At 44.4% G+C, this 120,735-nt stretch overlaps 1 protein-coding gene across 2 annotated transcripts; it reads left to right on the top strand.

Moving 5' to 3' along the window:
* Positions 1-13,894: 13,894 nt before the first annotated feature.
* TBX15 (T-box transcription factor 15) lies at positions 13,895-108,359 on the top strand. 2 transcript variants are annotated; one of them, XM_063148443.1, is made up of 8 exons: positions 13,895-14,061; positions 71,319-71,532; positions 79,204-79,305; positions 81,070-81,241; positions 81,599-81,766; positions 85,242-85,306; positions 92,185-92,282; positions 106,180-108,359. In XM_063148443.1, the coding sequence occupies exons 2-8, from the start codon at positions 71,441-71,443 to the stop codon at positions 106,962-106,964; spliced, it is 1,482 nt and encodes a 493-aa protein (XP_063004513.1). In that variant the 5' UTR covers positions 13,895-14,061; positions 71,319-71,440; the 3' UTR covers positions 106,965-108,359. The 2 variants fall into 2 exon arrangements, with proteins under 2 accessions (XP_063004513.1, XP_063004512.1); XM_063148442.1 differs by lacking the exon at positions 13,895-14,061 and adding an exon at positions 18,469-18,951.
* The last annotated feature ends 12,376 nt before the right edge of the window (positions 108,360-120,735 follow it).

Below are 120,735 nucleotides of genomic sequence, written 5' to 3'. Positions count from 1 at the left end.
TTTAGTAAATAGAAAAAATTGAATATTCCCTGTTTGTTTTATTGAATGTATTGCTACAGCTTCATAGAAAACAGCAAAATGTGCATCATAAAGGGTATTTTGGTGTATTGTTTTTAATCTGATTTGAGCCTTTGTTGTCTGCCTTGCAGTTTTCTGTTCTTTTACTTCTTTCTCTGGAAAAAGAGTTTTGCTCTTTGGTTAAGCAAAGAGAACCTAAAAACATGTTTTACTTTTTATTTCTCTTTTGCTTTTGAGCAGGATGCTTAACTTAGAGCAGGATGCTTTGCCTCACTTTCCTCACTATAAACGAGGCATAGGAGATTTCATTACACATATATTGGGAGACTAAACTAATATTTACCAAACATTTTCAGCCTTCTAATCCAAGATGCCCTTGCTTGGCACTGAGGTATAGTATTTCTTCCTGTAATGCTCTTTTGGTGATACTTATGGTGCAAGTAAACAGTGAAAAGTGCTGAAGGGCAGACAGTTCAGTATAGGCTAGTAAATAATGCATTTAGTGAAAGTATCCGAGTTGTGTGCTTCGAAGAAATCTGTATGCTGTTGATTTCTACCTTGATACTCTTTGTTGTGCTGCAAAATACTTGAAAATGTCTTAATCTTTGTCTCCTCCTTGCAGTGTGAACGTAAGGGCCTCTCCAAGTATCTAATATCTAAAGAAAGGTAATTCTGCTACAGGGACGGGAGACAATAATTACTAAATTTCCTGAATAGTAAACAGTTTGGGTTTGCATTTGAAGTTTTTTTAGGGAGCTGGTCCCTCCATTCTTGGCCCTCTCACTGCTGGTGAGTATCTCGAGGATGTCACACCCCTGTCTGCTCGCCGCTCCCCGCCTCGAAACTTAGCGGCCAGTGGAGACAACTGGGAAGGTGCCGCAGGAGTGAAGCGGCGGTGAGGGAGCGTTTCGGGCTCCGTGTGCGGGATGGAGCCGGAGCTTCCCCAGCGTTTCGGGCTCCGTGTGCGGGAAGGAGCCGGAGCTTCCCCAGCGTTTCGGGCTCCATGTGCGGGATGGAGCCGGAGCTTCCCCGGCATTTCGGGCTCCGTGTGCGGGAAGGAGCCGGAGCTTCCCCGGCATTTCGGGCTCCGTGTGCGGGAAGGAGCCGGAGCTTCCCCAGCGTTTCGGGCTCCATGTGCGGGATGGAGCCGGAGCTTCCCCGGCGTTTCGGGCTCCGTGTGCGGGATGGAGCCGGAGCTTTCCCGGCGCGGGGAGAGCCGCGGGGTCCGTGCGGGCGGGGCCGCAGTGCGCGGCCGCGGGCGCCAGGGGGCAGCGGCGGGCCGGGGGGCGCTGCGGCCGGGGCATCCAACCCCGCTCCCCGGCGCGGCCCGCTGTCCTGCGCTTCCCGCAGTCCTGCCCTCCCCATCCAGCCCGCTGTCCTGCTCTCCCCGTCTCAGCCCGCTGTCCTACGCTCCTCATCCCAGCCCGCTGTCCTGCTCTTCCTATCCCGGCCCGCCGTCCTGCGCTCCCCGTCCCAGCCCGCTGTCCTGCGCTCCCCGGCCTCTCACAGCGCCCTGGGCTTCCCCGGCCCCGCACAGCGCGCTGCTTCTTCATGGCACGGGGCCGGGAACTGCTTTTGCCTGTGTCCCGCTGCCCTGACTGTGACGAGGGAACGGGCTCCGAGCTCCGCGGGTTCAAGGAGACTTTCAAGCTAGTCCTCCCGGGAAGGGAACCCAGTTCAGAAGCCCGTATTGCGGGGTGGGTGCGGGAGCATCGCCGCGACGCTGCGCGGCTCTGACAGGGGCTGGGGTATGGCTTCTTGAAAGACTCTGCGCACTCTCCGCATCCTCCCAAAGGTTAAAAGCGAGCAGGAGGCTCGTCAAAGGGCCTTTCTAAGCCCCTTAGCCTCTTCCCCCTCCCTCTGGAGCGGTGCTTGCTTACTGCACGGAATGCAGCCTCAGCACTGAAGGCTATCCTGACATTGTATCCCGGAGGGCTCTTTCCTCAAACAGATTTTAGAGCAGAAGCAGGGGCAGTCCCTGCTCCGCTTTCGAGGCAGTGAAGCCCTGCAGGGAAAAGGAGGCTGACTCTGTCCGTGCGTTTGCCGGCGATAATTCCCCAACGTTTTCCCTCAGGCGAGCCGTAAACTGGGGAATATTTCAGTGGCCGAGTGGTTTAAAAGGATACGTGAGGGGACTGTGCAGGGACGATCAGATCTGCTCACCGAGGGTTATTTACTAAGCGCTCCCCGCTTCTTGTAACGTGGGAAATACGAGGGCTGGCCCGAGCCATCACCTCCGTAACGTGGGGAAAGAGGGAGAAGCGTGCTATCGATGCCCGAGAAAACTTTCATGATTTTGTTTTCTAGAGTCAGCAATAGGAACGACAGGGCAAAATACACCTGATGCTGCTAACTGGAGAGAGGACAGAACGAAGGCACCGGCAGATAAAAATGTCTGCCCGCCGTCTTTTGTTGCAGTACGAATTCCCCATACACGACTTTTCCTCTTTCTTTCCTTTTTTCGTTTCCCGCTACCTCTGCTGGGGCTACTTCCGAAATAAAAGCGGAGGCGTGGGGTTTGGAAAGCCATGTCTGATGCAAGCCCAGCCTTGAGCCTCTCTCAGGCTTGCAGCGCGGTGTCAAAGCTCGCGTTGGCCCTGCATCGCCTCGCCTCCGCAGGCTCCACACCACGGCGAGGCAGAAGAGTGATGGACGAGAGGGGCGAGTCCGGAGCCCCTCGCATCTGCTGTGCCTCGTGGGCTCCCAGCCCGTGGGTGGGCAGAGTTACACGGCTCTGTTCCATCCACGGGTTACGGGAGGGCTCAGAGCAAGGCAGTGATTGTTACGGGCAAGGCGAGCGTGTTCTGCTGAGGCAGGGAATAAGTCTGTGAGTTCCCGAGCACCCCGTCATGTATTATTGCCCACACTTTGGGATTAGCTAGAGGCAAAACTCCAGGTTCACGTGGAAATGCCCCGGAGACAACGTGCGTGGGGCAAGCGGGGGAAGCAGCAGTGTCGGGCTGCAGTGCTCGCTCTTTTCGAGCATCTCCGCGGGGAAAATTGCAGCAATTTCCATATAACGAAAACCAAGTTAGGAGGGGACAGATAATTGAAACAATTAGTGAGTGAGTTGGCGCGTTTCGAGAAACGAAGCCTTGCGCGTCCGGCACCGCTCCGTGAAGGGTGCAGCGTCGGCTGCCGTGGATAAACCCCGCTGCTCATGTTCATTCTTGTCTCGGCAAAGCCTGGCGAATCCCGCCGATCCCCTCGCCTTTTCGTCGTGTGCTGAAGCCCGGGGCAGTGCCGGGGGCGGGTAGCGCATCACTCCTGCTTCTCGGAGCCCCCATGGTGCTCACCCCGAGCGGAGAGTCTCCGCTCCCATCTTCTCCCGAGGTCCAAGGGATCAGCGGCGCCGGGTGTCTTTTCAACCTCTTTTATTCCAGGCGACTGAGGCTCACACATCACCGATTTTCCTAGTGCCTCGCAAACTCTTACCTGGCGTTATTGTATCCCAAATAAATTTTCTAAACGAGTATTTGCCTCCCAAATACGGATATAATCTTCACTGGCTTTCTTGTTAATGACTTCCATTGAATCGATGCGGCAAAGCTCTTTATCTTATAGTGCAATGCAGAATGAAGCGTTGTACACATATGGTTTAGTTTTTTCCCCCCTGATTCTTGCGAGCTGGGCAGCTTTCAGCGGGGAAAGGCGCACTTACACATATTTGACTCCTTGCACATTCTAATACACTGAAACGGTACGGGATGGTTTGGGGGATATGTTTGGGCAGAGAGATTAAACTAAGTCTAGGCAAATGCACTGTTAAAGCCGATTCCGAATAAGTCTACCCTTAAGACAGAGCTAAAAATGCCCTGGACATTTTTATTGCTGTTGCTGAAAATAGGCTAAACACGGAGCGATCAATTGCCATGGCAAACGGATCAGGAGTAAGAGTTGAGATCACTTGGGGGGGGGGGGGGGGAATATATATATAAAGGGGAAAAATATCTAGAATGAAGGTAGATGTAGAGCCTTTATAGGGGAGGATGCGTGCAGAGCCGGGGGTGCTGTGAGCGTGGGTCTGGTGTGCAGCGCGTACCCTGCCGGGGTGAAGGCAGAGGGCAGGCGAGGGGGGAAATTGTCTGGCAGCCTGCCCGGAGCCACCCCAGGTACGGCCTCCTCGGAGCCCTGGTGGAGCCGGCGGCTCCCCGCCTGGGGAGGCGTTTTTGGGAACCCCGCGGCCGACGCAAATTGGCGCCGCCGGGTCCCTGCAACCTTTCCCTCTTTCCCGGCCCCTGGAAAGCAGCGGGGCTGCCTGGGTTCCCCGCGCCCTCCCGAAACTTATCCCAGCTTGGAGCCTGCACCCAGGGGCTCGCCTGCCTCTCACGCCGCGTGTGTCGCTGTGTCTGTGTATGTGAGTGTGTGGGAGCGTCCTGTGTGTGTGTGTGGAAGCGCTGGTCTGCCGAGTCCGTGCCTGCTTTCTGTTTGAAGGCATCTAGAAGTGTTGTCTCTGGTGTCCACAGGACCCGCTGGCAAGGCAGAGGGGGTGAGTATGAGCCCCTGGTTGTGACCCCTCTTTCTGCTGTGTCTGAGATGCCAGGCCGTCCAGTCTGGAGTGTGGTGTTTATGTTCATCTGAGAAAGAGCAGTTTAGTCCGCGTTCTCCTTATTCCTCTGGATTTGACAGGGAAGTGTAGGTGCAGTTTTGTTTCGATCAAAGCAGTGCCTGCAAAAACTGATGTGTACTTCCATCCAAACTCTCAGAACTGTGGCCACCCCTTCCCAGGCTGAACTCAAACTTCTTTTCTAACTAGCAAAATCTGTTCGTGTCCCTGCTTGACAGTCTGTCCAGCTATCTGTCTGTCTATCTGTCCTTTAGGGTTGACCTTTCTGGGAGAGGCAGCCCAGGTGGGATTGTCAGGTATGTGTCCAGTCCTGTCCAGTTTGATTGGCGTGAGTTTGCCCTCAACCCTACCTCTCCCCCGAATTCGTTCTTTTTTGAGTAATTGGACAGGGAAAGTCTCATCACCCTTCTGAGCACCTAGGGTCACCAGACAAAACCTCAATCACAGTACTCAAAATTTTCAGAGGGTTTCTCTGAAGAAAATATACTTGTACTTATATACACGAACACACCCGTAAAAAGCTTTCGAGCTGCGCCAGCGTGTAAATGAGGTGTCAAATCCGATTATGTGAAAAGAGATAACACTAATCTCCTAGGCATATTTGAAATAGGTTACCAGTTTATTGTTCGTTGGTTTATTGTTTGGGATCTTTTTCTCCTGAAATAAACATGAATTGATTTCTGAAATCGTTTTCTCCCGTGGGGTTTCCCCCTATTCTGTGATGTATCTGCCATTGTAAACGGGAGATGAGCAATTTCTAAATCTGGGATCAGGGTTAGAGGACCAGAAGAGTTAATGCCGCCAGCCTAGTTCTGTTTGTAGACACACATGTTTCGGGATATGGCGATCCGCTGACGGAAAGGTGCTCTCCGAAAGGACGAGCCTCTCGGCGTTTAGCCGGGAAACCGTGTAGGACGGGAACTGCAGCTGCGGAGATCGGGATCCCGACCCCGAAAAGTTTGTTCTGTAGCTCTTTACAGTGATTATTTCTAGGAAGACTGAAGAGGTCAAGTTCTTATTCCAGCTCCGCACGGGTTTACGGCCGCAAGCCGTAAGGGACGGCGCTGTAAAGCTCCCAGCAGCCGGTGACACCCCGGATTTTCACGTTTTGTGTGGTGCCTCTGAGGTGTCTTCTCTCCAGCGAGGTTTTGGGACTTGTGCGCCGTGACGGTCTCTCGGGGAGAGGGAAATGTTTGCTAAATTTGTTTTCCAATGCCGACGTTAAAACGAAAAGGCGGCATTTGAAGCGTCTCTTTTAAGCCGCGCCGTGCAGACCTGGAAACCAATTCGCCGGGGATCAGTCGTGAAACCTAAAGAGGGAACGGGGAGCCTGCAAACCTTTGCAGCCGCAAAGAGAATTAATCGCATAACACCGGCTAGACGGCGTCCGCCCGGGCCGTGAGTTTAAAAATCAAAAGAAGGAGTAAAAACCCGATGCGAAAACCAGAGAAGATGCAGCTACAATAAAAGAGGGTCCGTAAAGCCTACCCTGCACAGGCCGAGCCGCATGCCCGGTGTCAGGGCGGAGGGGGAAGGTGTGACCCCAAGGTGTCACATCTGTCGGCGGGGCCGTGGCCGGGGTGCCCCGGGCAGGGGAGGCGGCGGGCGAGGCCGCGGCCGCCAAGCAGAGCCGGGACTCGCTCAGCTCCACGGCGGGAGCAGCAGGCACTGCGAGGGGAAGGATCGCCTGCAGACCTGCAGCCAAAGGCCCCGAGCCCCTGCCCCGACCGTGCTCTGCTTTTTGGGTTCTGCCGACCCAGCTCGGCCTTTTTTCGGGGTGGACTGGGGACGCCTGGCTTCTCTCGCTTTTCCGAGCAGACGGCAAAGAGCTGAGATTTCTCTTCTGCGGCTCTCTGGGTGATTCCTCCTCCCGCTTTGCTTTCTTATGCTTGTCCATTAGCTTTAAAAACTTGGCGACGGTTTCTGTTCCCGGAGCTCCAGATACATCCAGATACACGCAAGAGTCGCAGTCGGCTTTTTCCCTTTCGCAGGAAACCGCCCTGCCAAAGGGGTTTCTTCTCTGCTCCAAGTTCAAAGGCACAGTCCTGAAGTAGTTAAGGGGGCAAAAGGGACAAACGTGGGGGAGGCACCGGGTCAGGGGCGCAGGGTCGAAGCCATTAGAGCGTCCGCCTCTGCGGCCTTGCCCTTTGTGGCCTCAGCATTTCGCTGCGGGCACCGTCCCCACCCATAGGACCGAGGGGCTTGAGGGACACCGCGTGGGGAAGGAAAATGCCCTGGTGCTTCTCTTTGCAAACACTAAAGAGCTGGCACTGAGGACCACCGAGCCCAAAAGAGTGACCCCGGCAGAGAGCAGGGCTTGAGGAGAGCGTGGTTTTCCCAGCCGCTCTCCTGCCTGCTTGGGACCCGCGATCACTGGGGTACCGGGGCAGGCATATCCTACTGATACACGGAATAACAAATTCTATGTGGCTCCCAGTACCTGCTTCTCTCCGTCCACTACATCCCCTGTCAGCCCGAGGGTGCCTGCTGGGGAAATCTTCCCTCGCCGCTGCCCTCTGCTCCTTCCCTGCGAGTTATTGGGTTACACTCGGCTGCTGCGTTATTCGGGGCATGTGCTGCGTTGTTAGAAACCTCTATAAAAGAATAAAGACTTCGTGGCAGCCCACGCCTGAAACTCGTTTACCTACACATTATAACACAGCCCGCTGAGGCCGTTTAGAAGCGACGGGATTTGGGCTTGTAGAAAGACGAGTCTCCCACTATTTCTATTTGATCGAGAGAATAAAGCCGTGTAAGGTGTTTCCTGTCTACTTGAGATTTTGTGCGGCACTTTAGGCAGGTTATTTCTTTGGAAAACAGCCATGGAGCCCATTGTCTTTATCTGATGCTTGAAAGATTGGGGAGGAGAGGAAGAAGAGAAATCATTGTTAAAAAAACACTTTGAAGTTGTGCAACTGTTGCTGCTCCAATTTTTTTCTCCAGTTTCCAGATGCACCAGAAATCGTTACTTTGATCTCACAAAGCAGCAATTTATATTTTTTAATTTTTAAAAAAAATGGGTTGGGTAACTCAAAGCGTAATGGCAAACATGCCGGGGATGAGGTCATCGGGCCGCGCGGGGAGGCCCGGGGGGCGGGAGCGAGCGCCGGGAGCGCAGGAATGGGGCGGCGGGGAAGGACGCGGGGCTTCCTCTGCGGACGAGCCTGGAACATCTGCTCACAGCCAATCTTACAGCCCCGCTCGTTCCCAAGGGAGAAGTGTGCCAGTGCACAAGGGGCTGACTGAGCGTGCGGTGGGAGCCTCCCTTTAACGCGCTTGCCAGGGGCTGGCGGAGGGGCGCGGTGCCGCGGAGAGAGGCGCGCACACGTCGAGTTGCAAGGCGCCCAGGAGCTATTAAAAACTGCGGCTGGAGCCGTGGCGAGGGCCAGGACACGGCTTGGCAAATGGTCCCGACCCAATTTCGTCAGAGCAGGAGGGAGATCACAGAACCATTTAATATACTGAGTTGGAAGGGACCCGCAAGGATCATCGAGGTGCAATTCCTGGCCCTGCACACGGCAGCCCCATGAATCACACCATGTGCCTGAGAACGTTGTCCAAACGCATCCTGAACTCTGTCAGGCTTGGTGCTGTGACCATTTCTCTGGCTAGACCGTTCCAGTCAGTGCCCAGCCACCCTCTCGGTGAAGAACTTTTTCCTGATATCCAACCTAAACATACCCTAACACAGGTTCAGGCCGTTCCCTCGGGTCTTGTCGCTGGTCAACACAGAGAAGAGATCAGTGTCTGCCTCTCCGGCGTATGAGGGCCCTCTGCTTTCACTGGTGCATGGCCAACCCTCTTTAAGCGTTCCTCCAAAATTAGTCGCCCCATATAAAACCAGGAGCCTCGCGTCTGTTGCGACGCTCCCAGCTCATGGCTATACGATGCATAGGCTGGAGTTACCAAAGCCAGCCCGACCCGTTGCCTGAGCCCACTGGGGCGGCTCTCTCCCGTCTGCTCCCTCCGTGCCCGGAGAAGCCTGGACGGGCATCCCTGTCCCGGGGTCACGGCCGCCGCCGCCGGGCCGCGGTGATGGCAGGGACAGCGCTAAGATCGGCCGGACGGAAGGAAGCAGCAGGATGACAGCTGCCTCCCTCGGGCCTCCCCCTCCCCGACCGAGCCACCGCCACCTGCCTAATGGCTGGGCTCCCGGGAGACACCCGGGACCCGTGCGGAGGTCACGAGTTTATTTTGCTAAGGAAAATCAAGTGGGAGGAAGGATAAAGGGGAGTGTGTTTGTGCGGTGGACCCGAGAGACGCCGACCCCATCACTCTTCCACTGAAAACGCAGGCCCGTGTTGGATCAGCGGCGTTGACTGCTGGTGATTGTCTTGCTGGGCAATCCCTGCCGCCGCTGTCTGGCTTTTCCATTCCAAAGATACCGACCCGGATCAGGCTGCTGACCCTACAGACCACTCGAAGTGTGTGAAGTGGCTCTCTCGGGAGCCCGTCGTGCCCAGTGGGGATGTTCGCAAAGCTCCTCGGGTGCCCGCGCTGGAGAGAGCTCGGCCCGGGCTCTGCTTCTGCCGTGCCCGGCGTGTTCCGCTGGGATTGCGCGGGGGCTGCGCCCTCCTCCCCCAGCGCGGTGGGAACGGCTCCGCAGCAGCCGCATCCCAGCGGGATTTCGCTGTCGGGGCGCCCGGACCCACGCGAGCCCCTGGCAGCCGAAGGCTGGCCCTGATCCCGCTGCTGCCAAGGGGCGAGACGGCTCCACCGCCGGTGGCCGGCGAGAGGGTGGGACACGTCCCGCAGGGTGGCTCCCGGCACGGGCTGGCGTGTCACCGCCCCGCTGCCCCTCGAGCGGAGGCTCCGGTGCTGCCGCCGCGCCCGCTCCGCTGCGCGGTGAGCGCTGCTCGGTGCCTCCCCCGCTGCAGGGAGGGGTGCGGGGGGAGCTGCACACGCCAGCGGGAGGCGAGGTGCCCTGGGGGACAGGAGACCTGCCAGCTGGCGGCCAGGCACACCGCCGCCCCTCTGCAGCCTGCGGGCAGGGAAATAAATCTGCGGTCTCCAGCGTAGGGGGCAGCCCCGCACTGCTAGAAGTGTCCCTCCCGTGGGAAATGGGGCCGGAGTGACTCGAGGGTGAGGTGGTGGAATCTGTCGCGACTGTCCGAACCCCTTATTTTCAAAAGGGAAGAAATGCGGGGGGAGGAGGAAGAAGAGACAGAAATGAGATGCTGACACTGAGGAGTCGCAGGGAGACATCAACAATCGGTGCCTATAGACCACATCAAAGCACTGCAGAGCAACAATAAAATGCCTTGAAATACTTCTTAATGCAATGTTTGCATTGGGCAAGTCCACAGATGACGCCGAATTTGCCATCACAAGAGAAAAAAAGCAGCAGATGAGGTTTAACCAACATTTCTCTGAAACCCGACTATAGAGGGAAAAGAGAGGAAGGGAGAGGGACAGATTTTTATAATCCTGAAAGGCAAGAGGAGAAACCACATCAACGCAAAGTGAGTAAAATGCGGCAGGGCAGGATTACTAAGGCACAGGGGGATCTTAACAAATAGACCAATATACCACAAAACATCTGTAAAGAAGAAAACTTCCAGTCAGGATTGCTAGGGAGGCACATTTGACTCAGAGGCTATTGCTCGGCCCTGCTATTTCAGAAGAGGCCATACTCGTTCCCCCTGGAGCTCGCGTTCCCCTGGCGATATGGGGGCACACACAACCTGAGTTTTGTCCCGACAGCTGGAGAGGTTTTCTGGGCGGGATGGTGAAGAAGGAAAACGGGGGCGAATGTGTGTGCTGGCAAGGGGAAAGCCATGGTGTTCCGGTCAGTCTCTGCCAAACAAGCAGTCACCCTCAGATGAGCGCTTAATTGCTATTGTGTTTTTGTTTTCCGAAGGCAGGACTCCTATTCTCCGAGCGCGGCTGCAGTGTGGCGCAGGCTGGCTTTGTCTGGTTGCTGCGCGGCCGCTGTCGTCATGCTGGCCCCGCCTGATGCAGCCCAAGGCCGGGAGTACCTATTTAGCCTCCTGCCACCCACGCACGAGTGGAAGGCTGGATGGTTGGATGCAGGCTGCTGAACGCCCCTCTGCCCTGCAGCGAGGCTCTCCCTCGCTGACTGCTCATTCCCGAGGAGAGGAAGCCCCGACCTGTGCTGAGCTGTCAGATCCCGCTCTCAGTTTGCCTCGTTGCCTTCCCCCTTGGGCTGTCCTCTCTGAATTTGGCTCTCCCACCTCACCCTCTGGTCGGCCTTGCCAGGCGAGACCCGGCACTGTCTTTCCCTGCGCCGGAGCCCGTCGCGGCTGAGCTTTCCGTGCTGTTTTCGCACAGAACCTCCCCTTGCTGCGCCCACGCCGGGCAGCCTGGGGAAGTGCTGCCGGGGCTGCCCGCCCTAGCTCCGGCTGGCCGGGGCGCTCCGCTCTTCGCTTCCCTGCTGCGGAGATGCGCCCGCGGTCCGGCCCCTGCGGACAGCACTGGCTGCTGCCCACCGCCCGCCTCAAAACATTGTTCTGCGGGAGCCTGAGAGGCGGCATTGCGGCCCTCGGGCCCCTCCTCCGAGGGTGCCACACGCCGCTCCCTGACCCGGGGGGACACCGTGCCCGCAGCGGCAGGGCCCCAGCCCAGCGCGGGGAGAGAGGCCTTGAGGCGGAGAGAGCTCCGCACACGCTGCCGGGCTCGCTGCTGCCTGGTCCTGCCTCCCCAGGGGATGGAGAGGGAAGATAATTTCACTTATAGAATCATGATAGAACGTGACCCCGACAGGAATGCGGCCGGCACCGAGACGGGAGCGGGGGGATATCTGCAGGTTTCTGCGGCTTTGCGGGGAATTAGCGGGATGAGCCGTGGAGAGCCGAGAAAGCTGTGCTGAGGGAGGGATAAAGGTTCAGCTGGATCGGGGGGTATCCCACGGTGTAATCGCTCGTCGCCCTCCGTTCGATTCCAAGGTTTCTATCTTCCAGGCAGGAGAAATCCCTGCGAGGTGTGGGCCATAGATAACGCTGATAAAAAAAGGGACCACAGATACCAGGAGAAGTTCCTCCCGCCAGCCCAAAATTTCGTCCTGAGAGAGCCCAGTCCCCGCCAGCTTTCTGGTTACTAGAAAATAATAAAAACAGTATTAGAAGCTAATAAAATCTCGTTTAATAATAAATCTGGGTGAATTCCGGGCGCGGAGCAAGAGCGGGAGAGGTTTGAGATGCAGAAAGAGAGGACGGGTCTGGGTCTGGTGGCTCATGGCCACTTTCGAGGGGCTTGGAGCCGTGTCTGGCGTGCCTGCCTCACACAGCACTTGTGTTTCACGTGGGTCTAAATGAGCCGTGTTTGAAGTTCCCGGGTTGTGCCACGAACGTATCTCGTGAGGAGGCCGGGGACCGCTCTCCTGCTTCTGCAGTGGTGCCTAGCGCTGATAGCGCTCTTTTCCATAGAGGGACGATTACATCCGCCGGCCACAGATCTTTTGAATAGTCCCATTAAAGTCTGCTTCGTTTTAGGCTCGGCCCCAAACGGGATTGTTTACAGTATAACACATCATGTATGAGGTAGGGGAGCCCAGAAACGTCTCTTGGTTCAAAGAGTCGTGCCTTGAAGAGGGGAAAAAAAAAAAATCTCCCTATATTTATTTTTTTTGACCGAACACACATTGAAATGCTGTGCGCATTCCTGCTTTCCTCCCTGGAAAAGCGAGCTTAGGATCCCGTCTCGGTAACAAGGGGCCGGTTGTCCGCCTGCAGCGCCCCGAATGAGAACTATTGTACAAGGGCAAGACCCACAGCGTTTTCTGGGGAACACCATTTTTTCGACCTGTATGGGGCTTGGGAACAAGAGCGGGACAAGGGGCAGCGTGGCTGGGTCCTGCCCGGACCGGGGCAGGTTAAAGCTCCCTTGGCTTCTCCCTCTCCTCCTCCCCGGGGGCAGCTCAGGCTGGGACGGCTGCAAGGTACCGTAGGCCCCGTGTCTCCAGATCTCCGCACTGATGGCACTCAGTCCTGTGGGCTTGGGAGCCGAGGGTTGCATTTGGGCTGAAAAAATAATCCAAAAAAAAAAAAAAAAAGGAAACAAATCCCAAAACGTCACCTCTCTCGAACGATCCCAAATTATAACAGCAGGAATTATCTGCGAAGAAGCAGCTCTTCAACGCGCCTCTGTGTAAAAGCTGCTTGCTACCCACTTTAAACTGATTTCTTTTACTTTTCCGATGGAAAAGTAATCAGGCTCCCTGCAGAGAACAGTCACCTTTCAGACTAAAATCTCCCTGCCGAGACTCGCGCGTGGGCCGCCCCACGCCTGATCCCGGCCCGGCTTTCCCGGTGCTCGTCGTGGGGTGATAAGGGAGGCGATAACATCCCGGTCTGGGGCCACAGGAGCGCCGAGCCACGGCAGAGCTGAGCCCCTCGGCCTCCGGGAGATGCTCGGCCTGCGACCTTCTCGGGACCAGCTCTTGTGCCCTGACTCTGACAGTGGATCTGGTATAAGTTCTTGCCCTGGAGTTTGTGTAGATACAGCCTCGCTGTGTCTGTGTCTGTGTATGTGCGTGCCGGCTTTTCCTCGCTCCTCCCGAGGTCTCCTAACCCCCTAGAACACGGAAATTCCTTCAGGGTGGTTTATGTATTGGGAGAAAATAACCAAACCAAAACAAAACCCAAATCAGCCAACAAACAAACAGACAAGCAAACCCAGACCTATGAACCGCTTTGAAATCTCTCTGGGTCCCGTCTCGCCGGCTAACACCCCTCCAGAGTCCACCTGCAAGCAGGGCAGGGGCAGGAAGAAGGAGGCCCCGAGGAAACCTCAGCGACCCGGTGCGGGTGAGGCCGGGGGGGCCCAGGGGGGCAGCGGAGCCCAGGACCCCATCTGCCCCTTCTCCTCGGCACCAGCGCCCTGTGGGAGCGCCTTCGGCTGGCTTTGCCGCCTCTCCTCGGGGCTGTGAGTGTGTGAGTGTGCAAACAAGGCTGTCAGGAAGGTGCTGGGGAGGGTGGCATGGCTGATGGGACACCTCTGTTCCGCATGGAGCCAAGCGGTGCACAGGTTATTTTTTGGGGGGAGGGGAGTGGGTGTGGGGGTGGTGGTCAGCCCTGCTTTCCGGTGGTCTTGCCATCCTCTGCTCTCCTTGGAGCTGCCTCCTGCCTCTCGCCAGCCGAGAGCTGCAGCCACGAGGATTCACCTGTCAGCAGAGACCTCAGCACAGGGCAGCGAGAAAATCAGCAAAAGAGGGAGGAAAAATAAATATCTCATAAAGAAGCGGGGCGGCAGGAGCGGCCGGGATTGGGTCCGGGGGCCCGTGGGTGTGAAGCCGGGCGGGCGCGCCCCCAGGCTGTGCCCGGCGGCTGCGGCGCGCACGGAGCGTGGAGCGCAGCAGCCGCCCGTGTGTGTCTGCGGGTCCCACGGCAGCGGCGAGCGCTGAAAGCGGCAGAAACTGCTGCCGACAAGCAGGCAAAGCGGGTCTGTAGTCTGCACATGAAGAGAGAGATCATCTAGTGCCCCGCTTATCGTTCCGGGTTGTTCTCAAGTTTGGCGTGGTAAATACGAAATGCATGGCTTTTAATCCTGCCTGTGTTGCCCCAAGTCAGTAGCTGAGAAGGCAGAAGGGTCTCTAGCCGGGACTTTGGTCTTTGTTTGCGAGGGGAACCTGCTCTGTGTGAATTATTCACCATAATTGCCTATTTCCAAGCAGCTCCGCGGGGAGGCTCCGAAATGCAGTCAGGTCTCACTGGTGCCTGGAGAAAAGTGACGCCCGGAGCCAGTGGAAGTTCAGGGACAATTTTAAGTTCCCGATTCTCCTCCCCACCGGGAACGCTGGGGCCGGCATGGGGCTGAATAGGGGGAGAGGCCCGGGTACAAGGGACTTTTTGTTGCCTTAAGCCCAGCAAACGTGCCGATGCGTCTCTGCTCTGCCTGGTCTCCTTCTGCCGCCCCGAAAACACGAGAGACAAAAATAATATACGCGCCGAAACAAACAGGGGAGAAGTCCTGGTAAAATGGAGGGAAAAGTAGTGGCTGTTTTTTATAGTTCAAGTGTATAATCGGATTTTTTTTTTCTGTCCTGATAGAAAGCAGATAAATTTAGGAAGGGAGAGCTAAGAGAATAATTACAGGGTGAAGGTAGTTAAATTTTATTTCGAGTCCCAAAGGCAAAACCTGACATTTTATTGCAAACATCTGGAAGGCTTAAGAGACTGGCATGGTGTTTGTTTAAACACTAATAGAGATTTTTATTCTGTAAAACACAAACAAAGCCCATTTTAAAACACTTGAGACTGTAAATATTTTGCGGTGGTTCAATTCTCAAAGCCTGAGAAAACCGGGGGAAGGGGAGGGGGAACGAATCGACAGCATAATAGGGGTATAATTATGAATTAGTTAATATACGCAACAATACCGTTTGTGCAGACCATAAAAATAAATTGCAGGCGTATTTTTTTCCCCCAGTCACAGTAACTGACCCCGCGCAGCACGGGAACATCACCTCGCTCGTGTTTCCAAGCGGCGACTTGTGCTTGCTTTAAACTTGCCTCTTTCTAGAGAGCCAGCCTCGAAATCCTCGATCCGTTCAAAGATAATCGGCGCTGCGTTAAAGCCCAGCAAATCGCTCGCTCACGTTATCAGACAGCCTGGTTTTCACGTTGTTTTCGATTGCTAACTTTTTAAAAAAGAGAAATAACAATAAATCCCCGGGCTAGATCTGGAGAAACCTTCGGAAAGGTTTTTCTTGCTGTGGAGAAGGGTCTGAAAGTGGCCCAGCCCCTGCAAAGAGCACATCTGGACAGCACTCCCGCCCAGCAGCCGGCTCCCCTTATTTCTCTTTTTTTCCCCCCAAATATTTCCATACATAAACAAATATTTTTCAGGCTCGCTCTGCGACAACTGGAAAGCAGAAGTGAATGATTTCTTTATAAACCCCGAGGCCTGGCCCTGCGACCCTTGCTCCTGCCACTTTATTCCAGGGAGCAGTTTCCTGGATTTAATGGGAGCTACCCCTGCGAGTAAGAGTCTGGAATAAAGAGCAGGCAAAGGGGCGCATTCATCTCTGGCGGCCGGGGGTCGGAGTGGGATCTGAATCCAGATTAAGGCCAGGCCTCGGGCAGACTCGAGGTTTGCGCCGCTCGCCGCGGGGAGAGGGGACCCGGCCCCGGAGCCGCTGGGCTGAGGGGAGCCCCGGGCCCGGTGCGTTCTGCTCGGCCCGATCGATCTCGGTGCAGAGGCTCAGCCGAGTTCCCATCCCCCGGCTCGGGGAGAGGAGGGGGCTCTCTCTGGGCGAGCTTTCCCAGCGCAGGGGGCAGCGAAGGCTGCGAGGGGGCAGCTCTCTGTGCCCCCCGCCCCCCTCATCCCTCCCCTTTCCCCCGGCACGTCCAGCGGGGCCGCAGGGTCGCTGCAGGCGCTGCGCTCTCTCCCCGCTCGCACGGCGGAGCGGCGGCGCCTTTGTGTTCGCCCGCGGCCGGGCACAGGGAGGGCGAGCAGTGCTAAACCTCCCGGGCACCGGGAGAGGGCCAGGCAGGAGGGAGAGGAGCAGCCGTCGGGGCCGCGAATCCATCCCTCCATCCATCCATCCGTCCATCCCCGCGGTGTCCGGGAGCGGTGTCCGGGGCCGCGGGGAGCTGCTCTCCCTTTGCTGCTGGCAAAAGGCTCTGCTCCCTGGGGTTTGACAATTAGGGGCCCTATTGGCGTGGAAAGCGCTCCGTGTCTCCTGTCGGTGCTGCAGGGGCTGTGCTCGGGTGCGGAGTGCTTGGACAGCTCAGCTCGCAGACCTCGGGTGGCACAGGAGAGAGCCCCCAGGTAAGAGACCCAAAAGGGTCGGGGCTGCTTTAAACCGTCCACCCGTAAAACCACACTTGCTGCTCTGGAAAACGTATTTCTGAGTTCTTACATCAGTTCCCAAAATTCGCTTAAATCTCCCTGCCTTTCCAGCACCATTTCTTTTCACTAAACCGCTATAAATAATCCACTGTTTTCTTGGGCTCTTTTGCTAAAATCTCCCTCCGGCTTCTTTGAAAGCCTTCCCCGGTGCCTGCATCCCAGACAAGTGTTTCCGAGGCTTTCGGACAGAGGGAAAAGAGTTTTGATGGAGTTTTGGGGGGTATTTTTTTTTTTTTTTTTTTTTTTTTGAGACATTCCTTCGCCTGGGAAAAGACACACAGCTGGGGGACCCGCTGGAAACACGTGTGCCCTCCTCCGAGTCCCCGCTCCCGCTGTCGCCTTCTCCAAGCCCCTGCCTCCGTCGCTCCTTTCTTGTTGCTGCTCCTGCCCGGCGCGGCTCCCCGCGGGGCCGGGAGCGGGCAGAGCAGGGTGGGGAACACACGACATCCATGCCGTGTGGCAGCGCCGCTGTGCCCGCCGAGAGCGACCTGTCAGGGAGGTGCACTGGAGGGGAGGGGAAAGGAGCCACGGGGAGGGGGATGAGGGCTGCAGGGCGGGTGATGGAGACGTACAAAACCTGCTCCTCGGCCTAGATAACAGGGTTTAGCCGGGATTTCCGAAGAAACGGCTTCTTTCCCGTTTTTCATCTGAAATCCGTTTCCGTGCGTGGGAACCCCGGCGGGCTGTTGTCAGTCGGCGCTTTAGGCCGGGGAGAGCGGGCTGAAGGCTCCGCCGTACCGCGCCGACGTGGGCACCAGGGATTCACTCGGAGCAAAAGGAATTGTCTTTTCCCCCTACGCTCCCACACAAACTCCTTTCACTTGTTTGCAGCCCCGTAGAAAAAAATCGTCTATTGAAAAAAGCTGCCCTAAGCAGGTCTGCACCTTCAGGGAGCAGCTAAGAAGCAACGGACAAAAATAATCCCTTCCTGAAAATTTGTGTGTCTCCTCGCCCGCTTTCCCACCGCGGCTCAGTCCAGGCTAATCCCCTCTGGTACTTTATAATTATTCATATTTTATTTTGAACTTGCGTCGAATTACCCCCCCGCGGCTTTCCCCGCTGTATTTTCCGTGTACAATGTTTCGCTTGATTCACCTATTTTTCCGGGGTCCCACCAGCTCATGGAAGCACACGCTTCTGTCACCTTCTCAAAAGCCGCCCTTGCTGCTTTTCACTGCGCGCCCCCCCCGCGCCACGCGTGACCGAGGGGCGTGGGAGCAGCTGCGGGCCCGCCTCAGCCGGGCGGATGTCAGGGCAGAGCGAACAAGAGAGCAGAAATAAAATGCTGAATATTATCCAGGCAAGCAGCCGGGATTTGTACCTAGCGGCTTTGTTTTCGCTGTAGCTGGAGTGACAAAAAGAAGCGGGAAAGGGAAAAAAAAGTATTTTTATCTAGATAAAAAAATCCCTTCCCAAAGAGAAGGCGCTCCCCACGCCCGGGTGTGTCTGGGTGTCCCTGCCAGCCCACGCCGCCCGCTCGGCCCCGCCGCTCCACGGACACGCATCGTTTTGAAGTGAAATTTCAACCCCCTCGAGACGTTGCTTCTGCTTCTGCCAAGCACCGATTCCGCCGGCAAGGGCAAGTAATACATGGCATAAATGAAGTTTTAAAAACACCCGTCACCCGGCGCCGCTGGGCGGTAAAGCACCTCTCGGGTGCTTTGCGTGGGGATTAGCCCGCAGCGGCGTTTGGGCAGCCTGGGTGCGGCGCAGAGAAGTGCGGCAGTTGTTACCTCTCTGTGTTTAGAGTTATGGGTTTCCTACTGGCTCCCCGTTCTTCAAACAGTTAATTCTCCCGGCCGGTGTTCCAGGACTCAGATGGCCAAAATTCCTCTCCCTCAAGCCCGAGTCTCCCTCCCCTCCCTATTGGGTCGCAGCTTTTGGGTCTCTCCCGAGCTCTCCCTCCTATTGGCCGGGGACATTTTTTTTTTCCCTTTTTTTTTTTTTTTTTTTTTTTTTTTTTTTTTTTTTTTTTTTTTTTTTCCCTGACAGGCGCACGCAGCCTGCCTAACTCTTGGAGAAAAAAAAAATCCCAGAAGTTTGGATCAATCAGAGAGAGACAGAAGGAAAGGGGAGAAGAAAAAAAAAAAAAAAAAAAAAGAAATCCAGCCTGCTGCAGCCCCTCTGAGCAAGTGCTGGGACCTGGGCTGAGCACACCCTCCTGGCTCTGCCTGCGGAGTATCTGCAGCCTCATGTAGTGCCTTCAGGAGACTGAGGGCTGGTTCTTCTGGGGGTGCAGCTGGGGAGGGGTGGGGGGGGAGACAGAGGCGAGAGGCTCTGCCTCTGGTCCCCGAGCTGTGCGCTCCCAGCCGCTGGTCGCTCCTGTGCCCACGGGTCTGGGCTGGGGGATAAGATGAGTGAGAGGCGAAGATCGGCGGTGGCCCTCAGCTCCCGAGCTCACGCTTTCTCGGTAGAAGCCTTGATCGGGACAAATAAAAAGAGGAAACTGCGAGACTGGGAGGACAAGGGGCTGGATTTGTCCATGGAAAGCCTCAGCCCCAATGGCCAGCTGGGGGACAATGAAGACCCGACTCAGTGCCTGGACCTCAACCCTGGTTAGTGCGACTCCTTTCTCTTCGGGACCCCCCCCCCTGCCCCGCTCCCTCCCAGCTTCTCGCCCTGAGTCCTGTCGGGAGCTGCCCGCCGGGCAGCGCGTCCCGGAAAACATCCGAGGTTGGGAGTGCAGGAAAAAAGAAGCGGGAATTTTGCGGAGATTTTTTTTTTCCCGTGTTGTTGTTTTTGTGGGGTTTTTTGTTGTTTGTTTGGTTGGTTTTTTCCTTTCAGTTTACGGGAACTTTCTCTTACTCGCTGTGTCTCTTTCCCCCCCACATAGCTCCGTGATCTCCCGCGAGGGACGGCGCGTCCCCTCTGCTTCCTTTTTAACCCTCTCTCCTTCCATTCCCTCCGTGCCTGCCGATCGCGATAGTCCTTCCCGGGTGTCTCGGGACACGCGTTTCGTTTTGCCCCAGTTTCCCGAGCCCCAAGCTGGAGTTGCCGGGTGGGCCGGGGGCAAAGGAGCGGGGTGCGAGTTGCACCCCTCTCCTCTTTTCCGAGTCACCGCCGCGTACTCCCCGCGGAAACAGTGACTCCCTAAGCCGAGGTTTCGGTGTGGGAGGAGGATGTGGGCATCCGGGATCAGCGCTGCTCCGGGGCGAGGGTCGCCGGCTCTTCGGAGCGATGGAGACCCGCTGTGTGCTGCCGCAGCTCGGGGATCCTTCTCCTGGGATCGGACCCGCTGTGTGCTCCCGCAGCTCGGGGATCCTTCTCCTGGGATCGGACCCGCTGGGTGCTCCCGCAGCCCGGGATCCTTCTCCGGGACCGGACCCGCTGTGTGCTCCCGCAGCCCGGGATCCTTCTCCGGGACCGGACCCGCTGGGTTCCGGCCGGCGCGGCCTCGCTCCGCTCCCGGCACGGAGCGCACAAGCCGCGGCGGAAGCGCGGGGGACACGGTGGGGTCCCTTCCCTCTCCGGAGGGAAACGCTCCCGGCAGGGAAAAGGAGCTCGGCGGGTAAGGGGCACTGAGAGCAGTCCAGCCCCGCTCCCGAGCCTGGCTCCTCCCGGGAGCCGCGCCGGGCCCGCGGCCCCAGGGCCGGCGGGACGGGGTTAGGGGACAGCGAGCACAACACTTCCCTCCCGGTGTCCTGGTGTACTTTGAACTTTAAACTCTCGTTTGCTTGTTTTTATTTAAAAGGAATCCAGTAGCTCGCAGCTCTCGTTTGGCTCAAGCCAAACCCTCGGTCTCCTCCTGTCCCCCCGGCCGCTCCTCTCCGGCCTAAAGCGAGGGCTCCGCAAACGCAGCCGCGGATCCACGGCGATCCCGAGGGTGAAAATCGCGCCGGGCCTCGCTCCCCGAGCTGTCCCCGCGTCCTTCTCGCCGTCCCCAGTCCCCGTTCCCCAGGGCCTTAACAAGGGACGGAGGGAGCGGCCCCGCTCTCACAGCTGTAGTGTGGGGAGAAAGAGAATTTTAGGTGATTTCTCTTTGCTTTTAGTTCTCAGATGGGACAAAAAGGTCAAACGGTTTCTTTGCGCAGCCCTAAGAAAAAGGGCAGAAATATTCTCCAGTCCTGCCAAGTCCATTCCGCTGCATTTGGAGCACCTTTTAAATTTCGTTTTTATTTATTTCGCGTGACATTCCCTGAGCTATCAATTAGCATAAGCTGCCCAAAACTAAGAGTAAAAAAACCCTAAACCGATAAAACAAAAACAAAAGGAGGAGAGAAAAAGAAAGAATTTTAGATAGAGGTACCAAAAAATATTTGCTGTAAAAAATAATATTTAAAGTGTTTTTGAAGGGAGCTAAAGACCATGAAGACCTCGCCCCTCTACGCCCTCAAGGAACCGCATTTCAATTTGCTTTTAACAGCAGCAGCCTTTCTCGGTGCGGGTCCTAAGGAGAAGTAGGCAATATTTGCTGCCAGGGTCGTCTCTCTCAGCGGAGGGACGGGCATAAAGGAGAGGGGACAGCAGCGATCAACCAGTCAAAAAATAGGCTACGGCTTCAGAGGCTTCCCCGTTCAAAGGAATAATTACGTGATCGTAGACAAAAACCCGCTTTCTAATAACAGAGAGTATCTGTGCATCAGTCTTATTTTTTTCTTTTTGTCCCCCCTTTTTAAACAGTTTTTCTTTTTTTTTTTTTTAGAACAGTTTTTCATAATATTTTAGCCTCAATGGGTTATGTTTTAATACAGTCTCGAAGTTTAATTTGCTTATTTCTCAGTGAATTCGAGTTGGAAAATTGGAAAACTCTCCATGCACCAGATTGGAGAGCGGGAGAGAATGGCTGCTAGTGCCTGAAACCTCAGAAAGTAAACGTGATGTTTTTCATAAAGCAAAGGAAATCAAGAACAGTTTGAGAAATCATTTTTAGGAGGTTGATAGACTTTAAATAAAGTCCGCGACTGTAATTTGCACAGTCACTTCATTAAACCTAATTCCTCCGCCGTGTACTTTTGCTGCTGGGTGAAAATTGATTAGCGGCTCTATAATGACCACCAAATTCCATCTTTACAAGACCTAATTAAGAACAAACTTTACACCTAACGTATTTTAAACTTGCCAAATCTCCAGCGATATAGAAAAAAGAAATTAGAAAAGGGAATTTTTATAGCGTCCCAAAGGTTCAGCACTCAAAGCCGCTGCCCCCGAGCAGGGACGGGCCGTTCCCTCTGCTGCGCTGCTGCTGGGACGGGGGTGCTTGCGGGGAGGCCGCAAGTCGTACAGGGGAGCTGGGAAATTATGTCCTGATTTTCGTGGGATCACCTAAATCGGTCTAGCCCCATTTATCGATCTTTTCGCCTGAATTGCCTCTATTTCAGCGCGGCAGGGTCTGAAAACTATTTCGTGTGGGGAGCTAAACGCGGCCACAAGTAGAGTAAGGCTTTGCTCTCCTTTTCCCAGATATTTTGCGTGCTAAGGGCGCATATGAGGATTTCTCTCCCAGGCGCGGGACGCGTCCCCTGGCAGGGGTGAGGGGGAGGCGGCGGAGCGACCCCGCTCCAGCCCCCGAGTGGGTGCGGGTCTGCGCTGGATGTGCACAGACCGCAGTGCCGGGCAGGCAGCGCTGCTCGTTTCCCCGTGTTGGCGGAATCCCTGACCCCTGACGGGCCGTCTTACAGCCGCGCCCAAACCCTTCGGCGACGATATTGGCGAGACCGAGTCTCCCGAGAGTCCTGCCCTCCCTCCGGGGCCGCATCCTCCCGGGAGAAGCGAGGTGGCAGCCTGGGAGGAGCCGGGTCGGGCTGTGGCGTGGGCAGAGGTGAGGAAAGCAAGCCGAAAAATCCCCCAGGTTTGTAAGGAACATCACCCGAGCATCCGAGTTATTTATTTATGTCTCAGCCACGAATTTTGTCGCCAGAGTTAATGTGTTTTTTTTACGAGACTCATTTAAAAGGGGGATAAACCTGGATTTTAATCACGTGCGGGTTCGACCACGAAGTTGTGAAAAGGAATTCGGGATTACAGCGGCTCTCACCTTCTCTTTCCCATCCCGTGCCCTCGGGAGCGCCGGGCCGGGGCAGGCAGAGCTCGCCGGGGGCTCCGGGAAGCCTCTCCCGCTGCTCCGCCGCCCACGGCCGCGCTCCCGCATCCTCCCCCGGCACTCGGCTCCGGCCGCCGACGGGCCGAAGGAGGAGGAGGAGGAGAAGGAGGGTGGCGGGGCGCCCCTCCGTCCCCTTGGCAGGTTCGGTTTCAGAGGGCAGCAAAACAATGGGCTCGGATGTCTTGTGGGTATTTATAGATTTAACCTGAGCAGCGGAAAGGTCACGGGGGCCCCAGGCGTTGCCTCCCTTGATGAATATATTGTTTACCGTCCTTTAGGGCCGTGGCATTCGTCCGCCCGTCTCTTCGCCACCCCGAGGGCGCAGGGACAGACCGAGGCAGAGCCGAGCGCGCTCCTTTCCTTTTCGAAAGTTTAAGACTTTAAAAAAAATTTTTTTGGAGAGCGTGGGTGGGAACATGTTTCCGTGGACGTGTTTGCCTTCACAAGAATACGGCTGCTCCTTCGGGCGGTCAGGGTCTCTTCACGGCGAGACGAGCACAGGCGCTTCAGAGGCAGAACAAAACGGTGCGGCAGCTAAACAGATAGACTTTTTCGGCTTTGGGACCGTCCTTTTCCTCGCGAAGGAACACACAAGCCATTTTGTAAACGAATTTTTTCTGCCAGTGAAGTCTTTGTAGCACACGTCCATCCCACCGGTATTTTTGGTTGCATATATTAAAAGTGCACCTACCGGTTAAAAAACTTCAAAATCACCCGAAAACAAATAAACAACCCCAAACAACAAATTAAACAAAGCAAAGCAAGACATTTTAGAGAGTTTAGTTATTCGTTCCTTGTGTTTATCTGAGTCTACACAGGCGAACTACTGCGAGCCTCTGCAAAGACAGAAAAAACACGGAGCACATTTTAAGACCCACAATGTCTTTATTACATGTGCTTATCCGTAAGATTAAGATGGGGGAGTTTGACAAAGCCTTCAGTGGCTGGCAAGAGTAAAACCTTCAGCTCTTTTAGCGCGGCGTGTTGCTCTCCTGCGTCTCCCGGGAGGTTGCATCCATGTCCATCCCAATCCCGCTCCGCCGCGGGGCTCCTGCTCCTCCTTGCCCGCGGGCAAACTCTCTCCGACGGCGGGAGTGCAGGAGCCACACAGCCCGCCCACCCTCCGGAGAGGTAAAGAGATTTTAAGAGCAGGAGAAAATGCCATTGACCCTTCTACTTCCTTTTAAATTTTTTTTTTGTTTTTTTAAATACCCTTGCTTCTGAATGCTTATATTGATGAAGTGCGTTCCTCGAGCAGTGGCTGTTAAACCCGTGAAGAGGGAGTGCCTTAGTTCGGTTTCTCACTTCAGCTTTTGTTTGAGTGCTCGGTGGATGGGGCTAGGATTTCAAGAGCTGGCAGAGCAATTTTTCTGGTTTCTTTCCCTAGGTAGAGCACATTGGCATACATCGTCCTTTGCATATTCCTTGAGGCTCGTAGACGAGCAATGCTCTGTGGCAACGAGTTGTAAGACAAGAGAGTGTCAGCTTTGCCTTGCCTTGGGACTGGGCGTTATTGATGAGAAGTCTTTCTAACGAATTGGTGTGTGACTGGGATTGTATGAATTCATTCCACCTGTTGGATTATCAGTTTGCCTCTTTAAGACGGATACGGAGCTCAGTTCCGTTGCTCCCTTGTGTACACGATGGAAGGAAATGCAAAAATCTGCCCCTCCTAATACCTCTGTTCCCCCGTACCCCAGCAGCAGAGTTAATACTCTCATCTTCCCCCAAGGAGACAATTGCAGGAGGCAGATGGAGTTGTCCAGATGAGAGCCAGGAGAGCCCAGCCCTGTGGGGGCTCGGGAAAGGGCTGTCCCAGTCAAGTTCATAGACCTCTGACCTCGGAGCCTGAGGAGACAGAGAGTGAGAAGGATTTGTTCCTGTGGTAATATGTGCCTTACTGAACCGGGGAGCTCCTGCTGCTGGGTCTGTGAAACTCCTCCTGCAGAGAGGCGAATTACTCACACTGTACTAAGAGGGCAGGTAATAGAATAATAGAGGCAAACCTTAAAGAGCAGCAGAGCGCTGGGAAAAGGGCGGTGTGTCCAGCAAATTCTTTCTTTCTTTTATATGTATTTTAAAGCTGCAGCATTTTTTACGCAGGTTTATCCCATCTGCTGGTAAGGGGAAAGTTGCTGTTTCAAAAGATGTTTCTTGTCTTCGACAAGAACTTTGGGAAAATCCAAAAAGCGTCTGTTACAAGCAAAAGTCAAGTAATTCCTTACGAACCATCAATCACTTCTCCCTCCTCCCATTTGGGACCAAGCACTTATATCAAATATCAGCCCAGCTAGCCTCTCCTCAGGCAGAAGTGTCCTGCTTTATCCGTATCTGTCTTTAAGGAAAACTGATGCTTTTCTCAGATGGAAAAGCTGAAAGATGCCTTCCAAGAGCACTGCATTCAGGAAAGAGCATTTCCATTGTTTTACAGCACAGTCGGTGCCATTTGAGTCACTTCTATTCACGCAGATAGCTGTTCCTTTTGTAATCCGTTGGATTCCTGAATCAATCTTTGCTTGAAGTCTTAGGTCTTCAAAGACCAACATTTCTTTTTTTTTTTCAGAGTTTCTTTTTTCTGCCTTCTGGTCTAGATTAATAAGGTTAAAATAGTTTAAATAATGCACTAAAACCAGTCTGAGAGTACTGAAAAAAATCTCTGAATATATTGAGACACGATCAAATGGCATTTACATTGTCCTTTTTTGTAAAATAAGTAAAATCCATTCAGGTGTGATTTAAATCACCCCAAGTGTCCATATTGAGATCTATAGTTTACCCTGGTGATGCAAAATCAAATTCAGTGAAAGAAGCTTTAATTTTCTAAACTTGACAATGTTCCAGAGATCAAAAGAGTTTCCCAGAGAGGCTGAACATGCTAATGACCATTGATGGAGTTTTGGGATTTTGTGCTAATTCTTAGCTCTCTGATATCATCTTAAACAGTGCAATTAGTTGGCAGCAATGGGATGGGACCTTCTGTTAAAATCCTGGCAGAAAAGGCATCGTGGGTATACAGACATGTGGGCAGTGTCTGTCAGCCCGGGAGCTGTGTGGCTCCTTTGGGAAGAGCAGCCATGGGCACATGGGTGCAGGGAAAATGCAGGCAGGTGGGATCTTCCCAGTTGTCCAGTTCCTGATCCTGTCCAGAGCAGCTCTGCATAGCAGGACGTTGAAAGATTTTGCTTCCATAGCCTTTTACTCGAACTACAGTTTCCTCAGATAGAGGGTACTGTGCTGCAATGCTGAGCCTTTTTTTCCAGAGGGAAAAAACCCCAAAGGTGCACCTTTCTGCTGCCTATTTCCAGTATTGTTGAAAATAGGACATGATTGCAACTTTTACACCTGTGAAACGTCTGCTGTCTCAAAATACAACCCTCTTGCATTTCCTGTGTTAAAAGCTGTAGTGTGCTCTGGTGAGAAGTGCTAGGGAGAGATAACATCGTGCTATGGCAAAATTAAATTGAAATATCTTTGCAAGCACATTGAGAATTTTTGAAACCGAGAAGAAATGTGTGCCAATTGAAATTCTAGTAGCAATTTGCATCCTGGGGGCATCTTTTAATTGCATATTCTTCAAGGTCAGAAGACAATGAATCAGTAAATCAATCCCACAAGTGATAAAAGCACTTGTTACAGTAATATTTGCAATAATATTTCCATATACCCTTTGCCTAATTGAGCTATTGATCTGGGAGTGTTGTGAAGATGGTGAGAGGATGGTCTGAGTCAGGCCCCTGTGGCTCTCCACTGTTTGCTGAGTGTGTGCAAGTGCAGCTGTCAGAGGGGAGGGATCACCTCACGAGTGGCTTGGGGCAGCACACGCTCATTCACAGCAACAGAGGCAGTCTGAGGAGGATTTTCATTTTGGAGGAAAAAAAAAAAAAAGTGACGATGGTGAGGATTCACTTAGATTTAGTTTAGTAACATCTTTTAAAAATTTTGTTTTATGGAGAATCAGGAAAACTTTGGGTTTGGCCTGTCTTTAAGTATTTATTTTTGTATCATCAAACTACCTAATGATTTTAAGTTGTGCAACCATTTTAGAAATAGATCCCAAGCCTCCTTGTTTTGATTAATTAAAAAGTAGTTTTAAAATAGGTCACAGAATGAATTAACAAATAAAGAATAAGGCATTTTTATTGATATAATACTCAAACCAAGCATTTGGACGCTCAAAACTGCTTCCCATTGTTTACTTTTTCTAGAAGCCAAAGGTCTTTGGCAAATTCTGCAGGATTTAATGAAATTTTAATTTCTTCTAAGCTGGATTTTCTTGGTTGATTATATATATAAAATTAAAAAAGGAGTTCAGTTGCATGATAGAACTCAGTGCCTGTCATAGTGGATGGCTTCACTTCACTGCCACTGCACCTGTTCATTCTTCTCAAAGCTTTTGCTTTTTGGGAAAGAAATCTTCCAGTATTGTTAAATGGACATTTCCAACTATGTCCACATGTGTAGCTCTTGGAAAGGAGCTTGGGAAGAAATTATTGCAAACCACCTTTGAAAGAATCAATTTAGAGTTTCTAAAGAGTACTTAACCAACTGGTTAAAAGCTGACACAAATCATATTAATAATCAGCACATTTATATGAATGCAGCCACAGCAAAAATTGTTTTAAAATCAGTGGGCCAGGGCACACAGAATAGTTATGAATGACTTACAGTTCTTTGAATTCACTCAGGGGCTGGATGCACTCTTGGCTAACGCTGACATTTTTCCATGACCAATGAATTAACAAACCCGAGCTTCAGCTTTTAGGAGCTTCAGGAAATAGAGAACTCCCTGATCAGAAATCTCCCCCAAAACCAAGGAGAAAATTTAAGACATTGAAGTGTCTTTGCTTTTAATAAGAGTGAAGAACTGTGCATCATAGACTTCTTAAGAAGATGCTCTAGTAGTAGCAATATCCCTAAGTAAGATATCAGAAGTGCTGCTTTCTTATGATGCCAGCATCAGTGTGGATGCCTATGCAGAGAAAATACGAGAGCGTGTTGTAACATTTAGAAATGTTGGTTGCATATGATGTGTAGGGAGGCTTTAAAAATAGGTTCTTCTTGGTTTACCCCTGAAATGCCTGTAGATCACTTCTGTAAGGCTGAGTTTAGTGAGGAAGAAGGAAGCTTGGGACTAGATGGAGATTCACAGATAGATTTTTTGTTTTTCACCTAATCGCCACACTGGATTTTCCTGAATCCTGCTCTAAGGATCCTATTGAAAGGTCAATTATTAAATGCTCATAGGTGCTATTGTAAACACATTTAATGACTTTTACAAGAATTACTTTCTTTGTTGAAGAAATTATCCTGATTCTGCCCTGTCAGCACCCTCTTTCAGCTTTGCACTTTGCGCAGAAAAAATGGAAATGAATTTTAATTGTGCTTTAGGCAACCTGTCTCACCAGGGTGAAAAAACAGTGGAAGCAGACCTTATACCCTCTCAGACTTAATGGAAACATTCCCACTGGCTTTCTTAAAAGCAAACTTCAACCTTCAGGTTGTGCTGGACTCTGCTGCTGCATTAATTTGTAATTAACTGCCACGCAGGAATTGGGACTGGCAATACTAAATCTTTAGTTGATGCATCCTAGCGTGAAGACTGTGTGGAAGCAGTGCTAAAGGAGGGCCTGATTCTTTGACATGCCAAGTATCTGCACTTCAAAGGATTATATGGTGCTGATTTTCAAGGGTGCAACTTCTGTGACCTTATTTTCAGCGGTGTTAAGAATGTGTAATTGCCATGGAGATCTTAACCTCTCCCTTGATTTCTGCTCTGAGACACCCTAAACAGGCTGTGATAGCAGAAAGTAGGCTACTCCTCAGTGCAACAGCTGGGATTGAAATAATTTGGGGGGGGATTCCTTTTTCTTCTTCTTCAATACCATGTAGGAGTTTAATAGTCATGAGTGAGATTAATACCTTGGTGATCATTTTATGCTATAGCTGGATCATGTTTGCTCTTCAGATTCAGTGCAAATGCTTGATAGCATGAAAACAATCAGGTTGGATCTTCTGCAGGTTTCTGGATTGTGACTGTCTTTGCAATTTCTAAGTACTCCTGCCACTGAGTTGTGTAATACAAGAATACAGTGCTCCACACAAGGCAACAGGGCTGTTATTTTTTGCTTCATAAAGCTTAATCTTTTTATGTCAGAAGATTGCAGCAAGCTATGAAAATACAGAATTCAGTCCCGGGCTGTGGGTGCTTAATGGTTTTTATTTTGCTCTGGAATTTAAAAGATAAATAGAAGATTTATTATCATAGGATTTAGGGGTTTCCTGTGCCAAGGTCTTTGGAGCAAATAAAAAAAAAAGTTTTCATTTACCATCAAACAAGCCTAGCAAAGTCTCTGTGTGCCTAGTGGCAAGGCAGTCACATTATTCACTCCAGGGCTTGGAGTGTTACCACATAAACTGCAACATCACAGTGCTGCTACGCAGGTCCTGCAAACGCTGCCTCATTAGAGACTCCCTGGATTATTCTGTACAGTGCAATTCTGTGTGCTCCATCACTCAGGAAATTGTGCCTGAGCTGGGGAAAGGGAGGGCAGCTGTGGAAGTGCCTAGCAGTGAGCTGTTACAGAAATGGACAATAATTAATAGCTTTTGTGAAAATATAGCCATAAAATGCAACTTCAAGACAAAAATAAAAATAAAAAAACCCCTCAGTCTGCTTCTTAGAATGAAAGATTCAATAGTGAATTGGCTGGTTATTAAGAGCATTTGCTCAAGTTGCTCAAGTTACATTAAGGTGCTGAGCATCATTCATCCAGGGTAATGCTGGAATAATTGATGTAGAAGAAAATGAAAAGAGGTTGGATTGAGTACATACAGGGCACATAAGAAAGTAATCCAGTGTGGTCACAGACTGCCATAGAAAAGCAGTTCAGCCCCAAAGAGGGATTGAAAATGTCTGGGGCATTTTTTGTCTCTGTTCTGTTGCAGTGCCAGATGCCCTGCTCCTGGTTGTGCTCTCAGACACCTGGAGCTCTGGAATGTCCACGGGCTTCTGTAGGTGCTGGCTTGTCCTTGGGCTGAGAAACGACCGAAAAACAGCAAATCAAGAATAATAGTGCTGGAGCTTGGCTGGATGAGGGCTGGGTGTCCTGAATCCTTCTGAGGGGCTCGCTTGGCTGGAACAAGGGATGCAATGCACCAGGGGATGAAGAGAGTCTCCATTGTGTTCATGTTGAGTCATGGGTGTACATTATCCTCCTGAGAATGAAATGATGCTGAAATCAGGAAGAGATGAGTTAACAGTGGCAAAGGAGTAGAAAACCAGAAAACTGAGAGGGATCACTGTTGGGAAGGAAGAGGAGCATGAGGTGGGAAAGGGAGAGGTTCAGGGCTTCATTTCCTACTCACCAGCTGCTCTCAGCATGAGGAGAAATTAGAAACTATTTTCAGGCTTTCTCCTTGTATCTGGGTACCTTCCTGCATTGTTTTTATTTTTATTTCCCCAGAATAATGAATAACATGGTTCCTATAGATGAAATATACTATTCATAATGGTTTCTGAAGACAACTTATGACATTATATGAATAAATGTAATAATTTGGTGTATTTCAGATATATAAGAGAGAGGAAAGGGAAGACCTCTCAGTTAAGTAGAAGCTGTCATGAAAAAGAGCAGGATTTCTTCCCATGATCTTTGTTCCTCCATGGTTTAATGCAAAACATTAGGAATTTCAGGAAAAATTAAAAAGATTCTCCTAGAGGAAATAATTTCTCTTATAGGCAGCTTCACAGGAGTTTTTAGAATAATATTTAAAATCCTGTTTGCAACTTTTGCTACTTTATTGAGGTCTTTGTCCTTTTTATAATCAGCAGACATTATACGTGGGGTTCAGTCTATTTTATTGTGCAGTTGCATTGGCTGAATATTATGGATTTCCATTGAATATAAACATAATATATTTCAGTGCTTGATAGTATTAATATTTAAATTATCAACATACAGAAGTTTTTTATGTGCCAGAGAGAGTATGTTAAACATTATCGCAGTGAGTGTAGTTATTTATTCCACAGGTATACCTAGAGGCAATTTCTAATTGCTAATTAAATTACACATAGCACATTTCTGATTGTTGAGGTCATAATTAAACTAAATTTATAATAATCAAGTACTTCAGATAATTTAGTCTTCCCCCTCTATGCCAAATTTGTACTTGTTATATTGTTTATTTGTGTGTTTTTCCTGGGGGCATGGCTGGAAGGAGGAGGGACCAGCTTTTCTGCACAGCAACAGAAGTTTTTTGAAATGCCATTCTGGCTAGGACCCCTGAACTTAAATGAAGAATTATGTACAGCAGCAAAGGTTTCTTATTGCAATTATTTGCAGTTGAATGAGAATATGTGTTTGTGAACTGACCCTCAATCATTTCATTTGTGAATATTCAAAGAATTACTGAGCATTCATGAGGACGCTTGACAGTCATGAATTAAAATATAAATAATTGTGTCTCAGACAGTGGCTATTTGCTGTACCATTTACAATTATGTTTGCTGTGTAGACAAACAGGAAGAAAAAACTTATTATTATGGTCATCTAATGAAGTGTATAATATTTGTTCTGCATTTTTTTCCCTGAAAAATAAGCATTTATTTTTCAGTCTTTTCCCCACCCATTTCTGCTTCTGTTTTTTCTTTATTCCACGTTCACAGTTGTATTATTTTTGACCTGCCTGAGTCGTGACTTCCCTCCCGTGAGTCAAGGTGTGTGCCCAGCTGTGTCGCCAAAGCAGGAGGACATTCATGGGTGGCACTTGGCTCTCTGCACGTACCTGGGCTGGCGGCTCCTGGGGACAGCCCAGGGCTGCCCTCTGCTCACATTTCACAGCACAGCACCAGGTCCCATCCAGGGCCTCAGGACGCTGCAGTGTACAAAGAGCAATGTTCTGAAGGTGTTGCTGGTCAGTCACCCCCCTTTCACGAGACAACGTTCACACCAGCTCTTCACACTGTGGTTGGCTGAGTTTTTTTTCCCGTGTACACACTAAATGTGATCTTCACTGCATGTGCCAGAATTGCCCCTTTAGCACAGCAGGCCAAACGCTCCTAACCCTTCCCTGATATCTCTGTCATAAGGGGACTTCAACCAGGATTTGTCATTATTTTACTTGTGGTCTGAGTTTGATATAATTTAATAATAAATTCCAAAGAATGGCCAATGATATTTGAGAAGGAAATCAGATCTCAGTACAGGCAAAACCCTAAATGAAGAATGAAGAAATAATAAAAATAGAGTTTTGTGAAATAGAACAGAGGTTGTGAAGTTTTTTGGTTTATTTTTTCAGTACACAATGAATTTCAGTCAAGATATCCATTTATGAAGGGACATTTTTTGAGAAAAAACCCCAGAAATTCCTGAACTATGTTTCTTCTTTGTCTAAGATACTGTGGAACAGCCCCTTTACTCTTATATGTCTTAACAACAAACAGGGGAATAGAAGCAATAATTTCTCCTTTGTGAGGGCAGAGGAATCTGAAGCTTGAGGCTTAGTTTGCAGAGTTTGTAGAGCAATTAAACATATCAGGATTCCCAGTTCAAATTGTTGGCTCAAAATGCATCCTTATTTAATAAGGAAAGAACAGGAATAAGTCAGTGATTGAATTCCTTGAAAAAGGGATTTGCCAAACTGGAGATCTAACGTTTTCCTTTTCTTCAATTATATTTTGACTACCCTGAGACAGATAAAAAAGGTTGGTTTTTTATGAGGACATGACTTTCAAAAGTTATTATAAAATGTTTGTATGTTTTTCTTCAGAAGAATCTTTAGATGCTTATTTGGGGCCAAATTCAGCAAGTGACTGAGAACTCTAGCCCATCCATTTTCTGCATTTAAACAAAAGCATAACAGTGACAATGACTTTAATATTCCCCATTTTTGGTGAATGTAGTTCTCCCTCTCATTTTTTGCTTTTGTTCTCAGATTTTTATTAAGAACTGAAGATTTATTTTTTCAGTGAAGACATTCCTGCTACTCTTACCAACACAGAAAAAGTGACAGTTTAATATTGGAGAGAGTTTGAATCTCATTTTACTTGCTATATACTTTGTCTACATAATGTGCATGTACAAGTCTCTCCCTCTCTATAGATCTATAATATGTACACGTATATATTATATATAAATAAAAGTATTGTTTTATATATATATTTCATATAATATTAGTATTTTTATATGGTTTTTGTATAAGAATGTAGTATAATCTTTTTTCTAGGGAGATTAAAACACTGTATTTAAACATTTAATATATCTTAGGTATTTTAGAAATACCATTTTTCTCCATTCTCATTTTGGACTTAATTTTTTTTTATGGCAGCTAGTGCTAGATTCTAGTTTTACATTTGATGGCTAAAAAGAAGAGAATTTGCAAGAGAGGTTTAATGTATTTTGTAGTGAAAACTACTTTCATTTTACAATGGAATTTTCAAACATGTTTTTGTATAGAGCAGGCAGCAAAAAAAGGCCTTGCTTTTTAATGGGAGAAGGATTGTTTTGTGCATAGATTTGTCCAATTAAATCTGCAGCAAGTAGGTGATGTTCAGGACTTGAAGGTAGAACTGCCTGCTGTCTTGGGTGAGAATCACTCAAGAAGAGCACTCCCCCTTTTCCAGCGGATATATTTGTGGCAGCACTGGTTTCCCTCCAGGCAAAAGTGGATGTGAAATCTTCTTTTAAGGGGCAATTCAAAAAATTCGCAGTGTTAAACAGAAGTGCAAAAAACTCTCTTAATGAAAGACAGATTGCAAGCGTTTGCCTAAGATTATCACTCTGCTAAACTGAAGCAGAGCAGCCGAAATTCCTGCACCATTTACATCCCATGAGCAAGGCAAGAGCAAAAGCTGGAGGAAAATATTTGATAATGTGCGAGCAAACAGCTGTGAGGAAAAAAAAGCTGCGCTTTCAGTCACCGAATCTCTTGGCAAATGAAAACATTAGCTCAGTCAATGCCAAACGAAGCAAGCCCTGGGCTGTGCCCGGCCATAAGTCCTTAAAGGGACACTCTCTCCTTGGATTTAAACAAAAAGAGATCAGTTCTGATGCCTTCCAGTTTCTCCTCCTTTTAAATACTCTGTCTATGCACTTAGAAGTGTATGAGAGTTTAATTTCTGTCCATGGGATCATTCCCTTTCTTGTGTTTGCAAAGGTGGTTTCTGTTAGCCTGTTTCCTCCTTGCTATCTGAGGCCCTGATCCTGCCAAAATGTATTCATGTCCCTCATTGCAGTGGGTCTCCCATCCAAATCCCTCCCAGCAGGAAAGGTGAGCTCACACTTATGTGTTTGTAGGAGCAGTGCCTAATTGTAGGGGAAATGGAAACTGCACTGAGTTTTGTCTGTGGCACAAAATAAGCAATAGACACTATGGAGTGAAGTATATTTCTTTAATACTTCAATTATAGATGTGCTAGATGTGATGTGTAACTTTAGTAAGGGACAGTCCCTTCGGAGAAGAATGCAATATTTCACCTTATAACTACATAGTTTTAAGCAGAAATATATATATTAAAATAGTATATATTGAAATTATTTCAGTTGTGAGGTGAGGAATCAGGTTCTTGATTTTCATCCTATATTTTCATTTCAATGTGAAACTGTCAAGTCCTTTTGTTGCTTGTCATGGAACTCCAGCGGGACTTTGATTTTATTTCCCTCATGCATGATCTTGTTTTGCACATTTAGCAGTTCTGATGCTGGAATTTTAGGTAAGTCCATTCAGAAATTGCAGCACTTATTAAACCACCTTGTATGGTGCCAACAGAAGACAGAATGTTGAACAAAATTAAATTGTGACCCCTTATATGGTCTTATTCAGAAAAATAGTCTCACTGAAGTCCCTGGGAGCTGCAAAATGCATCAGATGCAATTCAGGCAATTACTTGAACTTAAGAGCCTAAACTGCATTTGAAAATGCATGGGCGGGGGGGGGGGGGGGGGGGGAGTGTGCTTAAATTATTTACATGCCTTCAGAAGTATATCAAGTTTTAAACTACAGTAATGACATGCATGAGCATAATTGAAAAATGTAGCCTAGCCATAACAGACTACTTCACCTTGTGCTAGAGGTGGCTGAGATGGACTGCAAAGCTGCTGTCATCTTACAGAGCTTGGTAAAAAAATCACTGCACAAACAGCTGTTAGACTCAACATGGGGAGTCGGAATGATAGAACACTGAGCTGTTAGGTGAGAAAATATCTTTCTTTCTTTTTTTTCTGGCTAACAACCAGTGGTAAAATTTGGGCAAAGGTGTTTTGCTGTTACTCAGTTTTTGGACTTCAGTTGCAGGAAAGTTATGTAGAAGAGAGGTGATTTTTATTTCTTTTTCTGACCTCTTGCATGCTGGTGCAGCTATTTTACTGCAGAAAGCTTTTTGCAGAACACAGGCAAGATGGCATTATTTAGATTAGGTAAAATGAAATATGAACAAGCACATATCAGCACTTCAGGAAGTTTTCATAAGCATTTTCCACCCCAAACCCCTGGTTTTGATCTTCCCCTGGGCCCTGAACTCTTGAAGACTTCTAAAGGGGGTTTCTGTGAAAGAAACAAGCCTCTTGCTTGTTTCAAGCAAAAAAGCAGCTGGACAAAGGATTTGCATCATATTCTGATGCCACCAGAAATGTTAGTTCTTCCTGCCCCTTCCTCAATGACTCTATCTGTTGTTCACCAACATTTTCAGCTCCTATACATTTCCCTGAACATCTCACAGCATCCCAGGTGCAGGCAAATGTTTTCTCCATCTGGATCCTCTCTGAGGATGTTCTCCTGGGCTCAGCACATAGAGCAAGTAGTCAAGAGAGCCTCTTCAGTGAAGGTGCTAATTTGGTTTTGATTATCACAAAATGTGTAGTATTGTAATTAATTTCACACTACTATCCTTCTGTCAAAGCTGTTAGAACCTGACCAGTGAGTCAGTTTGGACCAGTGGGTGAGAACATTAAGGAGAAAAGGAAAATTTACCAACTGATGGCCTTCTGTGGGCTAAATTCCTAAGAAATATAGCTAAAATATTTGCTATGTAGACAGGCAATCTGTCTGCTTATTTTACAACCCAGTGTTCAAAAGAGCTGCTTTAGGCTAGAGTTATTTTATGTGCTTATGAATAGATGGTGAAAAAATAATTTTCCACAATTTCACACATTTTTTGTCATTTGTATAGCCTCATTCTTCAACTTTCAGATCTGAGTGCCACTTCAGGAAACAAACCCAACTGCACAGAGTTTATGCACATGCTGTAAAGAGGTGCTGATTCTCTGTGTCCCTTTGCTCCCAATGAAAGTTTTTTAAACAACATTTCCTCTCCTTTCCCAAAATACATATAAGGAGGTAGCTAACAAATTTCAGTATATCACCATTAGATACAAATTACTGCTTGAAGGTGTAAATAGAACATCAAACCTCAAAACTGCTGGTTTAGAGACTGCAGATTCACACAATCCATAGGGTGGCTTGTAGTGTTTGGCACCTTGGTTTAAAGGAAGCTGCACTTCATTTTTCCTGAAGGAGATTTGAGTTGCTGCACATTCAACTCATGTACTGAAACATTACTTTAATTCTGACTATGGAAAATTATCCAGAAGCATTTCACTGCTGTGCCTCAGCTACTGCCCCTTTTCTTGGGCTCTTTTAGAAGCCCTGACAACTCAGAATGAAATGTTACCCCTTATTTGGTAAATAGCAACATTTTAAAATGATAGTTAATACACAATTAACCTTTCATATTTTTATTCAGTGGTTTGACATTAACTATTTATAGTTACACTCTCTGAGTAAAGATTTGCCTGTTAGGGAACCCAGATTAAGAGCCCATTTACCACATAAGAATAATTAAAACCCCATATTCAGAGTTCAGTGTAGTTGGTTGGCTCTTGTGTGGAACACTGGATATGAATTTCATCAGAATATTTATAGATACAGCATTCCTCCTTTGTATCGCCATCTGCTCACCACCTCTGACTCTCTAGCTGAGCTTCAGGGTCTGTACCAATGTCAGCGGAAGCTTTAAAATCTGCCATTAAAATAGAAACAACAGCAGAGATCTGCTATTAAAATAATAGCAACAACATCCCTCTGTGGGATGCTGGGGAACACACAACTATGGACAGGCCTGATCCTGCATTCCTTTTCTGCCCTGGGAGCTCTTTTGGGGGGTAAAAATAAGAAAAGAAAGAATGCACAGGCTGAGCCCGTTTGTGTGCAGATAGATGGAAATGTGGAACTACTTTCTCCCATTGTCCTTCGAGCTGAACACTGGGGAGAGATTGGAACAATGCATGGAAATGCCATGGACGGAATGTAAAGAGATGCTCAGCAGATGAATTCAATATAAACAGAGCTAAAACCACTGATAAAGTTAATTTATACTTTTTCCAAATGACTCTCCATGTAATTGTGACTTGGCCAGCTTCTATCCATATTACAGCTAATGGCAGCAGGGTTACAATTAATAGGAGCAGTGCTTATACTGGATTGTAATGGAACCAAATTTAGGGGTCATGTATGAAACACTCTGAAAACACACACAAGTAGAGCTGTGAGCAGGAAAATGATATGTGAAAATGAAAGTAGTGAATAAATGTTAGCTTTGCAGTCTGGCAAATTTTTAGTTGATTGTAAGGGAAAACTACTGAGCAGTGTCATATGGTTTGGTCCATTAGTTGTTCTTTTATTTCAAAGAGCCTAAATGGCCATGGTGTGGTTGAGACATATGCCTGGAGACATATTCCTTCTAATGAATTCACATCATGTTCATCAGCACAACTTCTCAGCGCATCTTCATATGCTATACTAGCAGAACTTCAGACACAATGTAATTCCTGACAAGAAAATATCATGTGGTGGCTAGAATGAAAGAAAAAGGTGATCACAGTGAGCAGTAGTATTTCTTGAGAGGCTTTACTTTTCATATTTTGATGGTGCTTTAATGAGAAAAGTAGTCTGCGATGCAACAAAATGAGCTTTTTCTAAGAGAGAGAAATGAAGGGCTTTAAAAATTACCTTTTTCAACAGAAGAATAATTTAGGACTAATGAAGTGCCTTTGGATGATATTTTATCCAGAAAAAAATATGTGAGTACCCTTTGCAATGGATGTTAACAGTGTAAAATCACTGTTAACAGTGGGGTGTTTTAGGTGCTTGGGGTGGGATAGGACAAAGTGCATTTCTGGTGCAACAAAACCTGTGAAGTCTCATTCTTCACTAAACAAAATTACTGTAGTTAGTTTAAATATAGAAAGAGGTTTGCTGATTTTGATGCAATAATCTGCTGAAGAGCTAGGCAGAAAAAATAATTCTGTGTTTTGAGGTGCAATCACAGGGAAGTGTATTGCTCACTGGAGGAAGCATGAGGAACACAGTCTGGAGGACTGAGACTGTTATTAAATGTCAGCAGCATGTAATGAAGAGACTGAGCTGAATATATTAGTGAAAATAGATAACTCATCAGCAACATTGCTAAAAGTAAAGCGTTCAATCTCTAAAATACTCAAGGTCCTGGTCAGCTATTGCAAGGCACACAATAGACTTGCGGTTTCATGGTGCAGGAAAAATACACACAGAATTAATTAACAAAGACTAACGCAAAATGGCAGCACAATAAACAATCAATTAATGTTTCAACAATGCTGAAGTATAGCGGGAATACAATCTTTGTACACAAGTTGATTTCCTCTTATACTGTGTAGGATTTTTTGTCTTGCTTCCTTGTGCATTCAGAGTTGGTTAAGTGGAACATCATCAGATGAAGGTGTGAATTGCCTGTGTCTGCTGTCAGGGGGAAATGCTGCCGCATTTTGTTTTAATCTAAACTGTGTGAGTCTGCCAGCAAGACTGTGTGGAAATGAACAGGAGACCAAAACAAGAGGGCAAAATAAGAGATCTCTATGAGATAAGGGAACCCAATTTATTATTTTTAATGACAGGCATATGGAAGAGACGAGTATACCACAGTAGTAACAAGAAACAGCCTACCATTTAATAAAGGGAGAAGATAGCATTTATTTTTATGGCAGGTCAAGAGCCCAATCCACAAAACAGATGAAGTTTTGCTTTCATGAGCTCAGCAGGCCAAACCCATTCCATGCAAGCCATGACTGCAGTTGGACTGGCCTTTGAAGTTAGTTGTATCTGCCTTTGCAGTATCAGGCACATGAAGCCCTGGAACGTTACAGGAAAAAACCTTTAAAAATTACTGTAAAGGGGAAGTAGCATAAAGGGGGAATAATGTCAAAATCCACATTCTTGTGAGTATAAATCAGTTCCAGTGGCCTGAGTGAATTTTCCCTTTTCGATACTATGTGAGGCTGACCCAGCAAGACAAGTATGAGTACAGTAGCCAATTGGTCAGAACTCCAGTGAGATAAGCAATATCTGTGTAATCTGAGATAAATTCCTTTTACTTTTTTCAATAAAGGTAAGAACTGCACAGTGCAAACCATAGAGAGGTCAGACTGGTCTGCACCTTTGCTGTGTGTCAGCGACTGCCTGTCAGTAATCTACAAGCGCTTGAGGCACGGGCTCAGGGCTTGAATTTGGTCTCACACATCTATAGTCTTTTGCTTCCTTGGTCTGTTAAGACACTGAAGGATTTCTCCTGGTCACTCTGGACTTTGCAAAGAAGCAAACTGGGATGAAAAGCATAGAGAAAAGTCTGCGTCTAGAGATACCTTTTCTGTCAGGGATGTATCTGCCTGAGCAGGAAGAAATGACAGTTTATTTGGATACATCAACCCTGCTCCTTCTTGCTTATTTCTGGATGCTTTCAGCTACTTTCTGTTCAGTTGATTTTTCACTATCTCTTCTCCAAGTATCCAGCTTCTCCCTTTTGTTTCAGAATCTTGTTTCTTTGCTTTTCTCTAGAAAACTCACCATGCTCATTCTCTTAGACTATCTTGTCTACAGGAACATTACTCTGATAATTCTCCCCAGATGTTGTTTGGCACATGATCGTGAGGCCAGGCCCTTGCTAAGCTATTTACCTTCCATTAAATAAATAAAAAAACCCAAACCAAAATGAAAAACGATTTTCTGTTTAGACAACTAAAAAGCCCCAGTCCAAACAAAGCTGGAACACACAGAAAGTACAAAACAAGATATTCAAGATTCATAAGAGCATTAACATGATACATTTCACTCAATGGAAGTATTCTAGTGAGTAACAAATTTAAAGAAAAGTAGTATGTGAATAGTGTATGTGCAATATGTAAAGAATCAATATTACTGACAAAAAATATCATGAATAGGAATTTGGGCTTGGTCCCTGCTGAATTCTCTCTCTTGTTCCCTATGCTGAGGTATCTATTTCTCTTTAAAATTACATGTGTTTTAGAAACTATTCCATTTTTCCTTGAGTTCATCCACATCACTTGCTCCAAAGTACAAAAAGGTGAGATGAGAGCTTGTATATGATTACTGCTGATTGCTATTGCTGATAGAAAAGAGCAATCTTGATTTGTTAGTACAAATTTTTAGTGTTTGATATCCACCTACAAAAGGTTAATCTAAATGGATGACAGCTGTCATAATGCAAGGAGAAATATTAATTGGATTGAGTGAAGAATTCTTTATTTTTAACCCAAATGGTAAAGAGAGAAAGATGAAGGGAAAAGAGTATTTTCCTACATACTCAGGGAAGGGCAAGTAAAGAAGTGGCTTTAATTTTAATTTTTTTTCCTTTCTTAATCCCTTTCTTATGCAGTACTCATCTCAGAAATTTTCTCCCACCATTCTCATTCTGTATTAGTCTACAAATATGGCTTTGTCCTCAAGTATAAAGCATCCTTCAGCTGAGTTTCTTATTTCAGCTGAGCTCTGTAACAATGTGCTACCCTTTCAGCCCTGTAAGATTTCCCATTGTGGGAGGCCTTAATAGTATGGAACTGTTTGTTTTTGGCTCTGTCTATTGCCAGATGAAATTAATGACAACAGCTTTTCAAGTCTTTAAAGTGCTGTCTGGTGCACACACAAGTATGTGGTGAAATGGGAAAAGAATGTGAGAGAGTATGTTCTTTTTCACAATTTCTTTTTAGCCCATCTGAGAAATCTCTGTTCTTACTTAATTTCTTAAAGTTGCTGAGGACTTGAGATATGCAGGTATTTAATTGAATCTTTAATCCACTGTAGTTTCTGGGCTTTTTTTAAAAATTTGAAAACACAGAAATCAAACACCTTCCTTTTCTCTTGTCTAACAATTTTCAGTGTGGAAGCTGAGCAGTATGAGGCATCCCATGCTCAGCGCTTCCCAGAGAGTTATTGCATGTCCTGCCTCTGATCTGCCCCTCACTTGCTCAATTTTGAGCATTCTCCCTAATTTCTCATGGCCAAAATGAACAGCTGTCAGCTGTCAGCAGGGCCTCATCAACTGTCTTCCCCTTGAAGACATTCAATCCAGCAATCCACAAACAGATGAGCTGTAGGACCTTTACAGGGCATAAGTGCCAGTCCTTGACATTTCTTCAAAATCATATTGTTTCTGCCATGACTATAAAGTTCTGTTGCTTAGTTATCTCTGCATCCAGAGATAAGAAGTCCAACCCACACAATTTTCAAGCTTTGAAATTTCCCGGGTTTTAATATTTTACTTATTTTATCTCTCAAAGAGAAAATACTGTTTTATTGGGCATGATCTTGATAAATAAGTCTAAAGACACTGTATTTGGTCATAAACCCATCTGTTCCTGCTGCCTTATTTACATTCAGACTTTCTATGATAGTACTCACTTCCTCCTTTGAAGTGTGTTATCCAAGAATTCTCAGTGCATACATAAATATGTATACGTGCATGTATTTATTTTTATTTTTATTTTGTGGTTCTGTGGGAAAGAAGCCCCTAAAGGAGTTTAAAAGTTGTTGGCTTTTGTAGAGTTGAGCAATATATAAAACCTTTTGGTCTCAAATCACCCAACATCTCTTCTCAGCATGTTACCATATGTCCTTTGCTGTCTCTTTTGAAGAAACTGCCATATTATCTGCTTTCAAAAGCCTGCCTACCATCTTTCCCTTACATAATACTTTGGTTTTTGCATTTTTGAGTTGGTTCTGTTTAACAGACTTGCAGGAAATCCAGTTCTCCAATCCCTGTGGGTTTATGCATATTTTAACAAAACCTTCAAGTAACTTTCTGTTTATCTCAGACTGAAAGGGATTCACCAGGACTTTTCTTCACTGATTCTTGATTTTTTAACATGGAAATCCTTACCAGTACCTTTGCCATTTACCCTCATCTTTCAAGCACCCTGCAGAGGTTTCTTATCCTGGTGAGTTTTCTGGGCTTTTTTTTAGAAAATTCTGGTAGGAGACACATCTTGAATTTGCCTGAATTTGCATCACATGATTGACAACAGTAAGAGCATCCCCCAAGTTAAGACCTTACCACCTCTTGAACATTACCAGCATCTAACAAGATGACTACCTTTAAAATACCTACTGACCTGCAAATCCTGATCACTTTCCTCTACCAAGGGCTGGATTCATGAACTGACTACAATTTTCTCTTCTATCCTAAACTTTATGGAAAATTCTTAAAAAAAAGGGAAGTGATATGAAAGAAGCTTGTTCCTGTGTGGAACAGTATGGAGTAGGTACTCTTTCAAGTTACCATTTTAGAAGTCTTTGATCAGAATATATCTGCCATCTTCAAACACCAAGATTAGGATGAAAAGGAGGTATTTGACTAATAAAACTGCCACCCTTTCTCCTGGTAGCCTGACAAGCAGTATGGTGTAGATTCTCAAATTGCAGCTCAAGAAGCTTTCATTGTTGGTCAGCTTCTTGTAATTGCAAGCTGTGTTATGAATTTAAAAAAATAATTAATTGCTTATAAAACTCATTGACCTAAGCTGGTCAGTCATTTAACAGTTAAAGACATAATTTGAATTGGTTCTCCTGTTCTGTTGACTTTCCAGCTGTTGCTTTTCCAACAGTAAAACTTGCAAGATTTTATTTTAGTCCTTTTAGCTGATACTTTCATAAACAGTTCAGAGCTGCCTGTTGCAAAAGCCAGTATCCATTTTTATTATTAGAGGAGATGACAAAACTTCAGATAACTTTTCAGGCTTCATGATACCCTCACTTTACTATCTTGCTATGTGCTCTGTACTATACCACTACCCTAACATTCAGTAACTTTAGCCATTCTGAATTTCTCCTGTCTTAAATAACTTACTGCCAGCCTTCTGGGTCTCCAAGGACTGCTGTTCCTGTGTCCTTTGGAGCACAAATGCAACTTCAAGTGACCAGAAATTGCCTTAATAGAAGGTACTGATCATTAAAGTGGGAGCATTTGCATCAAAGAGATGCTTGGAGAGCAGGGAAGGGAGGACATCATTATCTTAAAAACTCTGCTGGCCTGGCCAGGGGGGTTAATTACTATCATCCCTGAGAGCCTACACAAAAAGCAGCTGTTTGCCTGCCAATCTGTGTGAGTCACTCAAATCAAAAGAGGGATAAGGTTTAAAGCACTGCCTGGACCCGAGCGGCGAGGTTCAAGATGGTTCTGTTCAAGACGGTGCCGTGCATGTCGTGCACCCACTGCCAAGACAATGGTGTCCACCAGGAGTTTTATTTCTTACATATGGAGGGGGCCTCACCAGCCAGGGTAACTTGGCAGCACAGAAGTCTTTGGGTGTCCCCAAAGCTTTTGCTCTCTTTGAAAGTCAAGGCAAGGAAGGCACCCTGCCTCGCTGGAGAGATTTCTGCTGCCCAGACGGGGGAAGTGCTGCTTGTTATTAAGCCTCTGGAAACTGGGAGCAGTTGTGAAAGCATGTTTGAAAGCAGGATATGCTCTACAATGATATCCAGGGCTCATAAGAGATTTTAAAGGGCTTTAAAGAGGAAATCAGACCTGATCAAGAGGGCTTGAAGATGGTAATTTAACAGGGGAACTCTGTATAGTCTGAGGGTGTTGCTTTCCTGTGTATTGATTTTTCTGTGATTCTGAATTGAAAAAATGCATTGGGATATTAAAACCAGAACTTCTGGAGTAAGTTTGGTTGAAATCATGAAGTGGGAGAATGTGGCAAATTTGCCCCCACAAAGCCCAATATAAGCTTTTCTTTAAAAAGTCACATCAAAGCCATAAACATTGCAAGATGTAAAGCATGCCAAATGTGCAAACAGAAATACCTCTCCCTGTTCTTTCCTTTTGAGCCTACAGAGGAGTGTGCAGGATAGGCCAGAACAGTTAACAATCCAGGATGCAAAATGAAATAGCAAAGAAACTGAATTCAGAACCTAATGCAAACATTAGATTGCTCTCACAGGCTTTGCTGCAGATTTACTGTCACATCCATCTATTGGAGAGCTGTTTAGTGTGGAAGTGGGTGCAGATGGTACAGCTGATAATACCTCTCCTGTCAACAGAGATCCTCTGGATTCCTGCCACTGGCAGGGAAAGTGAAAGGGAATGATGGAATTCGGCATTATGGAATTTGGCCCATCTGCCCCATCTGTACTGGAGAAAAAGGATGCCGCTTTATGCTTTACCTATTTTTCTTTTTTTTTTTTAGTTTTTTTTTTTTCAGCTTTACTTCTGATTCAAATTTTCAAATTACTTCTGCTTTTGAAGCTCAGAAGAGCTGAGTAGGGCAACTAACTGCTCTCTCCTGTGATCTCTGCATCCTCTTTGCAGTGAAGCTTAGCAAGTCCTTTTGGCTTTCTGGCTTTGATAACATTTTTTTCCCAATAGTGACTTTTCTTAAATGAATACAAATATTTGTACTTTAACACTGCAGATCAACTTTTCCACTAGCAGTAGGGATGTGCTGTAAACCACAAGAAGCATAGACTGAATATCTTTCTGCTGGATAGCCATCCTAGGCCATCCTAGTGGTCTTTATAGGATTTACTTCATGTTACACTGATTAGCTATAGTGTTTTACAGTTTTCTACCAATGAATAACATTAGCAGCTTGTATTTTGTTTTACAATATAAAGGGTATTCACTGTTTTTGTATTTGCTGTCATATGATAGGGAAAAGACAGATACTGAGCTTCTATTTATTTATTTAAATATTAAGAGGGTCACACAGAAAAGGGGCGGTGAAACTCCCTTGAAGTCATCATCAGAATCATCATTATCCAAAGACAAAGCTTTTTTCTTTTGAATGCTTTAGTATAAAAGCCTTGAAGTTGAATCAACACAAGGACTAAAAGAGTTATTTCTTAGTGAGATCTCCTGAGATGCCTGTAGATTTGTATATCCTGGTGGGGTAAGGAATAGTCTTTGGCATAACAACATTTTTGCTTACTTTGATGAAAATCCATGGAGACCTGTTAACCTTCTAATTGTGATAAGGAGCAGCAGTTTAGATATATGGAGTTTAAGGACCAGAGAATCTTAGATTGCCTCATTACCTTTCCATCTATCAGAGATTGCATATCTTATATCTTGATATTGCATATCTTGATATCTTATTTAGTATATCTTATATCAAGATATTGCATATCTTGATATCTTATTCAGTCAACTTATTATTTGGCTAAAGGATATCTTCTAGAAAAGCACATAGGTTTCTCCTGAAAGATTCAGAAGCAGAATTCAGCACCACCTGTAGCAGGAGATATCCTGCTGCTAGGAACATGTGTCTTCTTTCCCTCAGAAAGGAGCTTCAGCTTCCTGTATTGGTTCTTGTCAAGCCTTCCTCCAGGAAATGAAAAAATTGTCTTATATTTCATGTTTTTACTGTAAGCACATTCCTGCATTGTAATAAACTCACCCTATCTTCCTTTATGAATATGAAGCAGGCAGTGCTCCTTGCATCACCCTTTGAAACACATTTTTCTCAAAATCAGAAGTAATTCTGCTCTATCCCATTGAACTTTTAACCATCCTTTAAAAATATATGCACAGGACTATACATAGAAGTCCAGTAGTAGTATCTCTTCCTTAAAAGCTTTGAAAACCTAGATTTAAACTACCTCAAGTCCCACTCAGTACTCCCCAGTTTAAACACAGTTACATGTTTTATCCAGAGCATTACACTGGAAGTTCCCATGGTGTTCTTGTCACTGTGACACCTTATCCCTTTTTAGGCACACTGCTGTTCAAAACACAAGCCTCATTTTGTTGGTTTGGCTCCCCCTCTTTGTTCCTAAATACACAACTTTGCATTTGCCTGCTTTAGCATGCCCTGTTTAACAAGATTTATGTTCCATTGAAATATATGGTATGGCTTTATTTATATCTTTATTCTTTGGCTTTTTTATGAATGGGATCCCTTCCCGACTTCTGCATTTTTCTTGCCCAGAAGAAATACCAAGGCTTGTCAGCAGAGCTCCTCTGTTCATCCCATCCACTTAGCACTGACACTGCTCTAGCCTTTCAGTGTTCCCCTGCATTTCCAGCAAGCATTCAAGACCATCACAGCAGGTCAGAGATCTCTTCAGCCAAGTCTCTCAGAATTGTTATGCACAAGTGGCCTTGGCCTGCCAAGTTGAATGTGCTTACTCCTAGGGGGCTGATCTGAATTTATGTAGCTTCCTCCTCTGTTACCAATAAATATAAAAGTTCTTCAGCTTTCTTACATGTTGCTGTCTTACTTCTGAGACCTAGACATGAGTAATTGTTAATTTTGTATTTATATTAATGTATCTGAATGCATTGATCTTAATAATTCAGCATTCTTAGTTTTATAGGCTACAAGCAAATATTTATTGCTGGTTTCTGATGAAGAGTGTTATGCCTGTAAATCCCTGATACTTTTAGCACTTACTAATGTAGACTTTCTTGCTGGTTTTGGCTTGACTTATTCAGATAAGTTAAAACTCGGTCAAAATTGTCTCCTTTGCCTGTTGCTTCCTGCTGATTTTGTGTTTCTATGGATCCTTACTCCAAAATTGTGTCGGGACACTGAAATGGATTGTTTCGAAATACAAATATCCACGGATTATTAATCAGCGTTCAGGTCAGGCTTGAGAACACAATTTGACCCTTAAACTGTTGACCACAAAAAGTGCTAATCTTCTGCCCCCACCAAGCAAACTATTTTTATGAAAGCGATTATGTGGATGGAAGCACTCCCACCTGCTCTCAGGAAGCCTTGGTGCGTGCTGATAGTTTGCTGTAACATTAGAATTGATGCAGCTGCTTCGGGCCGGGGCGTTCTCGGCCCCGCTGTCATTCATGCAGACACAGGGCTCGCACTCTCTGCTCCTGTGGCCTGCCTCGGTGGCTACCAGGCCACTGCTGTTGTGTTTCAGGGTGCTGCCTCCATCTTCAGTCTCTGGAGGAGATCCTGATGTTTGCTCAGTTCACAGAACAAAACATCATTTCCGTATGTTTGAATTCTTCCTCCGCCTGCTCTTCCCACCGACAACTGGGAATCAGGGTACTGCTACAATTGCATACAGTTAAACTTTTGTGGGAGGGGATAACTTTTCTTTAGGTCAGTGTGAAAAGAAAATAACAGAGGAAAGAAAGAAATAGGGCGAACATTCACAACCAACAACCACCTGAGGGATGCATGTTAATTTCTGCTCAATACCCCTCAAAAAAAAAAAAAAATTGGTCGTCCTAAATAATTTTTGACAAACAAGGCTCCAGAGGCTGGGAGACTGAAAAATTACAACTACTCAGTGTAGAGAGAAAACATAAATACCAACAAATGAATAGGAGACTGAAGGTGAATTTTTGTTTGTAGCAACACAAATCCAGGGAGACAAATTTAAGTGCAAAATGCCTGGTGCATGTAGCAGAGATCATTAGTGAAGTGAGGGTTTCCAGGTATATCTGCTGTAAAAAGATCAATACTTGCATAATACACAGAATAGAATTATGGTTCAAAATGTTGGCGTGTGACTGTGTGAAATATCACAAATTGTGCAAATAGTATCATATCAAATATCATATATCCCATCATATAAATAAATAGGTAGCACTATTATTTCTAATCCTAAAACAGAAATCTCCTTCTTTTCCTGCAGGCCTGTAGGTTAGAATAAGAACTGGACATTTTGCAGAGAGAAATTTCCACTCCACCAGATTTGGTACAAATTAACACCAACTCATGTTCATTTAAGTTTTCTCTAGGCTTGTCCCATGAACTCACTGCTTTGGTGGGCAGAATCCAGCCCTACAATTCCTTTACTGTGGCATGGGAAGGTACTTGGGAAGATGCAGCAGCATTTCCCCTTTTCTAGGAGAAAGCAAGAACTGGAGAAGGAGAAAATGGGTGGTACCAGAGCTGCTCTTGCATTCTTTGGTCTGAGCTGGATATGTGTCAGGGCATATGGATATGCATACATTTGCATTTGCCCAGAACAGTGGAATACAGGGAAACAAGTGGATTTTCTGAGCTTTTTTTTCCTGAAAAAGCATTAGCCAATTAACATGAAATTCCTGAGTATCTGTTTTCCAGAAATGAAGTAAATGAAATCAGGTCAGTGTCATCTTAATTCTCAATAGGGATTTCCTCTTAAATACCTTTTAGTATTTTAGAAAATCCACTTTAAATTACCAGCTTTGTTGGTTTAGTATAGTTTTCCTGAATATCTTTGTGTAGATAGTGCATTGAAGAATTCCTGTAAAGGTAGCAATTTTAAAGCAGCATGGATATTTTTTCATCTTTGTTAAGATTGTCTCAAAAAGTAAGATTGTTCAGGGTGAAGTGAAATAATTTATCCTTTACCTAGCTTGAAGAGGTCATGGTAAGGTTTAGTGCTGGCTTGCTTAGTATCATTGCTTAAATAATTATTTCTAATAGAATCTTTCTAAAGCCAAAGAAAAAAGTTCTTCAAATACAGACAACACCCAGGCAAGCTTCTGGTGATAAAGAGGGGCTAATACAAGCAAGATGGGAATCTACTCAGTCTGGATGGAGCTGGAGGGAGAAGGTTAAATGAGACACTCTGCAGAGTGCACTCAGCAATTAACTGTCCTGATAAAGGAGGCATGAAAACCACTGTACAGAAGTTTTCACAATGAAAAAAATGGTCATCAGGGAAAGAAAAATGATGTAATCATAAAAATAGTGGAAACTTGGGGGGTGGGGAGATTGAAGAGCAAAACTGCTTCTGCATAAGGGAAACATGAGGAAGGCATAGTTCAGGTCACAGTGACTTTGTAGAAATGAATTACTGAGCAAAACCCAAACCTGAACTGGAAACGTTTTCTGTACTAACTATAGCAGTGGATTCTGATGCCTCTAAATTGGAAGTCAGTTCTAGCTAATATGTTGCTAATTTTTTCCCCATCTGTTAAAATGTTTTTCATTTTCTGGTGTGCTGAAAATATCTCTGAATAGGACCTTACAAATATATGAACTTCTACCACAAACTGTGCAGGCGGTGGTACAAAGAATGTTGGAGAAAATTGCTTTTGGCCTGCGGGACACAGAAGACAATGAGAAGTTTCTTTAAAAAAACCCAAACCAATCTAGTTTGCATTTTGTTGTGGAGCAGAGCATAGGACCTGGTTATGGGAATCATCCCACACAGAAACCCAGCCAGCATCTCATGTTAACAGATTTGCACTGTGCAGCGAAAGATGAGTCCACATTTTCTGAGGCTTTGGTGGGGGACAAGGAGTGTTAAGTGAATGGACTATCACATACTGCTCTACAAAGGGAGGACAGCTTCACTCCTTCAGCCTTCCAAGACAAAGTAAAACACTGTAATCCTTCTGTCCTCTAGAAGAGGCAAAAAAATCAAAGGAGAGCCTGCCTACTGCATTAGAGATAGGGAAAACACTGTGGCGTTGGAAAAAATAGGAAACCAGGAATTAGTAGCGAGGCTATGCAGTATGTTGCCCACATAGATTTTCAGAACACAACATGTTTTGCCAGTGTTCACAGAAGAGGTATAACTGGCATTTAATGGGAGCAAAAGCTATCTGGAATAACTACTGTATAGTAACTAAATATGCAGCTAAACCCAGACTTCAGTTCCTTGTCGGAGCAGCCAGGTCAAGCAGTAGGCAGGGAGGGGTGGAGGGAAGAAAACCCTGGGAACCCCTTTGAACCTTCTCCACACATCCCCACAGTCTCTTTTGTTCCACACAGCATCTGAGCAGGCCCTGTGAGCAGCAATGTCTCTGTTCACCCTCCTTGCCCCCTCCATCCGCATTTCCACAGGGCCCCGCGCAGTTCTGGGTTATCTCCCTTTGGCTCCTTTGCATTGAGCAAGGCCAGTGACGATACTGGGTGGGGATCTTTGGCCACCAGTAATGAAACATGACATTTACAATTCACCAAGTCCCTTTCCAATCAAATTTCTCTTTCTGAAAATCTCTCATAGCATTGTTTCTTTTCTCTCATTTTCCACTCTGATTTGCTCTTTCTATTTGGTAAATACCTCAAGCAGTGTTTTGTCAGCCTGGCTAACAGTTGCTTTCTCTGTCTTCTACATGTCCAAGGACTTAATCCAATACTTTGTGTCTTTTTCTGGTTTTCATCCAGGTGTTCTCCAGTGTTTTATGAAAGGTGAACTGCCCACCTTGTATGCCCTAGCCCTCATAGTCTGAAGCTTCTCTTTAGATGTTGAAAATCTAAAAATGAGGGGAAAAAAAACCCTCTTCAAAACCAACTTCCTCAATGAAAAAATCAAGGGATAAATTTTTCAAATCTGCCTGTGGTATTTTTGGAGGAAAACCTGAAATGCTCTGCATGTGTATTTGCTTTGCATGATATTTTTTAGAATTCTGAGTGTTTTTTCTAAAAAATGCAATCCCAAGTGTTGTACAGGCAGAACATTGGTTAGATATGAAATCCTATTTTATGTCTGACTGCCTTTGGATGCAGTCAGATGAACTGCAATTACAAATAATTGTATGGCCAGCACACTCTGCAGTGCTCAGAATCCAGACCACAGTGTTTGCCTCTGAAATTCTCTCATTTCACTAAAAAAAAAAAAAAAAAAAAAAGAAAAAAGAAAAAAAGAAAAATAAAATAAAAGGTGAAGGTACTGTTATGAATTGAACTGCTTGCTGTAAGCTGCACCATGTTTCTGTTCTGTCCTGGAGTCCTTAAGTGCAGCTTCTAATGACACTGCTCCAGCTGCGGGAATCTGCTCAGTGAAAGAGGAGGAGGAGAAGGAGAATGGCTGCTGGCCATTTTTGTTTTCTAACGTGCATGGGTTGAAGAAAGAAGAATCCCTCATGGGATTTGATTTAGATGGTTTTGGCAGCTGTAAATTACTCACAGCATGCTGCAGAGTTTGTGCTACGAGATATTTTCAGTTCCGTTGAAATCTCATGCTAAAAAAAACCAGCCTCACAAAACTCGAACAAAAATAAGGCAGCAGGACAGAAGATTGCTGCAGATGACTTTCAGCTGGCTCATGCCTGCCTGCTCCATAGGAGGAGTTTTAAGGAGCTGGATTCAGCACTCAGGGAATCTTGAAAAAACAACCGTGAATGACACTGAAATGTTGTTTTTCACCCTTAATGGCAAAGAAAGGGCTTTTTTAAGACTTTGGATTACATTAGGTTGTACTTACTCTCTGTCTTAAGATAATGTTGCACAGGTTTTTAGAGGAATTTAATTAGTACTTTCTAAAACATTGTTTTCTTCTGTGGTTGTGTCCTGACATTTAAGAGTGAATCTTGGTCAGAGAGCAAAACTGCTACTTATAAAATCCACCTCCACAAATAAACAAACAAATAAACAAAAACTGTGCTAAGATTAAAAATCTCTTGTAATCTTTGGAGCACTGTGTGCAAATACCTCTTTTTTTATGAAGGGCTGCTCTTAGAGGGAAGTGAGATGACTTTCCATTCAGAAAGGTGTTGCTGAAATGGAAAGAATAATGTATTTTTCAGTGAAAGGGAACATCTTGGAACTACTCAGCTTAGGTTTCACATCCCAGGCCAGTTTGCAAGGTTAGACTTCTCCCAAAAACATTTGAGAAATTGAATGGATTTGACCTAGAGATGATGGAAGAGTGGGCAACACAAGGTGTTCTTGATGACCCTTCAGTTTTTTGGAGCAGTTGTGCTTTGTCTGGACATCTCACACTGTAACAGGTGTGGGGTTGTACCCCAACATGTGTGGGGTTGTATTGTACAGCCTTCCCACACCATGTGGGGCCTGCAGCAGTGCAGGGCACCTGCAGAACTGAGCTGTGGAAAGGGAACAAGAGCTGCTCACCTTTCCTCCCATCATGTGGATTATCCCACCATCTGTTCTTCCAGATGCCTGGTATCTACGTTATTTTTCTGTTCCCTGCTTCACTGCACATAGTAGAAGGAAAAATATTTCAGTAAGTGGGAATATGCAAGACATTTCAGAAAATGATATATGGACATTTTAATATTGACATTTTTGCAAATGTCAGTTTTTGGAAATGTGTAAAAAGGATTCTAATCAAAATGAAACAGAGAATTAGACATAGTTTCAGATATGAAACAATATTAATATCTGTTGGATACACTTCTATTTTCACAAAGTAGCATATTCTAAAGAAAAACTCTTTCATTTTGACGAGTTTCATAGTTCCATTTTTCCATCATTTTCTCAGGTTGAGTAGAACAACAAAGAGTCAAAAAAATGCTGGTATCTTGTGTAACTTAATTATGAATGTCATAATTAAGTAATGTTTTACTTAATTAGTGCTTATGAATGTCCAAGCCCCTTGCTACCCTCCTCCTCTTGGTGGGTCCTTAGGTGCAGATACAAATGCAGACACACCCACACACACAATCCTGAGGCTAAAGCCAGTCTGCTTTGGGTTTTCCTTAATAACCAGAGCTTGGTCCATGTGCTCTCATGTCCACCTTCCTCTCCGTGCCCTCCCAGGCAGATGGAGGGGCACTGAGGAGGAATGTTGCTGGCCCTTGAAGAGTTCTTCCCCAGGCTGAGCAAAAAGCCAAAGAAGAAATTGCATGTCAGGTATTCATGCCACGATTTCCCCCTGGGGCCAGAGCAGGACTTCTAAGGTTACTTTGGGGTTATGGTGGCTGTGCAGGGTGAGCAGGGTCATTGTGGTCCTCAGGTCCATGGCTCAGCACTGTGCTGCAGGTGCATGGATGTATTAAAATAATTTTAGCATTCTGGATCTTTCAGTCACAGTCTGTGTTTTACAAAGGCTCCTAAATATCTCTGCTGCTGAGAGCCCCCATATGGTGCAAGAAGAAGGCCTTTTTCAAGGGGTCATGGTTGCCCTGCATCCTGGTAGAACACCGTGATTATAAGCTTCTCCTCAAGAAACTGATGTTACAGGACCATGGGACCCAGCCAAGCCTTCTGCTGGCAGCCACTCAGCCTCCTTTGATCAAGAGGCATTGGTGGATGAGGAAATGGGAAAAACAACACGGATATAAACACAGTAAATTCTGTTGTTAATACTCATTTTATGCAAGGCATCTGGACCTGCCCTCTCTCTACTACCAGGGGAATTTTGAAGGTTGTGCAAAATGTTTTCTCCTGTTCCTCTGCTGGATTAACAGCTGCAAAAACTGGACCAGCTCAGCAGTTTTAATCCCTGGGTTCCTGTGTGTACTTTCTGATTTCAGAGGCCTCTGTTGGTAGAGAAGAGAGAATTCATACCTCAGTCTGGGGCCAAATGATATAATAGTGGCTATGGGATGTCATCTGTTGTCTTGCACGTGATCTTTGCATGTTTTCCCAATCGATCCATAATTGCTTCTATCTGAGCTCCCACAGGGTGCTGTGGAAAGTCCTGACCTTGGCTGTCTGTGCGTCCATTCCAAGGTCCTCGGCAAGAGCACTCTAATTTGAGATGGAGATGCAGGAGTGTTCTCTTTAGTATATTACACTGCAGAGTTTGTTCTCCTTCATTTTGCTGTCTGAGCTGTATCTGTCCAGAAAAAGAGCTCAATAGAGAACAATTAGAAATCTCTAGTGTTGATGGAAATCAGGAAAAATGCCATTGAAGTAGATAATGTAACTGTTCTGATTGAGGTCAGAGCTGGGATTCATTTGTACTGAATTAAAAGCACACAGAGAAATACAGTAGTGGGTTAAGATTCAGTATTAGAGGAGTGTCCCAGATTTCTTCTGAAATCCAGTATAAGTGGCTTTGTGCCCACCTGCATGTGGTTGTCTTTTTCATGCAATGTGGGCACCTCACAGAGGAATAAAAGTTATACCTGGGGAGCACTGGTGAGGTGTTCAAATTCTTTCATATGTCAGAGTAATTTCTGAATTTCAGCTTGACTTGCATTTTCCATAATCTCTTTCCTCCTTATGTTTTTTTTTTTTTTTCAAGTTTTTATGCCTTTCTAATGTCCTTTTAATGCCTTTATGTTTATTTTGTGTTATTACTTGCACTATGCTTTTTTAAAGCTATGCTCCATATTTACTGTGTTTTCATCTCCTAATCTGTTCTCCCACTGATTTCTTTAGCTTTTCCCTTTTCTCCTTCTCCTGTGCTTTCTCCCCCTTCTCCCTACTGTAATCTACAGAGTTTCTACCTGTTTCCTCTGAAGACATTTGAACTCAGGATGGTCTGAAGAGTTTCATGGGTGGACATGAGTCAACAGAACTTTTAGGGAAACTTACAGTCAAAGCCTTAATTTTAGTAAATAAAAAGTATTCCCTGTGACTGGAGAGGTGGCTCCTGAGTGTTTGCATTAGCTACCAAGCCACATAGGAAATTCTTGAGAATGTTTTCGGTGATTTAATTTCTCGGTTACTAAGTCTGCAGACACTGAATTATTTTGAGTATGCGTGGGCAGATTTTATTTTTGGTTTATTTTTCCACTATTCCTTTATTTCATTAAGTCTTTGGCCTATTGTTTTTATTTTCTTTTCCTCTTTTATAAATTGTTTCTCTCCCCATAACCTCATCACATCATCTCTTTCCATCTCTGTGTCCTTCCAGGTCATTTTCATCTTGCTTCTTGTATTCTTTTTCTCCTTACATTCTTCTTACTGTTATTTTCTCTAACAGATTTTATCTGCTTCATTTAAATCTGCTGAGAGCAGACAGCACTATGCCTCTAAAGGAACAGGTTTTTGTGGTATTAAAAATTAAAACGGAGTGTTTGGCTTAGGAGGTCAGAAGATTACTTTTCCCAGGCCAGTAACTGAATTGAACCCCAAATTCACCTGTGTTTCTCCTGTAATGTCCTCTGCTGGAAACCCTGATTTTGGGAGCAGAGAAAGGAAACTTCCTGAGGTGCCTTTTCTTTGTTGAGAACTCAGGTAGAGTGCAGCCTTCGAGAGCAACAGTGACTGCCACTTGCCATTGCCCATGGCAAGGAAGAATGGAGGGCTGTGAAGGGACACAGGCTGGGACAAAGGATTTGCTGAGCAGCTCCTCTTGTCTGCAGTTGCCAGTCCCCAGACACTGTTGGTGAGCCAGCTTCTGGGTGAGCATTTTGTGTCTGAGCAGGAGGGCAGCCTGCCCAGTGGTGCCTGCAAATACATTGCTGGGGCTTTGAGACAGCAACCATGGATTAATCATGGCCTCTAGGAGGGAAGGGCTCAGGTTTGAGCAATTGTCATGAGTGTGATCCAGCTTGGTCCTCCCCAGGATGCTTTTAGCACAGCTGAGCACAGGCACAGGGAAATATTCCTGGCAGGATGTTGAGGACATTGTATGTAAGTAGATCTGTCTGTCTTTGCTCCTGCACGTGTGTAACCCTTATGTAAATCCCCATCAAAAACAACCTCGGTCTAAAATAAGTAAGAAATTGCTTGAGCTCATTGAAGAAGCTGGAATATAATAGTTTTCTGTCAGAAATGCTGCATAAAATGGCTTTAAATTGTATGTGTAAAACAAAGCATTTATTGGGACATTGGAATCTGCACTAAACCAGCCTGCGCTACCATAGAGGTTTTTGCTTTCTGATTTGTGCTGTCAAGGCAATCATGCTGCCTTATAAAGTTTAAAAGCTCTGCATTCTTAGACTGTGCTGGCCTGTGTGAATGATTTGTATGAACTGTAATACACTTTTTACTCTAAAGCTGTATATTTCTGGCAGATTCTTTTGAGTGCTTTTCAAACCTTTGAAATAAAAAGCTGAGGAGCAAATAAATGGGAGGAAATCACACGCAGTAAATCACGAGGAGCGCATAGACAGTTTCAGGATTGAAAGAAACAAATGTGAAATATCAATGATACTGTAAGAGATACAATAAAATCAGAGAAAACAGTCAGGTCAGGTGCTAAGCAGCATGAAGGCTGCTTTGCTCTGCTCCAGCAGCTCAGTATAGCAGTTAAGCAAACATTTTATAGCTGGAAGTAGAGACACTTTCGTTCCTCAAGCTGAGTGCTGTGCCCCTCTCACTCTGAGGGTGGAAGAGCAGCACACAGTCCTTACTTGCACTGACAGTCAGAGCTCATTTAGAGGGTCAGTGTGAGAGGGTAGGACAGAGGCAGTTCTCACTGAATGTGGAGTTTTGCAGTCAGAGCTCCTGTTTAGTTCTCTGCCAGCTCCAAGCTGCTGTGCCCAGTTCTGCTTACAGCAAGAGTGGGGGAACCCCAAGTTTATCCTCGCAAATGTTCACAAATGTAACTGTTTAATGAAATTGTTTAACTATCTTCTTGTCTAATAGCCAGTGTGTGACATGCTTTAGGGGAAAAAATTATTGTGCAGAAGTAACTGTGGCCAGAGAGGAGTGAGAATATGTGAGAGAAATCATTATGCAGACACCAGGGCTGGTGAAGAAGAATGGGATGAGGTGTTACAGGTGCCAGAGCTGAGATTCGGAGGTACACAGGGGAGCAGAGACTGACTTATAGTACATGGAGAACCCCATGTCATGGCAAGTGGAAACCTGCAAGAAGGCTGTGACCCTGTAGGAAGTCCTGGCACGACCCATGGAGAGTGAAACCTATGGTGGAGCAGGTTTGCTGGCAGGACTTGTGACCCTGCAGGGGACCCATGCAGGAGCAGTCTGTTCCTGAAAGCCTCTGGAAAGGGACCCATGCTGCAGCAGTTCCTGAAGAACTGCAGCCTGTGGGAAGGACTCATGTTGGAGAAGTTTGTGGGGAACTATCTTCCATGCGAGGGAGCCCATGTTAGAGCAGGGAAAGGGATCCATCCCCAAGGAGGAGATAGAAACAACATATGATGAAGTGACCATAACTCCCATTCCCATCTCCCTGTGCCTCTGTGTGGCGGAGAACTCTTGCTGTTGAAAGAGGGTTATGTGCAGGGTAGCAGGACTGCAGCAAAACCAGCTGGTTGCAGGAGGCATGCACTGGTGCTTTTACCCTGTGCTGCATGCAGGGGAGATCCGTGGCCTTTCCTGGGATGAGGGAAGCTCTTTGTCACAGCCTTTGCAGGAGGAGGGGGTTGCTGTGGCTCCGGTTTCAGTGCAGGGGACAGCACGTGCCTCCTGGTTGTGCTGTGGAATGGGGCACCCTCTGCCACCTGTCCCTCCAGAGAGGAGGGACCAGCACGGTCTCTTGCTGCTTGGAACACAAGGGACCTGAGAAGAACAAGGTCTGGGGGAATGTGGTGAAGGCAGTGGGATACTTAGGTTATCCCAGCAACATCCAGCCCAGGACACTTGCCCTGTGCTCTGAGGGCTTCTCTGCACAAGAAGTTCTTACTGAATATTTTTTTGATTGGCAATCGGTGTAAGGAATTCTTTATTCAAGAAAAATCACAAAGTTGTGCTTGCTGAGTAACCCTATAAGCTGACATGGAGATGCCTTCCTGGATTTAGAAATGCCACAGTTATTACACAAAGCATGTCCCAGGGATGTGACCTTCCCAGTTCCTCCCACTCAGTACACAGAGGAATTGGTTATTCTCTAGCTGTGTCTTCCTTTCAAGAAAAGCACACTTTTTAGAGTAAAATTCACAAGTTAGCTGTTTTTCTGTGAAATATTCAATATAATGAGCTAGTGAGGGTCTTGCCCTGGTTGCAGAGAAAGACACAGAGAGGCAAGGGGATGTAATAGATGCAATGTCAGATTTGCTTTGCTGCCTTCTGGGGAAAATCCATTGCTCCTATTTTCAAGTGAGGTGAACAAATTTCATTAGTTTACCTTTCTGTAAATATCCTAACTTCTTTTAGCAGCAGAAAGGTAACTGTGGCTGCAAAAGTGGCATTTTGCAAAGACATCTTGAAATTCAGCCAGGGAAATTGCCATTCAATTTCAGCCAGCCACTTCTATTTTCTTTCACTTTATTTGGTTTTCTTTTCCTTTTTTTAAAATCTCTATTCCTCAGTGGAACTTGCCTGCAACTGCTCTGTGCAAATGTGTGAAAGCATTTTAGTACTAGCCTCTTTACCCCTAAAGGCCATAAAATTTATGTAAAAACCAGATTCTCAGGAGCCAAAAGCAGAATGCCAGTCAGGATTCTGGGTGCTTTATGCAACAAAGAATGTTTTGTTGAAGCAACCCCACATTTCCCTATTGCATTAGTGTTTTCCTCCATCACGAAATGGATGTGAGCAAGCAAGCTGCTGAGATGGGTTAAGAGGTTCCTCCCTAGCTGATGCACACAGGAGGAAATGAGGTGACCAGCTCGAGCAGATCAGCCCTGCAGCCAGCAGTACAAAGCCAGACTGACATGAGCTGTGGAATGGGAGGGAAGGGATGGTGTGGCATCCAGGACATTAGCCTGGCTCCCTGCCATTCCTTCTGCTGGGTTTTTTGTGAGAAGGTATAATGCCCCCTGGACTGTCCTTTCTTTACAGCTTTTGCTGCCAGGAAGACAATTCCACCCAATAAACCGTCCTAATTCCCAGCCTCTTCCTTCTCCTTTCTTACCCTGTACATTTGTTGTACTTCTTTTCTTCTGTTTTAGCCTTGTCCTTTCCCTCCCTCTCTGCCTTCCATGCTGCATCTCTCTGCAGAGCAGCCCAGCTGCATCTCAGACCCTGCTGGGCTCCAGGCTGCTGGGGCGGGGGTGGGTCAGAGATTCACTTTGAAGCATCTCTGTGGGGCTTCCAAACTGTACTGGGAGAGGAAATTGCTGCCTCCTCCCGCAGCCACATGGTCAAACTCAGCAGCATCAGACACAAGCCCAGGCTGCTTTTCACATCAAATTTTACCACACAAGAAGAAGGTGACAGAAGTATGATTGAAGGGAAGGTGGGGAGAGGGGGAGGAAAGTATGCTCTTCTGAGACTATCTTCTTCTTCTCCTCCTTTTCCTCACAAGAACTGATGGATCCCTTACTAGCTCAGTGCTTCTCTCCAACCACTTCATGCTGCAGAATGGGAAGGGCTGAAAGGAAGTTTTGAGCCACAGATTGCAGCATTTCAGCAATAAGGAGGGCACGGGAGGGTGCACAAGAGCATGAGAGATAATAAATTAAGTGATGAAATAATATGTTTAGAAACCAAATAAGGAATGTGCTGTCTCTCTGCTTGCGCAATTACGCCCCATTGCCAATGAAACCCCAATGACAAACTAAACTCTGCTTTTCTTCTGTGTTCTTCTTAAAGTGAGCAGTAAGATAAATCTGCAGCAGGGTCTGGGAAGGTGGTGAAGAATCATCTTTATGTCAGAAAACTCACACACTTTTCCATTAAGACCTTTTGTGAGGAATATGCTAAATGGCAACAAATACTGATAGGACTGACAGGCACTGAATTCTTGGTCTGATGGTGTCTATGGAGGTCTTTCAATCTCTGGCCTTTAGTTTGAGTGATTTTGACTTTCCATTCTGTTCATTTTCTGCAGTAGCACACGTTTCATTTACTCTGTGCCACAGTTGTTTGTGATAGAAACCTCCAAGTGAGAGAGGAGTGTCTCAGTGTGCAAGCTCCAAAGCTGGATGGCAGAGTGAGGTTGAACAGGGCTTTTTGGGAGACATCTGGAGACTGCAAATTTGATGTGCTATCTGTTGATGTTATTTTAAACTCATATCATGAGGGCTAAAGTAGAAGTTAATGGTGATGTAAATTCTCATTTTCTACTTCAAAAATATATGCAATATTTGCATTTTTAGTTGTAGTGGAGATTGAAAATTTTGAGAATTTTGTAGATTTCCTTTCCACATGAAAATGTTAATCCTTGTTTGCTAAATGTAGTAATTCATTAGTATCCTTTGTATTTCTTCTTCTCATTTGCAGTAAGATAGAATGAGCCATTTTTTCCGCTCCCAAAAGACAAACTCTTTAGAGAAAAGATGGTTGGAAAGAACCCTCAGCAAGCTCAAAATATGCATATAATTTTCCAAGTGTAGTACATGCATTTAAAGGTTTTAAAAGAATGGGTTATGAAATAGTTTAGTTCTGCATGATTGAAAATATGTGGGTATTCATACACAGAAAATTACTGGCCCTGTTTTTGACATCCCTAAAGGGTGCTATCTGAGGTCACAGAAACCAACTGCTTTCTGAGGACACCACTGCTGCTTTGACATCACTCATGGGGGAATCAGGCAAACCTGAGACTTTTGTGACTTCAGTGCTTCCAGACCATGCACTTCCCAAAGGACATCACAGTGGGGCATCCTATTGTTTCTAGAGTGCTGAATTGAGAGTCAGGCAGGCATGAGCATTCTGAATTAAAGTATTTTTCATAAAATAACAAACTATCAGGAGGTTTTGCCAACATTCTCCTTGAATATATCTTTTATATTAGATGTGGATGAGAGAAACAAAGGCAAACAGACTGGAAATTTCCAACATTCAGAAATTATGCAATCATCAGTTTTAGTCTTAAGCAGTGGGATGTTTTTAATTTAATAGCTATCTGGAGATGATTCTCCACTTCCTTTTATTAGTTTTATTCTGGCACAGCTCCTAACCAGAAAGTGGAAAAGCGAGCCTCACAGTAGGTAAGGCACGTAGACACAGGTATGACTAAGAAATAGAAAAGTGTATATGTAAAGTTATTGTGTGCAACACCTGTGAAGTGTTTATGTCAGAGCCATTCATGCTCTGTTTTCAGAAGGGCTAAATAAGTGTTTTTAGAGTAAGTGCAAGTGATTGGTTGTGTTTCCCTCTGTGTGCCTGTAAATGCCACATTAAAAGCCCATACTTCTTCCAGCGAAGTGAAAAAGTTACACACCTCTTCAGTTGTACAGATGAAGTGTTTGTGAGTTCTGTAAAGATGAATGAAGCCCGTGGCGTTTTTGCAGTGAGCTTGCGATCACCAGATGTTGGAGTTTGTGTGTGAACGCACACTGGTGCATCTGTTGTTTGGATGATGGGATATACACGTGTGGGACAACTGTGCAGTGGAGGTGTTGTGGCACTTGGGACCAGGGCTTCAGCAGGCGTAAATCAGGGTGGCTCAGTGGAAGGAACAAAGTCCAGCAGCGAGCGCTTCCTGGAAGCAGCGTGTGTGATGGCATGTGGGGACTTGGACGTGTGGGATTGCGGTCGGCAGAGTGTGTCGGGATGTGACCGGGGGAGCCTCAGCTGAAGACAGTTGCTAAAAGGAAAGAGAAAAAGCCAAGCCACAAATGCACATCTAAGGAGCACGAATGTTAAGGGAAAAGGAGAGAATGCATTCACTGAGGCTGAACCCTCAGGCAAAGTCACCAGTTTTGTGCTGCTTTTCCTCTGTGGAAGTACATGGGAGCTGTGGGATTTTAGAAGTATTCTGAGGGGAAATTCAATTTAGGCCTTGGCAAGTGTATGTGATATTTCAGATTTCAAATTAAATTGTGTTTATATGACACAGTTGCTTTTCATAGCACAGGCTTCATTGAAGTTCCTAATGCATCTTTTCCAGGTCCATGCACCATACTGTTGTAATACAGCCCTGTAACCTATTCAGTCACTTGTGGTTCTGTCCCCTATGAACTCATACCAAATCCATCCCCCATGTTGTCACTTTTAAAAAATATTTTTTTTTATTCCTAGCTTGATCTTGAAATGCTAGAAGCTAATAAAACCAGAACTGTGCTCAGGTTCTTCTGGGGAACCTTTTCTCTCAAGCCTACCTGCACGGCTCCATCATCAGAAAATTGGCTGATTTGGATGAAGACAGTTGTATGTGAAGGAAATAAAAGGAAGAATATGTTTATCATTTGTGAAAATTCTCCAGAATCATTGCTTAGGAAAACATCTGGTCACTCTGCAGAGATGATCAAAACAGCAAACAGAGCATTAGATTGCAAAACTTCCCAATGGAAAGTACCATTGAAAATACTGTAATTTCTGCTGGGTGAGCCACGGGCAGATCACTGATTCAAACCCCAAATACATTTTTAGGAACTCAATCTCATGCATGTATTTATGTGTGTTTGTGTTTGTGTGTGCACTTATGTATGTAATAAAAATAGGACAGATTGAGCAAGCGAGCAATTGCAGTGTTTAGAGTCAAGGAGAAGCTTTGTTATGAATGAAATCTGAAAGGATTTGGATTACAGTCAAGAAGTTTAGATAGAGGGCAATCTAAATTGTACAAGGGCAGATAGTCTTGCAAAGTCTGGCTCAGAAAAGGGATGTGGGAGGTCTGACAGACAGCTTGGCTAATGTAGCATGTAGATGAAAAAAATGCACTTTAATGATTTGTTGAACTATTACAAACCCAAACAACAGTTCAACAGGACTAGCCTGATAATTACTGTTTTCCCAAAAGAAAATTGTAGATTGTGAATGAAATGAACAACTCAAACTTGAAACTTCAGCCTAATGGAGCTGCATTTTTCTTGTGAAACCATTCCCATAGAAATTTCCTAATGATTTCCTTTTGAAACAGTCTCATTTAGAAAGGAAATACATAGAGTGGCATATATCTTGTTACAGCACTGAAGAAAATGGACAGTCACACTATAAAGGCAAATAAAAAGTACTCTTTCTCTTCTTGTGTGCACAGTTACATGGTGGGACTCACTGCTGTGTGAAAGCAGTGCCAAGAGTTCAAAAGGACTAATGGAAATATAGGATCCTTTTTGTTGTTAAGATACCATCTAGCTCCCTGATACTACTGTCATGATAAAAACATGGAAACATATATAATGTCTCTTTTCCCATGGCTTGTAGGCCACCAAGTATCAGCTTGCAAATATTTAAAATGTTAAAATTCTTCTGTTTGAGCTGTGTTTATGCCTACAAAAAACTTTAGTATCATCTGGACTTCAGAGTCATTTTATATTTCCCAGCGATTTCACGTTGGTCTCATGGAGAATGGACACCTCTGCAGCCTTAATCTTGCGCCATGTTTTCCTTTTTTTATGAAGGATTTTTCTTTTCCTCTCTGGCAGAGAGTAGTCCTAGCCGCAGAATCCAGAAACAGACTGTCCCAGAGTTGGTGCCCCTTTCCACAGGGAAGGGCCTGCCACAGAGCTGGGATCTAGTTTCAAACTCCTGCACAATTTGTGGTTATTTAGAGCCAACATTTTGGTTTGAGTTGCTCTCTAAATATTTGTTGTATGGTTTTATTTATAAGAATAATGACTCTGTGTTTACAGGCTACAGCATATAATGTATCTAATGCCTGGCCTCTTTTTTTTTTTTAGCTTGCTCTAACTTTCAAGTGCATTTCCACTCTTTAATTTTACACAAACTCTTGGACATTGGCCAGACAAATTCTTTGTAGTCTGTACAGTTCAGGATCTTGGCCAGATTAAAGTTGTCATCAATTTCACCTCCCTCTTCTTTTAATAACATCCCACTTTTCTCTCCTGTACGTCTCATGTTTTTAAAGGTAGCTATTCTCTGCATTCTTCTGTACTTTCTCCAATATTATACTCTTATATTTTTTCTTCTGATTTAACTGAATCTTACTTTTCTGGAAGCTCATTTTAAATTCCTGTATAATTTTAAATATGGTCTTTATAATTATTCACTACTCAGCAGTGTTTTTGTGAGGCTTTACTGGTGATTCCTTGTCCTAAGCCCAATCTGAGTGACAGCTGCAGAGAGTCTCCTCAGGGAATTTTAGGAATCTCTCGGTTTCTTCTATACTGGAATTTTAAATTGCTTTTTCCTCAAAGCTAGTCTGACATACTGAAGGCCCAAGCCATTCTTGCTTTCCAGAAGACAATAATACAATATCAAACCCTGAGTCCAACTTTTGCTACTTCAGAGGATTTTGTTCTGCTGAAATATGATTGCCCGAAGCCTCTGCTGGGAAAAATTATGCTTATAAAATTCTTCTAAACAAACAAGATACCACCATCCACAGATGGGAGAGTTTATAGAACAGGTTTCTGGTTAACATCTATTTGATGAGATATTTTTAGTTGTGATAGATAGTCTAAAGCATGGATTGATGACTCGCGGGCAGTTTAACTCAAAGAATACAATGGGATTTGGTATGAAGTCTACAAAGAAAGCCTACACTGTGGTACTACTCAGAACAATCTTGGTCACCTAGCTTATGCCTCTGTAATGAGAATTTGTACTTGCCAAGGATGAGTTCAGAGCCCAGCAGTCAGCACCTCCACCTTCAGATGATGCATTTCAAAACTGGAGCTGGTGTCTTGGATGTCTGCTCCTAAACTGAATGTTGGCATAGAGTACAAGTTCTGTTTTTCTCAGCATTCTTTGAAAATTTGCAATAGATTGTGAGATAAAAACCCACTTTAAAGTTTAACTGTGGCTTATATTCTTTCTTCTCGCTGGAGCAAAAGTTAACTATTAAGGGCAAACCCCCAGGGCTGAGCATACTAGTAAACTCCAGCTGCTTTGTACTTCTTTGCCAATACTGAGAAGTCATAAACCCAATTTAACTTTCTGGTTAAACCAGGCTTACAGCTGTTTTGCATTGCTGGAGTGGAGCAGAGCAGCTGGAGTATACCCCTGAATCAGGGTGATTTTTTCTTTGCTGAGTTTTGTGTCTCTTTTTTCAGTCTTACATAGAATAAGACAAGGCAGAGGCAGTCAGCTCTTGGCAGTGCACAGTCAAATTGATGCAAGACTTGCATTTGGAGCCAAAGCCACCGTGGGTTTTTCGGTGTCTTTCTGTTTGCTTTTATCCTACTAGCTGTGTTTGCCATGGGGATATAGATGTGTGATAACTGTACTGGCCTTAAACCCAGTTTGGGTAAGTGCAGCATTTTTTGAGTGGGCTTTGCATGTTTTGTCAGCTCAAGTCATCTTAATAAAACACCTTATAGCACTATATATCAGGAGGATGAAGAAGGTTTTGAGGTTTGAGTGCCAGAGGAATTCTACACTTCAGAACCAGCTTGTCTCTATTGGTGCCACTTGTGACAGTCAGGTCATTCCACTTGTCCATGCCGCATTTCTCCATCTCTACATCTTCCAGTTTTGTCTTTTTGAGTCTTGCTGATATGAATGCCATTTTGTGGTTTCATGGTCTTAGGCTAGAAATGAATTGCTTGAATGCCTCTTTTGGCTGCCTGAGATTGCAATGCAGCACGAGTACAGATGAAGTTCTTGGTTTGGACAGGTTTGTGCTGTCTCCAGATCAGCAAATCCTGATTCTGGGTGCAACTTGCAGTCACGAATGCAATAATAATAAGTATTACTGAGGGATACATGAGATAAATTTTAAAAGGTATTTTTGACCAGAAAAATAATTCTATGACTCTATTATCAGTAATAAACAGGTTATAAATTCTAGCTGTATGTAGTCAATAATGGGCTAATGTTGTAAGAAGGGATGATTAATGTACTATGGCCTGTGACTGAATGGAAAAGTTCAGGGGGATAAGATAATCTATAAGAACACCTGCAGAACTATCTTTGTGTTCTTTGTTGTGTGCAGTATGTCCATATGGTTACAATCACCAAGTGTTTAGAAACCTTTGCCTACAGCAAGAGCAATTGCTGGATCAGCTGTGCAAAATACACCGTGCTAATTTGAACAGCTTTCTTCAACTCCAGACTGCTTCACCTCTGCTGCTCCTGCTGCCTTTGCCACAGCCAGACCTCCTGTGTGTTTTTGACATTACTGAGGTCTTTGGTTTAGCTTCTCCCCAAGTGTTTATTATCAGGGAAAACAGTCGTGTACCTGAAGTTGTTGCACCAGCAGCCACCACCCCATGGCCAGATAAGTTTCCACTCTTACAAACTGTTCGGAATTACTGAGTTTCTGTTCTTTCACTTTTATGGGGCTGTGACATTTTGTTTCTAAATTCCAGTAATGTCACACTGCTTTATGCATGGTTCTTAGGCTGCTGATCTTATGGGGTGGCAGTAGCCAGTTTGAAAATCATAAATCTAAAAAGAACCATGAGATCTGTCTGCAACCAGCAGCAAAGGCAAGGTGTCCACTCTGCTAATTTCAGCGGAGTTCATAGGAAAAAAATTTTAAAAACCCCCCAAAAAAAGTTCCCCAGATTTTCTTCGTCAATACGTGTTCCAGATTTTTTACCTTCTTTGTAATCTGCAGGTCCTAATGACCAGCGAATCAACTGCAAGGGAGAGGGAAAGACCACCTGTTGCACTAAATATTCACAAACCCTGCAAATAAAAATAAACAGTAAAAGACCAAACCCCTAACAGCTTGTAACAGCTGCCACATTCCACCCAAGAGAAATCTTTATGCTAATGGAATCTGACAGGATCTACATTAGATATCTACACATACGGAGGAAAAAAACCTAAAAAAAATAAGAAGGAAAATCATGAGAGAAAGAGAATAAATCTGTTGGGTTCCTCTGAGTAGGTGATGTTTTATGTATGTAAGTCTTTTGTCATTGTTCCCACTCCTGTAGTTTACATTTTTGATATTTGAAGTAAAATATTTGTTGAGTGCCTGAGTTGCATGATGTGGCCAAGGACTAAACTGAGCTCTATTTTTTTATTGGTTAAGTAAGGGGAGCAGTATCCCTGCTGTGCTCCAGCTGCAGCAAAAAATTCTGCTGAAGATTCATCTATGAAGATGCGTAGAAAATAGTCTTTTAATATCTCACATACCACTTTGTGTCTCGTACCAAATTGATGAAAACCCAGAAAATTTACACGAGGAATACTGGCCAGCTGAGTCATAGAAACAGGTCAGGCAGGAGCACCTTGCTGATTTGTGTGGGACAGTTCTGATCCCAGGGCACTGGTGCTGGAAACTGGTTGGGGTTATTCTCTATCATCTTGGGGCACTCAGTGCAGATGCTGACCTCAGAGTCACCATGCTTGTCAGAATGATGTTTTCCTTCTTCTCTGCCAACAAGAAGCCTAAGGATTTGTGGATCAGAAAAAAATATAAGTTGAGGATTTCCAGGGTGATACAGAGGTAGTAGAAGTGTGAAAGTGATTAAGAAAGAAAAAAATCTGAACTACTTCAATTTTGTTCTATAAGCTCAGAAATGGCCTGGAAGCTTTGAAAGTGACCCTCTGGTCTGGTTGGACTCAAGGGTTGCTAAAAGTGCTGAGAAATTTCTTGTCCTTCAATTCAGCTGAACTGCAGTCTGCAGCTGGATGCATGGTCAGTGTGGCAAGAAGGGATGGTTGGAAGCCATCCAACGCAGCAGTAGAAAAGGGAACTCTTTTTGCTCAGTGACAGTGAAAGAGAGTTATGGCCTTCAGGCCTTAGAGAATTTTTTTGCACATTGAACCCAGGGATCTTTTCCATTAAATTTATGGTATTTTCCCATTAGATAGTTTAGACCTCCTTGAAATGCAGTTCTTGCAATAACCTGTCTGGCTTTGACAGATAAGTGCAGGTCCCATGGTCAAAAACACTTGGTCAGTCTGTTTGTCCAGCAAGTTCCTGTAACAAGGGAGAGTTTTTTAGTATTTCCTCTGTATTATCTGTAAGGAAAAACCTACTAGTCTGGCAGAGCTAAGCACTGGCATTTCCCTGTGGTCACCATGTCTGTCTCCACAAAGACTAAAATGTTTGTGTTTTCTTCTGGCTACACATCACTCCATAGAACAGCACGAATAATTGGTGGAAACATCAAAAAAAAAAAAGCATAAGGAATGAGCAAGAATGGAAATATATAGTTTTAGAAAAGAGTTGAAAGAATGGGGAAATGAAGTAGGCAGATTGATACTAACTGTGCAGTCAGCAGTAGCTTTGGAGATGTCCACCTCCATAGCTGTGATGCAGCAGGAAGGGCCTTGCTTCAATCAGAGAGGTGAGAGGAACGACTTCGTGAAAAAAACATATAAGATCAGAAAGTGCAAGGTCATTGCTTCCTGTAAAAGCAATAAGGAACATTTTGACCTGAGACAGTCCCAACTGAAAGTCCAGAGAAATACTGTAGGTCTAGAAACCTCAGTTGCATCTACTCCCACTTTTGTTAGTGGCCAGTGATGGATGAGCTGGTTGTGAAGTATTATTTCTCAAGGACTGTTACCTAGCAAGAGAAAATAATAAAATTACTTTAATTGTGGCTTGTTTAACTTATGCCTAAAGTGGCACAAATTAAAGATCTGTGAGGGTTGAAAGAGACCTTCAAAATCATCTACAACAGTCAAACTAGCACCACCAGAATCCCCCCTGAACCATATCCCTGAGTGCCACAACCAGACACAGTAGGATTGCAGCCTAACATAGTGCAGGAGAGTCAGCATTCCTGGGGCAGTATTCTGAGAAGGTCTTCCCATAGGAAGCCATGTCTCTGATGGCACCTTGAGTTCAGAATGTGGGCTTTTGTATAAGGCACCTTTTAAAGGAGAGACAAATGCTCTTATCTTGTCACTTTGGAGCTAGAAGAAACTACAAGTATCTTATCTTCCTCAGAAATCCTTCTGTTTGTCTTTCAGTCATACACAATATGTAGTACCAGCCCCAGGCTGCATCTCTGGATGCTCACAGTTTTGTAAATCATATTGGGGCTTCAGGAGATATTGCCTGCTTTCCCTCTCCTCACACCAATGTAAAGTAAAAGTAATTTCTCTGAGTTTAGCAAAGTTGCACCCCACTGAAGCTGGTGCATGAAGAAATCAAGTGTCACTAGGGTTGAATTTCAGATGCACTTAACCTCCCCTGAATCCCTGGATCTGGACTAAGTGTCTCCAACTGGGTGACAACATTCAGGAGAGCTTAGCTCAGGAAAGGCTGAAGAAAACACAAAATAGGTCTCAGTGCCTACTGAGTCTGAACTAAAAGCAACAACACTAGTAACTCTCAATTTCCCAAATTGGAAGAAGGAGAGGTAGTCACTGTTCTGTACACTAACTTGGGGGTAATAATAGTTCATATCTCAGGGCACAAAGTAGTATCCCTGGGGGGAAAAATGTTCTATTCTGCTTTGTATGGTACCACATATTTGGGTAGATACTGGCTTGTCAGTAATTAGTGAACTCCTTTTGCAGTTTTTGATTTTTGCCAGCTTGGAAGATTATGGTTCTCCTTTGACTTCCATGAATAAATGCCTCTCTAGAAATGTGTAAAGTCACTTGGGATAATATCAGTATAAATCAGTGAGAGGGAGCTTAAACCCCTGATACTTAATTTTTTGCAGCATGCTATTCCATTTAATTCCCAGGTATTCCCAAAGCTCCAGCCACATGTCCAGTTTGAAAGGCTGTCCAGGAAAGGCTGGAATGAAGTGGGGACAGCACCCAGCCAAGTGCCATCTGTTGGCCATTTACCATACTGCCTTGGAGGACAGTTTCTGAGTGCCTGAACCAAGCCCGGATGATGTGGTCTAAACCCTTCTCTTCAGACTCAGACCCACAGTTTAGTACCTCATTGCAGAAGGAGGGCTCTGTTTTTTCCTAGATCCAGTCCCTTCAGACCCCCAGTGTAGTTTATCTTTAAGTTGGACATGAAAAAGAATTTCTTTACAGAAAATGTGGTTAGACATTGGAATGGGCTGCCCAGGGAAGTGAAGGAGTCACTGTCCCTGTTAAAGGAAAGACTGGATGTGGCACTTAGCGCCATGGTCTGGTTGACATGGTGGTGTTCAGTCATAGATTGGATTTGATGATCTTTTCCAGTGTAACTGATTCTGTATTCTGTGGTCTCAGAGAAGGTGTAAGACTTCTGGTTAATGGTTTAGGACATGAGCAGGAATAGAAACAAATGTTACTGTGATTTGTAAAGTATCCTCTCTCATTTTGTTGAAGGAAAAAATTGATTAACCGTTCCTAGGGAGACCTAAGCATAGTGACCCTTTCTCATGATTACTTCTCCAACAATTTGAGGTTGAATAATTTCAGCTAGAGGAAGAAGATAAGATTTGCTCCAGTGTCACCAGGGTAGTGAAGCAGGGAGCAAATATCTCAGCCCCTCTGTACTGTAAGGTTGATTATCTGTCCCATGGCCACAGAAACCCAAGAGATTATCCCATATTGTCTGGAATCACCCTGTGTGTAGGATATTAGTTTTGGATGTAGGACTGGTCTCCATGTAACAATCCTCTATGCATAAGTTTGCGCTTCTTTAGAGGAATAGACCTATTATTGCTTCAGCCTAACTTGGAAGTCCATGGGAGACATAAAGAACTCCCTTTTCAAAATGGATTGGGAGCAACAAGTACTGAACCTTTCTCTCCTGCAGAACTTCTACATTGTCCTGGCAGATTGCCTAAATAACTGACAAAGCTTACTGAAAACGCCCCTTGAACAAAATGTCCACTGTCCAATGACATCACCTAGGGCTCTCATAAAAGAGAAATGTTTCCTGATGATCCTTGGGGCTGGAAGTTTCTCATAAACTATCAGTCAAAGAGTTTATGTCCATACCACAGCAAAATGGATTTTCCAGAAATGTTTCCATGAGGCAGGAGGTGAGGATAGTGGTTCTGTGGGTGGTATTTTCACTGCCTCCTTCTTCTTAACTGTAGCCTCTTCTTGACCTGCACTGATGTGCAGGCTGCTCCAGGAGACATCTCTCAGAAACTCCATAAACTTCAGATTCAGCCTCCACAACCTCAGGGTTGTTAAAGAGTTTCTGGCTTTTCCATGGTATGGAAGGAATTTTACATGCCATGATTTAATCACATTTTTAGCACAGATTGTTACTTTTTGTCTCCTTAGGTTTCCATTGCAGACAGAGATAACTCTTTCTTTCTTCACGTGCAGAGAACACATGTAAATAGCTGTCTTGTTCATTCACTGGGATGCTTTTACTGGTGTGAGCAATGAGGACACTCTAAAATATTGTTTCTGTATGTTCTTTGAAACCCACAGAACTCTTCCTGAGCCATTTGATGGAGTGTTTAATGTAATTTTATTATTTTCCTAAATATCATCTACATAATACTTGTACAAATCTATTGAAAATAAGGTTGGAAACATAAGCACATTGCTTTGCAGAATGTATTGTGAATTATTTTGATGCAATGTGGGTGTGCAACACTGCTATTTGCAAAATTTCATCTTAGCCCTCTGTATGAAAATGAGGACTAAACATATACAACATATCTACCTAATAAATACATTAAATATTTTTGCAAAGAAATGGTCACCTGACTCAACATGCCAGACTGGACTTTTAAACTAGTTGAACCTCACTTGTTTGTTTATTTTTTGAGCAAATCTTCTTATTCTCCCCCATATAGGTGGTACATGGGATCTTTTCTGCAGTTTGCTTCAGTTGTTTCCTTGGTAGCATATTCCATATGTTTACTATCACCTTTTTTTTTTGTCCTTTAGTAGCCTAGAGCATTTTCCTCACCAAAAGATTCATGGGTATCTTTCCAGGAAATATCATTGTTCAAAAAAGTTTTATAGGAGCAAATAAAACACATTTCCAAAATAGTGCTGCCAAACAGAAAAACGTTCATTGTTTTTGATGACGAAGATATTAAAGATAATAAAAAACGGTGTTGTTTAAAAATAACCAACTCTTTAATAGTACTGCAGGAGAATATTCAATTAAATGGTATGTAGTTTTCCAGTAAGCCCACCTTATCTTAGCTTGAAATGATAGGTTGAATTAATTTTTTTTCATTTCTGTTTCTCATCTATGTTTTGCACTCCTGCCATTGCTTCCTACTATTTATATTTTATGTTAAGGTTCCTTTTATACAGATGTTTCTAAAATTTTGCAAAAGCAGCCAGATATCATGTTGGAAACTCAAAGCCTCAAATCAGGCTATAAATCACAAAACCCCATACATATACATGCCATATAAAAGGCCACTGTAACCATTCTTTAGCACTTCCTGTGTTCACTTTCCTTCTCTTCCCTCCCCTTACCCCTCACAGCAGGTAGAACTGAGGGGTCTTACCTGGCTTCTTTACTTTGCAGACTCAGAACAGAGCACTGGGTCAGACACAGAGGTGCTGGCAGAAAGGACGTCCTGCTCATTTGGCTCCCACTCTGACCTTACATCTGGTGGCTCAGGCCCTCAGCCTCCTCCACCTTCATCCATGGAAGAGATCCAGGTAGAGTTGCAGTGTGCAGACCTCTGGAAAAGATTTCATGACATTGGGACAGAGATGATCATCACGAAAGCAGGCAGGTAAGACATCTCTGGATTTCTGTCTAGTTAAAAAAGAAATCATAACCAAAAAAACCAATTTTTATTTAATTGGTTTTTAAGAAAGAAAGTTTTTTATTCCTTCTTATAATCCAAAGGGATAAACATGCATAAAAATTTAAATGGCTGTCTGAGTTTCTCAGCTGTGTTTCCTATTAGCTTTCTTAACACAAGTGAAGTTGTTTCATATGACTTTTTGAATAAGTGGCTCCAAAGGAGAAGTGGCAGCTGCAGGAAACCATTGAAGATAGTTGTTCCTTTGAGCAAATAAATCAGGAAACAATCATTGTACTGTTGACTGTACTGAATTTAAGATGAGCTATAAATTTGGGGGTGAGCCATTTGAGTCTCCTTTCAAGTTTCCATAGCACTTCATGAACTTATGGATTTAATCTCAAATATAGTGCAATTCAAACTCACCTTTGCACCAAACAAATGTCTTCCCGCCACTCTAAATAGATGCAGTGTTAAAGACTTCCTGTATAAAAACCGTGCAACCTTAATGCTTTCCTTTGCTATTGCAGTGATACCATGACAGCTGAGGTTAGAAAGAGCCACTAATTAGTCAGATTTTTTTGAAAAGGTAAACCTCACCATGACAGGTTAGCCAAGGGAAAGATCTTCACTGCTGACCCCCATTTAAAAATGGCCAGGAGTCTGCCCAAACACAACCTAGAGGCAGTTGTACATTTATAGATGTCCCAAACTAGGATTTTTAGGCACGTTTGCATGAGCAGGCCGTTTCCTACCTTCACCTAATGAGGTTTGAATTCCAGTTGAAGCGGAGAAGGCGAACGTCAGCACCACGGACAGAGCCCGCCACGGCCAGCAAACGCCGGGAGCGACACGGGAGCTGTCCCGCCTGTGCCGCGGAGATGCAGCAGGGAAATTTTACCCAAGTTTTGGGGAAAATACACCGTGCTCTATTGTTTACAGGGTTGTTTCATGTCTGAGCTCTCATTTTTTTTCCCAGAAAAGCTCGACTTGTTGTTTTACATTCTTGTGAAGTGAGTGCTATTGCTCTTTAGTCCCAGAAAGTCCAGATAATCCAAGGAAAATTACACTGGACAAATAACCCAGATCATCCCTGAAAAAGATTACCAGAGCCAGATTAGCTCCCAGTTTTAGATTTCAGTGGCAAAGGAAGCATTTTTCACCAGTACAGAGTGGGCTGCTGGTTTTGACCTGCCTCAAACAGAAGAGGCAAAGTAACAGGAATGATATCACTCACTATTGTGCAACACCTCCTCTCTGCAAATGTTAAAGCAGACACAGAGACAATCATTATTATCTTCTTTTCAACAGTGGTGACATTGAGACCTAAACAGATTAAGGGATCTGTTCAGCATGATTAAATACAGCACTGGAAGAGCCATCTTCCTTCTTTCTGGATTAATTTTCCTGGTGCCTGGACCATGCTGTTTTCAGAAACTTAAAATAAAACATTATTGCCTGTTAGATTAACTATAATGAATTCTCCGATGATACATGGAGTAGATAGACTTAAACCCAGCATAAATAAGTCCTTGCTCACCAGTTTGAATGAAAATGGCTGAAATTTAGTGGTATGAAGAGGATCTTGGCAGCTCACACATTTCTGAACAAAGTAGCTGACCTTTCTGACATCTTGCAAGCTCCAGTGTGGATAATTTTCTCACTTACAGAAGATCATGTATCACAATAGAGTCATAACTTCCCATGCAAATCATATATCATATATTCATTTTAATCCTAAATAATATCCTTTCTACTTGAAAGGAGATGCTTGTGATTACTTGAGTCCTGATAGCCAACTGTCACATTACTGCTCACAGTAAATCTATGTAAATACTAAATAGAGGTGTTTTTTCTACTTGATGATGTTCTTCTCCAGAAGTGATGTTAACAATATTGGAATGCTGCTGGTTTTTTCTTTTTCCGTTGACTACATTTGTAGGTTAATCATTGCAAACCACAATGAAGAGCTGGTCAGTTTCTTTAGGTAATACACCTGTTTATTGGGGATAGTCTTTACTGGTGTGATAGAATTTGAAAATTAAATGGTTAAACAGTTCAACAGGTTAAAGAGTTTTCTCTCAGAGAAGATGTGTCTGTAATGGATGAGAGCTGGATCTAGCAGTCCTGTTTCTCCATATGGGATGCATGATACATGATGTGTCCCAGAGATTAGATTTTATTATTTCTGGCATAAATAGCAGAACTGGTGTTATTTCCTGAAGATTTCCTACTACTTATTCAAATTGTTAGAGACACATAGAGTAATTTGCATCTGCTTCCTCCCCCACAGAAGATTTTACTCCTGTTGCTTTCTCTTTGGAAACCCTGAATCCCATAAGGCCTTCTTGTTTTGAAAGCCATTATAATTACAGACTTAGTTGCCTATAACTACAGCTGCTCCTTAATTTTCTATGACTTGTAAAGCACTGCCTGGTTCCTGCCTGTCCCCACAAAGTCTCTCTGCTCTTGCTGTGTAATGCTAATTTCTAACCTACGTTCTCATTTCAAACATAGTTATGGGGCTATATCCTGCCCTGCATTTTTTGACTTTCAGACTCCTACTCTCACTCATTTCCAATTCTGCTTTGTTGTTTTTCTTTTCTTGATGCTGTATTTATAGATGTCTTTTTTTTTTTTTTGTCTGTTTCCATAAACCTACTCCAGTCCTCTTATAACTCTTCCTTTTTCCTTTCCATCAAAGCATTTTTATTTAGATTTTAATCAGATGCTTATAAAAAGACACCTTTGTTCCTTGTGTAAAAGATGCAAATGGCTGTCAGCTGCAGTCATTCAAATATGCAGTTACCTTCATCTCCTTTTTGTTTGAAAGCCAACCTTGGACTCTGTACAAAATAAAACAAGTTCGTCTTAAGCCCCAGGTCACACTGATTTGAACAACTAGTCCTAAAATAATTTTAAGCTCTTTTTCTCTGCTCTCCTTTACTAACAGTGATCATAGTGGTAGCGTCAGTGGATGAATTTGAAATATTTCCCACATCCCTGCAGTCCCTATTTAATGTCTGTGATCATCTGAGCTGCAGGGGTAACTGTTTGGTAACTGATGCATAGGAGTGCTGCCCAAAGTGGGGGGAAATTCCTGGGGGAATACCTGCAGGGAGTGCTTGGAGTCCTCCCCTGGAAGGGAACAGCTGCCTACTGTTTATGGAGGCAGCTTTTATGAATGCTACCATGCATCCCAGCACATCCCAGAGGTATTGTTCTGGGAACACACCTTCTACCTGTAACAGAGCTGGGACCTCACCTCAGCAATGGGGGGGAATGAGCTCATCTGCCATATCACAGTTATCATATCTGTGCTCAGGAATGCTCAAACCAAAATGCTGATGGCCAGGATTTGTAATAAGACTGGAAAAAACCATCAGTGAGTGAAAGAGGTGACCTTGTCCTCTCCTGACTTCTCTGTGCTTCCTGACAGGTTAAGTGGTACTTTGCCTGCAGTCTCTTTGCTTTCCTGAAATAATGAGTCTGAGTTCTTCATAGAATGTACTCAGGGCTGTTCGCATTACCAGGTGTTATTTTTCCTTTCCAGTGGAAAGAAAGGTGGGTGCCAAAGAGCTCCTCAGTTAGAGAGAGCAGAAGAGATTTTGTAATCAAGCTCTGTTGATGCTGAAGGGGGCCATGGAGAGGACTTCTCATAACAACCTATCAAACTGATTTTTAGAATTCCTGGCCCTGTGGGCCAGATAACCTTGGTCCAGGTTCCAGAAGAATGTCCCCTTTGGGAGCTACTGAGAAGATCTTCTGGTCTCCTTCTCCTTCATAAACAATAAATCCATTTGCTACCAAGCCCTGCCCTCAGGTTTTCCTCTCAAAATACAATCTCTACATAATCCCATGCTGCAGAGGGAAACAGAAGGGCATTCCTCCACTGCCTTGCCTTGCCTTGCCTTGCCTTGCCTTCCCTTACTTTCCTTTCCTTCATTCCTTACACATTTGTTTCTCTAAAGAAATCTACATTTGGCTTCAATCTTAAATGCAAGGAAATATGAGATATGAAATAACAAGGATAACTTCAGGTTTCCCTGTAAACTCACATACATTGTAAACACTGTGCATACTTAATCTGCAGACCTAAATCAGATTATTTTGCAGAGTTTCTCAAGTGGATTATTTGTATGCCTGGGAAATGACTATTCTGTCTATTTCTTTTGCTGCAGTTGAAGAGCACATCCCTTCATTTTAGGGTTTGCGTTTAATAGATGTCACCCTTATACAAATCTACTCTTATCTAAGTTCCTAACTTAAGGGTAAGAAACTGAAGCTTTATTCTATTGGGAAAAAAACCCAGTTTGGGGATATATCTGTGATCCTCCTCCTATGACCAGTTTTTACAAAGTAAAATTAAACTGTATTTTAAAAGAAAATTTCGAATACCACCACCAAAAAATATACTGCTAGCTGCCACAACCCAACTAATTTTTTTTTGTTGAAAGTTCCCAAACATGGTTCTTAATATGAGTACACTCCTGTGCTGGCAAATACTTTTAAACTAAGTTCTAGAGCTATTTTTCTACCATCAGTTTTCTTCACATTTGATGTTCATAAACTCCAATCTCATTATGGAGAAAACCAGAAATTGAGTACACTGAGGCACATTGTTGTTGCTAAAATGTTTTTTAAACACTTCTAAGTGGTCCTAAAGCAGTAGTAATAAATTATTTCATATCACATCATATTTCCCCTACAAGGGTACTGTGTAAGTTCACAATCTTAAGTTTTGGAGGACTGTTTTCCTGCTGAGTGGTAAAGCTAACATATAAATAACTTGATCATCCCAAACTGCTGCTGATATAAAACCTGGTCCTAAAATATATCAGATGTCATCACATGTTCCCTGTGAAAACAGACAGCCCTTGTGTCTGTAGCTGTTGACTGAAGCTGATAGCTTTCTAGATGAAAGATTCTTGACTGTTTATTAATCCAGCCATATCCAAATGGCCTGAATTCCTTCCAAACCTTTGTTTTTTATAAGGCTGGTGCCTCTGGGCAACCAAGAGCCAGCCAAGAGGAAATGCAGAGAACAGGGACTTTACCAGGATTATACACGAGCGCATCCCTAAGCCTCCACTATTAGCCTCTGCCTTTTCCATTTCCCTCTTTCCACACAGCACTGCTGCTGTAGACCTGCTGTGACAGTTCCAGGCTACATCTTTATAGCAAAGAAACCTAAGTTACTTTTATACCCACAGAAAAAGAAAAACAGCAGTAATTTACAAAACTTGAAAAATACACTTAAACCTTAGAGAAAGTAGTGGGATCAGCCAAACTCTCTCCGATCATTTTAGAGATTAGCCTCTAAGCCTGCTGAATGGTCTGTGGTAATCTTTTACAAGGCATTTCATAAGCAAACAACCCCACAGGCTATACTGCAACTTTACACGGGGCTGCAGATTTGGAGAGAACTTTTTGGGACACACAGCTCATTCAAAACACAGTGTGCAGACTTAGACCCAAAGAGACTCTGATTTAATCCTGGGTTTCTCATCAGCCCTCTGAAACATGACCTACCTCTTTAGCTGCTCCCAAGCCACCTCTCTCTAATTAAAGAGAGCTGGACTGTAAAATGCCACATCCTGTACCCATTTGGCTTGGCAGATTTAATGAGCCATTGTGGCAGAAACAAGGTAATGCCCTCAAGCCACTCAAGACTAATCCATTATTCCTTCCCCACCTCCCCCCCAGTCATTCTACTAGCAAACTCACACCATCAGTTGCACAAATTGCTCTCTCCTTGAAGGGTTTCTGCAGACGATTTTTCTGACAGTTTTACGTCTCTCATAACTCGGGTTAGCTGTGCTGTGGCAGCTGTGGGGCAGTGCTCCCCCACCCCCCAGGATAAATGCCCTTTTCCTAAGCAGATGCAGTTACTAATAGGTCAGCTCTTATCTTCTCAGGGTGGCCTGAAATGAAAGAGCTGTGGGTAAAGCAAAGGCTGAGCATCCTCCTCCTTCCCACACTCTTCTGCATGGGGTTCTATGAGGCTTGCCTGGGAAAGAATGAAATAGATCCTCATGATCACATCCCTGTAGCGCAAAGTTTGAGAGACATGCCTGGAGATGTTGTCACAAGCTTTCCTGTTTTCTTCCTCCTCCAGGCTGTGTTCACTAGCAATACTCTGAGAAACAGAAATGTTGGAAGGAGAACTAAATCTTCTTCTCTGACATTTCACTGTTTTGCATTAAATAGAAGAGAAAGTGCCACGATGGTTTGTAGGGATGACTCCTAGAAACTTTCTTGTACACTTTCCTACTATTTTGGCATTGTGATCTTAAATTACCCTTTAATATCCTCCCTCCATCCACATACTTCCATCCCTCAAGGATATGTCTACTTATCAGAGAAGCAGAATATGATCTTGCATAATCATGTAGTACTTTTGGGATTTCTCCTACCAAAGCTCTGTATTTTCTAGGCAGAAGTCATTTAATTGAGTAACACCATCCTGTAGGACTTCAGCTTAAGTTTTTCTCAGACAAAGGCTGAAAAGCCACTTAGGTAGAGCTCAGGTCTGGGTTAACAGTCAGTGAAACAATACAGGATTTCTTTCAGTGCTCTGCTCTGATTTCAGTGTTGCTCAATTCCTCCTGCACCTCATTCAGTTTGGCTCCTCAGATTTTATGAAGGTGTAAAAATACCACATGAGTTAGAAATATAATATGGCATAAGTAATTCCCTCAGCATGCTCTTTGAGGGAGGTGTAGAATAGAAATTGGTCTACTGGCCACCATAAAATTTTTAAGAAGGAGAAATTATGCCATAGCCACACTAACACTAACATGCTTTAAGGTTAAAATTGTTCTGATCTGTTCTCTTCTGAAATAATTGCCTAGCTACAAACACTTCCACAACAGTGACTGTGTTTAGCAGAGCTTAACTTGTGCTCAGACAAGAAGAAAAAGGCTGGGAATTGTTTCTTGTTGGTTTAGAGTTCCATACCTTGTCTATCAGGAGAAAATGCTTAAGATAGATCTGGATCATATGGCATAGAAAAGACAACACCTATTAAAAATATTGCACTACCAGGAGTTCAAGGAAGCCATGACATAATGCCAGTGTTTCTGCTGAATGTGAAGTACTTTCCTAATGAGCAGATTAATTTGAGGGGTGTTTTTCTTAAATAACTGCAAACATGAGAGCCACAGGATCTTTCAGGATGATGCATTTGCTTCAAATGTTACCTCAATACTGTTAAACTCTTTACTGAAATGTGACATTCTCAAAAAAAGAGAACTAAAGTGATCCTGCATTTAATGGAATATGAGAGAAGAATTACAGGTGGATGGCCAGTGGGAAAAACACAAGGTACACTGCCCATCCTAGGAATGCCTTAGAGAGGATGATTTGTGTGAAGCATAGCAGAATTGTCTGCTAGAAACTGAGAACAGAGTGCTTGATTGTGAGTATTTTATCATTACTTACAGGTTGTTATCCTGTTACCCCTTTTTCTAAGTGGGAAAAAACTGAAGATTCAAAGCACTGCCAGCACAGTCTTTTATACCCACACCAAGTCCAGAGGAGTCATGCCAAGGACTGGGCTGGGTAAAGTAGGACACTTCTGGTGCCAGAGAGCACAAGGAGCCTCTTCAGCTTCCCTATTCACCATTTTCTTCCTTATTTCTACTCTTATGTTCCTAGGAGAATGTTTCCAGCCATGAGGGTGAAAATTACAGGCTTGGATCCCCACCAGCAGTATTATATTGCCATGGACATTGTCCCTGTGGATAACAAGAGATACAGGTAAGCTTTTCAGGGGCAGAGGAAGGAATCTTGTACCAGCTTTACTGTCAATGACAGCCTAGGACAGACTCCTGCATTAAACACCATTGCAAACATGGGCTGGAGGAGACCCTACTGATTTACACCAACATAGCTGATTTGACCAGCATCTTTAGACACCAACTCAGAGTTTTAATACATTCTCTTGCACTTTTGGAGTGAAATATTTCTCTTTTCAAGTAGCAGATTTAATTGAGGAGATCTCTGCCATGCATTTCCTGATCGACACAATTAGCAATGACTGTCTGAGGGAACTGGAGTTACCAATGGGGGTTATCTCCAGGGGCTGAGTTATCTCCAGCCCCTAAATCTACTTCCTCAAGAAAGGAATGGGCAAGGAGCAGCTTGGAAATAAGTCAGGCCCTTCAGGTCTGGCCTGAACTGGATTGGGTGATTTCCGTTTCAAAAGTGCTCACTGTCCAGCACAGCAGCCTCAGTGAATATTGGTCCCTGACCTACAGTTTGGAGTCACTGAGAAACTTCCCACTGCTGAGCTAAAGACAGGAAGAGGAGATTTCTCTCATATTAATGGGCTTCTGATCTTAAAAAGTACTCTGGAAAACTCATGATCCTCTGCATCCCAGAAAACTCTCCAGACTGATGTGATTTATGTATTCTTATTAAAAGACCCCTGAGAGCAAGGCTTTTCTCCAAACAGTCTTGACTGAACCACATTTGAAGGATTCAGAATTGAACCTCCGCTGCAAATGCTAAATACTACATTTTTGTTCCCAAATTGTACAGAGTTTTTTCTCAGGAAAAATGCTTTTCCTGGGAAGCAGAAAGACAGTGTTTGATGCTCAGCTCGATGTTTTTCCTCTTTCTAAGAGTGTTGTAGCAACACTGACATTGAAAATACATTTATTTTCTTACCCTGCTTGGTTTGTGCAGCCACATAGAGCAAATTAACAGGAAAGGAAAAGAAAGACTCCTCTTCTTTTTTTCTTCCCCCCCGCCCCCAATTTCTTGTGTGAATACAGGAAATTAGTTACTGTTTGTAGGTAAGGACTGGAACATCTTAGCAGAACTGAGTAGAGACCCAAGGAGGGGCAGCCCAGGGCAGAGCTCAGAGATGTCAGTAGAACTGTTTGTGAAATGTCTTTGAGGGAAAGAGCTGCAGATCAGGAGGAAAAAAATTGTCTAGACAAAGCTGTGGTAGAAAAATTTATGGTATATATAGGATGGCTAGAATAGGAACACAAAAGTATTTTTTTTCTTCTAATCTCAGTGTATGTAATTCTATATGGAATTTCCTTTTTTTGCAACATTTCAAACCAGAAATTCTGTTTTATCAATTGTTTTACTGGTATCTATTTGATATTGCCCATTCTGGGTGTTTTCCAAAGTCTGGTACGAGATACAATGCAGATTTCCAGAAATTGCAGGGTATTTATTAATATTTTCAGAGAGGACTTTGTTTACCATATTTTCCAGCCTCTTACTCTGGCTCAGAGAGGGTTAAGGAGTTGAGAAGGCACATGTGGCAGAGTTTTACAGGGAAAATAACTGCAAGGTGGTTTTAATAAGGAATCAAGTCCGAACAAGTGGCTCAGGGGTAATCTGGCTTTCATTTAGAAGGTAGGAGGTTGCAATAAAGCACATTCTCCCCTGACTGCAAATGAGAGCTTGGGGTGCATGAGGGTGGCAGGGGAGGGGGAGCCCTGGATGTGTTCCTGCAGTGAGTGAGTGAAAACCTCCCTTAGCCACCCACCCTTCCTCTTTCAGGTATGTGTACCACAGCTCCAAGTGGATGGTGGCTGGCAACGCTGACTCCCCAGTGCCCCCCAGGGTTTACATCCACCCTGACTCCCTGGCTTCTGGAGACACCTGGATGAGGCAGGTGGTCAGTTTTGACAAGCTCAAGCTGACCAACAACGAGCTTGATGATCAAGGCCATGTAAGTTAGAAGTTAATCCTGGTGCCTGCTGTCCTAGCCTTGCTCCTCTCAGACTTGAAAGGGTGCTGCTGCTGCTTTGATGCTCCTGTGTCCTGTTGGGCACACGTGTCTGTGGTTGCTTCCAGATTTATGGAGGTTTTTGCCTTATTTCAGTGCTTTTCTTCAAAATGTTGCCTGACCCTATAAAGCACTTTTCTCTTTGCTCAGAGCACCGACTTTGTCTCATACATGCTTGTAAGGAAAGGATAATTTTCTCCATATTAACTCTTACTCCATCCCTGCTTCCTTATATATTTGGATGTTGGGTAAAATATTTTGGGGAAAAAAAAAGTCCTTTTCTTTTTGTTTTCTTTTCAGATAATCTTACATTCAATGCATAAGTATCAGCCTCGTGTTCATGTCATCCGCAAGGATTTCAGCAGTGATCTCTCTCCTACAAAGCCAGTTCCTTCAGGAGATGGGGTGAAAACCTTCAACTTCCCTGAGACTGTTTTCACCACAGTGACAGCCTACCAAAACCAACAGGTAAATCCTTCATGCTCCTTTTATGTTGTGCCTTTACAAAAATAATCAGAGTGCTCTTTGTGACTGAGACGCTAACTTCTCTGAGAAGCATAGAAAAGTTACACTTTACAAAAAGAAAAAAAAAAGAAAAGAAAATGCTTGCTTGCTCTGGAGTATTGTGTAGACATGAAGTATCTAGCTAGGAAACCACCTTGAAGATAAGACGGATGTAGCTTTTATTGTAAAATCAGTAACTAAGAGCAACTGTAAAGAGATGTGTTGTGTTCAAATTTCCTTGTTACCGCATGGTACAAAACTAGAGTGCCCCGTGCTCACTATAATTTTAAGGCAGTAAAACTATAACTCCAGATCAGTTCTCTTAAAGACAAAGCAGTTGGGTTTTTTATAGCAGTGAAGGAAAAAGTTTTGAAAAGGCCCAATCTCATCAGTTTGTTGACAAAATAAGCCTTTGAAGGCATGCATTGCATATAAACTGAAATTCTCATGCATGCATGTCTTGTGGGATAGGGGTCAGGTAAGGGGTCAAGTTATATACCTGAAATTTAGGAAAGTAAACTTCCACTTCTGCAAGGAGATGGTCATTAGGGAGCCTGCCCTTAGGAACAGGGCATGGAGCAGAGTAGATGTGGCAGATCTCTAAGGGAGTCTTCCATACAGGCCAACAACCAGGAGCCAGAAATCAGACAAGGAAGTCAGGAGAGCAGCATGGCTGAGTAGGGACCTGCTGGGAAAACCAGATGGAAAGAAGCAAATGCACAGGCAGTAGAAACCAAGACAGGTACCCCGTATAGGGACTGGGTGAGGAAGGCCATGGCAAAGCTGGAACTAGACATGGTGAGGGATGCAAAGCATAACAAGAAGGGATTCTACAGGTAAGTTAACCAGGAAAGGAAGGTTAAAGAAGGTGTACCTCCCCCTGATAACCAGTGCTGGAAAACTGGTAACAACTGATGGGAAGTCTGAGGTACTTAACACCTTTTTTTGCCTTAGTTTTCAAATGAGTGAGTCCTCTCTTCTTGTATATCTTGAGAGGATGGACAGCAGGATGGAGACTGGGTAAGCAAAATGCTTCCCACTGTAAGTAAGGATCAGAAAAGAAGGCTTTGGAGTGACATAATTGCAGTCTTCCAGTACCAGAAGGGAGCCTACAAGAAAGATGGAGAGACTTTTTACAAGGGCATGTAGTGACAGGTTAAGAGGAATGGTTTCAAAGTGGAAGAAAGTAGGTTTAGTTTAGATATTACAAAGGAATTATTTACGGTAATGATGGTGAGGCACTGGCACAGGTTGCCCAGAGAAGCTGTGGGTGCCCCATCCCTGGAAGTGTTCAAGGCCAGGTTGGATGGGACTTTGAGCAACCTGGTCTAGAGGAGGGTGTCCCTGCCCATGGCATGTGGGTTTGAACAAGATGATCTTTATGGTCCCTTCCAACCCAAAGCATTCAGTGATTTTATGATAATTTGTAATTTTATGATAATTTTATTATAATTATGATAATCCCATTTTATGATTTGGGTCCTGCATAGTTCTCAGTGATGAGACGTAGTATTGGCATAAGGAAAATATGTCACCACAGCAGGATTCTTTCTCTAGGGACCTGGACTTTGTTAGTGATCTACACTTTTCTTAAACTAGACTTCAATCTTCTGGAACTGAAGGACAGACCCCTATTAAATCACCTTAAGGCAGATTGCAATACTTGACCAATTTGTAACAATTGTGAATTCTAACAATTTAGTGAAATGTTATAGGGTTTTTTGTTTTGCAATGTATAAGAGAGCACAGGTGCAGACTGTGCTCCCATGACTGCTTCTTTTTCTTCCCATGACTCCCAGCTTTTATTTCCAGTCTGGTCCCCTTGAGCTGACTTAAATCAGGATCCAAAATGCATCAAAAACATTGCAACATGCTGGTGGGTTTGCTATCATTGCAGTATGGGAAACTTCCTGCTCCCCTTGTCCAAATGCAGATACTCCATAAATCTTGACTGTAGATTAGACAAAGAAGGAGGATAGGGAAAAGAAATTACAGGAATTAAGCCTGTCATTCTTCCTTAATTACTGGAATTATAAGACATAATTACACAGGGAGGGAGATGCTAAAGGAGGGATCCCTGTCAGGGATTGGCACCATAAGCTGCCTCACCATAAGGAAACACTGACATTTCTGTCTCTCTGAATTCCAAATGTTTGGGAATTTTGTTCAAAATGATCTGGGGGACACAATCACATTTTTATAATACCAGTAAGGAGGTTCTGGTGGGCTGGAGAAACATTTTCATTAAAACCAAATCTAAATCCCCTGAATCTGCCTGCATGCCCTCCAGTGGCTGCAGAGTGTTGCCTTACTGGGGGAAGCGTCTCTGGAAACAATTGTAAAATGTTAGCAAATCCACCACAGGGATTCCCTCTGCTGTAATTCCATCCTCCACAGAACATATCTGTCTCTGTACACACAAGTCCCAGGACAGCTGCAAAGTCAGGCTAGCGGAAATTAAGTTCACAAATTAAGCTTCTGCAAAAATAGGAGCTGCATTCCAGATCTGAGGTTAATATCCAGAGTAAGGGCTTGGTTCTGACAGAAGCAAAACACCTGCAAATCCCCTTCAGATCAGACTGCATTAAACTAGTCCCTTTTGAGCAGTTTCAGCAACACCACCTCAAATTTGGTAGGATCTGGAGATCTCACTCTTCTTTCATTCCAAACATAGAATCTTTAGGAGAAGCTGAGGCTGGCAGAGGGAAGCTCTTGTGCTACACTGGGTTGTGGAATAGCCAACAGGCTGCAAGGTCAAAATCCCAGTGTTATAGCCCATATTTACCAACTTGGAATTCATGCTTAAAATTAAAGCACAAAGGAAGATTCCCCCAAAGCACTCAGTCTGGCTGCTACTTCCTTTGTTTAGAGGAGGGAAAAAAAATGAAAAAATTTACAGACCAGAAAACTCTTAAGGGCTGCCTTGATACTGACCAGAGCAACAGCAACTAGTATGTGTGACGGGGTGGCCACCTGACATCTTTGGGGGCTGTAGCCTGTGCTTTTCTCTTCAGCATTGTTTGAAGGTCCATCAGTTGCCTCCAGCTGCTGATATCTGGAGTGTTGAGGCTGAGATAACTCAGATAGCAGCCAAACTTGAGCAGTGTGCCTGCTTCCCAAAGCACGTGGCCATTGATAAATAACAACTCCTGGGGCTTTGCAGCTGGTGTACTTCTACTCCAGGAACAATTTCTCAGCCCCAGCACTGTGCCAGGTTTCCTAATGCTACCATGATTTCTGTCTCTGGTGACATGTTTTGGTAAGCAGATTATCTGTTCGTGGATAATGGAAGGGCATATTTGACAGAGGTCTGGGGAAATAAGTGTGAAAGATCATTGTAGAGGTGGCTTGGGCAAGAATGGAAATAATCCACGTTTTTCATTTGTTGAAAGAAAAAAAAATTGAAGATATCAATTAATTCTCTTTTTCTTCCTTTTAGATCACCAGATTAAAAATTGATAGAAACCCCTTTGCCAAAGGTTTCAGAGATTCTGGGAGAAACAGGTAACAGAAGCTTGTTTGTGTTTCCTCACTGATCTCTTCCCTCCTTTCCCTGATGGGTGCACAGGGAAAATGTCTATGGTTGAGAAAGGCAAGTTTTTCCTTTTAAAACAAAAAACAGAGATAGAAAGATAGGGGATTGCAGATTGTAAAACAGACAAATAGGTTACAGCTTAACACTGTATGTACACTGTGTTAACAGCTTAACACTGTGCAAATAATTATTCTTTATTATATGTAGGGTTGTCTGAAGGACATTTTGAAATTTTAATTTTCACAAGAAATGCCAAAACTTGGAGAGCAAATGCTTGCTTTAAGTTAAAAGAAAAAATTAGTTTTTCATATGTGTGCAGGTTAAAAGAGCAAAAATGTTCTAGTTTCAAATAATTTCAGTTTTTATTCAGCAGTGTCCAACGGTTTCACTTTGACTGTGTGGTTTAATTTTGTCTTTCCCATAACGATTTTTATGGGAAGATTAGGTACAATGCCTTAAATATTATTTAGAAGAAATTCTATTTTAACAGCACAGTAGTTAAAATGGAGCTTTAATCAATCCCCCCATTGTATTACTGAAACACATTACAGTTATCAAAAAAGGTAAGTAATCAAAAAACTCAAAAGAAGTTTCAACTTTTTCTGCCATTCATGAATCCTGCAGCAAAATGTGCAGCAGATCTAAATATCTCAGATCTAAATGATGTAGGTATCTTTTAAATCAGTGTAAGAAATGCTTTAAACCTTAATTACACAATTAGACATCTATGACTACATTACAAGAAGCCTAGGGTTGTAAAGCAAAGCTCTGAGTGTGCAGCCCAGGGAAAAAGTTGTGTGCACAGCCCTCATTTGCTGTTCCCATGGGTGCTGTAACTCAGTTTTACTTGCATGCTCCTGTTGTGTGTGTTTACCAGGACTGCTGTCTCCTTCATAAGGAGTTTGGCGAGGTCAGTGCTCATGAATGGGCAACTGCCCTGTGTTTTCCACCACTCACTTCAGTGCTACGCTCTCCATCATCCCAAAAAAGGCATTCAAAGGACCTGAGCTCAGCTCCTCTGCTCTCATCTTACTGAATTCATGCATGAAGATGTTGCCACTCTCATTTAATCCCCACTGTGATCACCAGTTCTCCTTGAGGCATATGTGGCTTTTATTCTGCTCCCCTCTCCCGTGTGGGGAAAGCAAAGTGTGTCCTGGGTGTGGGATCTTCCCGGTGTGCACAGATCCAGCTGCACTGGGGGCTGGGTTTGGGAGAGGGATTGATGCAGTTCCAGGTACATGGTGGGCTGTATTAATGTGGAAGGCATTAATAAGGTCCTAGCTCAGTGAATTTGGACAGTTTCCTGAAAAGGTTGGGAATTGCTGATCTCTGTAGCTCATTGATTTAAGAAAGGGCAGGAAATTGCTACACGGCTGCAGCTGTGGGGAGGGCTCAGTAAGGCTCTCTGCTGATGTAAAGAGGAATTAAAATCTTTAAGGTATTACACATCAAAGGGAGCAGCCTGAGGCTTTAGGAAGAAAAAAACAGGCGAAGGTATTTGCAAGCATATATAGCAGTCAGGCGCCTGCCTCACAAGCAGGGGTCTGGCTGCAGTTGCACTGCTGTTGTCAGCTAGGGGAGGACACAAATGCTCAGCTGCCTCCTTCCCAGAGCACACATACACAGATATTCCCATAGGAAGGAGGAAAGCATTGAAGTCCAAGCTGTGTGTGGAAAAGACTTTCCAAATGGGACTTTCCTTAACTGTGCTGGATGGCTTTTCTCTCCCTTGTGAATCTGTAATCTCATTAGGATCACTGGTCAAAACCCAGTTGTGATACTCTGCAACTTCCCACGTCCTTCCCACAGCTTCAGTCAACTGCAGTGCCTCAGACTGTGGCTGGAGAGGGTCCTGCTGAAAATGAAAATTTCTCCTTTGCAGTAGAAATAGGGTAATTTGAAGAAGGGCTATTTGTGAATCAGGCAAGTGAGTAGTACATGTTCAAGAGGTTTTATGTATAAGGACTTAAAAGAAAAGATAAAGGTGTGGCAGCAGCAAGAGACAGAGACAGAATTCTGAGGCATCTCCAGGACATCCTATTCCAGAGATATTGGATACTGAGTCAGAGCCATGGTTAGAGTTTGCCAGGAAATGATGGAGGAAAGAACTCCCAGGGAAAAAGCAGTGCGTGGTGGAAGATAAGGAACTCTTAAGCCACTTCTTTCCTAGGATGTTTCCTTTCTACTTTATGTTGAGACTCTTCCATTAAATGGAGATGGATATTTTTCCTCCACTTATTTATTGTTATTGTTTCACTGTTGTCTCATGATGCAGAAATTGTGGAGGTGATCATTGTTTTTAAAACTAGCTTTCATTTTGGATCTTTCACTTCATCTGCTTGCAGCCTGCCCCTTTATTTCCTGTGATCTCCCTTCATCAGTGCAAAAGGCTGCTAAAACTCTGCTGCTCTGGGGATGCCCCATCATGGCGTCACTGACTGTATCCATATGGGGGAGCAGACTTTTCCCAAATCCTTTCTCGGATCTCTGTCACTTATTTTCATGAGTGTCTCTCTCCGGTCCTTACTGCCTCAGCCTTTGAGCTGGGAGAAGGAGCACTGAGGTGTTTCAGAGGGAAGGATGGAAACAGCTCGGCAGCTTGCTGATGTTAAGCAGCCTTTGAGCACTCAAACCATGTTAAGCAATGGGGTTCAGGAATCTAACCATGAGCCTTGTTGGATGGCAGAGGTAGCCTGTGATTGTCAGTCAGTCCTAGTTCATGTTTATTAGAGATTCTCTCTATCTGAGTTTTGGGCTTTCCTCACTTTTTGCAAAAGCACATAAAGTCTCTGTAAAAATGCAACATGAGAAGTTCCTGATGTTGAAAGAGAAGTTTCCTGGTGGTGAAAGGATACCCACATAATGTATGAATAAGGCAGGTTATTACTTGGTTGCTTTCCTGGACTTCAAGAGATTGAGAAACCAGTTTTTGACATATGGAGATCAGCTAGCCAAATGTTTGGGTAGTGAGGGTGCAGGTTTAATGCCACAGAGGTTATTTTTAGAGACTGGGTAAAGTTCATCTGACAGTGGGATGCTTGCAGCAGCTCCTTATCCAGGAGGAAGCCAGAAGGGGAAACAGTCAGGAAACTCAACAGGGTGATGGAAGAAAAAGACCCTAGGCTGAAGGAAAAGCCAGCACTTTCCTTTCAGATGTGGGCAGCTGAGGTGAATAAAAGTTGTTTGTTTGGAAATACTCTTTGAGCTTTGTCTAGGATAAGAGAGCCAGGAGGACACTTGGAGCCAATAGTTTGGCTTCCCCAGCAAACAATGAAGTGATGGCCTGAATCCTGTGTGCAGTGGAATGGCAAGATCAGCCATATGGGATGGATTATGGAGGTGCACAGATAGCTCGTTTCATTTTTCAGACAATGGAACGGTTTCATTTATTGCCTATTATTAAAACTTTATAGCACTAAAAATAAAAGAATGAATGAAAAAGAGAGAGCAAATTTTGGATACCTTTTAAAGCACTGACCTTATTAAAAAAATGCTGGCAGTGAGACCTCTTCTGATACTTTTTTTTTTTTACTTCCTTCAAAAAGATGGTGTGAGAGGGAAGGGTTTATGGCCTGATAGATATTTTGAAGTTAATTTTTCAGTGCAGTTCTTTGGAAGAGAAAGTAGATGCCACATGGATAATGTTCAGCACACTTGGTATCAGCAACCCTCAGCAAAGGCCCTCCAAATTTCCTGACATTTCAGAAACACTGAAAACAATTATTTTTTGTCAACATTTATTATTGTCCCAAAATGTCTCTTCATTGGCCAGGTGGGGATCCTTTTCCTTGTTAGGGGGTGGAACACACACACAGAATGGCACTCCAGTATTTCTGCTGACTGTGGGAGCACACCAATGTCATGAACTGCTACAGGAGAGGCAGTTATTAGAGTTGACGGGGATTAAACTTCATGATTCCCATCTCATCCCCTCAACATTTTCCTTCAAAAATAGGAATTCATTGCAGACAGAAGAAAGGCTGGGGCTAGGGCTGTAAAATCAGTACACAAAGGTGGTGTGCCTTCTCACCAAGAGCTGTTTTTAGCATGAATTAATGTTTTTACCTCTGCAATACTCCATTCATAATGTGGTAGGTGCCTAGCAGGTTAGCACATGAAGCTGCTGTCTCATGGCTCTTGTCTGACAACTGGAAGGATGTGAAAATTCAGTAAGGATGTCTTCTGCTTAGAAGCTGTTTCAAAAGCACCCACAACAGTTTTTCTGCATGAAGAAAAAGAGCCCCAAAACCCAGAAACCAAAGATAAAAAAAAAAAAAAAAGAAACCCACAAACTAATGGGAAAAAAGGTTGGTCTAGTATATAGAGGCTTAAATTTGTGCGTAGGAGAAGTGGACGTAAGTTTGATCTCTGTCACCCACATGCTCAGAGAGGATATTTTATACACATGTTCAACATATGCAAACTTGTGGGGAGTAAAGGACTCACATTTGGGGCAGGAAGAGCCAGCTGTGGAGTTTGACATTCATTTTTCAGGTACCAGTGACACCACGCTGCCCTCAGCTTTGCAGGGCAAGGCCACACTGCTGCTGCCAGCAGTCACGGTGTGGAAGGGGAAGGGTGGCAGGAGCTGTGTTCACAGCAAGGGGGATGTTGTAGAACTGCTCCCCTGGAGCAGGAGGAGGTAGGTCCCTGTTGATGTTGGCATCTTTCCTTCCTCTGACATGCAGGGCAGGAATAGAGCAGCTTTACAAGCTGCACTGACACTCTCAGTGCTGCCATTTATCCCCTATCAGCTCACAGACACACTCAAGTCCAACCCTTGGAAGCAATATATTATCCCCAATTTACTGTTTTATTTCTTCTTTTTATTAAGTCTTGGCTATTCTCTTTTTTTTTCCTTTTCTTTTAGAAGCAGAAATTATATGGTGCCAGTGAGAATTGTATTGATATAGGGGAAAGTGTTAGATGGAGAACTAGAAACCTTGAATTGTGAGTCAGTTGATGAGCTGATAATGATGTAGGGAGAGGCAAGGGTAATAGATTTAATCTACTTTTAGTGCCTCCATGAGCCACCTCCTATTAGGGACAGGATTTCACTGAAGTGAGATGTGAGACCAGAGCTAGAGTGCAGTGCTGGTGCAAAGTGGGGTTGTGTACCTGGGGACCTAAGGACTGAGCCAGACTGTGTGTCACTGCTCTCAGTGGGTTGGCCTCCCTGCTTCCCCACACGATCCTGTGGCAGACACAGAGCAGCTGGAGTAGCACAGCTGGAACTTTCAGTCTGCATTTCTGCTACATTACGTGGTTCTAATCATCAAGGCAGGTCCTTTCAACAACAGGTCTGGCTGCACTGCAATTTGCTCAGGGCATTTTATGCCCCCTGGATATACAGTACCAGAAAGTCTTCCCTCAGTGTTTGGGCTGGGGATCATTTCTTGAGGCTGCAAAAAAGGCACTGTTCTCTTCCTGGCTGTGTGTGTTGAGAAGCAGATGGAGTCTGAACATGTGTGACTTTCACACACAGGGAGCAGAGGAAATCCTGGGGGTGGTAGTGGTAGTCAAAGGGCAGCTCCTGCACACAAGCACAGCTTAGCTGATGGGCTCAAATTCTGCCCTGCCTTGTTGCATCTGAGCTCCATGAGCTGGCAGAGGCCACTGTATTAACCAAATAGTTTTGTTGTAATGTGCTCAGCGCTAGTGTGAGACTGCTATGCAGAGATGTCTTCTGTTTCTACTTCTAACAGCTTAGCAGCTAATAAACACCATGCAACAACCTCTCTTCTAAACCTCCTCTTAAAATACAGAGTTTGGTTTGCCAACTCCAGTGTATTTAAAGCATCCAAGCTTCCGGGGAGACTTTGGAAAGTTAACTGAGTGAGTGGAGGCATGTGCAGAAAGACATTTTCAGAAGGAAAAGGCAGCTCCAGTGTCAGCTCAGCATCTGATGAGCAGCTCTGGGGATGTTGTGCCTTTTGCATTGAAAGGGGATATGTTCTCGCATTTGATGAAGAATCTCTCCTGGTATTCAGTCAGTGCAAGGGCTGTAACCTACTGTGGGAAAACAGGCTGGGGAAGGTGAGGAATGGGGAACAGAGCAGTGTACAGCTTCCACTGAGGAGACCTTTTCCTGGGAAGAAACTCCAGTTGGTTTGATAACACACCTCTGTCCTCACCGAGCCTGTGGCACTAAGAGACTTCCATCAGAGCCAGGAGTTTGTGGTGACAACAAGAAAAAATCTGAGACCCTAGCCTTTCAAGAAGAAAAATTCTCAATCCGTTTTTGGCTTCTTCTCTTTGATAAGTGTTTTTGGTAAGTTAGGGATCCAAAGCAGCAATATCACTGGCCTTTTAGAAAGAGCATCTTACACATTTCTGGTCGAAGTTCAAAACCAAGAAGATTCCCTTTTTGATGGCTTCTCATAGCACTTGGAACAGTGTCCAGAACTGTGAAGTGGCGGGGAAAGGCAATTCGCAAAATGTCTCTGATTAAATATTCTGAATCCCAGGCTTTCTTTATTTGCATGACAGCTTACATCCAAAATTGTGGAGGGCCGCTCAATGATAAATTGAATACGCCTTAAGGAGCTGACAGTTGTGTGTCCTCTGGAAAGCAGACAGAAGGCTTGAGATTCTTGCTAGAAAGGAAAAAGGCATTTAGAGACCGCTAGGAACTTTTGAAATCCTGGGCTGGGGAAATTTCATTTTACTCTCGTGGCCAGCACCTGTGCGGGAAGACTCACTTGAGGAATTCACAGATGCCAAGGTGACTTTTCAGTGGCTGCTGGCAGCCTGCCAAGCAAGGTCAGAGCCTTCTTTCCTCAGCGTCTGTATCCCCAGCTGGTTGACATTTTTATTTACTCCTTATTTTCTTTCCTTTGCACAGGACGGGGCTGGAGGCCATCATGGAGACCTACGCCTTTTGGAGGCCCCCCGTGCGCACTCTCACCTTTGAAGATTTCACTACCATGCAGAAGCAGCAAGGTGAGTGAACAAAGAGATGGCAAGAAAGATTGTTCTTTCTCCTGTAGAAAGAGTAGGAGAAGAGGGCATAAAAGCAGCAATGCACACACTTTGCTGTGTGTCCAGCAAGTAGAATGGGGATGTCACACATTGTTGAGCTCTTGGCTGAAGTGAGAGGACACAGAGCAGAAAGAGGGATGGAAACAGTGGACAGGCCATGTCTTTTGATGTGCAATGGAATCGCTTGGGTTCCCTGGTCTCCCTAGAGCTAGAGTACTAAGAGCTAGAAGGAGGAGCAGGAAGGATTGTAGAGTTGGGCAAATCAGCCCAAGTACACAGCATGAGTTAAATGTGAAGAGAACACAGAAAGATGGAGGAAATGCTCAGCTGTGTCAGACACTGTTCTCCATTTACAGTTTACATTTGCTATTTGTATGCAAACACAAGGGGAAGTAGTGGGGTGGGGGTGGGATTTGCCCTCTGGAAGTTTGAGGAGACCAAGAGTATGTCTCCCTTTGAGGTCATGCTACCCTGATTTCAAAACACAGTGGCCTTGCTGGAGACACTTTCTGCTAGTAAGAATCTGGGAGGAATTATTGGATAGGCCAAGTGTTCATGCTGTGTCTTTTCATAGCTTCTGCCCTTTACATATCTCATTAGTTAAGTAGGGCTTTCATCTCTGGTTTCAGGCCACGTTGCTATTTTGCTTTTTGCAGAGGTAGATCTTTCCCATTCACTTTAGTGCAGCTATTTCTAGTTAAAAACAGTGATCCCTGAGAAAGAGTTATCAAGGCAGCAGCCTGATACTTTTTTTTATTACAATGTACATGCAAGAAAAGAGACAATTCAAAATGGTGTTCAAATGTGCACCAGCAAAGGTAAGCAATCAACACCAAATGCCTGCCCTGTGTAGCAGATCTCCAGCCTCTCACATTCAAGCTTGACATCACCCCCAAAACTTCCCTCCAGACCTTGAATCCACCTAGGGATGGATGGCGTGTTCTCCTCGAGATGCAGGGAAGCAGCGATGGCTGTTGGTGTTGCCCATCACCGAGGCAGAATCAGAATCAGAATCAGTGTTTGGCTGAGGAATCTCTTCTTGCTTGTTGACTGTCCCCCATGCCAGTTCCACAGGCAACACCCCAGGGCCCACATCACCTGCTAAATAATTTTTCTGATGGCACAGCAGAGAAGTAGGACAGAGCACACTCCAGCCAGCTCTGTTAGACTCCCCGTGCATGGTCTTCACCTGACCACCCATCTCCTCTTGAATAGCACACCATGGGGCAGGAGGGACTTTGCACAAGCTCAGGGGCTTGTGTCGAGGAGCACTTGTGGTGGGGCACGTGGTCAGAGATGGGTTAAAGCAAGGGTTTAGAAATGTTTTCATCACCCACCTAAATAGAAACATAACAGTCTCTCCTCCTGGTCACAGTCACTGAAGCAGCCTCTCTCCAATGTCTCACCCCCTATCCGGGCTCGCCTGCCTCCCTCCCCTCAGTTATCAGATAACATCCTAGTGCCAGGTCCAGCTACTGCTTACGTGGTAAGGTAATATTAGGAAAGGAAAATATTTAATGTATTTTTAGCTTGTTATAATATAGTTTGGCAGCTGAAAAGCCAGAAAGCAAGCCAGTACCCTGTAACCAGCAGGCCCTGTGCACCACCACCACTGCACCAGAGACAATAAAGCCTAGGGCAGCCCTTAACTCAAGCTGTGTTCGCAGGTTGATCTCAAAACCTAACAACTCATTACAAAAGGGTTTTTGAGCTCTGCATTTAGCCATGTGAAATAATAAATCAGAAATATTCCAGCCCTCACAGTGCTCATCTCTCTGGTAACTGCTGTAACAAGCTGACCCCTGGTCTCAAAAATAGGTGCAAAGCTAAGGTACAAACATGCTCTATTTTAATTTCTGGCTGCTGGGACAGCCCCCTAAGGCAAGGACAAACATGCTGGTATGGAGTCCTTGGAATTGCTGACAGAAAGAGCAAAAACTGCTGAGGTGGCTTTAAGCCACATGTGATTCCTCCCTCCAAATGTAAGACAACCAGGATATATCATGCTCACACCTCTTCATCTCCTTGTTTTCAATCACACGAGCTGGGTGACAGGTGAGTAAATCACTGCTGTTTAGGAGCTGACATCAGCATAAGCCATTGAACCTCTGATCCTCTGAGACTTTACGTTGATGTGACTTGCCCCAGAGTTTCCTCCTCTCCCTCATCTGGAGCTTCAGTGCTCTGAGCTGCATGGTGTCATCTCATACCCTTATACATTTATGAATTAGGAACTTTAGGTTTTTTTTTTTTGTTTTTTTTTTTAACTGATATTTTAGTTCCAGATCCCGCTGGTTTCATCAAAGCTGGGTGGATATCTGACATTTCTGAATAAACATTTGAGGAAATGCAAGCTTTCCTTTTATCCCCTGAAATGTTTGTTGGGAAATTGCATGGGGGCTACAGGAAAGTTTTGAGAGTAGAGGTGTGCACTGCAGCTAAAGAGCAGTGAGTTCTTACTGCAGAGAGACAAGATGAGGACAGCAAGAGCGGCCACATGCCTAGACTGATGAGGAGCAAGCCATAGTTATCCAGCCTGTGAGGAGAGAGAGAATAGATAAAAGTACTAAAATAAGAAGCTGTCTGTGGTGATAGGAAAAAATACAGCAGGTTCTAGTTACATGAAGTTTAAGGATGTGCTGTAACAGTTTCTCTGTAGGAACTGTGGAATTCAGTTTTGATTTTCCAGAGACGGATACATCCTACTGTAATAGGAAAAATTACACTCTCTGGGGCAAAAATTTGGGGCATCAGTGGCATAAATATGGTATCTTCCTTGCTTTCAAGCTAAATTCTTCTGTGCTACCTGAATTTTCCAAGATAGTTTTGCCTAACAAATCAACTGAATTATTTGGCCAGGTTAGAGATTTGACTGATAAAAATAACTGTATAAATGTGATTTTTTTTGGAGAGCATTTAATTTACTGCCACATGTGCCAGTTTCAAAAAGCTAGTGTGTATTCTGAAATGAGGAGCTGACTGATCTCCAAGCTGAGGACAACTACAAATATGCCCTCCTCTAAGGACAAACCCAGTATTACTCTGCAGAGTCTGGTTCCAGCACTAATTTATCAAGAGCTAAATGAATTAGTGCAGTTCCTAAGAGGTACAAACCCCAAAAATGCTGCAAAATGGTCGGTAGTGATGGGGACAGAGGTAGCAAGGGCAGTAGAGATTGCTTGGTAAGCTGCAAGCATGCAAACATGCGTCATTTAAGAGACTTCAAGTTTTCTGATCTAACTAAATGTTTATCCCTTTTTGTGGGGTGTTAAAGAGCTAAGGACAAATTTCCCCTCATCCACCTTCTTCATACATTTAGTTGTTTCACAGGTTTTTATCTCCCCCTTCTGTGCCTCTCAAAGTGAATAGAACCAATTGTTTAATTTATCTTTTAGTGGGAACTTTTCCAGATTCTTAATAGTTTCTTCAAATACAAGTCCGCACAGAGTATTCCAGACACATCTATGTGATACAATTATCTAAAGATACTACAATTTTTTCCACATTATCCTTTCTGCCATTTGACCTACATCCTAGTGCTTTGCTCATTTGTTTGGCCCAAGCTTTATGCGGAGCAAGGGACGCACCAAAATCGATACTTGGTGTGCTGGATGCAGCTGTTTCATGCAGGGATTGAATAACTTTCTAATCTGCACAATGATGGGTTTCAGCTGCCAGGCAAACTGGAGGGTTTGATGTCGCCCCCAGTTGCAGATGCCTGGTGCAGCTGAATCCCGTGGTCCATGAGCTTTAGTTGCACGTGTTGCACTGAAGGGCAGCACATCAGCAAGTCCTGGCAGGTCTGTGACCTGAGTGGTCACCATGTTGTCCTACCAAGGGAAAGAACATGCTGCTACTCTTAGTGAAATCCCCTGGCTTGAGAACAAAACCTCTCTTTTGGAGCGCGTAATCCCAAAGTATCCGCAGCTTCGCAAGAGTGAGCACCATGCTGGACACAATCACAGCAGAGCTGCAGCCAGCTTTGAAGGAAAAAAGTCTCCCCTGAGAAAAACATTTGCACGAAATGCTCCAAAAACAGCAATCCAGGAGCAGCTGACCTTCTGGGGAATGGTATCACCCACACTGCAGTCTACTTACTGCTGGTGAGAAAGGGGGCTTGGTGTTATTGAATGCACATGGCAGTGAGACGTGCGGAAAGCCAAGAATCTATTAAAGCCTTTAATTGGAATATATTTTCAAAATTTAGATTGAACCTCATCCAGATTCTCATTATTAAAAATTTGTGGCTCGGATTCTTGATTTTAAAAGGGAACATAAAAAAGAAAAAAAAAAAAAGAGGGAGAGAAAAAAGAAAATCAGAGTTCCAGTAACTCTGCATTATGTCACTAAGAGTAAAAAGAGATATTGCTGGCTCACTTGTGCTATCCAGTTTCCCACAGGATATTGTGATGAGCAGATCACTATCAGTGACTAAGTTTTGTGAGGACATAGAGACTAAAAAGGCAATATTAGAAGAGTGATGAGTATCTAATCCTTCCTACAAAAGCCAATGACTTATCAAGAATTAAATCAAAGGTACCCTGGCAGCTGGTAGGAAGAAGTACCTCCTAAGCAGAACTTCAGGACCAGTGTGACAGTCACATGATGACTAGGCTTGCAGCACATAAAAATTCACTTTGTCATTTAATTATTGTTTTGATGCATGAATAACAAATACAAAAGAGTCAAACATCTTAAACATGACTGGGCTGCTCTCAGGGCAGCTTTCCTTCCAAATGGGCTCTTTTCTTGAATAAGTGCTTTTTCCAGGGATCCAACAAAGGGTAGATGCAGTAGATTAAACCCCTTCTGCATCAGCTTGAGCATCTGCATTGATCTTGGACTGGAGGCAGAGAGTAGAGAGCACACCTCCTACAGGGTCTGCAAAATTGGCATTAATGGCTCTTGAGATCAGCGTTGGCAATCATCTACAAGGGTGTTGTAGGGAAAAAGGGCCGTGTTCCTTGGTGGTGAGACAGCTGGTGCTATCTCTAAAGCAGCATGCATGTACAAACTGATCGAGTACAGGTCCCACTGTCCCCTTCTGAGAGGGGAATATCTTAACCCTGCAGTCTTGTGTCAACAAGGATAGGCACAAAAGGCTCCCTCTCCTCGGTGTGGAAGAGATTCAAAGGCCTCATTTAGTGCTGGAAAGGAGCAATGTTTTCTTGTAGTAACGATGTTTCCAGACAGACCCTAAGTCTGCACAGGCTATCAGCAGATGTGAGACAGATACCCCGAGCTGAGTTGTTGCTGCTTTTCCAGCTTCTCTGTCTGTAAACATTGCCCTTTCTGGACAGGCATCACCTCTCTCTTGCCAAAGTTTGTCTGTACTGCCTGTAACTTATTCAGTATAATACTCTTCCCCATAGGGGTGGTGCTCAGAGAGCTGCCCTGATTGCACCCATATGAAAACAAAATCCTGAATACACAAATGTGTACTGGTGTCAAGACTGAGCCCTCCAGAACTTCATCTGAAGGCATCACAGGGGCCTGGAGAAAGAAAGAAGTGTTTAACTGTTAAGATCCTTTTGGCTTTATCTGAGATCCTAGACCCCAAAAATAGCGTCTCCCAAAAGAGTGGAGCTCTTATGCCAAGGGAGGTTAAACCACCTACAAATTCATCTGATGGGCCCCTTGCTTCCCAAAGGTAGCCTTCAGTTCTGTCAGCAACGCCACCAGGATAATCTGGATTCTGCTTCCCTTTCAAAATCAATTGTAAACAGTCTAGGCTATTGGCAGAGGTCAGATAGCTGGGTGTGGACTCAATTATCTGCTTGATTCTTTTGACCTTGAAGAGGAGATTGGAAACAGAGCATTTGTTGCCAGAGTCATTGGGATCAAGCGCTGGTTTCTGCTACATACTTCCAATGGCTTGTAGATTGCCTCATTCAAACAAAGCACCAGGGAAAACACTGTTCCAGTTTCTTCTAGGTTGAGCTGCAGACAGTTTTCTTTTCGAGAAGGAACATTTTTGGTGCTTCACTGGAAGCACCAAAAAACGCCCTCCCAGATGTGATGCAGGAAGCTGGAAGTCAAAGCCTGTGCCACTTCCCGATGACCTGAAAGGAGCCTGAAGTGCTCTGTTACTCCAGAAAATTGTTTGCCCTGAGTTCCAGTGGCTGAAGCCTAGCTCTCTGTTATCTGGTGAATGGTGATCAGATTTTACATGAATGACTAGAGGTGGGCGATGATACTTTGAAGATTTGAATGGTTTCCTAAGAGTAGAACATAATTATCTTATTAATAAAAAATTACATGTTCCTTGAACTCGACACAGTACTTCAATATTTATCCTCACCTGTCTTGGTGCTCTGGATATGGATGGGAATGAAAATCACATCCCCTGAATCATACTCTTTGTCCACATTAGAAAAGAAGGTTGGTTTTTACCATTAGATCTTGAAAATATTTCTTCTTGGAGGATGACTGAGGCAAGTTAGAAATAAAACTTTCTGACTGCTCAGACTGCCTAGAAGAAATTTTTAAGACGTAAGGGGAAGTAAAGTATTATTCTGAATTGTTCTAGATCTACCATTAATTCCAATGATTCTTGTAACTTGAGGCAAACTTATTTAAAAAGTCCTTCTCTATAATTTGCTAACCTTAACCAAAATTTCCTCTCGTTCCTCACTTTTGTGCCATACAGTACATACTTTCCCCCTTAAATCTATTGCTGTAATTATCTTCTTTTTTTTATGTGCTCTGTGAGCTGTATCGCAAAGAACTACAAAGCACTCTTTATGTTTCCTCTACAACCCAGCAACTTGGCATGCAATAGGAATTGAGTCTCATTTGGGCCTTTTAAAGATTTTACCAGCGGATTCATAATTTGATAATTGGCCAAGGGCTCTAGAGAGAAAAAAGGCAGCTACACTCTGTGAAGACAGAAATGGCTCCCATTCCCATGAAAGTGGGAAGTTTTCATTCCTAAAAATAGAGAAGAAGTAAAGAGAGAGTCCAGCATGTCACAGACCAGGTGGCCCTGCCCTTTCTTGGTGAGAAGACAAGGAACAGGCATCAAAGCCATTTAGTTTTCCAAGGTGGTGAAGAGGGAACTCAGAGGGGTAATAATGGTGATGAAGAATCTTTCAGTCCTTCTGGAGGTTTTAGGTTTGAATTTTGGAGAGCTAGGATTGGGAGCAGAGACCTTGGGCTGCCAGTTATACTTGCAAGGAAAAAGTTGCCATGATAGGTAAGAGCAGGAGTGACACCTGATATTGTGGCATTTAGATGTCTGAAGGCATCAAGCAGGACTGAGGCATGTGCTGCTTGAAGCAGAAATGGATCCAGGTTTGTGCTACGCCCAGCTCCAAAAGGACATGAGATCAGATAGTTACAGTGGCACACTCTGGCCTCATAATCTATCTGTCAGACTGCCTGGCAATCTGCACAAACCCTCCCTCCTGACCTCATTACTCCCTCAGATTCCCATCCTTGGGCAATGAAAAAAAAATCATTTTTATTCTGCTACTAAAGGTGAAATGGCTTGGAGGCTGGAGAGTAAATTTCATATGCCAAACTTAGTGTGCCTGTGTGTGGAAGTGCACAGAATGATAGTAGGATTTACCTTTTTGTGCAAATTTGTTTTCCTGCATACATGCCATTACATTTATTTACTGTTGTGTCTGAGGATAGGACACTGCAATACACTGGTAAGAGCTGCTCTTTCCTGTTCTTTAGAAAAACCCTGTATATATGTATCCAAGACTGTAGAGTCCTCACAAAAACCAGACCTTTTAGAAACGACTTGGAGTACATCTGCATGGGCAGGCTCCTCTGTGCTCCTTGCTGGCCAGACACATGCCAGCTCCTGGCCAGTTCCATTTGGAAAGCTGGAGAGTTGCATTAGCATGGCTCTGTGCCCAAGTGAACATAAACTACCTCTCAGGAGGGCTTATTTGCCCAAGTTAAGTGCCAGGAGGAGAGTTGTGAGCCAGGTGAATGACTAGCGGCCACAGTCCCCTTTTTCTGCACCCTCAGGTGCTTGGACACATGCCTATCATATGATGAAGATGCCAACATCTTGGGCAAGTGTCAGAAGAGGGTCTGTGGTTCTTCCAGGTGAGGTTGTGGAGCTATCAATCCAAGCATCAGGTCCTGTTCACATATGGAGGTGGAAGGAGATGGCTGGCTGAGGCTGTGGGCTGGACACTGTCCTGTGGGCTCAGCACAGCCTGCAGGCCGTGGGCTGACCAAGCTGACCCTGTGGTTCATGTCTGGCCACAAGTTAAACCAGATTGTAGGCAGGAGTGGGCTAAGCTCTTGCAGTCAAAGAATAACTTTGTGCTGCCTGACCTGTCAAAACATAAAATCTTAATGTAAACCACCTTGCTGCTCCCATCCTTGTCAGAAAGTAAAGCACAAACTCTGAGGACATGCAGTCACATCTGTTTGCAATGTGACAGTGAATACCAGGTCACCCCTGTGTGAGACCAGCCATGCTGAGAGCTGCAGGCTGTGACCAAGTTGCCCAAACTTCTCTAAAGCTCTTGTCTGTCTGGTGAGACTCTGCCATTGCACAGAGTATGGCATTCCTGTCCAGGTATGTTGTGCTGATGGCAGCTCTGCACTGAGCAAGGACTTCAGGGACCAAGAGGTTTGTATGGAGGCACTGCAGGTGATGGTAGCATCCAATGCCTGGAAACATTAGCAAGGAAAATATGCTGCAGTGGAGGCCAAAGTTTGATTTATGTGTACCTTTCAGATAAAGGAGGTTGGGATAAGTTGAGGGTCGAGTGAATAATATGGTGTCATTCGTAAGAGAGATCCCAGAAAATTTTCCATGCACAATTGCCTCAGACTCCCTTGGCACTGATGCTCTCCCCACTATCTTGCTGTTGCCAGAAAGCTCCTTTGGCAAATGCTGGCTGCTGGCAGATGCATTTTCCATCTACACTGCAGCATTAGAAGTTCTCTACGTGACCTGCCTTCTGTGGAAGAGGTCCCTGTAGCATTTCAGATGCCCTGGCATGCTGAATGTTTCCAGAATATTCCAACCCCTCATTTTAAGGCACATCATACCTTATGGACTGTGTATGCTTGGGCTGCAGTTTGCCCTGAAATTGTCCTCAACACAAGCTCAGTCTAGGTAAAAGCAAAAGCAAGGTTTATTTGGGACATACAGGAAGACAGCACCATTACTGTGACCTAGATGAACACATGTGACAGGAAGGAAATGCCAGTCATAAGCTATTTGAGATGACATTTTAATGGCACCTCTTGTTGATACCCAAAGGAAAAGCTGTAATTTCTTCCCTAAGCCTTGTGGACATGTACCTGACACTGGTGCAGACAGCATTTATATTTGGTGTCATAAGAGTGACAAGAAGCGGAAAGTTTGCCTTTACATCCCATCCTTTCCACATGGTCTTCCTGTCTTCCACCATGATTTCATTCTTCTTTTTCCCTACTTTTCGGTCCCAGTTCGCAAATTTTGACTTCTCTTGCACTTGATCATTCTCCAGTTCCCCTCATTGAAAATGCTTCTGTCCTTTTGATAAGGTCAATTTAGTTATCACTTGTATGCCCAGAGATGACAGCATTGCTTGGCTAAACCCTGGGCAGAATAGCAGGACACTGTGAGGACAGAAACTTTCCCCTGCTGTGTGGGGCAGGGTTCACATACAAAGGAGGGGCCTTTGAAATTCTGAGCCTTCTCTGTTATACAAATGTGGCTCAGTAACAGCGCATATGTGGAACCAATGCCTGCAGAGCCAAAAAATTATCTTCTAGGGGCTGCTCAAAATAGTAATTAATCACTCTGGAGTCATGGTAAGTGTGGAGGTGAGAGATACTGTGACATTGCTAGTAAATACTTTTGGTGTTGGCAACTATTTCCAGGGGAAATGGTGGGTAGAGAAAAGGAACAGAGGGCAACTATCGAGGGATTCATTTTATTCTTGCTTAAATGTGGTTTCAGTTGACTTAAACCAGACCTAACATAGTTTTGTGTATCAGTTTAACTAGATTGGTTTCTATCCATGCCTTCCATTGAAATGACACACACATCTGTTTTTCCAAGACTGTGGTATGGTGTGGATACATTTACTGGGCTTGCTGCCATCTCTAGGGGTATTTGGCTGACTTTGTAACAACTACAGACCAAGTTATAACTTCACAAAAGTCCAGGTTGTGTATGGCCCACACTTGGTGCTGCCAGCAAAGGTGGCTAAGAAATGTCCCTCAGAGCAGAGTGGAGCTGTTCCCAAGAGAATGAGCTGAGACAGGCCTTGCTTTGTATTATTTCCTGTTCCACTTAAAGGTGTAAAGATTACTCTGCTTCTTGCTTCTGCATTATGCTCTGTTGCAGCCGAAGTGTGGCATGTCCTGTGCTTGTGGTTGGCATTGGCAGCAAAGCATTCCTGAAAGAGACTTGTCAGGTTTGGTACTTGCTCACATTGATGGATCTCTTACCTCCTCATAATTTTGAAGTTACAGAGAAAAAGAAAAATCTTTTTTACTCTGTTTCCTAACTGTTGTGTTGTTACTTCAGGGTTTTCCTGTTTGCCTGCAAATAGGGATTATTCCAAGTAGAATCACTCAATCCTTCTTTGGTGGTGATGTCCAAATGTGCAATGTGGAGGTGACTGAAATATGCAATTCTCAGTTTTGGAACTATTAAGAAACCATTGAAACTGCTAAGAAGCAAAACTTACTCTGTGTAGCCAAAGCCTCAGTTGTGGGTACAACTGGATTGTAGCTTCTCAGCAGATGAATAAAGTCTAATGACACCCAATGTAAATGCAAATTAGACAAGCAGATCTCTCTGTACCCTCATGTCACATTTTAAGGATCCTTATTCCAACAAGCAGGATGAAGGACTCACCTCTATATTCTTTCTAGATTGTCTTCTGAGTATCTTTGACAGCCATGTAAGTCACAGGCTGTAATATATCCTCTAGAGAAAGTGAGAGAGTGATATATCCATATCTGTGAACATGTTAAAAACTCAAGGCTTCTATTAATTCTATTAACTAGAATTAATAGAAAAAATGAAGAAAACATAAAGCTTTAAAGTTTCAAAACAAGGTTGGCAAAGTTAAGAACTTGCTTGTTAGGAAATTCTTGTAAGCAAACATATTTGGAAAATTCAGGAATAGGTAGGAATTCACAGTCTGAACCTGTGCTTTGTAACACTCGTTGTTCAGTTTAGTAAAGGAACTCACAGCTGGCTGTTTACAGTGGTAATTAATGACATCTCTCCCTGGTAACCGGTGTGTGCACTTTTCTCCTACTGAGTTGATAACGTTTAGCTCTGGGGCAAAGGAAGACTGAAATTAAGACATTGTATTTAATAATTTATTCTATATATTTTATTTCAAACATCATTAAATACTCATACATATATACATATGAATTTACACTTATTCTCCAGACACTATCAGCAAGGGGGTCACTTTCTGCAGTTTGTTCATGAAATAAATGGTGTAAAAAGTCAAAAGCGGGATTACTGTGGGCTAAATATATCTCATTTTGTGCTGTATTTGTTTTGTGATTGTTTGATCTCTATATTGTGGTCTTGGATAACTAGAAGATGGTACATGGATTCAGCTGTCTGCCTGTTCTCCCTGTTAGAGGTTGTGCTATTTACTGCAGGGCTAACAAAAAACTCAGTAGTCTGAGTCGTCTGTAGTTGTGTTCAATCTCGCCTTTTTCAGCAATTTCAGCTAAAACAGACTGGAGTGGAACTACTTGTGTAAAAGCCAACCTTCCCTTCTGCTGATCCTACTGCAGTATTGACAACCTGTGAAAGAGAGACAGAGACAAAGGCTGAAGGAGGTGTCATCTTTACTTACCACAGCCAAAATAGCCCAAGGTTGTCTGACAGAGACATTAAATGAACCAGGAAAGTGTAGCCTTTAAAATAAATTCTAAATTAGAAACTTACACAACAAGCCTTTGAACTCTGGAACTAAAATGCGTAAGCAAGTTTGAACATTTCTGTATTGTCAAGAAGAGAAAGCAGAGTCCATGGTGGCATTTGAAAATTCAGTTTCTGTCATTTACTTTAATGGAGACTTGATGCAATGCTTCTCTTTTATGCTTTGGAATGAATGACAAAAGGAGTCAGTGACTCAGCAATAACTGGTAAGCATTCCTCCCCATGGCTGGTAATGGGAAGACTGCTCTGACTTGGCAACACAGAAATTTGCCTTTCTGTTAGAGTTGCCTGGATCAACAGCCATCACTCCAGGATGTGCTTACCCAGTGCTGTTTTTCTTCTTTTTTCTGAATCTGGGTTAAAAAAAATTAAAATAATAAAAAAAAATTCACAAATATTATTACTGTCTCAAGGTTTTCACTCCCCATTCTATTTCACCCTAGATGTGTCAGAAAGAGTCAGATATAATCTCACTTTAATTTTCACCATCATATACTGACACAGAACACATCTTTCTAGTGCATCTCTTAACACCTAGCATCACCTATTCTCTTTTCATCAAGCAACACTGCATTAAATTCTTCCTTTTTTTTTTTTTTTTTTTTTTTTTCTTCAGCAGCAGACCTAGATTGGTTTCAAAATCCTGCTGGATTTTTTCTATGTAAGATGATACAAGAAAAAGTTGTCCCTTATTTTTGATCCTCAGTGTGCAATCTCTGCCTTGGTGAAATTTCACCTGCCCATTCAAACACTATCTTTTCAATTGCCTTTGCCTCTCATCTGTAATCTTCTACCTTGTTGGAAATGCTGCTTCCCAGTTCCTCTGGGTCTGTTTATTCCCTGGTCAAATTTTTTCACCAGCACTTCTTTGGTCGTTTTACAAGAGTCTCCAGTGTTAGTTGCCCTAATGCAGAAAGGGAATCTTGTACAAAGAGAATAATCAAATGAAAAGAAGAGTTTTCACATCAGAAAACTCAATTCTTTTAAGCACAGAACTGATTTTCCTGGTTTTTCAAGGAAGCTTCCTCCAATTCAGAATGTTGCCTATAAATAATCACTTCTTAAGCTCAAAATTATGCCATCATCTTTTTCATAACACTTACTTTCAGTTTGCTACCATTCTTGGTAGTATCACACAGTATTATTTTCCCAGGTCAGAACATGTGAGCATCCCTGCTGTGCAGAATGGTCAATTCCATCATTCGTAGCATAAATATTGTATAACACGCTGATACTACTGACATGCATATATATCAATATTTTGTTAACATCAGTGGTGCAACATATGGAATCCCTTTTAAATTTTACGCACATGATTGAAAATCCTGACACGTCCCCTTTCTGCACTCTGTGGAGCAGGATATAGCTTGAAACTGTGTCCCTTCATTTTAGTGTTACTTCTGGCTTAAATCAGTGCTGCTGCACCGTGAGCCAGCTGACAAAAATGCTGAATAGTGCAAAGTCCAACACGCTCTCAGGCACTCCCCACCGCAAGCCCCTGAACAGATGATAAAGCGTGTTTGCAGTGGGACCATACAGTTCACTGACTGGGGATCTTCCTGCAGACCAGGAGAGAGGAGAAATTACCAAATTACTTTTTTTAATTTTTTTTTTTCTCCCGAAAGATAACTAGATAAATATGCCTGGAAATGGCAGATCTCTTGACTGATGGAACCATCATTCCTCGCAGCTTTCCCAGTGCCTTGGGTTACTCTGTGGTAGGCTTGCTTCCCTCTCCCATTTTAAAAGGGAATAAAATGTCTGTTGAAATACAAAGTCGTAACAAAAAAGCAGAAAGAAAGACTGAGGGATGCTATTAATAAAGCAAGGGCCCTTGCCAAGAAAGGCTGAGTTTTCCAGTGGCCATTTTACCACCCTTGCTTCTTTATTGAACTAAGCTTTCCAATGAGGCTGTCTCAATTTGCAGATGTGGTTCTGGGTGCTGAACATCCTCCCATGTGTTTTGTTTTGCAGGAGGCAGCACAGGAACGTCCCCGACCACCTCCAGCACGGGGACCCCATCACCATCTGCTTCTTCTCACCTTCTCTCTCCATCCTGCTCTCCTCCAGCCTTCCATCTGGCCCCCAACACTTTCAATGTTGGCTGCCGGGAGAGTCAGCTTTGCAACCTCAACCTGTCTGATTATCCTCCCTGCGCCAGAAGCAACATGGCAGCGCTGCAGAGCTACCCAGGGCTGAGTGATGGGGGCTACAACCGGCTGCAGAGCAGCAGCGCTTCTGCCTCGCAGCCCTCCGAAACCTTCATGCCTCAGAGGACTCCCTCCTTGATCTCAGGAATGCCGGCTCCTTCCTCCCTGCCCAGCAACAGCAAGATGGAGGCGTACAGCGGCCAGCTGGGATCTTTCCCCAGCTCCCAGTTTCAGTATGTCATGCAAGCAGGCAACCCTGCCTCCACCTCCTCCTCCTCACACATGTTTGGTGGCGGCCACATGCAGCAGAGCTCCTACAATGCCTTCTCCCTGCACAATCCCTACAACCTCTATGGATACAATTTCCCTGCTTCCCCCAGGCTGGCGGCAAGCCCAGAGAAACTCACCACCTCCCAAAGCACTTTACTCTGCTCTTCCCCCTCCAGTGGGGCCTTTGGAGAGAGGCAATACCTTTCCACGGGGATGGATCACGGGATGCACATGATCAGCCCTCCCTCCAGCAACCAGCAGACAGGGGCGGCCTGTGACAACAGGCAGTACGGAGCGGTGCAGGGCTCCTCCTCACAGATGTCTGTGCACATGGTCTAACAAGCCTTGCCTCTCCTCGGCATCAAAGGCAGCCGGACCTTCATCCTTCCCAGGGGTGAACCCATCCCAGTACTCTTTTGCCTTCAAACTTATAGTGGAACTAGTGTTGTAATGATAAACAAGAACATAAGCCATCTAGGTGTGTGCCCCAAAACCTTCTGGAGAGCCTTGACTGACAGCCATCGCCGCTTCTTGTAGCCCAGGGCCTCCAGACTGGCACGGAGCATCTGCTTTTCCTGGACATTGCAGAGAAGAGGGCATGACTTTAACGAGGAGCTGGAGAGAAGCAGCTGAATTTACTGTTTTATGCGTTAACTGTAGGCAGTGTGAGCTTTCAGCGTGGAGGGATCCATTCCCTGTGCTGTCCCCTCCAAGTACTGAAGAAGGGCAGTCTCCCAGGGCTTCATCCTCTGAAGCTGCACTGCCCAAAGGTCAAAAGACCTCCCTTTTCCCAGACAATTTCTCATTGCCAGAGTGGCTCAGGCCATTACTGAAACCAGCAAGGCCTGTGGGTCTTCCTTCCACTGTAGCACAGGAATGGCACTGAGGAGCTGCAGCTTCTTCTGAAGAGGCTTCTCATTCTCACCATGGCTCTGCCCAGCCGGCTGTTTCTTTATGGAGGTCGAGCTCACCAGCACCCAGCCTGCAGATGGAGGTGGGAGAGAGAGGAGAGAAAAGTTTTAGCTCTCAAGTGAGCCTCAGACAGAAGCGGGGATGGAACTTTGGGAAGGTGAATGGGGGGAGTGGGCTCAGCTCCTGTTGGCTTGACTGGAAGTAACGCAGCGAAACGGAATGGATGACAGCCTTTGTGGGGAATGGGTGTCTCCCACAGCACTCATCCCACTGGGAAGAAACTGTCCAGACTGAGCTCATGGGGAAGAGTGATGAGAAAAGAGAGCTCTGCAGGAGTGCAGCTGACCTTGCATGCGAGAGTTGCCGTAGAAAACCATTAGCATTTCAGAAACAGTGAGGTTGAGTATTTGCCAACCTTCCACCTGCCACATGGTCTCTGTTTAACCAAATAGATCATTGCCTTTTAACATCTTTATTTTCTGTTTTTTTCCTTGTTCTTTTTTTTCCCTTTTTTTCTCTTCAAATCCTTTAAAAATAAGAAAACAATTGTAGCTTGGTGCAAGCTATGCATTTAAGTTGTGTGAAAATGCAAATACCAAGTAACAGAATACAGATATTATTGAGAGTTGTTGTGAGGTGTTGTAGATAAATGTATTTATATGCCTAGTGGGGTATTCAATATTATGAATATAAAAGAGGGCAATAAAAATGGTATGTAAAATATGTATGAAGAAAAAGCTGTATAAAGATTTGCCCTATGCACGGAACTCTGTTTCTAAGTGCCAAGCACAGAAAGCGCTAAATAAATCTTTGCAATTGTTCCTTCTGTGTTCTTCTCTGTCTGTGAGGCTTCCTCAGTGGTTTTCTCGAGACAGACATTTTAAAAATACTGCCACATGTGTTTGCACAACAGAAGGGGTGAAGATATGGTGCCAGATTGTGAAGTCCAGGCAATATTGTGATAAAAATAAAAATTCTGTCTTCTCAAGAAATCTTAAAAATTGAGTCCTTGGAGTTTGTAAGTTGTCTTCTTCACAGGAAGTGTCTCTTAAAAACAGCTTGAGTTGTTACCTTGATTATTGAAGAAGCTCTTCAGAACAATTTTTTTATAGTTAGTATAGTCAATGACACTTAAAAATAGCAATATAATTTATTTATAATATAAAAATCATTTAAAAATGCAATTTGGGGATATGTGTCAGTTTTTTATTTGCACTACAATTCTAATATGAGATTGAGACATTAATGCTGAAAGCTGTGGGAGGCTGAAGCCCCTTTAAACCTGGCTGTAAGTTATGGCTGCAGAGTTTACAGCTTTCCTTATGTCAATAAACTTCTTCTCCTCTGAATTGAAAAAGCACCAGAAAGGTAGAAAGACCTTTAAAGGTCAATTCTGCAAGCATTTCTTTATTTTTGTTTTTACAAGGGAAGATAAATATACCAATGCCATTCCCAGCTCTGTGCTAGTCTGTCTGACTGTATTCTGACTTTTACTGTGTCTGGCCTTGGATGCTGCTGAAAAGGGTAGGGGGCATTATGGGTGGGGACAATCTGTCCTTCACCTTGTTGGCTTTTGTTTACCCCTAATAATGAATTATTGGTTTAATCTTGACCAGGGAGTTTTAGAGCCTTTCTAAAATCCTTTCAGAATCTTTTAGAAATGCTCTTCAACCTGTGCTTTGATGTTTGCTTTTGGGTTAAATTTCTTTTTATGGCAGAAATTTCCACAGGTTAATAGTATGTTGCATGAACCAGTATTTTCTTCTGCTGGCTCTTTGCATTAGATTGCTCTTTCTTATTTAATCAGTTTAAGTCTTTGTGAGTCAGTCTGTATTTCAGCTAGAAGAAGAGACTTAACAAAATCAAAATCATTGTCTGCATCAAAATACATGTGTCTAATTTGGATTAAGCAAAAAAACCCCCAACAAAATAAAAACAGAATAAAAATGATCACTGGAAACAATAGCTCAAAAAGCAAAATACATATGCAGGTCACAACTTGAATATTAGTGTGAAGAACTGGTATCTAAATTTCCACACATTTTCATAGGAATCCATGGGTAAGAGCTTTGGAATGGTCACCCAGACTCTTCAGCAGTGTGATCCTTCATGTTACTGAGTACTTTTTCCCCTGATCCAACCATATTCTTCAGAAAATCTTACTGCATTAGTACAAATTGAAATTCCTTTTGGTATGAAGCATATTGACCCCAGGGTGAGCATTCATGGACCTTATTTCTAGACATATTTATTTAACTCTTACGAGGCACATAAATAAAATGAGAGATCTTAGATATCTAGGTAGTAGTTACTCCTTAGCGTTTTGTTGCTGCAGAGTCAGAATAGTCAGCATCAAAACTGAAAAAAATAGGAAAAAAAAAATGAGAGGCTTCCCTGTTCCAAGATGTAAAGTTGTAGGTACACAAATAGTACTTGGTGTGAAAGTTGCATTGACAGTTTATAAGGATTAAAAACAAGGCTATAGTGAAATGGGTAAAAAATATTACACTTTTTCCTTGGCAGTCACTGTGCAAAGTGAAACCAGAGCAGTGTTTGGAGGGCAGTATCAGAAATAATGGGACAAATTTGTTAAAATTATTTATTTAGTGCTTGTTTAGGTGCACAAGGGTAACACTCCCCTGAGCAGATAACCTGCTTAAGGCCTTGACACCACCCCAGAAAGACGACGTGACCATTGTATTTGAGGTGGATCCAGGTGTGGGTCTTCCCTCCCTGTCACCCAGGTATGGCCACAAGGCCCTGAGCCATTTCCCACTTCTTGCTGGGGCTTCCCAGAGGGAGGTGATAGCATGGGAGAATGGGAGAGGTGCACTGGGATCAGTGTGAGATCACCCAGGTCCAGCTGGCCTGGTGGGCAGCCCGGGTTGCGGAACACCCAGCAGCCACCCCCAGCAGGCTCCCCTTCCTTGGGTGACTGCCCTGACCACAGGGCTTGGGAGCCCTCCTGGCATGGTCCTCTCTGATCCAGGAGCCCTTTGATGGCTCATTTGGACAGCATGTGTGTGTGGGTGGCAGAGGCAGCAGTGCTGTGGTTCCTGTCCCCTTCCTTCCTTCCTTCCCTACTTCACCACGAACATTTGAATGCTTTGGCCAGCTTTAAGCAGCTTTGGGATGGAAGTTCTCACATGTTTCTTTAGACAGTGCAGGAGGGCAGGGACCTTATTAATTTTCCCAGTCCAGGGAAGGCCACCATGTAACATCTCATTCAGAGAAGCCACACAAGGAACAGGTGTCCTGCATGCAAGTCCCCAACCACAAGTTTCCTCTGGCATATGGATGTTGTTAAACACCAGAGGATCCACCCAGAGCTGCAGAAGCCGGGGGGTCTCAACTCCACCTCTCCTGGGCTGGCCCATTGGGCCTCAGCCCATGCAGGTCTCTGGTTTCCAGTCCAGGAGAAAAGAAGGCTCTGCATCTCCCAGTTTGATGCTGCAAATTTAAAAGGTCAAATACCATGTACCTCTCTACCTCTCTGAAGAAGCGTCCCTTTGTAAAAGCTGAATCCAAATCACAGAAGGAGTAATGAAAATGATAGGACAGCCCTTATCTTACAACACAGCCTGTTCCAAGTGCAAACCTAACAACTTGTAACAGAAATGAAAAGAATGGCACAAAAATAATCAGGGTGGGTTTGCAAGCTCTACAGAATTTATTTAGCTTCATTCCTTAGCACACTGACAGGCACAGGACATAACTATTACCACAGTCAGTGCAGCTCAGCAATGCCAGGACACTGCAAATCAGTGTAACACAGTGTTCCTGGAGGAAATGTAAGCACTATGTGCTAAAGCAAAATGTTCAGGGCACAAACATAAATGTAAATTAAGTTGTACAGGCTGTGACATTCTCTGAAGAATGTGATAGGCTGGAAGCATTGCATTCTGTGTGTGTGTGTGAGGGGTAAGGACAGGTCGGGTCTTGCCCTGGAGAGGGGATGCCCTGCCCTGCCCACCCTATTCCTAGAGCCTGAATTCCAGCCTGGCAGTGGCTGCTAATCCCTGGCACACCAGAGGCAATGCATTAATCTCTGGAGTCCCTAGTCCAGCTCTAAAAATGACCAGAAGTTCCACATGAAGGAAGGGCCCAGGAAAGCCAAAGGATATTTAACCTAGGGCATGCAGCAAGGACGTGTCTTGACCCTACATCCTCTTGTAACTTCTATCAGCTGAACACTGCAGGACCAGGAGTGGTGGCCATATTTGTCCTTTTCTATGTCTTTTTTGTCTTTCTTTCTTCTTCTAATTCCCTCTGAGGGGAATTTTGAGTAACTTAAAATTGGATGGGCTTAGAGCTTGCTGAATTGAATTGGCAAAATTAATGTTTTGGGAAGTGTTTTCTATTTTTGGGGGCCTTATAAGACACTACAGCAAAAATTGCAGAAGATGATCTGCTACAGCACCTCATTTATTGCATACTAATTGAAGCTTTACTGAGGTGGGTGAGGGCTGACAGATAGCATCTGCCATTAAAAGTCTTCAGATTATTTTTCCCCCAACTGGAATAGCTGCATTGACCTAGAGCAATCCCATGTGGGATCAGCACTAGCAGATCAGTTTTGCTGGATGCTGCTTGTTGGGCATCACTATAAATGAAACAACAACATGAAAATGCATCCAAGGGCTGGGCAGAGGAATGCCTGAGCATGCCCACTGCATGCCACAGATGTAGTAGAAATGCAGCTATAAAAGCAATGACAGGACTTCATGAGGAGGGTGCTGGTGTGGCCAAGGGACAGTTTGCTATAAATAAGCCAGTTCCTGTCCTGGGAACATCTGACTCCTTCAGCACTTTTTCTTCTACAGAGAGGCAGACTGCAGGAGCAAACTTTTTGGCCAAGTCTGTAGCCCAGCATTTTGAATCCACAGATGCGACCATTTCTGAGAGCTTCTCTGTGGGTCAGCTGGGAGGGGCTTCTGTAGCCTCATGTTGACCCACAAAACTTCTGCTGGAAAAATGGCTCACTCAGTTTTCTCACTGCTTCTTATCGTTTGTGTGTAATTGCTATCTAGGAAACTGCATAGAATATAACTAAAATACATATAACTCCTTCCAAGGGTTACTTCTCCATATCAGTCACAGTTGCTTATCACCCCAGAGGCGCAACATGGCCACAAATTACAGGAGCAGTGTACAGCTCTTCAAATATCAGCTCCTTTCTGCTATAAAGCCATCCAACAGTTCTAGCCTGTCTGAACAGAGGAAGAGGCTGGAAAAGAGCAGTTCCCATGGACACTGCACACAGTTATTTTCTGACAGCACGTTGGTGAGCGTGGCTTCTGTGCTGGACAGTGGTCAGCACCAGCTGATTTTGGGAGGAGTGATAAACCTCCACAGCGGGGTGAGTTGTGCAATAGCCCATCTCTGGAGCACTGGGCTCGCTTCTTTTCTGACTCAGTGAGGAACTCATTGCGTGCTGTGGGGGAGAAGGATTAGGAGCATGTAATTTTACACTGGTTGATGTTCCTACAAATGCTGTTCTTATTCCAGTAATGTTCTGAATTTGTTGAGCATTTTGGAAGCTCTGACATTGGATAGAGTGACTTCTGTGGACTATCCTCAGATGCTTCCAGGAGCAGTGCTAGGCTCTGTTTAGCCGGGTCTGCCCTTAAGCATCCAGCACTGTGCACAGCTCAGGGCATTGCCCTTCTGAGGATGATGGAGGGGGTGCTGCTGCTTCAGCCAAGAATCTGGTTCAGCTGTTAATAAACCTGGAGCTGTGCTCACATAGTTATTGTCAGTGAAGGAGCCTGTGGCTGAGACTTCTCCCTCCAGAGTACACTGATGGCAGCCCTGGGGACATTCTGCAGCACCCACAGTCTTCCCAGTGTTTCCACTGTAAGAATCAGGGGTGCCCAGTGACTTGCAGGGAGGTTGACATGGTCTTGGGTTCTTTTCCTACCTGAGCTGGTTTATAACATTTCCCTTAATGTGCAGTCAGGTAATTGCAGGTGAATACAGTGCATTAGGTTGGTGTAACCAACCCAGGAACAGGCACAAAGGAAAACTGCAGTCGCTGGGCTATATTAAAGAGGTGACGTGGTTTAGTGATTGCAGACATGATGTAATCACCTGCATCTGTCTCTCTCAGTAAAGCTGGAACAAGTTGCAGTACAATTAACCCTGCATAAAATGGATTTATCCTGCCAGCCATCCAAGCCAGGGCCAGCACTGTTCTCTCTGGTTTATATTATGTTGCCATGCAAAAATCTGTATTCAGAAATACAAAGATTTGTTAGAAGGCAGCATGAATGCGGAGGGGTGTGGAAAGGCATTAGAGGAACAAGAGAGCAAGGGTGCACAGAGTGGCCTGTAATTTCTGATAGCCAGGGATATGATCAATGGCAGTGAAACTGGTAAGCTCTGAGGAATGTGTTGCTTTCACCCAAGTCACAGCACAGGTGGCTCACCAGCAGAAACCCTGCAAGCAGCAATGGGAGAGTGGCAGTGAGACTGCAGGGCACTGCTGTGGCATTTCTCTCACTGTAACCCCAACAAGAAGTCTAGATTTGCTAGCAAGCTACCCAAATTGGGGAAGGAGAAGACAAGTGCAGCAATGTCACCCAATATTTACAGTGGATAATTAACAAAAATTCAAAGGTTAAAGTTCAATACTGTGACTCCTGAAATATATACAAGATCTGTCCAAATGCCAGTAAGTTATCACCAGTGAAAAGAAAGCCAGAAGATGAAGATGTTTCAATGGCAATCACTCCAGAATACTTGGAGACATAAATTTTGGAGCTTGTGGGTTCCATGTGTGAGTTGGCAGTGTCATTTTTTTTAATAAATAAAAATCTCTTCCACTTTTATACAATATTGTACTTTTTTACATGAGTTCCTACAGCTGTAGTATTATCCATAAAATACTCCAACTCCTAACTCTGTAAACATTACAAAGTCAAGTTTTATAGGAGACCAAAGGAAACCAACACAAAAATTTGGTGAACTGAGAAAAGGAAAAAAACCCCCAAAGATTATGTAAAAGAAGCTTGGTCTTACATGAAGAAACCTGTATTTAAAAAAGAGAAATATAAAGTTTATGCATCCAAACCAAGAGATAATTGGCTATGGTCACATAGCAAAAGAAACAGCAAAGTCTGAAAAGATATTCTGTGAGTAGCTCAGTTACTTTTAGATAATGAATAATAAGCTGCTTTCCTTCTTGGATGGATCCAAGGAGCTTGAGATGCTCTAGCTTCTGACCACACAGATAAAAGTCATATCAACAGAAAAATGAACCTTTGAAAGGAAACACAGTCACTTCTTCAATGTGAAATGTGTTGTATTATATTTGTTTTTTATGCTGTACACACAATTTCAGGCACTGTTTATCACAACAAATCATTAGACACAATTGAAAGCACAACAAACTGGTTACATTTCCTATACACCAACATAAATGGTTTTAGGCAAAGCCTAATTGTTCTTTCCTTATTTAGGGTGACAAAACCACCATGAAATGTTAGGAGCCATCTACTGAGATGATGTCTGCCCCTGTGACTTGGAAAGATTTTTCCATCACTGCCATGATCTGGGAAGGAAACAATCTGATCCAAAGAACTTGTGGAGATAAAAATCTGTTTTGTAATCGTTCTTGATTTATCATGCTTCCTTTCTGTCAAAAAATATGAAGACCCTGACTCCTGTTGCAGGTCTACTCATGCAAAAATCCAAACTGGAGAGCTAAATAATTCTGGAACCTGTGTTTTCCACCCCAAAGGACATGGTTGGGAGGTCCTGTAATGCCATAAGACAAATGTAGGGCTGGAAATATCTGCCTAACATGACCATAGATCAAGCTGTCAAGTCAGGCTTATAAATAGCACAAAAAAGAAGCAGAGAGATGGAGTAAGGCTTAGCTGTCATATGGCCTTAGTTCTCTGGCTTCTCCTTTCTAATATCTGGACCATATTCACCCTATGAGTGCCATGATACCTGATGGGAAGGGATCCTTTGATGTCCATCTCTTTCAGGTCTGAGCTGGTAGACTATTCCATGTTCATTGTATCGGCACCAGTGAGATATTGGTAAGAAATGCAGTCACAGCCTCATGCAAATCCATGTGACCCACGTTCAGGGCAGCCCCTGACACGCTGTTTCAGCAGTGATTTACTTTCCATACTATGCAAGGTGTGAAGAGAAGACAGAACAGTAGAAGGGAAAGGAAATGCAAGGGGAATGTTGAATAGAACGGCTTTTCAAGTTGAATTTAGCTGTGTGGAACAGAGTTGCAGCTGTGAACCTTGGGGAAGTCTATGGGGTCAGTCAGTCCTGGGTGGACTGGATGCCCAGTGCTAGTGCCCAACACTTCTACAGCAGAAGGAGTGACAGCACCCATGGGTTACCCTTACAGGACAAGCAGGCATGCTTAATTTCAATTGAGCTTGAATCCAAGCCTAAAAAATTCTCTGTGTTCGTCCATCCGTAGTATCTATGTTATTTTCTCCCTTCATCTGTTGCCACAATTGTGCCACTGGGGGGTTCCTTAAACTCAGTTCTGCTCTACTTTTACTCATGTTTCCCAGAATGCTGGCAGCTGCGATATAATGAGATTATTTATGATTTTTAAATATCATCTTCTGATGTATCTCCCAGGCCAGCAAAGCAGCAACCCAGCAAATCCCACTGAACCAGAGCTGCCTGTAGCAATCCCAAAGTGTCCAGCCATCCATTTCCATTTCCTGGTTTCACTGGTTTCTTACTGCATTTTTTCAGATTTCCTTATGGTCCTTTTTAAAAATTTATTTTCACAGCAATAATGGAAAGAAAAATGTTATTGGCTGCCAGTGTTCAATCTCATAGTCATTGCAGACAGAGCCTTTTCCCCACGAATATTTTGGTGGTGTACAGAGTAAAATGGAAGCTCTGTGCTCAACCATGTCCTGAGACATGGACAAGGTGTCCTTGACCCAGCTGCTCCTGAGAGAGAGTCTGCAGTGACATGAGTGGATGTGCTCCCAAAGGTGTCAGGTCTCAGCTGCTGGAATGTCTTCTATTCCTGCATTTCCTTCACCCACCTGGGGCTTTGCCTTTTCACACATAGACATACTTTAGAGTGAACACATTTCTAATGCAGCAAGTAGAAACTCATCTCCTTCAGTGTAAGAATAAGTTGTTCGTTTTTCAGCAAATTTGTTGGGCATTTATGCCTAAATACAGACTTGCATATAACAACAAAAGAAAATCTTAAAATTTGTATTAAATTCCATTTTATGTTGATAAGTTTTTAAACTTTTTTTTTTTTTTTTTTTTTTTTTCTCTCTGTATAGTCAGGGGGAAAACCCTGTAACCTCCTTTTTGTGACAGTGCTTCAAAATTTATCTTCAGCTTTCCATGGCCAAAGCAGTTAGAGAATAACTTTGAAATCCCTGTAGCTCCCTTGCTGGTCAAAGCATTGTATCCCCATTTTACAGTGAGTTAACCAAAAAGAGGACTTGCCCTTGGCTGTGTGTGCCAGTCTCTGCTGCACTATTGCAAAACTGTTATCACTGGCAGAAGCATTGACAAAGTCCCCATCTTTGCCAACTTGGCACAGTATAAACGTAATGTAGCTCAATTTATACTTTAATATTAAAGTCAGATGGAGGGAAGAGCATGCTGTGTGATGGCTGACACCACAAGCACAGGTGTCAAGTCTGAGCTGTATTTTTCCCATCACTGCAACACAACCCAGACACGCAGGCTTAGTGGGACCAAGCTCAGTATTTTATCACCGACCCATGGCAAGGGGGTGGTGGAAGAATTTCCAGCTGAGGCTGCAATGCACAGGCAGGAAAACTTCATCATTGTGTGCTGCTGCAGAGCAGTCCTGCTGCTGGCCAGCAGAAATCTCCTCGATGCAACTCCTGGCTCCTTACGAGACTGTGGAGCTGAGAAGTGCACCCTGGAAACACAACACTGGTGCTGATGGTGCTCTGCAGTTTGGTTTGATTCTCCCTCTGTGTGTGGGTAAACACAGCCCTGTGCCAGCAGCCACGTGTAGGTGCACAGGGAAAAAGAGGCAGTTGCTCAAACAATATGGAATGGAGGGCTGGGGAAAGGCACGTTGAAAATGTAAAGGACATTTATGTTAAAGGAAGGTGTGAGAACTGCAGGAAGAGCCAAATTACAAAAAAAAGTGAGTACTTCAAGCAGCCAAATTAAACAAGACACAATGGGGGCCAACTTTGCCTCCCAGGCATTTCACAAGCCCACACCCCAGAGTTCAGAGGGTGCTGTGGGGAGAACCATGTGTCCCTCTAGGTCTTATTTAACTTGGCCACGTGTAAGGAACTTTAACTCTTTTGTGACTTGCTGATTTCTACAGCACTTTATTATTACCCTTTTTTTCTTCTTTATTTCTGTGTACTTTTTATTGGATGTTTTAGTTCCTTCAGAAAACAAATAATTTCTTTTGGTTTAAAAAAATAATCATCGGAGGCAAAGCATAAAGTCATTTCAGCTATAGTATCTTGGAAGAAAATAGATACAGTATTTTGGAAAGAATTTGAAATGAAAACACAAAGCCTGGTGGGATTTAAATGTAGAAAACCAAAAATTGAGTCTTGCCTCCTCTTTTCCCTTCCCCTATCCATGAGGTCACCATTTCTCATCTAACAGACTGTGGCATCTTGCCGGGATCCTGAGGCAGCCACCAGAAAAAATATTCTTGCTCCTGTAAGTACAATGCAGGATCAAACTAGCCTGGTGAAAATAATCAGAATGCCTTATTTGAAGCTACAAAGAGAGAAACCTCATAGAACTAACAAGGAAAAGACATCCAGAAAAGTCAGGGAAAAAACTCTATTGTCCCTCAAAAATTGGTTGCCGAAGCGTTCGAGATTAGGTGAAAATGTGTGAAATAGTGGATGTGTGCTGAAATTCAGCATTGCTCAATTGTAAAGGAACTGTGAGTGTCCATGTGTGCAGGGGGCATACAAAGAATGAGTGTGCATGTCCCTGAGACGTGGCAGACCTCAGTCCAACCAGTTTAACTTTAATCCTGCTTGGAAGCACTTCCCTGTGGCAGCCTGGCTCTCTGAAGAGCAGGGGTTGGTGTTGCTGACATGTCAGCTCTGCTGCTTCTGGGGCATGTGATTTTTCTCACGGCATCACTCATTCTGTCTGTGCTCAGACCTGAGGATGTTCTTCTTCACTCAGCCCTGGCATGGCATGAGCAGGAGCTGAGCTTTGCATCCCTGTAACCCTCAGCCCACATGAAGAAGAAGTGATCACTCTCTGACACTCTACTGGCCTCATTCAGATACAGGCATTTACCTTTTCTAATAAACTGTGATGCCTTTGGGGGTATTTACCTTTTTAAATGAACTGTGATGCCTTTGGGGGTAAACCAAAAGCACAAGGGGAGCAGGGATTGCAAATGTTCTTCTCCCCTTGCAGATTTCTCTACAGCAAGACCCTGCAAACTCAAAGGACCTCCTGGCAGTATTAATGGCTCCTACTTGCTCTGCCACAGCTCAGAACTGTAGAATATCTCAACTTGGAAGGATCCATAGAGATCATCAATTCCAACACCCTGCTCCTCTCAGGAATACATGAAAGTAACAATATTACTGAGAGCATCATACCGATGCTCTTTCTAGAGGCTTGGCACTGTGATCACTTCCCTGGGGAGCCTCTTCTAGTGACTGAGCACCAGTGAAGAACATTTTCCTGACATCCAACCTGAATTTCACTCAATTCAGCTTTATTCCATTCCAATAAGAGTAGCATGGTTAACAAATATGTCAACTGTCATGGCTCACATTGAAACTTCTCAATGAAAGCAGCAATCTGCTGGTCCCTGGTGCTTATTTCAGATTCCAAAAACTGTCCAACTACACCTATCATAGAATCATAGAGTGGTTTGAGTTGGAAGGGTCCTTTAAAAGTCATCTAGTTTTACCCCCTGTAATAAGCAGGGACATCTTCAGCTAGACCGGGGTGCTCAGAAACCTGTCAGACCTGACTGTGAATATTTCCAGGTATAGGGCATCCACCAATAGGGCATCCACCACTTCTCTGGGCAACCTCTCCTAGTGTTTCACCACCCTCACTTTAAAAAACCCAAACAACAGGTCTGCCATATATCTAGTTCATATCTACCCTCATTTAGTTTAAAACCATTGCCCCTTTTCATATTGCAATGGACCCTACTAAAATGTCTGTCCCCACCTTTCTTGTGGGCCCCCTTTAGGTGCTGGAAGGCTGCTATAGGGTCTCCAAAGAGCCTTCTCTTTTCTAGGATCAACAGCTCCACTCTCTCAATCTTTCCTCCCAGGAGAGTTGTTACGTGCCTCTGAAACACAAGTCAGCTTCTGGGACAACAGTGGCAAAGTGAATGCTTTAACTCTTACCAAAGTCAGGCACAGTTATTTTCAGTGTTATTTTCAGCATTTTCTGAGTTATTTTGTTGTTACTTAAATCCAATGTGGACTTGAGTTGAAGAACCAGTTTAAAAATGTGTCATCATGACAATTCTCCAATACAAGAAAGAAGGAGAACTTACTACAAAGAAAATATTTTTCCCATTTGAGAGACAGATTTGTTGAATTTTGGATCTGAATTGTCCCCAAGGAAAACTGACAGCATGAAGGGCATGAAGTCAGTTTGGCTAGATGGGATAGTCCTCTGGAATAGGGGACATGTGCTCATCAAGAGCATTCCTACTATTCTACCTGTACTATTAGGGATGTCCAGCGCCAAGGGCAGCAGCCAACCTCAAAGCCTGTGAGATGCCCAAGGGCACAAGGCAGCAGGGAGAGGCACAGCCCCTGCCTGGACACCTGCAGAGCTCTGTCTGAGCACCACGCTCACTTTGCTGCTCAGGACAGGACAAGCTCCAGCTGTACCTGGCAAGGCTTCCAGCCTACCCCAGAGTTAATCACATCATTCAGAATAATGTTGGGGGAAACTCCTGTGAATTTTTCCTGTCCAGTCTGAAAGCCTCCACCAACCATGTTCTTCTCAGCTCCTTGGGAGCAGACAGTGTTCACTGCTGTGCAATGCCATGCAGCACCTTGGCTTGAAGCTGTCCCTGTACACCCCCTGGACTACACACTGGGACTTTCACACAGGTCTGCAGCTCTCCAGTGTCCCTGAAAGCCAAATTATTTATTCTTTTCTCATCCTCTGTTGCTCCTCGTGTCCTGGATCAGGTGGAGCTTCTCAAGCTTGCAGTGATAGTTATTCTCCTTAC

Source organism: Melospiza melodia, chromosome 2, assembly GCF_035770615.1.
Source record: "Melospiza melodia melodia isolate bMelMel2 chromosome 2, bMelMel2.pri, whole genome shotgun sequence".
NCBI lineage: Eukaryota > Metazoa > Chordata > Aves > Passeriformes > Passerellidae > Melospiza > Melospiza melodia.
This window is presented reverse-complemented; position numbering and strand designations above follow the sequence as displayed.

Bases quoted from the DNA above. Each gene is read 5' to 3' on its own strand.
- TBX15 (XM_063148442.1), top strand. From the start codon at position 18,750: ATGAGTGAGAGGCGAAGATCGGCGGTGGCCCTCAGCTCCCGAGCTCAC. The intron at 18,952-71,318 runs GTTAGTGCGACT...TTTACTTTGCAG, and splicing joins GTGCCTGGACCTCAACCCTG to ACTCAGAACAGAGCACTGGG. The intron at 71,533-79,203 runs GTAAGACATCTC...TTATGTTCCTAG, and splicing joins ATCATCACGAAAGCAGGCAG to GAGAATGTTTCCAGCCATGA.